Source organism: Helianthus annuus, chromosome 17 (assembly GCF_002127325.2).
Source record: "Helianthus annuus cultivar XRQ/B chromosome 17, HanXRQr2.0-SUNRISE, whole genome shotgun sequence".
Classification (NCBI taxonomy): domain Eukaryota; kingdom Viridiplantae; phylum Streptophyta; class Magnoliopsida; order Asterales; family Asteraceae; genus Helianthus; species Helianthus annuus.
Genome location: NC_035449.2, coordinates 6,156,710 through 6,276,697, shown reverse-complemented (window position 1 = coordinate 6,276,697; position 119,988 = coordinate 6,156,710). Strand labels below are relative to the sequence as shown.

The following is a 119,988-nucleotide window of genomic DNA, read 5'->3' as shown; positions in this document are numbered from 1 at the left end:
AATATTATCATATCGTATTACATTTTTTTTTTTTTTGAATATTATCATATCGTATTACATTACCTAATTTTAGTAATATGATATGGGTGAACAATGAATACAAAATGACTAACAGAAAGTATTTACATTTATTACTATAACTTTTTATTTAGTTTCATTAATAAATAAATAAAAAATGTGTGTTCGTTACAAATGTATAAGTATTAATTATCAAAAAATCATTAACTACTAAAGTGAAAAACGAGAAATGCATTAGTGTTTTTCTTTTTTTATTAAATTAAAGAACATTCCAAAACGGGCATTTAATGGAATTTAAGGAATCCACTAAATGTCTCAGGTGTGAACACACAGGTACGGTTTGGAATTTTAATATATTCAAAATCATCCGCCAATTGACCAGGAAGGAATACGACGGTAGGGAGTGGGGTTTGGGTTGGAGGCATTGCTTGACACGTGGTGAGGGTGGGATCGATAAATTTATGGTGAAAAATGAGGGGTGTGGCGTGGTCAGCCATGTGATTTTTTTTAATTAAAGTAGCCAACAAGCCAACCAAATCCAGTCAAATCAACCTGCACCCAGTCCCACGTCAGGACTGAATTCCTAAGCCAAAGGGACAACGCTATACCTAAACCTAACCCAGAGTGAAGTAGCTGCTGGTGTTTAAAGGCTTCCCCAAAATTTGCATGTAATGTTTGATATCAGTTTGAGACATTTCTTATAGCATTTCCATTAATATCATAAAAAGAAGTTTTCTTTTAAGAATATTTTTATGTATTTTAACTTATCTTAATCTATTTATTTTTAATGCATCAATATATTCGGTGTTGTGACATTCTTTCACATTTTCATGGTAGTTATTATGTTTGTTTCATCAAATGGTTTTACTATAAACTACTCAAAAACAATTTCTTTTAAACATTAACATTTGAAGAATAATGATAACTCGTGGATGTGAATATGTAACATGTGAGTTATCACTAAAGGAGCTCTAAAGGCCATACATCACTCGCAACATATATGTGGGCCTTTTGATATGATGCTCAACTACTGTTAAAAATAAATAAATAAAATATGATGGATATTTATAGCAAGCGGTCAACAACCGTCATAGTGTCATGCTAAATTTGGCAACTAATAGCATCACGGTCTTTGCGACTCAAGAGACAGCGTCATAGTGCCATGCTAAATTTGGCAACTAATAGCATCACGGTCATTACGACTTGAGAATATAGCGTAAAAGTCATCAATCGTTGAGAATAAGACACCAACATAAAATGATTAATTTGGTTTCTAACATGGATTTCAAATGTTTTACCGAATTCTATTTTTCATCACTGTTATAGAGGTTAAAGCATATTTGCTGAGAAAGTTCTCTCTGTTTTTCTTGCTCACTTCCTTTTACTTTTAATACGAAAACTGGTTTCAATATTCTAGTGATAATTTCCTATGATGACATAAATCTTAATGTCGGTGTTTGTATGGTTGTACAATGATATCTTTTTAAGAATGTGATAGGTAATGGTTAACGTACATCAGTGAAGGTTGAAACTATCAATTAAATATTTAAATGTTGACTTGATAAGTAGGTTAGTAGTTGTTGGGATAAGTACTTATTTTACATGAGACCTTCCAAATTTCGAAGGAATGAAAAAGCTGATAGTTCATTGTTATGTAGCCACATTCCTAAACATTAATACATACAAATTAAACACTAATTATACACACAACTAATAACAATGTTCATGTTGTATTCTCCCATAAAGAACATAACATCAAATTGAGATGTAACAATTGCTAGTAGTTAAATCAAAACGTTGATGTATTTATGAGTGCCATAATTAGGTAAGTTATTCATACCACGCATCAACAATGTACGCGAGTTGTTACTAATGGATCTCTAGTTAATTGTCAAAAAAAAAAAAAACATGTGAATCATTTGTGTCTTGTATAAGATATTCAAAGGATAAAATTACATACATTCATAAATCATTTCACGATTTAGGTTTATAAACATTTACTTATTAACTCATGCAATTAATAACAATGACTTAGGTAGATTGATCTATAAAACACATAGGTTACAATAATTTGGTAGAAATGCAAATTCCTATTGCTTATTAAGATTAAGGTACCAAAATGAGAATTAATTTGGTTTCTAACATCGATTTTAAATATTTTATTGGTTTCCATTGTCCATCTTCATTGATATAGTTATTAACGTATACCTACATATAAGGAAGTTCTCTTCATTTTTCTTGTCCGCTTCCTTTTACTTATTTCATGTTAACTCATTTTTTAATTAACATGGTGTTAACTTCCCAGGATGACCTAAACGATAATGTCGGTGTTCGCATGATTGTAGTAATATGATGTCGGAAAGTGAGGTGGGAGGTACAGCAATGAATGTTGAGACTAAGAACTAAAGTTCACTTGGCGAGTAGCGCTAGTGGCTAATGAAATAAATAACTATTGTCTATATGGCTTTCCAAATTTCAAAGCTCATAAATACCTACATCTTTAAATAAAAACTAAATTTAATTTATGATGATTTAGCATAAGTATGCATATCATGTGTGGTATATGTCTTCATCAATCGGGACGTGTGTGTGTCTCAAATTACTATTAAATATGATATTTGAACGTATTACACGTGCACTTGTTTTGATCATATAATTAATGTTGATCGAGAAGGTTATGCACTTACGGATGTCATGATTAGGTAGGTTATTTATACCACCTATCAACAATATATATACGAGAGTTGTTATTGATGGATCTCTAGTACTCGTCCAAATTAAAAAAAAATGTGAATAATTTATGTCATGTATAGGATATTCTAAGGATAAACAATATGTCCATTGTTATATATATATATATGGGAAGGTTCAAATGAAAACCACTAGTTATTGTGAAAACTCGAAACTAATTAAAAAAAGCCAAAAAAACATACAAAAAATTTTTTTTTAATTTTTTTTTTTGCAATCAAAATTTCGCAGGTTTTTTAATATAAAAAAAATTTCAAAAAAAAAAAAAAAATTTTTGTGTAGTGCACATGTGTAATACTGCACATATGTATGTGTACTACACATGTGTATTATTACACATGTGCACTACACAATTTTTTTTTTTTTTTTTTTGAAAAAAAGTTTTTTTTTATATATAAAAACTAGCGATTTTTATAAAAAAAAATTGAAAAAAAAATTGTGTGTTTTTTAGGCTTTTTTTAGTTAGTTTTCGAGTTTTCACAATAAAAGTGGTTTTCATTTGAACCATTCCCTATATATATATATATATATATATATATATATATATAATTTTAGGTTTATAAACACTAACTTTAAATAGATCATTAAGTAGACCATTTATGTAGATAGAAAAATAAACCTCTTATGGGGGCAATAGCGAGGTAGAAATGAAAACCTATATTAATTGTTGAGATTAAGATACCAATATGAGAATTAATTTAGTTTCTAAAATGGATTTGAATTATTTTGTTGTTCTACGATTTGCATCTTCATCATTCTAGTTGTTAAGGCAAACATGCCTACGAGGAAGTTCTTTTCGTTTTTCTTTTTTCCATTCCTTTTAACCTCTTTGTCTACATCAATTCATATTTCATTAACATGGTGTTAGCTTCCAACCTAAACCCTAATGTCTGTGTTATATGATTGTGTTATTGCGTTGTTTTTAAAATGTAAGGTATGATGGTTGAGGTACACAATACGTATGGAGACTAAGAAATAAAGTTGACTTGAAGAGTAGGGCATTGCATGTTGAATTAAGTAGCTATGATCTTTGAAGCCTTCTAGTTTTCAAAGGAATGCCAAATCAATAGATAACTACCATAGAACCACATCTTGGATATAACTAATGTCAATAGCTTAATCAATGATGTATCATAAGCATACATGCCATGCTTGGTAAATGTGTTGATTTTTGGCAATGTGAAATTGTCTATCATTACTACAAAAGATGTATCATTAAACATACTACACTTGCATGTTTTTTAATTTAAACGTTTATGCACTTGCGGATGTTATGATTAGATAACTTATTCTATACGGACAATATACATGATTTATTTTTAATTGATCTCTACTTACCCGTCCAAACATAAATAAATGTGAATCATTTATGTATTGTATAACATATTCTAAGGATAAACTACATACATTGTTATATTAATAAACGGTTTTAGGTTTATAAAGTTTAACTTTATAGGTAATGAAATAAACATCGATATTATACATATTATACGTAGAAATAAGGTGGTAGAAGTACCCCTCATTATATATTGAGATTAAGATACCTATATGAGAATTAAATTACTTTCTAAAGTGGATGTTAATTGTTTTATTATTTGCAGGGAAAGATAGGTGATGGTAGTAGCATTCGGTTTTGGGAGGATGTTTGGTTGCTAGATGTGCCTCTCATGTTTAAATTTCCTCTTCTTTACCGTGATGCTAAGTCCAAACGAGCGCTGATTAGTTCTTGCGGATCGAATGACAACTGGTCTCCTGTGGATTATTCTCGGCCCATGGGGATTCTAGAGGTTCAAGAATGGACTGTTCTATCTTCGCTGCTAGGCCAGGTTCATTTGTCAGCTGATAAAGACTCTTGGGAGTGGGCTGGGTCATCCTGTTTCACCGTAGCAGATGTCAAAAATAAGTTGCAGGTTAGTTCGAGTAGTGCTGGCTGTTTTAAGCTTAAATGGGTTGCGTGGGTTCCCTTAAAGTGTCATATTTTCGCCTGGCGGGCAGATATGGACAGGATTCCCACTGTCGAAGCGCTAAGCAAAAGAAATGTGTTTGTTCCGAATGACCGATGCAAGCTTTGCGATGTCGATCTTGAAACTTCGGGTCACATCTTCATTGGTTGTGGCTTTTCATTTGGTGTGTGGACCAATATTTGGAAATGGTGTGGGTTGTATACAGGTTATGTTCTTCATACTAAAGACCTTCTTCTTTTGTATAAGAGTTAATTACACAAATAGGTCCTGTGGTTTATTCACAATTTCGCCTTTGGGTACTAACTTCTCTTTTTTAACAGGCTTAGGTTCTATGGTTTCAATTTTGTAACACCTTTGGGTACTAACACCAAAATTAGTTAATTAATGACTAAAATACCCTTGTATTTTTTTAAGTTTATCAATGTAACACATTTGGGTACTAACACCTAATTTTACTTAAGTTTAAATCAATTTTACAAAATCTATTTATTTTTTTATTTTCATTATTTTATTATATCTCTTAATTAACATAAACTCTATTTATTTTTTTTATTTTCATATTTTTATTAAATTTCATATTTAACATAAAATCTACTTGTTACACCAATATTTTTTTAAATAGATTTTTTAAATAAAATCTACTAGCTATATAGTTTTATGTAAATTAAATTTTCGTTTTCAATTTTGGATTGAAATGATTGATAATAATAAATATCATTCATGTAAAAAATTTAAGCGTTTTTTTAACTCGTTTTTTTGTTCATTTACATTTTACTATTTTAGACAGATATTTAATTTACATAAAACTATATAGCTAGGTATTTTAGATAAAACTATATAGCTAGGTATTTTAGATAAAACTAACAAAATTTAAGCCTTTTTTTAACTCGTTTTTTTGTAAAATAGATATTTAATTTACATAAAACTATATAGCTGGTAGATTTTACTGGTGCAACTAGTAGATTTTATGTAAATTAAATATCTTTCTAAAATAGTAAAATGTAAATGAAAAAAAACGAGTTAAAAATGGCTTAATTTTTTTTACATGAAAGATATTTATTATTATTATTATTATCAATCATATATATCTAAAATTCAAAACGAGTAAGGTTTACATTATTTAAAACTAGTAAGAAATTTAATTTACATAAAACTATATAGCTAGTATATTTTATTTAAAAAAAATTATTTAAAAAAAATATTGTTGTAACAAGTAGATTTTATGTTAAATAAGAAATTTAATAAAAATATGAAAATAAAAAAAATAAATAGACTTTATGTTAATTAAGAGATATAATAAAAAGATGAAAATAAAAAAATAAATAGATTTTGTAAAATTGATTTAAACTTAAATAAAATTAGGTGTTAGTACCCAAATGTGTTACATTGATAAACTTAAAAAATGCAAGGGTATTTTAGTTATTAATTAACTAATTTTGGTGTTAGTAGCCAAGGTGTTACAAAATTGAAATCATAGAACCTAAATATGTTAAAATAAAAAGTTAGTACCCAAAGGCGAAATTAGGTATAAACCACAAGACCCATTTGTGTAATTAACTCTTTGTATAAACAAGCGCAAGGAGGTAAGTGGGGGAAGAGGATTGTCCATGGTATTATCTTGGTGGCGCTTTGGATGATTTGGAAAGCTCGAAACGACAAGACTTTTAACAAGAAGGAGCCAAAGGTTAAGTGCGTGATTGGTAGTATAAAGTCTATTTCGTTTTTGTGGTTAAAGAATAGGTCCCATTTCAAAGATCTCCGATGGGAGGATTGGTGTATTAACCCCTTGTACATGTTATAGTTTTTGGGTGCACGTAGTTGTAGATGTCTTGATATATTGTGATGTGAATTTATCTCTCGATACTACTCACGGCGGATCTTGGAACATAATGCGAGTGCACGTAGTTGTAGATGTCTTGATATATTGCGATGTGAATTTATCTCTCGATACTACTCACGATGGATCTTGGAACATAATGCGAGTGCATGTATTTGACCATATCTTTATTATTGATCAAGCCTTTGTTGTATTTATAGTTGTCGTGATTAGGTAAGTTATCCATACCGCATATCAGCAATATACGAGAGTTGTTATTAATAGATCTCCAGTTATTTATCCAAAATAGAAAGCACTTAGATCATTTACATTATGTATAGGATAATCTAAAGAAGAACATTACATACAATGTCATAAGATAATCTAAGGAATAACACTACATATAATGTCATAATATTTAACATTTTAGGCTTTTAAACATCAACCTTCTAGATTGCAATCAATGATGATAACATACATAGATTGAACAATTGAAACATCATGTGCCATATGTCATCAACTTCCATGATGACCTAATCACTAATGCCGGGGTTAGTATGATTGTCCTATTATGATATTTCTAAAATGTGAGGTGGGGTGGTTAAGGTACGAAGTCTAAGAAGTAAAGTTGACTAGATGTGTATGGCTAGTTGTTCGAATAAGTAGTTATTATCTATGATGTCCCCTTTCTGTGTAAGCCAACAACAAATCATTAAGAGTAATGTTTTACCTCATATCTTGTCAATATGCGAACACATTCGGAAACAACAAATCCTTACAGCATCCATTAAAACTAAACACCTTAACCATTAAAACCCTAGGTCCTTTTTCACCTAAAAATGTTTATAAATCCTTTAACACATTATTTATAAACATCCCAAATCATGTATGATTGTTCATAACAAATTAATCATGCCGTGTTTACCTCTTTACACCTTAACCCAATAACGTGCACATAAGATAAACAACAACATTTAGTTCAACCTGAACATTGCATGTAACATTAAAAAACACGATAAGCATTCACTATGTATGATTGACATATTAACAAGCACATATTCCAACTAAAAACTTTTAAAAAGGGGCATAACACTCACCTTAACCTTGTCTTCCGCTGAAAAATATCAACCTTTTCCAATCTCTTATTCGAACCTCTCATTTCTTAGATGTTCTATAATCGCGACATCTCGTAGTTCGTTTGTATTCATTATTAAATAAAAACTCTCTTAATCGACTAACTCGACTACTACCATATAACATAACCCAAATCATCTGGTTATAAAGTTTTACATGTTGTTAGTGACTCATGTACAGGAATCGTCTGTTCACTGTCATGAACCGGTACCCTATTATCCTACGACGCTCACCACGTCTGACATTTGATTATGCTAGCCGATTCACTGCCACACAACCATTGGTCAGATCGTCATGTTTGTCAATGCTAGAAGTCCTATAATCGCGACATCTCATAGTTTGTTTGTATTCATTTTTGTTTCCTATTTTTTAACCTTATTATGCTGTAATCTACTTTTTGAGGCCCGGTTCGACTACTGAGACGGTGACAGCCGATAGGTCCGGTTTTATAACGTTATTAATTTTTGTGTTGTGTAAGCTGTTTATATCTAATAATTTGCGAGTGACTTAATCATAATAAGTATTTTAAAGTTACTTAATTCTAATTTTTTAATAAAAAATAAGAGTAAACAAATAAAGAGTTTTATATGTAGTTCATACAGATACATGCATTAGGCATACCGCATACTAGCTAAGTTGATTAACGATTAACGAAAGATACATGCATGGGCTTAGGCTATCTTGCGACTTGCGAGACATGGATTGGTGTAGTAAGATATTGGGTTATTAAGCCCATATATTTTACCTATCCTCGGACCAAATGGTTTAACCTAATTTACACAAAGAATTAAATGTCTGGTAGGTCCTTGTGGTTTGCAGAAATTGTAGAGTTGGTCCCAAGACTTCAATAATTATAGAGTTGGTCACAATAGTTGCAATTTTTGCACTCGTGTGGTCCTTATCACTAACCTATGTTAAGTTTCTCAGTTAAGTGTATGCGAATTGACTAGATTGCCCCTGGACAATTTAAAAAAAAACATAGAGATGGATCCACCCTCATCTCTTCCTCCTATCTCTCTCTCTCTCTCTCTCTCTCTCCCTCTCTCTCTCTAACAAAAACTACCACCACCTCTGCCTTCGACCCACCACCACCTCCACCGTCAACCGGTATATTCGGTACCGATACCTAATTTTCCCGTCTTTCGGTACTGGTTCGGTATCGAACGGGTACCATGCTCATCCCTAGTTGAAGGTGGAGGTGGTGGTGGTGGGTTAAAGGTGAGGATCGTGGTAGGGTTTTCTTTAGAGAAGAGAAAGAGATAGGAAGAAGATAAGGGCGAGCCCATCTTTATGTTTTTTTTTTAATTATTCAAGTGCAATCTAGTCATTTCACACACAATTAACTAAAACACTTAACAAAGGTTAGTGATAAGAACCATACGAGTGCAAAATTGCAACCACTGTAACCAACTTTGTAATTATTAAAATAACTCTGTAATTTCTACAAATCACAGGAACCATCTAGACATTTAATTCTTACATAGACCTTAAGACATTTTGTCTATTTATCATTTACAATATAAAATATTATTAAATAGTTAATAACGAATATTTAAGAATTAAACGATAATATTTTGAGCTAAGATACGAGTGAAATTATATATAAGTAAATACTATAAGTAATATTTTTTCTAATAAACTTTTTTAAATCAAGAAATCGAATAAGATGAGATGAAATAAAAGAATCATAAAAATAATATTGAGGTTACATAACATATGGTGCAATCAGTTACTTATTTACTAGATATAAGTTTAATGCATTTCATACTTTTTATTGAGTTATGGTTTAATACTTCAACTTTTTTAACTAACATAAATTTGAATAAAAAGATATTACAAATTGTTAATATTGATATTCAAGGTTTTTTTTTTTTTTTTTTTTTTCATTCTATAATTTAGATGTAAAAAATTAATGTTTAAAATAAAGATGACAACTTGTGTGGCATTTGACATGATGCAGCACATGTTCAACTCATGAACGTGACCCTTTTATTCTTATGTTCTTCTGAGAATCCCCATGTCCCAGGAATCTGGCACTAATTCTGATTATTCGTGAAATTAAATTCATTATTTTTATTCTTTTTGATATCATACGACTAAAAGACAACTAATTACTTGTCTCGTATGATAGTAACATTTGTAATTTTTCTTCATTCAAATTATACATTGATTCACAATGGTGGAGACACCAGTGTGCACTTCATAGTTCATACCCAACCATCTTCATTAGCCCCGATAGAATTATAAAAAACATTAATTTGACATAAAAACAACACCTTTGGAAATAAACTTGTATATGTGTTTGAAAAATATATAAATTTATTAAATTTTAATACATTTAAACGGCTATGTTTTTTTTCAATTATTTCAAACTTTTAAAATTTACCACATTCATATAATATTTAATTTATTTTTAATTATATATATATATAGTATTTAGATGTAGTTCTACTATTTGTTTATACAACGTTAAAATTTAAATAGTTTATTAGCAACTTATATGTTTATTAAAGATAATAATACAAAATGATAACAATGACTTTTGCTTAGTGATGGATTTAGCTTGTTAACATGGAAAAGCTCTCATCAAAAGACTTATAGTCTAGCGATATCAAAAGTAGAAAAGTTGTTTCTTCCCTAATGGTCGAGAATATTATTTTTGAACCGAAGTCCGGTTACAGGAAATCAATGCAAAATAAAAGTTTAACTTTCTATTTTGAATCATGACAATATTAAACCAGAGCTCATATATATGTTGCATCTATAAACCTAGTTGATGTGTGATAATTTTTTTTCAATATTTATCAACCACTAGTTGATAATTGTAAGTTTGAAATATAGTTATAGAACTATGGTTGATGATTGTAATTTTGAAATATAGTTATAGAACTATAGAAACTATTTTTAATGAAAATTAATCTGTCATTTGTATTTATGCTTTTATTTATCATGGTATTTATTTTGATATTGATACTTGTATCTGGATAAATTACAATAAGTTAATAATAAAGTAACAAAACAACAAAAAGGAGTTGTATATAGACATTTTTAATTTAATAAGTTAAAACAACAACAAGTTAATAATAAAGCAATAAACATTTTTAATTTAATAATGGATTTTATAAAAGACATAATAAGAGTATAAGACAACTTTGAATCATTCTTTAAAAGATTCTAAAAAGAATGATGGACAAATTTTACTTTTTAGTCATTAAAATTATTATTATATATAATAAGAGTATAAGACAACTTTGAATCATTCTCTAAAGAGTAAATTACGATTTTGGCCCATGTACTCATATCACTTTTACCCTTTTAGTCTAAAAAAGAATTTTTTAACATCTGAGTCCCAACGTCTTTTTTTCTAACCCTTTTGGCCTATAACACTAACCTCATCCATTAAATGTTAGGGGCCAAAAGGGTTAGAAAAAAAGACGTTAGGGGCCAAAAGAGTTAGAAAAAAAGATGTTAGGGGTCAGATGTTAAAAAATTATTTTTGGTCTAAAAAAGTAAAAATGATATAAGTACAGGGGCAAAAATCATAATTTACTCTTCTTTAAAAGATTCTAAAAAGAATGATGGACAAATTTTACTTTTTTAGTCATTATTATATTATAGTAGTATTATGGTTAAAACAAGCATCTAAAGAAACATTGTATAGATATTGTTACAATAGTGGTAGCAAAAGCTAAAGCCAAAGCCAAAGCAATCAGAAATTTAGCTTATATCATTTATTATATAAGGTAAAACCAAGGAGGAAACATATTAATATATATTCGAACAATGATTTTTGATATGTTAATTATCATATCCTTTTGGTGACTCAATTTGCTTATTTGTGAAACCAGTAGATACCCTTTTTCTCTCCATTAACCTCATCAGCTTCAATGAAAATGCAATCCTTTGTCTCTCTCCAAATGGCCTCTAGAATGGGTGTATCATCGTACTTATAGTATTCACCCAAAATAGGCTTCACAGCTTCCCTAGCCTCAAAGGTATGGTAATGTGGGATTGTTGGGAAAAGATGGTGAACGGTGTGGGTTCGGGTTACATCATGGAAAGCATGGTTCAAGAATCCGAAGTTTCTATCGACTGTGGCTAGAGCACCTCGAAGCCAGTCCCATTCGGTTGAGTCGTAGTGAGGGATGGATGGGTGAGTGTGGTGTAGGTATGTGAGTAAGATGAAGAAGCCACTCATGAAAAGGATGGGCATTCCGTAAATGTTGATCACCCATTGTGTGCCCATGATGGCTGCGGCGCGGTACACAGCGTAGCAAGTGGCGAAAACGCCTAGATCGGTTAGGAAAATCTGAAAGCGTTCGCTGTCGTTGAAGATAGGACTGTATGGGTAGAAGTGGCTAGTGATTCCCTTCTCGTATTTCCTTCCGTAAAGATTGAACACGAAGTACAAGGGGAAGCCGAGAACGATCTTGAACACGAACACAAGGAATGCTCCGGTTGGGTTGTTTAGGATCTCGGAATAGAGTTTATCCGACTTGCGTTTGGGGATCCAAACCTCGTCGTATTCGATGGAGTTGGTGTTGGCATGGTGGGTGCGGTGGCTGTATTTGAATCCAAAGTATGGAGTGAGGATCAACGAGTGGACGATGAACCCGATGGTATCGTTAAGCCATGGGTATTCACTAAACCCATGATGACCGCATTCGTGGCCGATGACCCACAAGCCCATAAGATAAGCACCTTGGAAGAACCAATAAACGGGCCATGCGACATACGCTAAGGGTTTAGGAAGCATGGGTATAAAAGTATCCGCGAGATAGTACAAGGCTCCGATGATGATGAAATCACGAAACACTGCTGCGAAAGAGCGTACAAGAGAACGCTTCCAACAGTGTGGTGGTATGGCTTTCTTGAGATCACTAAGCTCGAATGGAGGTTTAGAGACTGGAACGCGTTTGTGGGCGAGAGGTTTGTCGTCTGTGGTGTTAGCAACATTCATTCGTCCACCAGCCCCCATGGTTTTTACCTACATACACAAGATGACATTATCAGTTTACATTCATAAGTACATCCACAATCAAAATTAATAATATAGATTATTTATACCTTTTGAGACCAAGTTTTTTGCTTGTCTCTTGTGCTAGTGCTACTGGACTGTCTCAAACTGGAGAATCTATGTTGCTATTTATAGTTGGAGTTTCAAGTTTGGCTGCTGTAAAAGTAAAAGTACATTCCTATGATATCCAGAACATGATCTAACTACTCTCCTAAACCGGAACACAAATATTGACTTATGGAAACAAGACAAATGTATTTAGGTTATAACTAAGATAATTGGGAAGACGAAAAAAAACTATTTCAAAATGTTATTTTTTAGAAAGGTTGACTCGTGCACCCTTTAATTTTAATCTTAAATCTACATTTTTATCCACCGTGGGAATTAAATCCTCAACCACTTGTCAAGGAAAACCATTAGTTTGTGTGTGGGCAACGCCGCTTTATGTGATGTGGCGTAATGGAATTTTTTGATTGGGTATGAATTTAAATAGGCATAGATGTCAATACCTCAATGTTTCACGATCATTACTCCTCTCGCCGTCCTGCCCATCACGGCCCTTTCGCACCCCCTTGGGGGGGAGGGGGGGGAGGGTATCAAGTTCAGTCACGGCCCTACCCATGCCACATGTGGCATTGGCGTTAAAGCATAGCACATAACACTAGGCTACAACCCTTTGGTAGATCCGATGTTAGTTGATCTAAATTTCTCACGAGTCTTTAATATTTCTGCGTGTTAACTTAAACATTTGATTTACTACGTTTAGTGTTTACACTTATGGATTACGAATCCATAATTTTATTCTAAGAGGTTTCTTTTGGTAATTCTTTTTAATTCTCACTATTTTTTTTTCTCAGTTCTATAAGGTTCTCATTATATTTTTTTCCATTTTCCAAAACGCATTAGGTTCCTGGGAACCCACAAATATGGGTTGGATCCGCCCCTGACCTCACGACTCACGCTAATATCCTTTTAGCAAGAATAGGCCTATTTAAATTGTAGAAAAATAAAATTTTTATAGTCAGATGAATGTAACATGTACTATGATAGAATGAAATAGTTAGATGAATGGAAAGTGTAAACGGTTGTTTAAAAAAATTGTCACATGCTACGATACAAAAACCTAGTAGTTATATACAAAAACCTAGTAGTTATACAAGCACACATGCTACAAAGTTCTTAAGTTCGGCATGCAACAAAATCATCCAAATATTAATAATGTCAACAGTCAACACGTCCTTGTAATCACCTAAACAATTGTTATCTATATATTAACTAGAAGATTGACTCGCGTACGTTGCGTCGCGACCAACGAAATTGACATACTGTTGATCAGATTCACATTTACAATGTGTTAAAGATGTTTTTGTCGGTTAACTCTGTAATACTAGCTTATACAAATAAGTAATTCACCAAATAAACTCAATACAAGTAATAGTATCATAATTACTACGTTACATGACTTGTATCCATATAAATAACATATCGTATTAAGCTCCCCGCATTGCGGCGGGGGCGTAAAACCGTGACAAATAGCACCAATGCCACACTATAGCCAACAACCACCAACATTGAAGTTGCGGCGTCTTAACGTGGAAAAATTAGACCGACATATAAAACATAGAAAATAACTAACTCGATTTAGGACTCGCGCGTTGTGACGAACTTATTAAACGGGAAAAAAATAGACGACGTAAACACACTGAACCACACGTATGTTGCCCCATGTTAACTCGCAAAATTTAGAACGAAGCGTATAACTAAACGTAAAATCATTGAACCACACACACATTGTGCCGTGTTAAGTAGCAAAATTTAGATCTAACCGTAAAACGAAAAATTTTGCAAAATATGAAAAACATAGGGGGATCAAAGTTGAAAGTAAAAAGGTTATGAGGTTAAATTGGAAAAATTAAAAACTTGTGGGTTAAAACTACAAAATCAAATAGTTTTTAGTTTAAAGTGAAACATCAATTTTTTTTTAAACCCCCAAAAATGAGGTACAATACCCCAATGCCTCAAGTTGTTGTAAATTTATATTATGTAAATTTATAATATAATCACCACACATGACAAACTCTAAATAACTTACAAAGTACAACAATTAGATGCATAAAACATACATAAAGCCAAATGTACAACTCACTTAAGCTCTACAATGTTATAAATTAATAATATAATTATAGAATATAATGTAAATTTATAATATAATCACCACACATGGCAAACTCTAAATAACTTACAAAGTGCAACAATTAGATGCATAAAAGATACATAAAGCTAAATGTACAACTAAGTTAAGCTCTAGAATGTTATAAATTAATAGTATATAAATTTAAATTGAGAAAATGGATTTTACTAATCCCAGTTAGAGTTGGTTGGCCAATAATGATCTCACTTTCACATGTTATCAGTGACGGTCTCACCATTTAAATATTTTTTTCACTGGACATCTGTTGAAAAAACTTATCTCCCTTAAGTTTTTTTTTTCTAAATTTCAAACTGGTCTCTTAAAGGTGTTTTATCAGAGCGAAGCCACGAGCAAATTGATGTAAAACTTACCTTGAACGATGCTTTCAACGGATTGATTTTTGTTTGGAAGGCTAAACACCTGAATTGAAGCATTGTTTTCGTCGTTAATTTGGAGCACCGTTTCCAGGTAAATTTTATATCAATCAACTCGTATCATCGTTCTATCAAAAGCCCTAAATATCAGGTTGAAATTCGGAAAAAGCTTAACGGAGTTAAGTTTTTTTTAACGGAGGTCCAGTAATTAAAAAATATATCTAAAAGGCGGGACTACCAGTGACAACCTTTGAAAGTGGGATCATTATTGGCCAATCACTTCTATGTCAGATTATTAAAATTCAATTTCCCTATTAACAACCATATATGATGAATATAGTAACAAGATTTTATATTTATTCTATAATTTAGTTATTATACCTACTTTCTAACACATTATATTATGTTTCTCTTATAACGTTTAAAATATGATATTATATAAAATTACGAGTATATTGTTGTGACGTGTTTATTTTCATCAACGTCTCAGTATGAATTTTACTTAAAATCAAGTTGTGAATAGTAATGTACAAATGATCAAAGATATGTCACACTTTAGTTATCTATGTTTTGATCCAAGTTTTATTTAAAACCGAACGGGTCAAACATAAATGATCTTTTTGTTCTTTATTGTGACGAATCGAACCGATCCCGATCAAATAACAATGGTACCAATACAGGTATTCAACTATATGGTTTTCGATCGATATAAAACAAGTGTCGATATCCTCTTGGGCATATCGCTTTCGGTTGCTATATCGAATACCGGTATCGTACCAGTATTGTAACTAACCAAACTGATATTGATTGAAAGTCTGCCACAACGCACAAAAATACCACTACCTATATATTAAAAGGTAAATAGAATGAATGGTAAAGTTAATAATATATTATTATAATTTAGAGTTAATTACACGGATGGTCTTGTGGTTTGTGGAAGTGACAAAGTTGGGTACTAAGAGTTTAAGTAACAATCTTGGGTATTAATTTTTTATTTTGTAACATCCTAGTATACTAAAGCTAACTCTAGTAAAAAACTAAGAGTAAACTTCTGTTTTGTTCCCTGTGGTTTGATCACTTTAATGGTTTTGCCCCAAACCTTTAAAATAAGCCAGTTTACTCCCTGGTCTATTTAACTTATCTTCGTTTCACTCCCCGCCTCTAACTCTGTCTAAAATGTTTGTTAAATGTAAGGGTATTATGGTAATTCTATATATATGTATTTAGTTGATTTCTAAAATCCATTTATTAATATATATTTATGTATATGAGAAAAAAAAACCCTTATTTCATTTTCTAACTCTGTCTGTTTCTCTCACCCCGTCTCTCTCTCTACAACCAGTCACCACCAGGTCCACCACCCGACATTCTTCCTAACATATGAATCATAAGGCAAGTAATCAACAACCCTAAACCCTAACTTAGCTTGATCCTCAAGAGACATTTGTACCTTTAAGACTCCAATCATTAGGAGTCTTTGAGTTCCCAACTGCAAGAACTTGCCACCCTTTAATCTTTAACAACTTTTTAACCGAATTCGACGGATAATCAAACATAGAAACAATAACCCAGTTGTCTGATCTGAATCTTGAATATGGGGTAGTGTTGTCAACAATGGGTGCAATTGAATCATAATCAATTTGGGGGTAATTTAGGGTTAGGGTTTGTGGGGTTGTTGTTTGTGATCGGAAGAAGAGGAATGTGGCGGAGTCACCGGTGTTGCGGAGGAAGAACACGGTGGAGGTTAGGGTAGGGTTGAGAGAGAAGAGAGAGTGCCGAGAGGGTAGAGAGAGAGTGGTCGGTAGATGGTTATGGCAGCCGGAGCTTAGGGTAGGCGGAGTTGTCGGTGTTGCGGAGGAAGAACACGACGAAGGTTAGGCTAGGGTTGAGAGAGAAGAGAGAGTGCAGATAGGGTAGAGAGAGAGAGAGAGTGGTCGGTAGGTGGTTATGTGTCGCAACCCCCGACCCCTGCCTCGGGAGGTGGGCGGCCGCAGCCTACTCAGAGATGGTGGTATCGGTGTTTATCAATTTGGCAGCGGAATTTACATCAGGACCATAGTTAGGAAATATTTTATCAGAGAAAAATACCACATTTTTATAATATTAAACACATGGGAAATTCCCAAGTTTCCATTACAAACATTTTATAGGGATAAACCCTATTTTATTGAATAAAAACATCTTCTTTATTTAGGTAACTTTTATAGCCACTTTTCCAACCCTTCAATGCTGGCCAGCTGGCTTTTATTTGACTTTCACATTTTGTTACCTGAAACGCATTTAAAAACATTTTGTCAGTGGGAAATACTGGTGAGTGAATCCCAATTTAATCAAGACAGGTTTTATCAGTTTACAGTTATTGAGGGCGATCTCGCAATTACATTTGTTTATTTTTCTACTTTAATTACCACCCACGGTACTGTCAACCCGACTTGTGGTCATGTTACTACTCACAGTGTACTAACAAATTTTGTATACAAAACCCCAACATACCGACGATAATTGTAGAATACAAATACTCAATCACTGTTTACTATAATGTAGAACATTTGAGGTTTTGTGAAAACAGTTTACAAAAAGGTCTACAAAAAGGAGATTACTCACATTGCTACTTTAGGGTTTTCCTTTATGTTTTCCTGGTTATAATCTATTAATTAAACAATGCACACGCGTTAGTATAATAACCCAATATTTACATTAGTTATACCCTCCCCGAGACAGAACTCCAACGACTACGTCGGGCAGAGCCTCAACAGCCGTTACGGAGCGCTAGATCAATCGGACATCGTATCTAATACGTAACCGGGGGTTATGATACTTACAACGAGGCAGAACTTCGTTATTTTAGTGGGTATAACGCCCGATATTAATTCTACTATTTAGAATTGTAGAGAGAATACGAAAATTTTGAATGAATTCAACTGAATCCGTTCGATGCCATTTATAGTGCTGATACAGCACTTTGTCGCGCCCCGCGAAGGCCGAAGACAAAGGTGCTGTTTGTTTTTTCAGAGGTAAAACGTCTGCAGTCTGCGGACCACATCTGCAGACATCTGTAGCAGAAGAGGTGGACCAAACCTCTGTAGTCTGCAACAAGAAGACTGATTGTTTTTAACTTCGAAGAGGGGCACCCGTCTTCTTCCTCACCCATATTACAATTTCTTCCCTAATTCACACAAAAACCAACAAAATTAACTAACTTTTTACTCAAACTGATCAAAATTAAATAAGCATAAACACCCATGAGACTAATTATCATAAATTTATTATTATCATCATCAAAAGTTCAAAACACAAATGGATCCAAACACCCCTAAACTCATTAAAATGATAATATATACAGAACTGAAAAGAAATCTTACAATGAAAATCCACCAGTATAATGTTGAGAACTGTCATTAACAAACAGAAGCAAAGTAGGAAACCCTTTAATCCCAAGATTCCAAGCTAGGCTTCTGCAAATCACTCAAATAACCAGCAGCTTCTGCAAATCTAGGCTTCAATTCAGCACTTCTAACATCCCATGGTGCATAGCCCATAACGGAGGTGGGTGTCGGCTGGAGGAGGAGGGCGACGGAGGTGGGTGTCGGCTGGAGGAGGAGGGCGACGAAGGTGGAGGGGGTGGCGGAGGTGCAGGGCGGCGGAGGTGGAAGGGGTGGCGGAGGAGGTGAGGTGAGGAGGAGATGGGTGCTAGGGTTCAGTGTTTTGAAAGAGGGAGGATTGGAGAAGAGGAATGAAGATGTTGGGCCTTGTCTGCTTGAGGAAGTGGTGGGGAAGAGGTTTTTTAATGAAACCTTTTCCAAAAAACAAACAGGCTGCAGACCTCTACGTCTGCGCGTGGTCTGCGTGGAGAAGACAAAAGAGGTTGTGAAGTACTTTTTCTAAAAAACAAACACCACCAAAGTCTTCGCGGCCCGCGAGGACTCATAGACTAGGTCCTAGCTTTGCTGAGTTGACCAGTAGCCCCCACTAGGGGTGTGCATGGGTTGGTTTGGGTCGATTTTGACCAAAAACCATAACCATAATCGCGATGTCGGTTATTGGATAACCATAACCATAACCGATCGATTATGGTGGTTATGGTTATTCGGTTTTGATGGTTATAGCGGGTCGGTTATGGGTGGTTAACCATGTATTTAGTTTAGCTAAAAATAGCTTATTTTTTAACATGGAATAAATTGTTATTACATATTTGTATATATTAGTATATTATATAATATTAAAAAATACATATAATCTATAATATTAATAACAATTATTATCGAATATCCAAATAAAGTGATATGATACATTCCATAAATTCAAATAAACGTTCAACCAAAACCATAAAATGATATGAAAAACCCATAAGTACTAAAAATCTTCAGTCAGAAACTTAAAATATTAAAAATATGGTGAAAAGTCCTAAATCCTACAAAGATTTATTACATGTAGGTTCGGTTCGGTTATGGTGGGTATGGAAAAATGATAACCATAACTGACCCGCTACTTTCGATTTTCAAAAAAAATCATTAACCGACCCACCGGTTTTTTATTTGGTTCGGTTTTGTTGGTTAATTCGGTTATGGTTCGGTTAATTCGGTTTTTTGCACACCCCTAGCCCCCACACGCGTAACGACACGTGGCACCCTAGGGTGCAGCCTGATCTCCCAGCTGTCGCGGCCCGCGTAAGCCTTCACTGGCTACGTCGCGGCCCGCGAGCGAGTATTAAATTTCATTTTTATTTAAATTTTACAAAAATAAAGGTATTCGGCACCGGTTTTCGTATACGGGGTGTATTTTAAGACGTATTGGGGCGTTCTAAATATTTTTAGGGTGTCGAAAATATTTTAGGAGGGTTGTTATATCCTCCCCTCCTTGTTTTAGAACTCGTCCTCGAGGTCTACTGGAACAGGTGTGGATATTTCCTCTGCATTTCTGATTCAAGCTCACAAGTGTATTCTGGTCCTCTCTTGGAATCCCATTTTACTTTGACTAGAATTAATCTCTTGTGTTTGAGGTTCTTGACTTTCTTGTCTTCAATTTGTAGGGGCTTCTCTACAAACTTTAGCTTTTCATTTACCTCTATATCCTTAAGAGGTACTACTAGTGATTCACCGGCTAAGCACTTTTTGAGATTACATATATGAAATACATCATGTATTCCTATCATTTCCTCTGGTAGTTGTAGCTGATAGGCTATAGGTCATATTCTTCTAATAATCTCAAAAGGTCCAACATACCTGGGGCTTAGCTTTCCCCTTTTGATGAATCTGACTACTCCTTTCCAAGGAGAAACTTTTAATAACACTTTGTCACCTACCTGAAATTCCAACGGCTTTCGCCTGTTATCAACATAACTCTTTTGTCGATCACGTGCTGCTTTCAGTCGTTCCTTGACTTGAATAATCTTGTCCGTTGTTTCTTGCACTATTTCTGGTCCAGATAGTTGCTTTTTTCCAATCTCTGCCCAACAGAATGGAGTTTGGCACTTTCGTCCATAAAGTGCTTCGAATGGCGCAGCATTGATACTGGTATGATAGCTGTTATTATAGGAAAATTCTATTAATGGTAAATGATCGTACCAATACATGTATTCAACTATATGGTTTTCGACCGATATAAAACAAGTGTCGATATCCTCTTGGGCACATCGCTTTCGGTTGCTAGATCGAATACCGGTATCATACCAGTATTGTAACGAACCGAACTGATATTGATCGAAAGTCTGCCACAACGCACAAAAATACCACTACCTATGTATTAAAAGGTAAATAGAATGAATAATAAAGTTAATAATATATTAATATAATTTATAGTTAATTACACGGTTGGTATTGTGGTTTGTGGAAGTAACAAAGTTGGGTACTAAGAGTTTAAGTAACAATCTTGGGTATTAATTTTTGATTTTGTAACATCTTAGTATACTAAAGCTAACTCCAGTCAAAAACTAATTGAGAACTAAGAGTAGCTTCATCAATTCACATACCCAACCTTGTAACTTTTGTGAAACCACATAGACTTACAGAGCTACAGTGTAATTAACTAATTTTATCATTTAAAACACAACTAGAATTACAACCCGCCGCAATGCGGCGGGGATTCTTTAGTTATAACTAAGTCGATTTAGGACGCGCATGTGACAACTCGAATTTCCAAGATTTCTATTTCGCATTTATTGCACGTTCTTGTATTGTTTAGTTGATTATTTGCACAATTAATTGCTATGAAATTATATACGTTTTGATGCAATGAATCGTATTGTGTGATTGTGCATGGTTGTTTGTTAATTGTGAAAGACTTGGTAAATATATGAACTTGGTGGTGAAACTATGAAATTGTTATGAGATGGTGTACATGTGTAACATATGATACTTAGGGAGGTAGAGGGTAATTAGTGAAATCCTAGAGATTCTTAACCCTAATCCCTTGTTCACTAATCATTTTCACAAAACCAAAGCACGTACTTGTATTCTCTAATCCTCTAACAATCATTATCACCATCATCATTGGCACAAGACATTCAACACTTTTGATTCCTCTCTTTCTCTAGAATCGTTCAAGGTAATGGTTTAATACTTGTAAACCCTAATTGATAGTCTGATTGTATCAATTCTTGATTCTTGGTTTTTTGTAATTTTTGTAAACCCTAGTTTTCATATATGATGTTCTGTAATTACCGAATTGAATCTTGATTATTGTGTTATGATGATGATTAGTTGTGAAATTGTTGGTTTGTTGACAATATATGCTTGATACGATGAAGATGTTAACTGTTGAATTGTCTTCCATTATGAGATTAGGGTTCAAGATCGTATGAATGTGCTGTTACGTTACGTTACGTATATTATGTTTTCTGTGCAACTAGGGTTTGCTTTAAGTTTTGTTGATTGGTCCGACCTTTAACAATAATACATGGTCCGAGTTTTATTTCCACATGCTGTCCGATCTTTGTGACATAATGTATTAGATCCGAGTTTTGTGTTAAACACATAGGGTCCGAATTTTCTTAATGAATGTTATATAGACCGAGTTTTATGAACATTACATTAGGCCCGAGTTTTAAAGGAAGTAAAGGGTCCGAGCTTCCTCATACACATGTATGTCCGAGTTCCTTTCATCATGATTGTCCGAGTTTTGTGAGGTTCACCAAGTGTCCGAGTTTTCACACTTATCACACATGTCCGACTTTTATATGGGGCTCACTTGTCCGAGTTTTTAAAGAGGAGCCATGTCCGAGCTTTGTGAGACTCCCCTTTGTCCGACTTTTATGTATATGGAAGCATACCCGACTTTTTGTTTGTAACAATACACTTTGTCCGAGTTTGACATCATAGTTGTTGTCCGAATTCTTTAATCACATGATCACTTGTCCGAGTTTAACCCCCACCTCCCCCCTATCCGGACTTTAGTGGACACTTGATGTCCGAATTCTTATATATATAATATATATATCATTAAGGGTGCGGGTTTTATTAAGGTGTAGGGCCCGAATCTTTATGTGTTGTGTATGTTGACTGAAATTATGATATAAGCAGGATGGCCGAGTTTTACTGATGATACATGATCCAAATTCTGATTGAAAAGTCTGAATTACTTGTGGTGCTGAGCCAAAAAACTCTGTATGATGAACGCCACGCATGTTACTGCATGATACGATATTATATGTTGCTACATCTTGTGTATATTGCTATATGTTCTGTGCAAATCATGTCTTGACAATCTGTAATCAGTTACCACACACAGTTGATTGAACACCAAGAAGTTGTCAACCCTAATTGAACGTAAAATACTTACATCGTATCATATGCAATGCATCCTAGGTCGTGTGTAACGGACTTAGACATCTAATTAACCCTAGAAGCAATAACATACCGAGCAAACCAAGGTGAGTTCACACCCTTACTAAGGCATGGGATTCCCAGGGTTGGGAATGGGATTGAAGGAATAAGGTTGAATAGATTCATACTGACACTACCACTAGACTACCATACCAGCGTCCTCGGTTGTGCAGGACACATACGTAAACCTACGTATGCTTATACTACTTACTGTCCTCGGTTGTGCAGGACACATACGTAAACCTACGTATGCTTATACTACTTACTGTCCTCAGTTGTGCAGGACACATACGTAAACCTACGGATGCTTATACTACTTACTGTCCTCGGTTGTGCAGGACACATGCGTAAAACTCACATATGCATATGCTTCTTACTGTCCTCGGTTGTGCAGGACCCTTACGTAAAATCTACGTATACTTATACTTACTACTATCCTCGGTTGTGAAGGATACTCACGTAAAACCTACGTGTATTTATACTTACTACTATCCTCGGTTGTGAAGGATACTTACGTAAACCTACGTAAAGCTTGTACGTACTACTGTTCTCGGTTGTGAAGAACACTTATGGTTACAAATAGTCTAATGGTTATACAACATGGGAAGCCCCCACCAATAGAACATACTATCGGCCCAGTAGAGCCACATGTTACAAACAAACTTACTATTACACATTTACTTTCTGTGAACTCGCTCAACTAGTTGTTGATCCTCTGTTACATGCCTTGCAGGTCGTTAGATACATGGAGCTTGCACAGGGAGGAGCTGGTCGTTGTGGGCTTGGATCGTGATTGTCTTGTTAAACACATATGACATTTGATACTTTATTGCGATGGGTTTTATTTATACGCTTCCGCTAAACAGTGATAACTTACTTATGTTTTGGAACACTTTTTCATATAGAATTGGTTTGGTTTAATGGCAAATACTTTTACTATATATATATTGTTCTATATGATTGGTGGCTTGATCCTGGTCAGTCACGCTCCCAAGCGGTGATACTCCGCAGATGGATTTTGGGGGTGTGACAGCGCACGTTATGTTGAACCTTTCAAACGGGAAAAAAATAGACCATGTAAAAACGTTCACCCACACACGTACGTTGCGTCGTGTTAACTCACAAAATTTAGAACGAAACGTAAAAACGTTAAACCAAAGACGCACGTTTCGATATGTTTAGTCACAAAATTTAGAACGAAGCATAAAGCGGAAAATTTGCGGAAAATGAAAATTATAAAGGGCCAAAGTTGAAAGTAAAAAAAATTGTGAGCATAGATTGCAAAAGATAAAAAGTTTTATGTTAAAAGTAAAAAAACAAATAGTTTTGCGTTAAAGGTAATTTATGAAATACATTTGAGTGAAAAGTAAAAAAAAGCAATTTTTTTAAAACCCTCAAAGCCAATGTTACAACAACCATATGCATAACCATTTTTTCTTTGAAAAACTCCCAAAGCCAAGATTACAACACATAAGTAAAAAAATCAAAGTGGTTAAATCGCAAAAGATGGAAAATTTTGAATTAGAAGTGAAAAATCAAATTAATCAAAGGGGTTAAATTGTATAAGATGAAAACTTTTGAATTAGAAGTGAAAAATCAAATTAATGAAAGGGGTTAAATTAACAAAGATAAAAACTATAAACTTAAATTGTCAAAGATTAAAACTTTAAGGTTAAAAATGAAACAAAGATTAAAATTTTAAACTTAAATTGTCAAAGTTTAAAACTTTAGGGTCAAAAAGAAAAATTCCAATTTTTTTTGAAAAGCTCCCAAAGCCAATTGTACAACTCTCATATGCATAAATTAGTTGCTTTTTAATAAGGTTATAATTTTACTTTACTTTTTATTATTTCACTACCTTTTTTAGGGGGGAGACTATTTGCACACTTAGTGTGTAGATAGTCATCCCCAAAAGAGCTTTTTTGTCCTATATGCACATCCTGCGGTGTCGAGGTGTGGCCAAAGTGCGGCGTTTTGGTCCGGTCAACCAGACAAAGACTGACGAGTGTCTGATGGGTCTGTTGACCGGACCAAAACGCCGAGCTTTGACCGCGTTTTGGTCCTGTCAACCAGATACCGGGTCAGTCTTTTGTCTGGTTGACAGGACCAAAACGCGGCCAAAGGTTGGCGTCTTGATCCGGTCAACAGACCCGTCAGACACCCGTCAGTCTTTTGTCTGGTTGACCGGACTAAAACGCCGCGCTTTGGCCATCGCTCGACACTGCAGGGTGTGCATATAGGACAAAAAAGCTCTTTGTGGTGTGCATATAGGCATTTGGGTGTGCCAGTAGGTACACCCTTTTTTAACCATTTAACTAAATAAATTTTGAAATTGTGAAAAAAGTTATATATTCTAAAAGATTATATCTACGGAACAACGCATTTTTTTATTTATGTTTTGTTGTGTGAAACCTATCCGAACTCACAACTTAATTTTTATCTAAGTTTCATTGTGTGAGCCTGAGCCGAACTCATGATGCATTTTTTATCTACGTTTTGTTGTTCAAAACCGAGCCGAACTTACGATATATTTTTATTTGCATTTCATTGTGTCAAATCGAGCCAGACTCAAGACTTATTTTTTTATCTACGTTTCGTTGTGTGAAACTGAGTCGAACTCACGACATATTTTCCTTTCTACGTTTCGTTGTGTAAAAAATTATATATTCTAAAAGACTTTATCTACATCACAAAAAAAGACGATTTTAATATCTGCGTTTTGATATGTGAAAGCGAGTCGAATTCACGACGTATCTACTTTTGTTGTGTGAAAAGCTATATATTTTAAAAGATTTTATCCACGTCCAGAAATATTTTATATCTAGGTTTCGTTGTGTGAAATCAAGCCACTATCTAAGATTATCTTGGTATGGGATAGGTACAAAGACCAAAGTCATAGTCATAAAAACACCGAAGCTAGCGTGAATAACTACTGTGTTACCCAATCTAAGGTTGGGAGAAATATTACTAGGCCTTGGGTCTGGAGAAGGAAAATCGTGCCTAGTCAATAACATTTTCTATAGCATGTTAGAGGTGAGTTTTATCAATATCAAACGCGTAATTTAGGCCGCTGGATAATCGAACATGACATTTGTAGTAGTTTATGAAGCCTAAGATCTTGAATTATGGGTTCCCGGTTACGAAGAAACTTGTTGGCGCGGTTGTTTCATGATTTTGGGTGGCATTTGGGTGAGTTCGAAGTTGCCAGAATGGTCATTGAATTGTGGTGCCGGTAGTAGAGAGATCATAAAGGAGGGGCATGCTTGGTAATGCAGGCCCACCAGTTTGTATATTAACTAGTGGGATTCTCCTGCGACTTGCGATGGTTTGATTGTAAATAAAATTTACATTGAAGCGTGTGGCGTTGTTTCATGCCCACACCCACTGAGGTAGCACTCCACCATGCCCCACAACCCATAGAGTAGCAACTTTCCATGTCCATAGAGATAGAAAGATAGACTTCAAAAGCTATAGTGTTCACCTAACTATATTAAAATAATAAAACTGTAATGAAGTAGTTAGGACATAAATCCAAAAATTTGCCAGTGAGCAGCTGCCAACTTCAGTGCATAATCCTTATGAAAGTGACGACTCATTAATAATACGAACTCTCATGTATGGGCGGTACTAATATATATAGGGTGCACGGTTGACCTTATCATTATTTTTTTATTACATGTATCAATGAGATGTACATCTTAAAACACAAGTATGTCATGTTTTTCACATCGTTACCAAACAATGTGATCACTCTTATATCACCGACCACTCTCGGTTTACCCTTGTACCTGATCGTTAACACTTACGGTCTAGATTATGCATTCTAATGCTGTCTCCTGGTGACAAGGCTTAATAAAATTGTCACTGGGCCTGAGAAATCCATCAAACTTTGGGCTTGAACCAGGGCAACAAGAGGAATTACTCAATCTTCTTAACGGGCTGGAACTATCAGATGGCCCCACTTCCGATGCTTTCTACTTTCTACAAGTTACCTATCTTCAGTTTCAGCAAATATGAAGAAAATTTAGATTGGGCCTTTTTGGGTCCACAGGAGTCAGGAGCACAACTATGGTGAGTACAGAACTACAGATATAAACTATTAAAAGGGGAGAGAAAAAAGGCCCGTAATATTATGGGCTCTACATTGGACTTACTTATATTAACGTCGTTTTAAGTTTTAACATTATTTATTATTATTCTTTTAATTTACAATTTCATCACTTGTTCTCTGTGGTAAATGTGTTAGACTTTTACCACTTGCGTCTTTCGGTTATTGTACAAGGGTTATTGTACAAGGATGAAATCGCTATCATTAATGGTACATGAAGTACTGGTACCAAAAATCATCAAAATTAAGTACCGGTACTAAAATTGCTCGGTGTTGATACCGGTATTTAAAAGTAAAAATGGGTAAAATACGGGTACCATACCAATCTGAAAGTATTGATACCAAAAACACTAAAAAGTGGAAACAAAATGATACCAAAAATATTTCGGTATGAAAAATTCGATACCGGTATCCAGTAACAAATATTCATCCCTAGTTATACTTAGAGGCTAGCGCCGATAGGCGATACTGAAACCAATACCCGAGGAATGAGGAATCCCACTAATATTATTTTGCTGAAACCAATACCCGAGGAACGAGGAATCCCACTAATATTGTTTTGCTATCAAAACAAAAAACCGGCTCACCGGGTTTTACTGTAGTGGGCCTTCGGGTGGGTTTTTTCCTAAACTGATGGCTTGGGTATGCAACCAACTCTGACCGTTACGAAGGAAGGGATGCATTTACTCGATTGAGGGTATTAGATGATGCTTATCAATGATCTAGTTGACTGATCAAAAAAAAAAAAAAAAAGAAAGCCACGCACGTTTCACGTGCAAACCCCCGAGAACAACCGAGAGAATTCGTAACAGGAGTTTCTAGAACTTCTTTCGTCTTCTCCAAGTTTCCACTTCCGAAATCCCCCATTCTCACATCTCACACATCCTTCCATTTTCAGTTTCATCTTCACCAAACGCACCAACACTCCAATTCAATCTACTCTCACATGGCTGCACTCATAATTCGAACCGCCAGGCTCACTAAATCCGCTTTTGTTGCCGCCATTAATGCCTCTCCTTCCACCTCTCGCTCTCTATCTCGGTATCGCTTCTCCACCTCCACCGTAGCTCGCGCTTCTGATATCCTCTCTTCCTCCACCGGTTTTACCACCAGGCCGGAGATTGCCGCGAACGACGTACGGTTTCTCTTTCACGGAGGTTTTGTTCCGCACAACAACAGGAGTTTGTTGTTCTCCACTCCTCGTCGGTATTCTACTGCTGTCGATTCGTCTCTGGTAATTTCACTAACTTGAGGTTATAGTTGTAGAATTTTTGAAGTTAAGTGTTTTATTGAATTAGGTTTATATGATGAACATGTTCTGGAGTTGTAGTTTATAAGATTAGTGTTATGTTATTATATTCTGTTAGAATTTGCAAGAGGTATCATGTATTACAGGGACTTAAAGTGTCAATAGTTAAAATCTAAGGTGTCTCTAGTAATTTCACTAACTTGAGGTTGTAATAGTTTGTTGTAAGCATGATTTTAGAAAAAGGTTGAGGCGTGCGCCTCGAGGCGAAACGGCCAAAAAACGATTCTGAGGCGCACCTCGGGGGATTTACACTGTATGTGCGCCTCAGAGGGCAGAGGCGCTAAAAAGGCTGTGCCTCAGGTGCGCCTCAGGGTTTTTTGATAGTTGTTTTTGATGTTTTTGAGTTTTTGTGTCAATTTCAAGCAATTTATGTGTTTTTTATGTGTGTTTTTTATTATTTTGATGAATTTGATGATGAATTTAGTTAGTATTACTATTTTTATGTAAGATATATAATATTTATATTTAGTTTTTAACTCCACCTCGGGCTTACGCCTCGGTTCGCCTCGAGGCTTACGCCTCGTGAGGCGAAGGGAAAACGCCTTGAAACTCGTTTCCGTTTTTTTAACCCTTGGTTGTAAGTAATCTGTGTACTAATATTGTTGGAAGATGAATGAGAAGCTATAAGCAATATTATGGATGTGGATTAGTGTTCTAATGTTACTTGTATAGCTTGATCCGCATGATGTGTTAGCACAATATCAGGTTATCTGACTAAATAGAAATGGTTATCTTACAAGTAGAGAAGATTAATGATTGATCCAATACCAAAATACTGTTGTAGCTTGATAGGGGGAGTCTAGAAGAAGTGAAGAACACTTGCGATATCAAAAACAGTAGCCATTATTGTGGATAATTTATCTTTGTAAAATCTTCTTTAATGTATCATTTGTTTGCATATCTGATGCATTCTTCTGATAGTGTTTGATGTTTTTATTGTTAAAAACATTAGTACAATCCGCATGGTTACACCGAGATGGCCTGGGAGGGAATTGTTGGTGCTTCAGATGCAGCACAGCGTAACAAACAACAAATTATAGAATCTGAGCATTTAATGAAAGCCCTTTTGGAGCAAAAAGATGGATTAGCAAGAAGGATACTAACAAAGGCTGGGTTAGACAACACATCAGTTTTACAAGCTACAGATAACTTCATAGCTCAACAACCAAAGGTATCATTGTCACTATGCTGTCAGTGTAAGTTTTTGAGGGCTGCGATTGAGTTTTTTTTTTCTGACTCTTTTTACAGGTCAGTGACCCTAGTAATCCTCGGTTAGGGACAAGTCTAGGTTCTTTATTGGAAAATGCAAGAAAGTTTAAGAAACAAATGGGAGACGACTTTATTTCTGTCGAACATCTTGTATTAGCATTTCCTTCAGATACAAGATTCGGAAAGCAGTTGTTCACAAGTTTGAACCTAAGTGAGAATTCGTTAAAGGAAGCCGTTGAAGGTGTTCGTGGAAATCAGAAAGTAACTGATCAAAGTATAAACATTATACTTTCTGCTTCAAAGATTAATACTTTTTATTTCTTTTACTAATTACTAGACTTATGATCATAATTCATAATATCTCTATTATTGAACAGACCCTGAAGGGAAATACGAGGCACTTGACAAATACGGTAGTGACTTGACCGAACTTGCTAGAAAGGGGAAACTTGATCCGGTGATAGGCCGAGATGATGAAATCCGACGGTGTATCCAGATACTATCGAGAAGAACAAAAAATAACCCTGTTATTATCGGCGAGCCTGGTGTTGGAAAAACTGCAATTGCTGAAGGGTATGTTATATTGTTATTGTTCTTGAATTTTTCACGTACATGTGTTCATGTTTTTGTAACACGGTAATTTATAAATTATGAAAATTTATATATCATGCAGATTAGCTCAAAGAATTGTGCGTGGAGACGTCCCTGAACCTCTCAAGAATCGTAAGGTTACGCAACTTTCCGATGTCTAATTTATAATTTGGTTACTAGGTCAGCGTTTATTGTCAAAAGACACAATTTTTTCTTTGATAAATTGAGCAGTTGATCTCTCTGGATATGGGTTCGTTGCTTGCGGGTGCTAAATACAGAGGAGATTTTGAGGAACGGCTTAAAGCTGTTCTGAAGGAGGTTACAGCTTCGAACGGACAAATAGTTTTATTCATCGATGAAATTCACACGGTAGTTGGTGCAGGTATGAAATTTTACTTTCTTATTGTTCATTATTTTCATATTTTTTAAGAGAAAAATGCCATTTTCGTCTTTGAGATTTGGCCAGTTTTGCGATTTTGGTCCAAAGGTTTGTTTTTCTGTTCTGGATCCAAAAGGTTTGAAATTTTGCCATTTTCATCCGGCTTGTTAACTCCGTTAAGTCAAGGGTATTTTCGTCTTTTTTGTTAATTTAAAGTGCAATTCAGTCTTTTTCACTTCATGTAAAAAGACCGAATACCCCTGAAAAAGACCGTATTTCCCTTTAAGTTACCAAAAAGACGGAAGTATCCCTGACATAACGGAGAAAAATGGATGGAGTTAACAAGCCGGATGAAAATGGCAGGATTTCAAAACTTTTGGATCCAGATGCGGAAAAACAAACCTTTAGATGAAAGTCGCAAAACTGGCCAAACCTCAGGGATGAAAATGGCATTTTACTCTTTTTTTTATCAAGATTTGAGGTAAATTGATGGTTACTTGTGTTCACAGGAGCTACTGGTGGAGCAATGGATGCTGGAAATTTACTAAAACCGATGTTGGGTCGAGGGGAGCTTCGATGTATCGGAGCAACAACATTGAACGAATACCGAAAATACATTGAAAAAGACCCAGCTCTCGAACGCAGATTTCAACAAGTATTCTGTGATCAACCGTCCGTTGAAGACACAATTTCAATTCTTCGTGGATTGCGTGAACGGTATGAACTGCATCACGGGGTCAAAATATCCGATGGTGCTCTGGTTTCCGCTGCTGTTCTTGCAGATCGATACATTACAGAACGGTTTTTACCTGACAAAGGTTAGAACATACAACAGTAGTAAATAATCTAAATGTCTAATTTATAATTTGAGTAAAATGCCATTTTCGTCCCTGAGGTTTGGCCAGTTTTGCGACTTCGGCCAAAGGTTTGTCTTTCCGCATTTGCGTCTGAAAAGTTTGAAATCTTGCCATTTTTATTCAGCTCGTTAACTCCATCTATATATCTTCGTTAAGTCAAGGGTATTTTCTTTCGTCTTTTATGTTAACTTAAAGGTCAACTAGGTATTTTTCATATTATGTACAAGCATTTAGAATAATGTACAAATATAAACAAAACAAGTAGGTAAAAAGACGAAAATACCCCTAATGGAGAAAAATGGATAGAGTTAACGAGCCGGATGAAAACGGCAAGATTTCAAACCTTTTGGATCCAGATGCGAAATAACAAACCTTTGGACGAAAGTCGCAAAACTGGCCAAACCTTAGGGACGAAATTGGCATTTTACTCTTATAATTTTAAACGTTGTTCTTTCTTATTGATGATATTAGTTCATAATTGCAGCAATTGATCTAGTTGATGAATCTGCTGCGAAGCTAAAAATGGAGATTACTTCTAAGCCCACTGAATTAGACGAGATTGATCGGGCCGTGTTAAAACTCGAGATGGAGAGGCTATCTCTAAAAAACGACACTGATAAAGCATCAAAGGAAAGGTTGACTAAACTCGAAAGCGATTTGCAATCTTTGAAAGAGAAACAAAAAGAGTTTAACGAACAGTGGGAGCGTGAAAAGTCACTGATAACTCGCATACGGTCAATCAAGGAGGAGGTAATAAAGAATTAACATCAATTCTCACAGTTAGGGCTGCAAATGAACCGAACAAAAACAAGACCTTGTTTGTGTTTGTTTGTTAAGAAATATATGTGTTCACGAACTGTTTATGAACACTTACCGAACAAGATTTTATATTCGTGTTCGTTGGTTAATTTTAGGCAACGAACATTGATGAACACAAATGAACACAAACAATCGTTCATGAATAGAATATATAATACACCGACACTTATTAAATATTTTATTCGTCGGAATTTTGAGGTATTCAAATAAAATATAAAAAACTAAAAACTAAAAACTAAAAACTAAAAACTAAAAACAATAAAGAACTATCGAACATAAACAAACACATTACCGGACGTTCACTAACATAAATGAACGAATGCAGCCTTTGTTTATATTTGTTCATTTAACTAAACGAACAAAATTTCTTGTTCGTGTTTGTTTGTTTAATAAACAAACGAACTTCCTGCCAAACGGTTCACGAACTGTTCACTGAACGTTTGGTTCGTTTGCGGCCCTACTTGCAGTTATTATATTATTGTATTTGATCCTTATAATTCATATTATATTATTGTATTTGATCCTTATAATTCATATTATATTATTGTATTTGATCCTTATAATTCATTGTATTTTTCTTAAAAAGATTGATAGGGTAAACCAAGAAATGGAAGCGGCTGAACGCGATTACGATCTTAATCGTGCTGCGGAACTCAAATACGGAACGCTAATGACTCTTCAACGCCAGCTGGAAGAAGCCGAGAGAAATCTTTCTGATTACCAACATTCCGGGAAATCATTGCTTCGTGAGGAAGTTACCGATATCGACATTGCTGAAATCGTAAGCAAATGGACGGGAATACCCTTATCAAATCTTCAGCAATCTGAGAGAGATAAACTTGTGTCTCTCGAACACGTTCTCCATAAAAGAGTTATCGGTCAAGATATGGCGGTCAAATCTGTGGCAGATGCGATACGAAGGTCAAGAGCGGGTCTTTCCGATCCGAACAAACCGATAGCAAGCTTCATGTTTATGGGCCCTACCGGTGTTGGTAAAACCGAACTTGCAAAAGCTCTAGCGAGTTACCTTTTCAACACGGAAAATGCCCTCGTGAGAATCGATATGAGTGAATACATGGAAAAACACGCCGTCTCGCGATTAGTCGGCGCGCCACCTGGCTACGTCGGCTATGAAGAAGGCGGTCAACTTACGGAAACCGTTCGCCGAAGGCCGTACTCGGTTGTTCTGTTTGATGAAATCGAGAAAGCACACCATGATGTTTTCAACATTCTGTTACAACTGCTGGATGATGGACGGATAACGGATTCTCAAGGAAGAACTGTTAGTTTCACGAATGCGGTTGTTATAATGACGTCCAATATCGGGTCGCATTATATACTCGAGACTCTTCAAAGCACACAAGGGAGCAAGGATGCGGTTTATAATTTAATGAAGAAACAGGTTGTTGACTTAGCCAGACAAACGTTTAGACCCGAGTTCATGAACCGGATCGACGAGTATATCGTGTTCCAACCACTTGATTCTACGCAAATCAGAAATATCGTCGAAATTCAGGTACAATTCCTCTATTTAGAGTCTTAGACGTTAACTAGTAATTTTTCTCGCCGCAAACGTAAAGTAACTCGAACTTATACCGTCAAATGAAAGCGTGTTATATTTGACCCTACTTGTTTCCGAACAAAATTTACATCAAAACGTAGACCAACTGAAAACATGTATAAATGAGCACGAAACGTATCATATTTAAAGCGACTCGTTTCCGAAAAAAATTATGTCGAAACATAAACCAACTTGAATTTATACCTAACACATAAAATAAGCATGTAAGAAAATAGTGTTTTTATAATCCAAACCACGTGTCCTATGTGCTTGTCACAAAGGAACGTGTCATAATCCAGCAGTGTTTGGATTCCACTATAAAGCCCTAAAATGGTAAACGTGAAACTTTAGAAACTCCAGGGGTTAAAACGACCTTTTACAAAAAAATTAGAAAGTTGAGGGGGGTGTCGGTGTCAATCAATGCTGAAAGTCGAAAGGGTGAGATACGAAAATACGAAAACCAGAATAAAAAAGGAAACCATTAAATGACAAAATTGTTACTTTAGCTAACCTTACAAATATTGTTATATATAAATATATATAATAATAGCTTGATCATCTGGAAGACGTCGTGAATATTACTTAACGTGGTTATTGTTGTACTGCAGTTGAATCGCGTGAAAGATAGACTCAAACAAAAGAAAATCGTTCTTCGTTACACCGAAGAAGCTATTGACGTTCTCGGGAAGCTAGGGTTTGACCCGAACTTTGGAGCCCGGCCCGTGAAAAGAGTGATACAGCAGCTGGTTGAGAATGAGATCTCAATGGGGATACTGCGAGGAGATTTTAGTGAAGATGATACTATAATTGTGGACACGTCAGCAGCCGTTAAGGATGGTGTTCATATCAGGAAAATGGAGAGGGAAGAGGCTATGGTTGCAAATAATTGAATAAAGGGGATGTGAGTTGTTAATAGATGGTTTTAGTATTAGCAGTTATGTTTTTGTGCAGCTTTGATTTCTGTTCCACAATGTTTTTTATTCGGACTCTATGCTACTGCTTGACGTTGTTTTACTAATTTTGTGAAAATAACGTTAAAAAGCTGAGGACGGTTAATCATGCATCATGTGGTGGCGTTAATAGCGTTAATAGCTGAAAGACAAGGGTATATGCACTAATCGGTCTTTGCCCGATTGCTGAGTGTTATGTGCCTTATGTCTAAAGCTTGATGCAAAACTACTATCGAGCCGGGGGTCTCACGGGAAGCGGCCTCTCTATTCTTATGGGGTAGAGGTAAGGCTGTCTCATCTTACCCTTCTCAGACTCTACCTTTGCTTTGCTATTAGTGGGATTTACTGAGCACGATGATGATGACGACTATGCTACTGGTTAACATCTCTTTCTCGATGCGAAAGGAGTGAGATGTTTTCTGGTTGCTGATGAAATAATTGCTGCGACTATTTATTTTATTTCAATGCGGATACTAGTGGTTTCAAGAATTTTAACAAGTTCGGGCTGGGTTGATCCAAATTCTGTTATGCCTGCTCGTCAAAAGAAAATTTTAAGTAGTTAAGCCTGGATTTGTCGGGTCGAGTTGGATATTTTGGGTTTATGGACCAAGTTATGGTCCTACCTCTTCAATCGGTCTTCCATAACATGTAACCATTTAAACATATACTGAAACATCAAACAGTTGATTGGAACATCCATTATTTTATAGAAAATGATACCCATGGGTTATGCCTAACTCGTGAACATGGATTGGATTAGGTTAGACAAACTCTTAGACCCGAACACATGAACCAGGTCGATGCATATGTTGTTTAGCAACCACTTTTTTCCGCAGAGGTCAGAAATGTTGTTGAAACCCAATTTAAGTACATTTTAACAATCTGTTAAGCTTGGATTATATTCATTACAAGCCTTTTACTTTAAACAATCACATTTAAGTCCCTTACTTTTCCTTAATCGTTTGATGCCCTTAACAATCCTGAAGAACATGTGATTACTATACAACATACATGGTTATTGTTGTATTGCAGTTGGATCTAGGGTTTGATCCGAACTTCTTAGCACGATCCATGTAAATAATGATGTAACAATAATGACGATACTATAATCGTTGATACTGTCAACCGGGGTCAGGGATGTTGTTCATATCAAAGATTTGGAGAGGCAAGAGAACATGGTTGCAAATAATTTCATTAAGGCACATGTGTTACGGAGACTGTTGCTTGCTTCCATGTATTTGTTGTCCTTACAAGTAATTTTGTTCCTTCATGTCTTTTTTTTATTAATGTGATAGGCCATTTTTTTTGTGTCCCCACCTCTTTGTATTTATCCTACCTGAGATATCAATACTTGTTAATTTTCGTTTTTAAATAAAAGGTTTCCAGAATTAAATTAACTAGGTTTAAAAAAGTTCGTCGCGTTGCGGCGAATTTCTTTTGTTATTTAGTCTGTGTTTATATGTGTTTTGAAATCACTACGAGCGTGTTGCGAACGGAACTGCTGACAAGAATAAAAAGAAAATGTAGAAAAAAAACACTAAAAGATAACCGAAAGAAAATCAACCATAAATTTATGTTGTATGGTAACGATGTTGTTCGTATGAAACCTGTGGTCAGAGATGAGCAAATTGTTCTGGGTACTGGTACCAAATTTGCCGAACCGAAAGATCTTAAGTACCAATTCGGTACAGACTTTTGGCGTTCCTGGTACCGGTTCACTACCGTTTTTTACCTTCATATACCGGTACCGTAACCGGTACTTTCGGTATCAGTACCGATTCTGTATCGGTTGGTACCGAGCTCATCCCTACCCCTGAAACTAAAAAAAATTAAAAGTTGAAGAAAATCAACAAAAAAAGTTGTACGATACCGTTGTTCGTACGGTAACTGTGATCAGGGATGAGCAAGGCAGCACTGAATTTCCTGAACCAAAAGATTTCCAGTATCAATTCGGCACAAACTTTTGGCGTTTTCTGTATTAGTGCCGCTTTTTATCTTCATGTACTGATACCGAACAGGACCGTTCCGTATTTTCGATACCAATACTGGTTCGATATCGGTTGACACCAAGCTTATCCCAACCCCTAATATTAAAAAAAGGATTAAAGTTAAAAAGTAAAGAAAATAAGTATTATTATAATATTAAAATAATAAAAGTATTAAAAAAACTATATATTATTATAATATTAAAACTACTATTCATTTCAATTTATTTATTAATATATAGTAATATATAGTAATATATAGTAATAATATATAGTAATATAGGGCAAGGATAGTGTAAAAAGGGCCTAAAGTGTGAGAAGTGTAAGAAGTGTATTATAACACTATATATAATACTATATAACACCATATAAACACCGTATAACAATATGTAACACCATATAATACCATATAACACTATGTAACACTATATATCATTATATAACAAATATAACACTATAGGTTGTCTGATAGCATGTCTATAATAGATGTATAGTGTTATATTTGTTATATAATGATATATAGTGTAACATAGTGTTATATGGTATTATATGGTGTTACATATTGTTATACGGTGTTTATATAGTGTTATATAGTATTATATATAGTGTTATAATACACTTCTTACACTTCTCACACTTTGAGCACTTTTTACAGGATCCTCTACCTAGTAATATATAGTAATAATAATTTGGATTTTTTATAATAAAAGGTTTCCATAACTAAATTAATTTGGATTTTTTTCTTAATATTTCTCTAACATGAGGCAGAGAGGGGGTTGTGTTTTGGTGATTGCAAGTAGCCTATGATTGTGTTAAATGAGTGAGGTATGGAGGTGGCAGACTTGGTTGGATTGTCTTGAAATAGTTTCATATTTTATAAAAATGCTAGTTTGTTAATAAAGTTTATTTTCTCAAAAGTCAACTTATTCAATATAGTTTCTTATGAATTGCATTTTATAAATTATAAACTTTCCTCCAGTAATCCAACTAAACTGCTTTCCTAAAACTTTAATTACTCTTTTCTTTATGTTCTTTTTTTTTAATTGGATTTTTAATTCATGTACTTTTCGGGTATGAAAGTTGGATATTTGAATCGAATTCGTATATAATTTATTTGTGGTATATTTTATATACTATTTCCGGATAAAACTCTCTTACGCGAGTCAAAGTAGATACACAAACAAGTACTCGTGTATCTAATAGCTATACATGCGACACATCTATACTAGTATAGCACACTCATAAACACAATTAATTTAGTGATTTTTTTTTCTATAAATAGAATATTGTGTTTAATTCACTTCGGTTCGGTTCGATTTAATTTTAATTCCACTGAGTGGTTTGTCTCTTCAAATCATAGACCGAAAAGTTGAAAAGAACATGAGTACTTGTGAAGTGACAAATAGCTTGAAATGATGAAAAGAACATTTAAAAAAAGAAGTATATATTATTTGCCTTGTGTTGTGGTGGTTAGTATCCTTATGTAGAAACGAAGAGTTGTTAGCCATCAAAGTGTAGGGGTTCACCAAATACATGGATAACATTGTGTTTGTTTTCTTCTTCCAGTTTTATTTGTTGTTTAGTTGACAGAGGGAAAATTATTATTATTTCTTTAACAGATTCTAAGGTAAAATAATTTTTATAAAAGGTAAAATAATTCTAAGTGTTAATATTTTTTTTAACAGATTCACTTAATTTTTCTAACTAATAAACCACAAAAAAATTAACATGTTCAATTGATGAAACTTTTCCTAATTGGGAAATTGCTCAAACTACTATTTATGATTTTTTTCCCTCACAATTTAGTGCCTCTAACTTCTTTTTAATATTAAAAGGAAAAAAATAAATACTAACGAGGTCTATATGAATTATTTAAATCACTTAATCCTATAATTTTCAGGAAGTTTCATAACTTTTAAATAATATGGAAACATAACTCATATTTATAACAATATCATAAACAAGATCATGCGTTATAATCCAATTCGTAATTCACCATTCTGTGTCACATGCTCATATCAACAAGGCCGGTTATGAGAATTCATGTATCATGTTCGAACTCGAAAAAACGTGCCCTTAGGCCTTAACGAAATTGGGTATTGGGCTCATTTAAGGTTTAAACCTAATGGCAATGGGTTAATAACTAATCTAAACCATAAAATAGTTGGTGTGGTATGAGTACACCCTATTATAATGTATTTATTTTTACATTTACATATCAGATTTTTTTTAAATAACGTGTCCTTCGAAATATCAGGCTTTAGCCGGTGGTCCTCCCCAAGGGCCGGCCATGCATATCAACGTCTTATCAGCATCTACTATTTTTCAACATATGTTATGCGTATCATTCACTATTCGCCCGTCTTTTTTTCTCTAAAAAAAGATAAAATACATTAAACTGACAAGGAAGAGAGAGAGAGCCGTATGAAAGACTTCAACATATGTTATGCGTATCATTCACTATTCGCCCGTCTTTTTTTTTCTAAAAAAAGATAAAATACATTTAACTGACAAGGAAGAGAGAGAGAGAGAGAGAGAGCCGTATGAAAAACAAGGGTTTGCGAGGAATTTTTTCCCACAAGAAAAGCAAAATCACAAGGCCAACACTACCGGCTAGACATGTAGAAAAACCGGTTCGGTGTAACACCCCAAAACCCGAATGTTTATATTCGTTAAATGTTATGATCGGGTACATCAAGAAATAAATAACTAGGTTATTCGTCCTAGTTAAAAGTATGGTAGAAACAAATAAGGAATGAAAGTTGTGTCAATTCTAATTAGTGAGAAAACTTGAGGGACCAAAACGGTTAGGATGGAAAGATGGGTTTTATTTATGAAAATCAACACACACAAACACACACATTCGTGTGTTCTAGAAAGGAGCAGGAGCTCTCATGTGAGCTCAAGAAACCCTAAACGTGAAGAATCATCAAATCGAAGGGCAAATCAAGGTCTAAATTCATGAATGAACACGGATTAATGATCACCTTCACAAGGGGATTGTAAGGTATGTCTTAAAAGTTAGATTGGTGATCTTTCACGAAGTGGGTTATGATGTAAATTGCGAATTTGTATGAAATTGTGAATGGGTGTGTGTTAGAATCATCATATTGAACATGGGTTATGCATGATTTAGGTTAATTTGATGTTTAGAGGTGAAACCCATTTGTTTTGGTAAGGATGATGACTTGAATGATCACCCAAGTCCAATCCTTGTTCACATCTTGTTGTGTTATGGTGTATGTAATGCGTTCTTGTTAGGTAGATTGAATGTGATATGAATTTGTTGATGTTTTTGTGTTAATTGATGAATGAAAGCATGAAGTAGGAAGTAAAGCATGAAACACTTGTACATTATGCATAAATTGTGGCATGCACACCAAGTGTTTGATGAAATGCCTAGGTGGGATTAATAGATGAAATGGTATGCAAGTAATGGATGAAATCGTATAATATGGGGATATGATGTATTTGATGATAAATAAACATGAGAAATCTATTTTTATATGGAATTCATGTAGGATTTGGTTGGCCATGTTATTTAGTAAAAGTATGCATTAGAATATTGTACTCTATGTTGGAGTGGTATGATGTTTACTACATGTTTGAATAATTGCTTAATCAAAATTGATAAGTAAAAGTACACTAAATGTGAAGCATATGAGATCATTAGAATAGGATGAAGTTAGAATGATGTTGGGTTGTTAAGCATATGTCATGGTGTTAGTTGTAGAATTATGTTACTAGAATGAACGGAATTAAATATGTTTGGTATGTGCATATAACTAGATGATCATGTGGTTGTATGCTTATTGCATCGTGAGTATGAAATGTATATAGTGTCATTAGTATAGTCTACTATAATGACATGGATGTATGAGGTTAAGTCGAAAGTTCATATGATAAATTGTTGACTTTTTGAAAGTCAACTGTGCATAAGTAGCAATGTTGGACTTTTGTCACAATTGTGATATTATAGAAAGTCATATGATGCGTGTTATATCCATACGTGTTATATGTGATGACACGATGAATTGTATGAGTTTGAAAGATTAACTTGTGGAAATATGCCTTATGCTTGTTAGAATTGACTAATGAAAGTCAAATGTGAAACATGAATTTGATATGATTGTTAATATGTACAATCATGTATGCTAACAAGAATGTGAATGCGATGACATGAAAGTATAGGGATCATGTCAAGATGGATGGAAGCATGGAAGGTTAACGGGTCAAAAAGAGGCGAGGAAACGGATGCGAATACGAACACTAAAGGTAAGTGATTTCCGTAATCACTTCGTAGTACAAGTAAGTGATAAAGTGTTGTAATGAATTAAATATGATGTTTGAGGTCAAATATGTGTTAAGGTCTTTCGTCGTAAATGATGGGTTTAAGGTTGACCAAAATGCCCATGATGGGTATTTTGGGGTAAACGAACTTAAAAGTGGTTTAGAAGCAAGTTATTCGACTAGAGTAATGTTTTGGGCAGGTATGGAAGTGGGGATGATGGTTTGGTCAGTCATAGACCAATTAATGCGCGAATACCCTTAACGGGTCAAATAGTTAGAAAATAGTTAAGTCGAATGTATGTAAGTTAAGGATTTCCGTAATCCGGAGGTAAGATTTTATGTTCATATGATAGAATGTGAATTTACAAGCATGTAGGAAGAAACGGGAGGTCAAACGGGTAAACGGTTCAAAAGTTACGTGCGTTTTAGTGCGTACGGACGACGAAACGAACCTGCAGAAAACTGCAAAAAAACTAGAGGGCGTCGCCGACGGGTAGGGGTACCCAAAGGTGGGATCCTAAAGAATATGTAGTAATATGGTACCCAAAGGTGGGATCCTAAAGAATAAGTAGTAATATGGTACCCAAAGGTGGGATCCTAAAGAATATGTAGTAATATGGTACCCAAAGGTGGGATCCTAAAGAATAAGTAGTAATATGGTACCCAAAGGTGGGATCCTAAAGAATATGTAGTAATATGGTACCCAAAGGTGGGATCCTAAAGAATAAGTAGTAATATGGTACCCAAAGGTGGGATCCTAAAGAATATGTAGTAATATGGTACCCAAAGGTGGGATCCTAAAGAATAAGTAGTAATATGGTACCCAAAGGTGGGATCCTAAAGAATATGTAGTAATATGGTACCCAAAGGTGGGATCCTAAAGAATAAGTAGTAATATGGTACCCAAAGGTGGGATCCTAAAGAATATGTAGTAATATGGTACCCAAAGGTGGGATCCTAAAGAATAAGTAGTAATATGGTACCCAAAGGTGGGATCCTAAAGAATAAGTAGTAATATGGTACCCAAAGGTGGGATCCTAAAGAATAAGTAGTAATATGGTACCCAAAGGTGGGATCCTAAAGAATATGTAGTAATATGGTACCCAAAGGTGGGATCCTAAAGAATAAGTAGTAATATGGTACCCAAAGGTGGGATCCTAAAGAATATGTAGTAATATGGTACCCAAAGGTGGGATCCTAAAGAATATGTAGTAATATGGTACCCAAAGGTGGGATCCTAAAGAATAAGTAGTAATATGGTACCCAAAGGTGGGATCCTAAAGAATATGTAGTAATATGGTACCCAAAGGTGGGATCCTAAAGAATAAGTAGTAATATGGTACCCAAAGGTGGGATCCTAAAGAATATGTAGTAATATGGTACCTAATTGTGGGATTCTAAGTTAAGAATTTCCTTTACGTATATAGATGTGTATGTATGTATGTATAAAGGTATGTATGAGTGTATGCATGTATGTAAAGATGTAAGAAAGGTATGTACGTATGTAGATGTGAACGTACGTATGTATAAAGACATGTATGAGTGTATGCATGTATGTAAAGTTGGAGGAAAGATATGTATGTATGTAGATGTGAATGTATGTTTGTATGTAAGTATGTATATAAGCATGATTTAGACACGTTGAGTGTTAACGTTTTAATGGTGTACCTTGAGAATGAAAGGTAATGCAGGTACATTACTGAAGCCTCACCAGGGAATGGATACGCAGATGTAATGCTTAAAGTTTGAAAAATGACGAACAGTGAAGTGTTTGTGAATGAATCTTGTTTATATAATGTGTGCTAATGTATGAATGAATGTGGTGAGTGCAGGTTGTACGAGTCACGAGGATCTTCAAGGATTAGAGATCGAGGATCGAGTCACAAGACAGATTGTACGGAAACGTTGGTGTTGAAATTTAGAAAACCCATGTCATGCATTTAATTGTAAATGAGTCAATTGATGACTTCATGTGAAAAGGTTGTATTAAAATGAAGTTTTAAGTAAGTCAAGGTAATTATAAGGAAAGAAAGTTTATGGCTTGAACTTCCGCTGCGACTTTTAGTCAAATACGCATTAGGGTCTTACAAGTTGGTATCAGAGCCCTGGTTTGAGGGAATCAAGTACGAGAAGGTAAGTACTTGAACTCAAACTTGTGTGCTCTTGAGATAAGAAATCCGTACAATCCAAGACTCGATCAAGATCCAAAGGTAAGCATAAGTGTTGGAAGAGGATGATCCGTGAATGCAGCCTAGAATGAATACTAAGGTAGGCAAAGAGGTAATGAGACAAGTAGGCAAATGAGCCCAGGTATGTGAATTTAATGTAAGGATGTAAGCAATGGTAAAGTCCATTAAAGGAAGGAAAAGTTTTAAATGAAAGACAAGGATTGTATGTAATGAGGTACTGAAAGTGATACACGCGCCGAAACCTAAGTCTACGGACATAAGGTGACAATTACATGAAGGCACGAAACTACTATGTGGATTGTGTACCTGGCCAGTACACGAAAAACGTATGACGTTCGTGAGATTATGATAATTGTTACAGGTATGTCCGGTAGAGTTGAGTAGCAGGCGGGCGTGTGGGGGGAAATGGGAATTAAGACTCTCGGGAAGTTGAGAGTACTATGTAGGAATGAAAAGTATGAGTGATAAAAAAAAATGAAGAATGTTGAATCCGTAAGAAGGTACGGATCAACAAGATATGAATGATATGTATGAATGAAATGTTTGAATCCACGAGATGGATTCAAGGAATGCAATGTATGAATGAAATGATTTGAATCCATGAGACGGATTCAAGGAAAGAAAGATATGAATAATATGTCTGAATCCGGGAGATGGATTCAGGGAATGAAAGTTATGAATGCAATGTTTGAATCCGTGAGACGGATTCAAGGATGAAAGGCATGAATGATATGTTTGAATCCGTGAGACGGATTCAAGGTATGAAATGCATGAAGAGAATGTTCGAAACCGCTAGACGAATTCAAAACATAGAAATAATGAAAGGTATGGATGCTATGATTGCGTCCGAAGGACGGATTTAAAATATAAAAAGGGATGAAATTAATCCACATCACAACGTGTCGACAGTTTGACCATGGTTGTGTCAAACGAGTCATATGGATAAATGTAAAGTAATAAACAAAAGAATGATCGTAATGGGCATGCAAACCTAAATTTTAAAGCGAAAGAAAGAAGTTCGAACAAGTTATATGTTAAATATGTTAGTAATGGACTCTTAGGAGTCATAATGAATGACGGGCTACGACCCGGACAATAATTTAAGTATGAATGAGAAGGGTGAGTTTTGTTAAGAATACCAAAATGATGTAATGGATGTCCTTGTAGGTAAACATGAAGGGAAAGACGTACGAATGTGTACCTCTTTACATCTACGGTAAGTAAGAGATGTCAGTTTGACCTTGAAACGTCAAACTGCAAAGGTCGACAAAATAAGTAACCAAAATAAAGAATTGCATGTAAGGAATGAAGTGTGGAAAATGTTATAGCATGTGCGTAGGAAATTGTAAAGAATTATAGGTGAGTAATCACCTAGTTTAATGAATGCTTGAATGAAATGTGCTAACCGCTAAAATTGTAGATGATAATGTTAGAAACTCTTGATGTGATGAAACCAACCGAATTGGTGGAAGGATGTGCACGGGCGAAAGCGCATTACGCGGATGAATGAAATCTAGCCTGGTATGGCTAGTACTCGTGAAGAATGCGGATCGATCTGGGTTACGGATCGTCGATTGATGATATGAGATGAGGTCAGTAAAAAGTTTAACTTATGTTAGATAAGTATGAATTGGTTAATTGGGTACGACCTACGAAATGAATGATGGAATGGGTATGGTATAGTATGGGAAGTTTGATTTTTTTTCAGTTGACATAAGAAGAAAACTATGTCATCAAGAAGCGAATCTCAAAGGTTTTGAGTGAAAAGTTCGAGTATTGGTTAAAATCTCATGAAATGAATTGCACGACACGTATGCTTATGCAAAATAAGTAAGGCACGAAATGAGAGGTATAGTAATGTAGAACGAATGAGGCAAGTTGAAGGTAACGTAAGGATATGTAAGGTACGAATGACTATAGAAAAGTAGAATGATGCTAACTATGGAGTTAAGCATGTAGGTGTAACTATGAAGTAGTAGTTTTGTTGTGATAACAAAACAAGAGTTGAATGTTATAGAATGTGTGTATGAAATGTAATCTTAAAAGACAAGATGAAAGTATTAGATCCGTTATAAACAAATCCTACGAATGAACGTATTATCACAAGCTTGAAGAAGTATGTATATTGACCTATTAAAAACGGGTCAAGGGAAATGAAAATGTTATGTGAAGGTATGGTGTGAAAAATATGGACTTATTATAAAAAAAGTCAATAGTATGAATAAATATGAACTGAGATAGGATGATTACATATAATTATGATATGACTATGAAGTCAAACATAGATGTGTGTGTGTAAGAGGAAATGAGAAAGGTTTCGGGGACGAAACCTTATTTAAGGGGGGTAGACTTGTAACACCCCAAAACCCGAATGTTTATATTCGTTAAATGTTATGATCGGGTACATCAAGAAATAAATAACTAGGTTATTCGTCCTAGTTAAAAGTATGGTAGAAACAAATAAGGAATGAAAGTTGTGTCAATTCTAATTAGTGAGAAAACTTGAGGGACCAAAACGGTTAGGATGGAAAGATGGGTTTTATTTATGAAAATCAACACACACAAACACACACATTCGTGTGTTCTAGAAAGGAGCAGGAGCTCTCATGTGAGCTCAAGAAACCCTAAACGTGAAGAATCATCAAATCGAAGGGCAAATCAAGGTCTAAATTCATGAATGAACACGGATTAATGATCACCTTCACAAGGGGATTGTAAGGTATGTCTTAAAAGTTAGATTGGTGATCTTTCACGAAGTGGGTTATGATGTAAATTGCGAATTTGTATGAAATTGTGAATGGGTGTGTGTTAGAATCATCATATTGAACATGGGTTATGCATGATTTAGGTTAATTTGATGTTTAGAGGTGAAACCCATTTGTTTTGGTAAGGATGATGACTTGAATGATCACCCAAGTCCAATCCTTGTTCACATCTTGTTGTGTTATGGTGTATGTAATGCGTTCTTGTTAGGTAGATTGAATGTGATATGAATTTGTTGATGTTTTTGTGTTAATTGATGAATGAAAGCATGAAGTAGGAAGTAAAGCATGAAACACTTGTACATTATGCATAAATTGTGGCATGCACACCAAGTGTTTGATGAAATGCCTAGGTGGGATTAATAGATGAAATGGTATGCAAGTAATGGATGAAATCGTATAATATGGGGATATGATGTATTTGATGATAAATAAACATGAGAAATCTATTTTTATATGGAATTCATGTAGGATTTGGTTGGCCATGTTATTTAGTAAAAGTATGCATTAGAATATTGTACTCTATGTTGGAGTGGTATGATGTTTACTACATGTTTGAATAATTGCTTAATCAAAATTGATAAGTAAAAGTACACTAAATGTGAAGCATATGAGATCATTAGAATAGGATGAAGTTAGAATGATGTTGGGTTGTTAAGCATAGGTCATGGTGTTAGTTGTAGAATTATGTTACTAGAATGAACGGAATTAAATATGTTTGGTATGTGCATATAACTAGATGATCATGTGGTTGTATGCTTATTGCATCGTGAGTATGAAATGTATATAGTGTCATTAGTATAGTCTACTATAATGACATGGATGTATGAGGTTAAGTCGAAAGTTCATATGATAAATTGTTGACTTTTTGAAAGTCAACTGTGCATAAGTAGCAATGTTGGACTTTTGTCACAATTGTGATATTATAGAAAGTCATATGATGCGTGTTATATCCATACGTGTTATATGTGATGACACGATGAATTGTATGAGTTTGAAAGATTAACTTGTCGAAATATGCCTTATGCTTGTTAGAATTGACTAATGAAAGTCAAATGTGAAACATGAATTTGATATGATTGTTAATATGTACAATCATGTATGCTAACAAGAATGTGAATGCGATGACATGAAAGTATAGGGATCATGTCAAGATGGATGGAAGCATGGAAGGTTAACGGGTCAAAAAGAGGCGAGGAAACGGATGCGAATACGAACACTAAAGGTAAGTGATTTCCGTAATCACTTCGTAGTACAAGTAAGTGATAAAGTGTTGTAATGAATTAAATATGATGTTTGAGGTCAAATATGTGTTAAGGTCTTTCGTCGTAAATGATGGGTTTAAGGTTGACCAAAATGCCCATGATGGGTATTTTGGGGTAAACGAACTTAAAAGTGGTTTAGAAGCAAGTTATTCGACTAGAGTAATGTTTTGGGCAGGTATGGAAGTGGGGATGATGGTTTGGTCAGTCATAGACCAATTAATGCGCGAATACCCTTAACGGGTCAAATAGTTAGAAAATAGTTAAGTCGAATGTATGTAAGTTAAGGATTTCCGTAATCCGGAGGTAAGATTTTATGTTCATATGATAGAATGTGAATTTACAAGCATGTAGGAAGAAACGGGAGGTCAAACGGGTAAACGGTTCAAAAGTTACGTGCGTTTTAGTGCGTACGGACGACGAAACGAACCTGCAGAAAACTGCAAAAAAACTAGAGGGCGTCGCCGACGGGTAGGGGTACCCAAAGGTGGGATCCTAAAGAATATGTAGTAATATGGTACCCAAAGGTGGGATCCTAAAGAATAAGTAGTAATATGGTACCCAAAGGTGGGATCCTAAAGAATATGTAGTAATATGGTACCCAAAGGTGGGATCCTAAAGAATAAGTAGTAATATGGTACCCAAAGGTGGGATCCTAAAGAATATGTAGTAATATGGTACCCAAAGGTGGGATCCTAAAGAATAAGTAGTAATATGGTACCCAAAGGTGGGATCCTAAAGAATATGTAGTAATATGGTACCCAAAGGTGGGATCCTAAAGAATAAGTAGTAATATGGTACCCAAAGGTGGGATCCTAAAGAATATGTAGTAATATGGTACCCAAAGGTGGGATCCTAAAGAATAAGTAGTAATATGGTACCCAAAGGTGGGATCCTAAAGAATAAGTAGTAATATGGTACCCAAAGGTGGGATCCTAAAGAATAAGTAGTAATATGGTACCCAAAGGTGGGATCCTAAAGAATATGTAGTAATATGGTACCCAAAGGTGGGATCCTAAAGAATAAGTAGTAATATGGTACCCAAAGGTGGGATCCTAAAGAATATGTAGTAATATGGTACCCAAAGGTGGGATCCTAAAGAATATGTAGTAATATGGTACCCAAAGGTGGGATCCTAAAGAATATGTAGTAATATGGTACCCAAAGGTGGGATCCTAAAGAATAAGTAGTAATATGGTACCCAAAGGTGGGATCCTAAAGAATATGTAGTAATATGGTACCCAAAGGTGGGATCCTAAAGAATAAGTAGTAATATGGTACCCAAAGGTGGGATCCTAAAGAATATGTAGTAATATGGTACCTAATTGTGGGATTCTAAGTTAAGAATTTCCTTTACGTATATAGATGTGTATGTATGTATGTATAAAGGTATGTATGAGTGTATGCATGTATGTAAAGATGTAAGAAAGGTATGTACGTATGTAGATGTGAACGTACGTATGTATAAAGACATGTATGAGTGTATGCATGTATGTAAAGTTGGAGGAAAGATATGTATGTATGTAGATGTGAATGTATGTTTGTATGTAAGTATGTATATAAGCATGATTTAGACACGTTGAGTGTTAACGTTTTAATGGTGTACCTTGAGAATGAAAGGTAATGCAGGTACATTACTGAAGCCTCACCAGGGAATGGATACGCAGATGTAATGCTTAAAGTTTGAAAAATGACGAACAGTGAAGTGTTTGTGAATGAATCTTGTTTATATAATGTGTGCTAATGTATGAATGAATGTGGTGAGTGCAGGTTGTACGAGTCACGAGGATCTTCAAGGATTAGAGATCGAGGATCGAGTCACAAGACAGATTGTACGGAAACGTTGGTGTTGAAATTTAGAAAACCCATGTCATGCATTTAATTGTAAATGAGTCAATTGATGACTTCATGTGAAAAGGTTGTATTAAAATGAAGTTTTAAGTAAGTCAAGGTAATTATAAGGAAAGAAAGTTTATGGCTTGAACTTCCGCTGCGACTTTTAGTCAAATACGCATTAGGGTCTTACATTCGGGCTCAACCTGACCCGACGGTTATGGACCGGTTCTTCTTCGTGACATTTGTAGCGAGTTTAAAGACTGAACTGGTTTAAAAACCAGTTTAGATCAGTTAAAAACCATTTTTTTACCCAAACCGGTTAAAAACCGAATCAAACCAGTTAGTACCGGTTTAGGTTCTCCTCATATCAAATTGGTTTAAAAGCCGGTTTTTGTGCCATAAAAAAAACCAAAACCGATTAAAAAACCGGACCGGCTTTTCTGAAAAAAAAAACCCGACACCACATGCCATCTGGGCATCCGGCATGGTGCGTGACGGGTATAAGTGTATAAGTTATACACTTTAACCCCCCATCCTATTCACTTTTTTTCTATAAAAGTAAAACTCATGCTACTTTATAAAATCATCTTGTTGGAGGTTTCTCTCTCTCTCTCTCTCTCTCAGCATCAATCTACACAGTCTCTGTCTTCTTCTGCAATAAACTTCACCTTTTACACTTTACTTGAGTGCTCAAACAAGCCCTGAATCCAACGTACCACCATGTGACTTTGTCACCCCACATCACAAATAACATTATTCAGAGCAGTTCATAACCACAATGCACTAATTCTAATCCCAACAAAATGCCAAACCCACAACAAAACTTCAGCCTCTGGTCCTCCTGCCGCCGCAAACTCATCGCCACCATGCGCTGCAGCTGCGGAATATCCCGCCACAACAAACCCATCAACTCACCGCCGGTGATCAAGCTGCCGCCGGAACCTTCATCGGAGGAAAAGAATGTGATGATGAAAGAGACCATGAAGCGGTTGCAGAGTGGAGAAAACGATGCCGTGTTACGAGGAGCGAAAGATGTTAGAGAGTTGGCGAAAACCGATTCGGAAGCTCGAATGAATTTCGGGTTGATCGGAGTGATTCCATTGCTTGTTGCAATGCTTGATTGTGAAGATGTTGATTCACATATAGAGGCTCTATATGCTTTGCTTAATCTTGGAATTGGAAATGATATGTAAGATGTTTGGTTAATATTAGTGTAATTTGATTCGGTTACGGTTTTCATCAGTGGCGGAACTTAAACGAAAAATTTGTAAATTAAATATTTTACACTACATAAAACAAAATTTTGGAAATTTTTGATAAAATTAACACTGCGAGCGAAAAATCAGCTCCCCTGGTCTTAATGTGTGGCTTTGAGTTAATGTTAATGTTTATAAGTTATAACGCGATTTTTTTCAGGAATAAATCCGCTATTGTTGAAGCGGGAGGGGTACACAAGATGCTTGATCTAGTTACGCCTCCAAAAGAGTGTTTACCTGATGTGACAGCTGCAGTAATTGCGAATTTTCTTGGATTAAGTGCCTTTGATTCAAACAAAGTTGTCATAGGATCTTCTGGGGCTGTCTCATTCTTGATCAAAACCCTAAGAGGATTGATCAAGGCGGAAACCAAAACCGAGGACATGGATTCGCAAGTGGTTCAAGATTGTTTAAGGGCACTATACAATATATCTATTTTGGCGACGAATGTTTTGCGGATGATTGAGATTGATGGCTTTGTACAATTTTTGTTGAGCGCGATTGGAGGAGATGCGGAGATAAGTGAGAGAATACTTTTGATTCTGTCTAATGTTGTGTCGACCCCTGAGGGTCGACGGGCGGTTAGTGCTGTGCATGATGCGTTTACAATTTTAGTGGATGTTTTAAGTTGGATGGATTCGCCGAATTGCCAAGAGAAGGTGGCATACATTTTAATGGTGATGGCTTACAAGTCGAGTGAAGATCAACAAGCCATGATCGAGGCGGGGATCAAGTCTTCGTTGCTAGAATTAACTCTTTTGGGTAGTACTTTAGCACAAAAAAGATCATCTAGGATTCTAGAGATCTTGAGAACCGACAAAGGGAAACAAGTTTCAGAAAACACTAGAGGAGGTGCAGGGACGACTTTGTCAGCGCCCCTTTGTGGGTCCGGTGATAATGCTGAATCACCGGACTCATCAAGTGGTTTTTCAAATAGAAATGCGGTAAAGCACTTGGTAGAACAAAGCTTGCTGAGCAATATGAGAAAGATAGTGAAAAGGGCAAATTTACGGCAAGAGTTTGTGTCGTTAGAGCATTTGAAGTCGTCGGTTACTTTACATAATTCATCCTCAAAAAGCTTACCTTTTTGAGATGATTTTAATGGTGAAGTCGTTCGCTTTTTATGTTTATCGTATGATTAGACCTTTTGTTAGGCTATGATGTTTTATTTTGTAACGTTTATTAAGAAATCACTAGAATTACCAACATATTAAAAAGCTACATGTGCATAGTAGGAATGAATGTTCTTTGTAACCTTTGTTTTCTTACTTCAACTTGTATATAAAGCAAACCAAGCATGGACTTATAAACTAAAGAACTAAAGTCGTGGCTCCAATGGTTGTAGGTTTTATGTCAACCAAAAATCAAATGAAATTGTTATTTAAAGGAAGCTTTAGTTTGAAGTAGTTTGGTTCTTGTTCACCAATTTAAATATACCCTTGTGCTTGTGGGTGTCATGTCAAATGAAAGTTTGGGCATATAAGCCACATCACTATCGCGCATCTTGTAACACCCCGTGTTTTCCCAAAAGTCAAAGTCAAGTGTTGACTGTTATTGGAATTAAAGATCAATAAAGATTAATTTCATTTAGTTTCATTTTGATTTTCGTATTATTTGGAGTAAGTGTTGTATAATCAAACTAAACGGCCGATAATCGAACTATGAATCAACGACCGACTGTGAATAATAGGAAGTAACAACGCAATAAAGCTAGTCAATCAATAATCAAGCTAATCAAATCAATCATCAAACTCAAGTGTGGGGATTTTAGTACTTTTTATACGTGTGTGTGTGCCTTATGTGTTACTTGTGCATGTTTACTTTTATGTTAAAGTGTGTGGTGAATCAATCAAATCAATCAAGACTCAAAGGTGAATCAAACTCAATCGAAACCGACTTTGAAAATAGGTTGTAAGGATGCTCGTACGTTAGACATAGTAGTTGGGACTAAAAGTAATTTGATTAGGAATTCTATCATTCTCAAATCATCGTTCATCGAAGTCGAAATATCAAAAATCGTCGCGAAACACTCAAAACCAGGCAAGCCGATCGAACAGGGCAACCTGATCGAACAGGCTAGCCGATCGAACAGGGCAACCTGATCGAACAGGCTAGCCGATCGAACAGGGCAACCTGATCGAACAGGCTAGCCGATCGAACAGGCTGTTCGATCAGGCAGCTGCTCGATCAGGGATGCTGTTCGATCAGCTGACCCTTTCCTCTTTTGGAAGCCTATAAATAGGGCTGTCCTTGTCAAACTTTCCACTTTTGGAAAAGCTCTGACCGACCAGCCTCTTCTTCTCACTAAATCTCAGATTTCTCTCAAACCGGTAAGTATTTCGCTCTAATCCTTGTACGTTCTTGTTCATTAATCGATTCTACATCTTTCTATCTTTCAACACTTGGATTTCATCCATGAAATCACCAAGATCTAGGTGTTCTTGGGTGATGTCATCATGTGTTCTTCAAGAACACTAAGTTTTGGCATCATTCAACCATGAATAAGCTAGATCTAACCGATTTCCACATAAATAACCTAAAATCTCCCAAAGATCTTAACATTTCACGGTGGAAAAGGATTGGAAGATGGGTTTTCATCTATCTTTCAACTCTTTTACACTCAAAAAGGTGAAAACGAGACTTGAACCGATTTATAAATCAATCTAAACGAACACATGGTTCAAGATTCGGGTTCTACCGAGAGATATACCGATTTCGGGTTAAACGTTAAACTTGGGTTCCAAACCGTCTCTGACCGAGTTTGGGTGATTCCTGCTCGAGTCAGTAGACTAAGTAAGGACTTCAGCTTTGTGGTTCAACTCGTAGTCAAAATATCTCTAAAACATCAACAAATAACGGGAATAACCAAGTGTTAAGTGATAGGTTAACCGAATCGAGAAGCTGGCCGAACGGCTAGGCTGTTCGATCGAACAGCCCAACCGAACGACTATGCCAGCCGATCGACTAGGCTAACCGATCGACTAGCACTTAGTCCCACAAACTCATGTAGTGTAGTATTGACGAGTTACTGTTCGATCGACTACGTCACTCGATTGTAATCATTACTGCTCGAATCATGAGATACTATACTTCAAAACACTTAGACTTTTCAAAACATTGGGATGTCACCCGATCGAGCATGCCAACCGATCGAGTGACATATTTGAAAACAATGAAGTGCTAGCCGATCGGTTGGGCTAACCGATCGAACAGCTGTTCGATCGGCCAACCTGAAAGGTAGTACAAACCATCATACACAAACACATCCTTCACATCAAAGGAAGAAACAATCCACTTGAAAGAACCAGCCGATCGAGCCAGCCGGCCGATCGAATGGATGTTCGAACGGACTTCCAAACCAATCGAACAGCCCACTCGATCGAACTGCTGTCCGATCGAATGGCCTACTCGATCCAAGTACATTGTGTACTTTTTCCGCGTTACTCATCGTTGTGTTATCGAACTATTCAGGCTAACCTATTCTCAGTGCTCCTCTCAATCCACGATCAACCACGGTGAGTATACTCGATCCCTTTTTGCTTTCAGCACTTTTGGGTGTTACATACGTAATCTATCAAATTCACAAACAACACAAACTATTTGAACGCTAACCTACTTGCATGTATTACTTGTCTAAATGATTGCTGTTTATTATGTTTACACGTGGAGTGCTATCTACCTGCTTTAGCAACGTAGTACTATAGTTTGGACTCAGCACCCGTTCACACGGGGGTTGCTAAGGACAATTACTTGCATGGGTTACGGTGGTAATCATGTATTGCGAACTGTCTCGGACAGTCAACTTGAAGTCGTTGGTATCGATGGTCCCATGTTGATAATTTACATGCATCGTTTGCCCTTGTGTACGTGCTTGGTTATGCGTAAACTATTCGAACTTTATATGCTATATCAAACTTGTGTACTCACCTTTACATTATATGTATTGACTTTTATTTTAACGTATGTGACAGGTGTTTAAGCTACTAGCGTGCTAGGGAAGCGAGGCAATAATAAGCTTCTAGGAGCCTGTGACCTTAGGACAGTGTCCACATACCTGCTCCAGGGTCATAATTATCTGTAGATCTTGTACTGGCACCTGTAGTCAGTAAGATCTACAGTTAGCCGTCTAGAGGTCGTAAAACAATATTTAATTCGGTCTGTAATAATTAAGAACTTGAGTTGTCGGAACAGTTCCCATATTGTTTAGTTGATTTCTATGATAACTTGTTATTATTTGGGACACGGTATGGGACGTGTTATATAACTGAATTGTATGATAGTTGTTGTGGAAACTTCTGAACAATCTGTTTCGCTCAGTGCCGCGCCCCGATGATTCCGCCATCGGTTGGGGTGTGACAGATTGGTATCAGAGCCATAACTATAGGGAATTAGGTTAGACACGATCTAGTCCGGATCGCTGTCTTAGAGACCTAGACTATAGTTAGGAACCAAGAGACCAGGATTATGTGCTTATTTTATGTTGTTTCCTTCTATTCTATCATACATCCGAAACTCCGAGCCAAATTTTGTAATTTGGACGGGATTAGGAGTGAAACCCTCAAATTCCTGCCTAAATTACAAATTTTTGCCAATTACTTTGTGCAAATTTCTAACAACAAACGGGGCTGAAACCCGTAATTTGATGAAAATTTTCCTCTAAATTTTCTTAAAACAAGGAAGAAATTGCTGAGCTAGGGGTGAAACCCTAACCTTGGCAGTTATTCCGACCTTATTCTATCTCGCCAAGGCAATTGACGGACTCCAACGACCTGAACTCACGAGTATGGCCTAGAATGCGCATGCATAATGCCCAAGAATCGAGGCAGAAACATGTCCCCTAGAGTCGAAAGTTACGACAAGTCAACTGTGAATAGTTAAATTGCCATGGTTAGTCGAAGTCTAGTAGCCGCAGACAATCCATTTTCCGATTTTGAGTGTTGCTTTGTTGATTTTATATGATTTACCTGTTTACGTGTTTTAAGATTCGTTGATTGCTCCATTTGTTATCAATCTGCGTGACCTTTGTTGCTATCCTATCTCGATTCAAACCCCTGTTGATGTGATCTAAACGAAACCAGTGTGCTATGCTACGCTATACGACTAAGTTAGACGATACAATGTGATGCTATCCGATACGCAAAACGAACGACACTCGACTTGTGGTTATAGGTTTCTGTTTTCTGACAACCTCTGTGATAAAACTTAGTACGTGTTTAGGAAATTAAGTGCTCTAATTGTTTAATTGCTTATGTGCTCTAATTGCTTCTGTGCTTATGTGCCTCTATGATTATGTGCTTATGTGTTTATATGTGATACGTGACGTGAGATGCGACGTGATTCTAAGCTTTAGTAAACTAAGACGTGCGAGATTCGAATACGTTGTGTTGAGCCCTATGGCGATGTCTATTGCAGACCATGTCGTCATCATCAAGAATCCGCCAAAACCTTACCCGTCAGGAAAAGAGAGACCGACGTCTCGCCAAGCTCATCTCGAGGTCTGTAGCGAAAGCTGTCAGTGAGGTGTACGAAAACTCCAGCAAGTCGTCGGAAGAATCCCGAACCCTCACTGAACCCAGCAAAGCTTCGTTCAGTTTCAAGCAATTTAAGGCATGTGGACCGAAGGAGTTCACCGGTGAAGAGGGCCCTACAGGCTTATTTCACTGGTTTGACTCTGTGGAAGTTACCCTTCGTCAAAGCGGATGCCCGGATCATCTTCGAACTCTCAATGCTACCGGTGTCTTCCAGTCACGGGCACTGGACTGGTGGACAGCCGAAAGGAATAAGCGCGGGAACGACGCTGCCTACGAGCTGACGTGGGAGGAACTGAAAGCTATCATGCTGGACGAGTTCTGTCCTCCCCACGAACGCCAAAAGTTGGAGGATGAGTTCTGGACCATCAAGCAGAAGGAGGGCGACAACGCTGGTCTCACCGCCCGTTTCAAACAACTGAGCATTATCTGTCCAGACCAGGTCAAGACTCCTGAGATGACCATCAAGAAATACATCCGTGCTCTTCCGGATTGTGTTGCAGATTATGTGTTCGCCGCCAAACCCGCATCAATCGAGGAAACCTACCTACTCGCTGCCGAGATTAACGACAAGCGAGTTAAGGCTGGTGTCTGGGATAAGCCATCCAAGTCGTTGCATCAAGTTACTACCGCATCAACCGACAACCCTACTGCTCAAGCCTCCAAGTCCTCGAGAAGAAGAAAGAAGAACAAGAATTGCGCCGCCGCAACCAATGCTGCTCCTCTTCAGTCAGTACCGCCACAACAGCAGCAACCACAGCGCACTGCGCCAGTGATCAATGCGCCGCCGGCTAAGCGTGCGTACACCGGCCCCCACCCACTCTGTGCTACATGTTCTTATCATCACCCGGTGGGTGTGGCTTGCCGTTACTGTGCCCACTGCAACGTTTACGGGCATTTCACTGCGAATTGCCGCTATGGTCCTCGTCAAACGCAAGCTCAAGCCGCTGTTAACCAAGCCCTGCTACCTGCTCCTCAAGCTCCTCAAGCTGCACAGGCCCCGGCAAACAACGTTCGGACCTGCTTTGCATGTGGTGACCCTAACCACTTCGCAAACCGGTGCCCGAACAGAGTGGTGAAACAAGAAGCTCAACAACCCCAGCAACAACAACAGCAGCCTCAACAACAAGCCGCTCACGCCAGAACTTTCAACATCAATGCACGCCAGGCTCAAGCTGATAACAACGTGGTCAACGGTACGTTCCTTGTGAATGGTATATATGCATCATGTTTGTTTGACACTGGAGCCGATAACTGCTTTGTGTCATTTGAGTTTGAGAAACTTCTTATACGTAAGCGCTCTTATCTTTCGTCACCCTTCGAAGTAGAAGTCGCTACCGGAAGAACCATTGCTGTCAATTCTGTGCTCCGTGATTGTACCCTCAAGCTCAACAATCATATATTTCCGATTAATCTCATCCCGATGCAGCTCGGAAGTTTCGATGTCATAGTAGGCATGGACTTTCTTCGTGAAAACCGTGCTGAAGTTGTGTGTTCCGATAAGATGATTCGTTTTGTGCTAGCTAGTGGTGATATTCTATGTGTTTATGGTGAAACTACTGCAAAAGATCTCAAGCTCATGTCCTGTCTTCAAGCTCGCAAATATCTCCGCAAGGAATATCGAGCCTTCTTGGCCAACATTGTTGTAGCAGAGACGGACAAGAAAAGGAAAGTTGAAGTCAACGATGTTCCCGTTGTCCGAGAATTTCCTCAGGTATTCCCTGATGATCTTCCTGGATTACCTCCAAGTCGTGATATCGACTTTCGAATCGACCTTATTCCAGGAGCCAACCTAGTGGCCAAAGCTCCGTATCGACTCGCTCCATCTGAGATGCGAGAACTCTCAAACCAACTCCAAGAGTTACTTGAAAAAGGCTTCATTCGCCCGAGCACTTCTCCATGGGGCGCACCAGTCCTTTTCGTCAAAAAGAAGGACGGGTCGTTCCGAATGTGCATCGATTACCGGGAATTGAACAAGCTGACCATCAAGAACCGATACCCCTTACCAAGAATCGATGATCTGTTTGACCAATTACAAGGTGCTCAGTGTTTCTCCAAGATTGATCTACGTTCAGGCTACCATCAGTTGCGGATTCAAGAGGAAGACATACCCAAAACCGCTTTTCGAACCCGATACGGCCACTACGAATTTGTTGTCATGCCTTTTGGTTTGACCAACGCACCCGCGGTCTTCATGGATCTGATGAATCGCGTGTGTAAACCGTTCTTAGACCGTTTCGTCATTGTATTCATCGACGATGTCCTGATCTATTCCAGATCGAGGGCCGAACATGCGCAGCATTTGCGATTGGTTCTCGAGTTGCTTCAGGGAAACCAACTCTACGCCAAATTCTCCAAGTGTGAGTTCTGGTTGGAGGAGGTTCAATTTCTGGGTCACATTGTGAATAGTCGGGGTATACACGTTGATCCTGCAAAGATTGAGGCAGTCCAGGGATGGGTTACGCCAAGGAATCCGTCAGAAGTTCGCTCTTTTCTCGGACTAGCTGGTTACTACCGGCGATTCATCGAAGGATTCTCAAAGATTTCTGTACCGCTTACCTCCCTTACTCATAAAGACAAGCCTTTTGTGTGGGGAACCGCGCAGGAGACTGCCTTCCAAACCCTCAAACACATGCTGTGCCATGCACCAGTTCTTACACTGCCGGACGGAAGCGATGACTTCGTTGTCTATTGTGATGCTTCAAACCTTGGACTTGGCTGTGTTCTCATGCAACGAGACAAGGTTATAGCTTACGCATCTCGACAGCTCAAAATCCACGAGAAGAACTATACAACCCATGACCTTGAGCTAGGCGCAGTTGTCTTTGCCTTAAAGATTTGGCGACACTATCTGTATGGTACAAAGTGTACGATCTTCACCGATCACAAGAGCCTACAACATATCTTTAACCAGAGGGAACTCAATATGCGTCAACGCCGATGGGTAGAACTTCTCAACGATTACGACTGTGAGATCCGTTATCACCCAGGCAAGGCGAATGTAGTTGCAGACGCCCTCAGCAGAAAGAATTACGTGATAGGTGTTCGAAACATCCAGGCTCAGTATAACCTCGAAGCTCTCATCCGCGAAGCACAACACGCTTGCTTTAACGAGCGTACGTTGAAGAAAGAACGAATCTATCACGATGGGACTCAGCTCGTGAGCAAAGCCAACGGGATATTCTATTATCTGGACCGAATCTGGATTCCGAGGAGGACAGATTTGCGAAAGATCATCATGAACGAAGCCCACAAATCCCGATATTCCATTCATCCCGGTGCGGACAAAATGTACCAGGACCTTCGCTACAAGTACTGGTGGCCTGGGATGAAAAGGGATATTGCTCTATATGTTGGTAGCTGTTTAACTTGTGCAAGAGTCAAGGCTGAACACCAAAGACCCTCAGGCTTACTCGAACAACCGCCGATACCCGTATGGAAGTGGGAAAGCATAGCTATGGATTTCATAACTAAGCTTCCGACCACGCCATCAGGTCACGACAGTATTTGGGTTATAGTCGACCGTCTGACCAAATCAGCCCACTTTTTGCCAATACGAGAAGACTATAAGGTGGCCAAGCTAGCCCAAATCTACACCGACGAGATCATTAAGAATCATGGTACGCCTCGAGACATCATTTCTGATCGCGACGCTCGGTTTACATCGAGATTGTGGGAAACTTTTCAAGCAGCTCTGGGTACGACGCTGAATTTGAGTACCGCATTCCACCCGTAAACCGACGGGCAGACTGAAAGAACGATTCGTACTATTGAAGACATGCTCCGTGCGTGTGTTATCGATTTTGGTGGTAGTTGGAGCAAACACCTACCGTTGGTCGAATTTTCGTACAATAATAGCTATCACTCCAGCATCGAAATGGCACCTTTCGAAGCCTTGTATGGTAGGAGATGTCGCTCGCCTATTGTATGGCACGAGGTCGGTCATTCACAATTGACTGGGCCCGAGATTCTGCAAGAAACGACTGACAAGATCCACCAGATAAGGGAAAATTTGGTGAAGGCCCGGGACAGACAAAAGATGTACGCCGATAAACGACGCAGGCCCCGCGAATTTGCAGTTGGCGACTACGTGCTCCTAAAGGTATCACCTTGGAAGGGAGTAGTCCGATTCGGCAAAAGAGGGAAACTTGCGCCTCGATTTGTTGGACCTTTTAAGATTCTGGAAAGGATCGGTAAAGTTGCCTACAAACTCGAATTACCGGAGGAACTCAGCAATGTCCACCCGACTTTCCATATTTCAAACCTTCGAAAATGCGTAGCCGACCACGACGCAATAATACCACTCGACGATCTTCAGGTCAATGAGACGCTACACTTCGTGGAAAAGCCTGTCGAAATCATGGACCGACAGACCAAGCAACTCAGACGCTCTCGCATTCCTATTGTAAAAGTACGATGGGAAGGCAAACGAGGCGCGGAGTTCACTTGGGAACTCGAAAGTGACATGAAGGCCAAGTACCCGCAGTTGTTCAGATAGATCTGAAGCATCAAATTGGTAAAATCACACGGCGATGTACGGTTCTCGGCCTAATTTCGGGACGAAATTCCCTAAAGGAGGGGAGACTGTAACACCCCGTGTTTTCCCAAAAGTCAAAGTCAAGTGTTGACTGTTATTGGAATTAAAGATCAATAAAGATTAATTTCATTTAGTTTCATTTTGATTTTCGTATTATTTGGAGTAAGTGTTGTATAATCAAACTAAACGGCCGATAATCGAACTATGAATCAACGACCGACTGTGAATAATAGGAAGTAACAACGCAATAAAGCTAGTCAATCAATAATCAAGCTAATCAAATCAATCATCAAACTCAAGTGTGGGGATTTTAGTACTTTTTATACGTGTGTGTGTGCCTTATGTGTTACTTGTGCATGTTTACTTTTATGTTAAAGTGTGTGGTGAATCAATCAAATCAATCAAGACTCAAAGGTGAATCAAACTCAATCGAAACCGACTTTGAAAATAGGTTGTAAGGATGCTCGTACGTTAGACATAGTAGTTGGGACTAAAAGTAATTTGATTAGGAATTCTATCATTCTCAAATCATCGTTCATCGAAGTCGAAATATCAAAAATCGTCGCGAAACACTCAAAACCAGGCAAGCCGATCGAACAGGGCAACCTGATCGAACAGGCTAGCCGATCGAACAGGGCAACCTGATCGAACAGGCTAGCCGATCGAACAGGGCAACCTGATCGAACAGGCTAGCCGATCGAACAGGCTGTTCGATCAGGCAGCTGCTCGATCAGGGATGCTGTTCGATCAGCTGACCCTTTCCTCTTTTGGAAGCCTATAAATAGGGCTGTCCTTGTCAAACTTTCCACTTTTGGAAAAGCTCTGACCGACCAGCCTCTTCTTCTCACTAAATCTCAGATTTCTCTCAAACCGGTAAGTATTTCGCTCTAATCCTTGTACGTTCTTGTTCATTAATCGATTCTACATCTTTCTATCTTTCAACACTTGGATTTCATCCATGAAATCACCAAGATCTAGGTGTTCTTGGGTGATGTCATCATGTGTTCTTCAAGAACACTAAGTTTTGGCATCATTCAACCATGAATAAGCTAGATCTAACCGATTTCCACATAAATAACCTAAAATCTCCCAAAGATCTTAACATTTCACGGTGGAAAAGGATTGGAAGATGGGTTTTCATCTATCTTTCAACTCTTTTACACTCAAAAAGGTGAAAACGAGACTTGAACCGATTTATAAATCAATCTAAACGAACACATGGTTCAAGATTCGGGTTCTACCGAGAGATATACCGATTTCGGGTTAAACGTTAAACTTGGGTTCCAAACCGTCTCTGACCGAGTTTGGGTGATTCCTGCTCGAGTCAGTAGACTAAGTAAGGACTTCAGCTTTGTGGTTCAACTCGTAGTCAAAATATCTCTAAAACATCAACAAATAACGGGAATAACCAAGTGTTAAGTGATAGGTTAACCGAATCGAGAAGCTGGCCGAACGGCTAGGCTGTTCGATCGAACAGCCCAACCGAACGACTATGCCAGCCGATCGACTAGGCTAACCGATCGACTAGCACTTAGTCCCACAAACTCATGTAGTGTAGTATTGACGAGTTACTGTTCGATCGACTACGTCACTCGATTGTAATCATTACTGCTCGAATCATGAGATACTATACTTCAAAACACTTAGACTTTTCAAAACATTGGGATGTCACCCGATCGAGCATGCCAACCGATCGAGTGACATATTTGAAAACAATGAAGTGCTAGCCGATCGGTTGGGCTAACCGATCGAACAGCTGTTCGATCGGCCAACCTGAAAGGTAGTACAAACCATCATACACAAACACATCCTTCACATCAAAGGAAGAAACAATCCACTTGAAAGAACCAGCCGATCGAGCCAGCCGGCCGATCGAATGGATGTTCGAACGGACTTCCAAACCAATCGAACAGCCCACTCGATCGAACTGCTGTCCGATCGAATGGCCTACTCGATCCAAGTACATTGTGTACTTTTTCCGCGTTACTCATCGTTGTGTTATCGAACTATTCAGGCTAACCTATTCTCAGTGCTCCTCTCAATCCACGATCAACCACGGTGAGTATACTCGATCCCTTTTTGCTTTCAGCACTTTTGGGTGTTACATACGTAATCTATCAAATTCACAAACAACACAAACTATTTGAACGCTAACCTACTTGCATGTATTACTTGTCTAAATGATTGCTGTTTATTATGTTTACACGTGGAGTGCTATCTACCTGCTTTAGCAACGTAGTACTATAGTTTGGACTCAGCACCCGTTCACACGGGGGTTGCTAAGGACAATTACTTGCATGGGTTACGGTGGTAATCATGTATTGCGAACTGTCTCGGACAGTCAACTTGAAGTCGTTGGTATCGATGGTCCCATGTTGATAATTTACATGCATCGTTTGCCCTTGTGTACGTGCTTGGTTATGCGTAAACTATTCGAACTTTATATGCTATATCAAACTTGTGTACTCACCTTTACATTATATGTATTGACTTTTATTTTAACGTATGTGACAGGTGTTTAAGCTACTAGCGTGCTAGGGAAGCGAGGCAATAATAAGCTTCTAGGAGCCTGTGACCTTAGGACAGTGTCCACATACCTGCTCCAGGGTCATAATTATCTGTAGATCTTGTACTGGCACCTGTAGTCAGTAAGATCTACAGTTAGCCGTCTAGAGGTCGTAAAACAATATTTAATTCGGTCTGTAATAATTAAGAACTTGAGTTGTCGGAACAGTTCCCATATTGTTTAGTTGATTTCTATGATAACTTGTTATTATTTGGGACACGGTATGGGACGTGTTATATAACTGAATTGTATGATAGTTGTTGTGGAAACTTCTGAACAATCTGTTTCGCTCAGTGCCGCGCCCCGATGATTCCGCCATCGGTTGGGGTGTGACACATCTCGTCCTGTATGCAAGGGCGTAGCTTTCAAGGGGCCGGGAGGGGCGCCCGACCCCCGAACTTTTCGCTCAGTAATGTTATGTATGTACGTTTCGTGTAGAATTTTTTAGGTATATACGTTTTCGACCCCGCGGTTTTTTAAAGAAATTACTTATAAAGAACTTTTAGGTTCAGTGACTTCCGACCCCCTGTTGGAAATTTTCAAGCATCGCCACTGCCTGTATGGGTGAGAAACAAGGCGGTCGCAAGATACCGAAGCCACATCACCATCCCATCCCACTGCCTCATACCGCCACCCATATTTCTTTGGTTATTCTCCCATCTGGCTTCACCACCCTAAGAGAAACCCCGTAATGCCATCTCTCACCTTTCACCTCAGCCCATGTCACCCTCGTGGTATCCCCTCCCGACTTTATACCAATCCCAAGCCCGACAACCTTATTCAAGCTAGTATTTTAGGTCTAAAGATAATATATGGCTTTCATGATTTTCACACCCCTAAATCTTATTTTCACATCATTTTTCACTCTATCTATCTCTCTATATATCTATGTATGTATAGAGAGAGATGGAGAGGAGGAGTGTGTGAATATTAACTCCCTAAATTATATATCCACCATGTATCAATTCTTGTAGATTTACATAATATTTAAACTTAATAATAGCTCATTAACTCGTAGCTCAAAATCTTTCAACTATATATCAACTTGTTATCCCGCTTAAAAGCCTTTAGCAGCGACCATTGTACCTAAACGTTGGATATTAACCATTTATCGGACGGCCAAATGTGGTAAAAAAAGGCTGAGACGCGGATCAAGTTTTAGCTGCGACATATTAGAAGTCGCCGCTAAAGCCTAACATTCTTGTAGTGATAGAAAACCTTTCAGTTAACCATAGACACATATACATAACATATGTAGTGGTAATGGTACGTGTATTCAAATTATTATTACTAAATAATTATGAATTAAATGAAATCATTTGCTTCACATGTTAACAAATGTATTTATCAATGAATACACTCTGTGCAATTATTAAAAAAATATAGTGCATCAAGTATTATATGCATGTTTAAATCGGTGCATACCGTACTATTTTATAAACTTTAGTGGGTGTTTGGGGTTCCTTATTTTGAAGAAAAAAAGACTTTTAAAGGGGTAAAAGTCCTTTTAAGAAGTGTTTGGCTTTCCAGTTTAAGGGCAAAAGTCCTTTTTTGAAGGCAAAAGTCAGGATTTCCTGACTTATTTTTGCCAAAAGGACTTTTAAAAAAATCAGCAATAAGTTAAGCCAAACATGCCCTTAATGTCTTCAAAAGCGAATCCATGTATTCATGATGAATAAAATGATTTTAAAATAGTGAGTGAAGCTTATTGAAACCTATCATTATTACAAAATTAAACTTGTATTTTGCTACAAATATTTTGAAATAAAAAAAAAAAAAAATTCATAACAAAATCTGTAAAATTAAGAAAATAGATATTTTAATAAAGTATAAAGAGTTATATGTCATTTTAGTCTCTGTGGTTTGAGCTATTTTATCAGTTTAGTCCAAAGGTTTCATTTTTCGTTTGTAGGTCTAAAAAGGTTTTACCGTTGCCATTTTAGTCCACTGGGTTAATTTCATCCATGTTTCCTGTTAACGAGAAGGGCAATTAGGTCATTTTATATGTAATTCTGTTAACTGGAAGAGCAATTCGGCCATATAAAATGACCGAATTGCCCTTCTCGTTTATAGAAAAAATGGATGAAGTTAATCCAGTGGACTAAAATGGCAACAGTGAAATCTTTTTAGACCCACACAGGGGCGGAACCAGAGGGGGGTCAAGAGGGTCCGCTGACCCCCCGGAAATAGAAATTTGTAAGATTTTTATATGTACAATCTGAGATTTTTCTAGGAAAAACATGTTTTAGACTCTCTAGTTGTAGCCGATAGAAAAGAGAGTCTTATGATGACCCTCTGGCAAAGAAGTTCTGGTTCCGCCACTGAACCCACAGACAAAAAATAAAACATTTGGACTAAACTGACAAAATGGATAAAACCAGAGACTAAAATAACATTTAACTCAAGTATAAAAATTAGAAGCCTTTTGATTTTGCCGAAGGAAGCTGACAAAGAATGAATTACGACAAGTGCATTAAAGAGGTGATTAAAAAATATCAGATACAAAAACAGGTGAATTAATGTGTAATAATATGTTTAATAACATAACGATACGAATCTTTTCTTATAATACGAGTTTTATTTTGTTTATATTTTTCATGTCTTGGAGTTTTCAACTAAGAATGTGGATCTTGATTCTGCTTCAAACACCCACGCTTATATATACGTATTTTATTTAAATTATATTAAAATATTCCATTAGGAGAATTTGACCTCGTATCACCATTAACCAAGATATTTATTTGTTTAATTTAGAATAGTTGACATAGTTAATTTTCAAAAAAAAGTTGACATAGTTAATATTAATGGTGGTGCAAGCAATGGTACTATATGTGAGTATACTATATTGATAGTGAACCTAAAGGATACGACAAGTTCTGGATTCGATTCTCACAAAAGAGTTTTTTTTTAAGATTTATTGGGGTTTTTTTATGAAACGGTGTATATGCGTTATTGCCTAGTGGAGATGGATATAATCGGGTGGTTCCGTTGATGACACAATGATACTTCAGTGATCCGTTAGTGATTCAAATTTGTCGTTAAAAAATTGTACCATATAGTACTACTTTAATATTAGTATGATATCTAGCTTGGATCGAATCGTACCATTAATGAACCGGCCGTATACCAAAACCCGGTTTTATTGTATAACTTGTTTCATCAAAATAATCTTAAGTTTTGGGTTACACAAAATATTGTAAATACTATAAGTTTCATTTTTACCCTTTTGAATATACTTTTATCATATTTTTATTAATGTAAATGGAAATGGTGTACGCCACCACTAGGCTTACCCTATCGACCGGTCTCACGGCCAATATGAAGGAGGTAAATTACGTGTGTTTCAGAGTAAATCGGTTGGTGCTAAGGTTTGATTCCTAGATTTCTACAACAGATTCGCACCTCCTTACCACTTGAGCACTATCGTGATACTGCTTAATGCATGTTTGGATCTTCTAATAGTGTAATAGTGATATAATATGAATGTCATGGGGGTGTTTGAGATTCCTTTTCAACCTCCTTATTGAATTTTGCAAAAAAAATATAAGGAGTTTGCAAAAGTCATATTTCTCTAACTTCTCAAAATCTCTTTTTTAACACATTCAAAAAGTCATAAAAGCACCCGTAGTGGAAAGGGTTTTGGGCGGTTTTTCCCTAAAAACGCCCCATCACGCCTGCACCACCGCCTCCGGGGCGTTTTTGATGGTTTTTTTTTTGTTGGGCATTTCCTTAAAGACACCTGATTGAAGAGAGAATGGCCAATGGAACATTTTTGATGGTTTTTATTTTTATTTTTTTAATTCAATTTCAACATCTAATCATTGCAATGGGCATTATACCACTACACCTCTTTTTAACTTCAAGCCCATTTGCTCACTAGGAGCCACATGTCGAATAATGCCCAAGGGAGGGGCTTGAAGTTCAAACCCCACTACATATGGTCTAAGGAGGGGCAAAAGTCAGTTTTCCAAACACATTTTTAACTTGCAACATTTTCAAACATTAAGTACAAAAGTCATCAATTTTAAAGGTAAAGGAAAGCGTCTGAAATTTGGGACAAACATAAAGGACAAAACTTGTAATTTACTCTAACTTATAAAAGTTAATATATCAATAAGACCATGTATAGTGGTTAACACCCCACCCTTGGGCGTTTTGCGCCATGTGGCAGCCCAGTCAGCAATGAGGCATTATGGGGCGTTTTTCTAAAATGGGTGTAGTGGGGATGTGGGGCATTATGTTAAAAGAGGTGTAATAGAATTTAAATAAAAAAGAACCATGAAAAATTATTATTGGTCAAACAAAGAATATGTGCACAGTCATTGGCCAACAAATTGCCCCAGCAGCGTGTTTCAAAGCACGCCAAAAAAAAAAAAAAAAAAAAACAGGCCAATAACGCCCAAGGGGGTGGCATGTGGGCGTGATCGGGCGTGATTTAGGGTTATTTTTGAAAAAAACACGCCCACTACGCATGTTCTAAGGAGTTTCAATAAGCAATCCTAAAAACGCCCTACACATCACAATCAAATTCACTTTTAAAGTAACGATTACCTATTCCACATCAACAATGAGTCATACGAATTTCTAGCTGGTTATAACTACTCAACTCCCTAAATGTTTAAATCAAACCAAGTTTAAACAAGCAAGCTCGAAGTTGATCAAGAATCTAAATTAGAGTTCTTTTCATAAACAAATGTGTGTGTGAAATAAAAATACTTAATAGATAGTAAATGAGCTCATAATCCGAGCTCTTATAAGCTAAATCGGCCAATCTTGAGCTTAGGCGAGCTTGGATCGTCTCCATTGGCGGCTTTGATGGTGTGCCGGGAGGACCTCCGCACAAGGCACGCGATTTCGAGAGGCATGCGATTTAAAAAAAAAAAGTCCGATACGTATATGTTATTTTTTTTAAATAGTAAACACATACCACTTCCAAAATAGGTCCATTTACAAATCATTTTTTATGGTTTAGAATTTAGCCCACTTGGAATTAGGTTTATTGAGCTCAATACTAATTTGATTTTTTTTAAATAATAACAAAACGTAACGGAAGGACATATTTTTTCAAGCTCGAACAGGGTACGTGAATTCTCAGAGACGCCTCTAATCGTCTCGTTCACCAGCATTTATACCTAACTTTTTTTTTTTTAAGTTTGAGGAAATTGTTTAAAATGTCAGAAGAAAATTAGTAATTTTTACGAGACGTGAGGCGTTCAACCATAATATCTGAAAAAAGAAGTTTGTTAGTTACACTTACATGTGGTTAAACAATTGGCATCAGCCTTTCAAAAAAAATAAAAATAAAAAATAAATAAATAAATAAACAAATAAATAACAATTGGCATCAAACTGATCAGTTCTAAATGTATGGAGACAATTAGACAAAGCATTGATTACCATTTCTTGCCTTAAAAAAAAATTAATTTTCTTTATTTCTTTACACTGATATTCAAGTGCTTATGCAATAGAATCAGTAACAAACATTTTTTTTTATAAAATAACTGGAATATATATATAAATAGACTCTATACAGGTATATCAAATCCCGGTATGAACATTATGCATGTCTATATATGTTCTCTAGCGCGTAACAACATGAAACAAACAAGATAAGATAGCATTAGCAACAACCCATTTAATGGAAAACTTGAGGCGATGCGTAGTACTCGCTTTCTTTGAAAACGGGCCTTAAATCTTCTTTGCACATAAAATCTGAAGGGAAAGAAACAAGATGCCCTCTCACACCTTCTAATCTAGCCATTGGATCAAAACTCTTGCAATTTCCAGTTTGATATGATTCCAGCTTCTTTGGAGATATTCCTAGGTCAATTGTTGTATGTCCTAATTTTTCTTTTAATCCAACCATGCATTGCCTCAATGTTGCTCTGAGTGTTGTTATTTTTATAAAGTAATATTAAAAAAAAAAAGATAAAAATGGTAAAAAGAAAAATGAAAGGGTGTAAATTGTAAAATGAAATATTGTACCTGGAATGTATAAAGTCATTAGGGATGCAAGCAAAGACATCTTGGTAGATCATGGTATTTGTCTGTCAATAGCAAAGTATTGTAGAGTGTAAGCATGAAATGATTAAAAACCTATGGGTTGTGAAACGGGTCAGAACGGGTGATTTATTGGGTACCAGTCGAAACCAGTCTGGTCGGGCTAACCGTATATGCTTTGTGTCTTTACATTTTATTAGTGTCTAATATGATTACAAAATTATATTCTTTCAATAGAGTTAATTACTGTTTTCGTCCATGTGGTTTGTCAAAAATCACTATTTCAATTCATTAGTTTAAAAATTGCGATTTCATTCCCTGTGGTTTCATTTTCATAACCACTTCAGTCCTTGTGGTTTCACTTTCGTAACCATTTCAATCCATTTATTCTGTTAGTACAGGGACTGAAATGATTATGAGGTGGATTGAAATGGTTACGAAAGTGAAACCACAGGGACTGAAATCGCAATTTTTAAACTAGTGGACTGAAATAGTGATTTTGGACAAACCACAGGGACGAAAACAGTAATTAACTCCTTTCAATATTTACCAAGTGTTTGAATACAATGATTAAAGAGGCTATAAGTTTCAAAAATACACTTTCAGGCGACTTTCAGTTCGTTAGAGCATCTCCAGGTCTGTTGGGAGAGTCTGCTCCACAAACCACAACACAAACAAACCAACTTGTTGGAGGAGGTGGTCCGCTTGAGCGGACGGCTATTGTTTGGAATGAGTGGGGACCACCCACTCACAGTACTTTCTTTTTAGTGCAAAAAGTAAGGTGTGATGTGAAGGTTTGAAATAGTTTATTGTTGGAGGAAAAAGTGAGGTTTGAAATAATGTGTCATGCTAAGATAGTCTGGAATTTAGACTTAGTTTAATGTTGTATATGCTCTTAGGCCCATTTAACCTGTTTTTTAAGCTAATTCCTTTTTTTTTTCTATTTTGATCAAAATTACCACTTCTACCCTAAACTCTTAAAATCTAGAGTAAACTTCCGTTTTGCTCCCTGTGGTTTGGTCACTTTAACGGTTTTGCCCCAAACCTTTAAAAATAGCCATTTTCCTCCAATAGTTTGCTATGGTTTTTCCAGTTTGCTCCCTGCGGGGAGCAAAATGGAAAAACAGACAATTTGGATGGAGTTAGAGGTGGGGAGCAAAATGGAAAACCATAGCAAACTATTGGAGGAAAATGGCTATTTTTAAAGATTTGGGGCAAAACCGTTAAAGTGATAAAACCACAGAAAGCAAAACGGAACTTTACTCTAAAATCTAATGAATATTCATTTTTTACCTTTGCAGTTGCCATCCAAATGTCTTTATAGGTAGAAGCAATCACAGGGTCAGCTATTTTATTAATCTAGAAAGACAAAACATAACCATAAGATTGTTTTACTAGGATAATAACTAATATCATACAAAAACAAGAACAACCTCACTACTATGAAGACCGAGGTGTTCAGACCATAGCGAAAGCCGAAGACTCAACGCAAATTTTCCAGCCTTATATGGGTTGCCTCCCATATAAGATTCAACAACTTCTTTATCTTCAATAAGTACTCCAATCTGCACAAATAATATTACAACCAAATTAAAATTAATTTAAATGAAACAAAATTATAGTGGTAAAAAAGAATGCGGTAATTACTAATTACCTCCGAATCACGTAATCCAAGTAAACTCCTGTCATTAATATTAGCTGATCCAACAAGGGCTGTGTTATCATCTATAATCATAATCTTGCTATGCACATATACCTGCAGCAGCACGCCAACTATAAATATATCTAAAAATTATTAAAGAGTAAAATGTCATTTTCGATTGGAAGGTTTGGCCAGTTTTCTGACTTTCGTCCAAAGGTTTTTTTTTTAGTTAATTACTGTTTTCGTCCTTGTGGTTTGTCAAAAATCACTATTTCAGTCCATTAGTTTAAAAATTGCGATTTCAGTCCCTGTGGTTTCACTTTCATAACCATTTCAGTCCACCTCGTAACCATTTCAGTCCCTGTACTAACAGAATAAATTGATTGAAATGGTTACGAAAGTGAAACCACAGGGACTGAAATGGTTACGAAAGTGAAACCACAGGGACTAAAATCGCAATTTTTAAACTAATGGACTAAAATAGTGATTTTTAAAAACCACAGGGACGAAAACAGTAATTAACTCTTTTTTTTTTGGGGGGGGTGTGGGGGGGGGGGGGTAAAGACTTTCGTCCAAAGGTTTGTTTCTTCGCGTCTGGATCCAAAAGGTTTGAAATCTTGTCATTTTCATCCGGCTCGTTAACTCCATCCATTATTCTCCGTTAAGTCAAGGGTATTTCCGTCTTTTTATTAACTTAAAGGGCAATTCGGTCTTTTTCACTTTATGTACATACATGTAACATAATGTACAAGTATTGAAAATACCAAATTGCCCTTTAAGTTAACAAAAAAGACGGAAATACCCCTGACTTAACGGAGAAAAATGAATGGAGTTAACGAGCCGGATGAAAATGACAAAAGTTCAAACCTTTTGGATCCAGACGCAAAAAAAAAAAAAAAAAAAAAAAAAAAAAAAAAAAAAAAAAAAAACCTATGGACAAAAGTCGCGAAACTGGCCAAACCTCAGAATGAAAATGGCATTTTACTCGTTATTAAATATTAGAAGATCGGGTTTAAATAGATACCGGGCTGGACGCCACATGCCCATCATCAGAAATTCTACCATGAGCCCGAAGACCATAAAACGATATGTAGTCATGAACTCTGGGCCCAATGCGATCCGAAAGATTATGCAATATAGAATTGGGCCCTCTTGATATTGTTCTATACTGCCAATGCATAATAGCTCTTACTGATGCTGCACCACCATCATCTAGTCCACCCTGGAATCCAGGTAATAATGGTATAACAATGATGACTCTAAAACACTGATTTTGGTTATGCGCCTGTATGATACGTTTGTACAACGATTCCAACACACGGTTTCGTATGATCTCGTCGCCACAAAGACCCGAGATGAAAAACTGGTTCTGGGCACATAAGAGAAACGTCAATAACGCGTCTACCAACTATTAAAAAGGGGAAAATAACGAAAATGAACATCGACCAAACCATTTTTATTTGAAGCGGCTAAGGTTAAGGAACACACAAAAATCCATTCAGTTCAAAACAGTTCAAAACTTGACACGTGTCTCTGAAGCGTCTAAAAAATACTCTTAAATCATGATGGCCCCACCCTGATATCCAATAGGAAATAGCCACGTCAAAATAGACTTTTATTTGGTTAATGCATCTAAATTTAAGACTCTAAGTTGAAGAGGCTAAGGGGCTGTTTGTTTACCTCTTAATGAGGCTCTTAATAGTTCAGACCTCTTACTGGTTCAACACTTAATGGTTAGACCTCTTACTGGTTCAGCACTTAATGGTTCCGACTGTTTGTTTCACGAGCAGATGTTTGAATGGTTCAGACATTTGCCTCTGAATGGTTAAAATTTATATAAACTCTGAATGGTTAACACCTTTAATCTGAGTTGGTCAGACATTTGCCTCTGAACGATTAAGCATTATACAGGCTCTTAATGGTTCAGACCTCCTCTTACTGGTTCAGCACTTAATGGTTCAGACCTGTTACTAATTCAGCACTTAACCATTCAAATGTTGCCTAAGCTTTTTAATTGACGAGGCTAGGTTCAGATGTAGAGTAGAATCTGAGCCTAGCCGCTTTAGCTGAAAAGTTTAGCCTCTTCAAAGTAGAGTCTAAATTTTAGACCCATTAATAGATAAAAAGTCTATCTAGACTCTTTAAACACGTGGCTATTTCCTATTGGATATCAGGGTGGGGCCACCATGATTTAAGAGTCTATTTTTTAGACGCTTCGGACACGTGTCATGTTCTGAACTGAATGGATTTTCGTGTGTTCCCTAACCTTAGCCGCTTCAGATGTTTATTTTGGTAAAAAAAATGGTTTGGTCAAGGTCATTTTCGTCATTTTCCCATTGAAAACATGTAACGATTTCATAATTTATGAATTCATGGCGTACCTCGATGTAAACCAAGTGTTCTGCTTTCTCAATAAGGGAACAATAAGCATTGTGAATGCTATCTTCAACTTGACTTGTTCCAGCTGACCATAAACTCACACTCCTTATAACCTATGAAGAATTATAACCAAATTATGAATATTTTAAAACATATATATTAATGTACATATGTTAGGGATCTAATAAAGTTGACCTGGCAGTGACATGCGACACGTGGACCAACCTGTCCCGTTTCATCCGATGAAACAACTTGGTTACCTCGTTCCTGTGTCTCCCACCATTCTCGATCACACGACTTCATGGTAGGGTGCACGGTTGTTGCATTCGAGCTCCCTTGCTCATCAACTAACCCTCTCATTGGCGTGTCGGAAACTAGAGGTTCATATTTTGATTTTTTAAAAGAAAATGGAACGCGAGGCGGCCTGCTGGGCTGACCATGCGCGTTTTGGGATTTACTTGGCCCGTTTTGTTTTGGATGTCCGCTAGACGTTTCTAGTCCGTCGGCTTCTTGTGGGATTAACAATGGGATGTCTTGAAAAGCAGAAAAAGACGGTAAAGAATCTTGTCGGTTGATTGCTTGTTGTACATTCGTGTTTGCGGTTTTTCCATCGTGTTCTTCATTGTTACCCATGTAATGTGGGATAACCATGTGTTGATGAGGCATAAGTAGTGGAATTGTTTGTTCATTGGGAGCTTTACTTCTCTAAAATAGTTATAATTATAACAAAAAAACATATCATGAGAACAAATACAACTTTCGACCTTAAATGTTACTCTTAAAGAAAAGAGTAAAATGTCATTTCCGTCCCTGTTTGGCCGGCTTTGCAACTTTCGTCTAAAGGTTTGTTTTTCCACATCTGGTTCCAAAAGGTTTGAAATCTGGCCATTTTCATCCTGCTCGTTAACTCCATTCATTTTTCTCCGTTATGTCAGGGGTATTTCCGTTCTTTTTTGTTAACTTAAAGGGCACTTTGGTCCTTTTCACTTTATGTACAAGCGTTTAGCATAATACACAAGTATTCAAAAGACCGAATTGCCCTTTAAATTAACCAAAAAGACGAAAATACCCCTGACTTAACGAAGAAAAATGGATGGAGTTAACGAGGCAGATGAAAATGGTAAGATTTCAAACTTTTTGGATCCAGATGCGAAAAAACCAACCTTTCAAACGAAAGTCGCAAAACTGACCAAACCACATAGACGAAAATGGCATTTGACTCTAAAGAAAAATAACAAACCTTGGCATAATTCCAACGCTGAACAAAATGTCGAGCGATATCACGACATGGCGGTCCCCATAACGCACATTGGACATCATGCCATGGCATACGAGGATATTTTTCACGATTCAACTCGTCTTTTAGAGTATCTTCCCACGAATTAGGCTCAGATTCCCTGTAAATTTACGATATTATACCACATCTTAAATGGCTCATATCCATATCTAAATTCTAATAAAAGACTCCAATAAATGCCATGTGTCAACATCTCCTACAATCAAATTTTTTATTAAATTTTATATTTTTCTTTTGGTTTGTATCTTTTAAATTTCCAAGATAACACTTATTTAAATCATTCATATCTTATATTTTTAATTGAGTATGTATTTTTTGTATTAAAAGGGATAACACGCATATTTGCATTATTAATTTTTCTCAAGTTTTATCTGTAACAGAATGTTTCTAATTTATCTTTTATGCTATTTGCGTTGCTTCTTTTATATAGTATAGATTCAACAAAAGATACGAAATGACAAAAATATATTCAGAAGTTTTGGAATGATAAAATATAATCTATAAAAAAGATTTAAAAATATGATTGTATTAGGATGATATTTGTGCTAACAGAACATCAACAAGACTATTAAACTAAGTGGTTCTCTTGACCCTCAAAGTTATAATTATAATAACTTTAGTTCTATTTTAACGCGTATTTTATTTGTATTAGGATGATATTTGTATCGTGTCTATTATCCTTATTTCTTTATATAGTATTTTTATTAAAGTATTTATTATATCATTAATACACATAGTATAATTTAGTTAAAATTTATCTATTAAAACTAACAGCGTAAAATTTATTTTTAATAACACTTGAAGTCTTGTCATTATATTTTATCGTTATTGCTTTGTAGCCTTAAACTACATGGAGTATAGTGTGACTTGTTTTATAGCCTTAAACTACATGGAGTATAGTGACTCAAAAGAGAGGCCGAAATCATATAAAATTATATTTGGGTAGCTAAAAATATCACTTTTCATTTTGTTTCGCTTTTTTCATGTGATAAGTCATTTCATTAATAAAAATTATATATAAATTTATGGTTTACTTTTTTTCGAGATTCAACCCGTATACACGGGTTTGTAAACTAGTATCATAATATAAACACTACCTAGGGTTATAATAATCTTTTCCGGGCCATATCATAGGCGGGTGATCGCCCACTTTGTGCTCATACGAGTCATAACGTCCAAAGCAAAGATCTAGCCCGCCGATAAAGCAAACCGTATAATCAACAATGACCAGTTTCTCATGATGAGACCTATATTTTTTAACCAGAAGTAAAAGATTTAGTTTTATACTTTTATAGATCAGCAGGAACATGAACACGAACATGAACATGAACAAGAAATGCAGAATGCTTACCATAGATAGACACCACTAGAGAAATGGTCCGGATGACGTAGAACTCTTATGTTCTCGTGAAGTGCAGCGAGCTTTTTCTTACTATAAAAGCTATTAATTTTGAGGGCAAGAGCAAGCTCTTTGTACATCAGAATATAAATCTGCATTATACATAGGCCAAATACCATTACGAAAATATATAAAAAAAAGAGAAAATTACGAAAATAGCCAAAGGCCAGGGTTGACTTACGAAATTAGCTACCTCATGCGTCCTTGGAGTGGCGCATCACGGATTCAAATGCGCGGGATGCGTCTGGAAACAATGGGATGCGTCTTTGGAGCGAAACCCAATAGAAAATGGACACGTGGCGGCAGACTCTTCCAAGGGGTCAGACAGACTCCTCCAAGGGGTCAGACAGACTCCTCCAATGAGTCAGGCAGACTCCTCCGAGTGTGAGATCCAAGGCGTCAGGCCTGACCCCTTGGAAGAGTCTACCTGACCCCTTGGAGGAGTCTGCCGCCACGTGTCCATTTTCTATTGGGTTTCGCTCCAAAGACGCATCCCAAGACTTCCAGACGCATCCCACGCATTTGAATCCGTGATGCGCCACTCCAAGGACGCATGAGGTGGCTATTTTCGTAATTCAACCCTGGTCTTGGCTATTTTCGTAATTTTCTCAAAAAAAAAAATGTCCCTTAACTTTTAGTGTTATTATAAGCATGTATGATGTATCCTACCTGAACCCCTTGCTTGGCTTTTGCCTCAAGTAAACTATCAAGGCGAGAAGACGCATTGGTATGAAAAGGGCGCCGTAAATAAAGATCCGGGCACAACCACCACCCGCACATAAATATCTGCTTGAAACAAACAATTAACAAATTAAAGTCTTTTGAACTGATTAACGAAAACTAGTAACTGGCAGTGGCGAAGTATAGAAGGGGCGGGGAGGGGCGCCCGACCCCCCGAACTTTTCGCTCAGTAGTGTTATATATGTAGTTTTCGTATAGAAAATTTTGGGCATATACGTTTTCGACCCCCGGGTTTTATAGAAATTTTTTGGTATATACGTTTTCGACCCCCCCGTCATTCGGGTCAAGCTTCGCCACTGGTAACTGGTAATCAACTTTGATTTAAAACCTCGGATTTGGCCTCCTCAATTGCTAAAGCAATAGCATCAAAAGCTGAACGACCATCAACGAACCACTGAGCCTGAGTATCATCATCAGTCAGACCGCGGGGCGGTGCAAATGACCCAAACCGGTGAGGGTGGCACCAGCCCTCTGGTGGCCGAAGCCCAGCATCATTAATTGCGGTAACCCATGCTCTTGCTTTAGCTTTACTCCTACTTCTCATCATTATTCTTCGGTTTCCACTTGACACCTCAAACGAATGGCGTAAGGGGTTACGATCATTTACTTCATTTGCTAATGACACCTGGCCTTCTCCGGTCCCATGGGGTGACGGTAAAACATCGAATACAATAATATCCAATGGCTCCTTGTCGAATGGATCTTTTAACAGGGCCAAAAATCCCGGTTTCAAAACAGCCCAAACCTGCGGACGAGAAAAACCATGTCAGCTGCCACATCAGCTAACCAAAGCCATGTCAGCCTCTACGAGCGGTGATACCTGCTGCCAGTTGTCGTTACAACAATTGAACCAATGACAAACAGAACATAGTCTACTTTCATCATTTGTCGGGATTTTTGGTAAATGTTTCACTAATACGTATTCTTCTTTATGTTTAGACCCGTATTCCGGACAAAACGATAACTTTGACGCCTCCATAAACCTGCAAACCTGTAACGAACATTTTTCGTCCGCATTAGTAACAAGATTTTAACCTTTTAAGCAGGGGCGCAGGATCGGGGGGGGGGGGGCAGTAGTGTTATATATGTAGTTTTCGTATAGAAATTTTTGGGTATATACGTTTTCGACCCCCCCCCCCCCCCCCCGTTTTCGACGGCAAGCTTCGCCACTGCTTTTAATGCTCACATTTCCGCTAGAAATTTACCTCTCTGGAATTTGCAATGTCTAGGTTGCCAAGAAAATGACTTAAATACCCCTGCATAGCGGTCTTGGCACGGTCTGACATGGAATGTTGCCTGCCAAGTGGCGGCCTAATCATCGGCAGTGCAGCTCTTGAGGGAACATCTCTGAACAAAAAACCACCTGTAAGAACTATAATCATTACAGCAAGAAATGATGAATCATCAATCATCACACCCACCAATCTTGAAACAGTGGCGGATCCAGGATTTTTTTCACCGGGTTGCTTTTGCTAGATTTTTACTAATTCTCACTATTTTTTTCTAAATCATATAAAATTTCCACTATTTTTTTCATTTTTTTCCAAACCGAGGAGGTTCCCGGGAACCCCCAAAACACCCCTGGATCCGCCGCTGTCTTGAAAAATCAAGATATTCAGCAATCACCTGTTTCTAACACTGTCATCGTTGGCCCCGGGTGTGCCATCATCATCTGGTTCATCATCGTCGTCATGCACAACCGCTGCATGATCCATTATTCCTATGTTATGAAGCCATTCTTTCACCTTCAAGAAAAAGACCACTAGTAAGGTAAATCTAATCGTTTCCGCCAACTTTAATGTATTCATATCCAAAAACAAAAAAAGCGTAAACTCGCCTGTTCTTGTTTTTCATGGATTTCTTCGATAATGGCTCGTTTTTTCAAAGCAAAATGTAGATAAAACACATGTGAAGCCTTCTTCACTAGTTGCCATTTAAACTGCCATCAGTATATACAAATTGAACACTTAATTTCAATCTAGTTAGTTGCAAAACCACTTGACAACAATAACATTCATAATTCAAAACCTATGAACCATTAAGAGCCGGTATAATGCTTAACCGTTCAGAGGCAAATGTCTGACCAATTCAGATTAGAGGTCTTAACCATTCAGACTTAGTATAATGCTTAACCATTCAGAGGCAAATGTCTGAACCATTCAGACATTTGCTCGCGAAACAAACAGTCTGAACCATTAAGTGCTGAACCAGTAAGAGGTCTGAACCATTAAAAGCTCTATTAAGAGGTAAACAAACAGCCCCATAGTGTAATAGCTCGGATTTTTAAATATCAGATAACTTGAGGAAAGAAGAACAACAGTTTTGTTATATGTAACAACGATTTTTTTTGCATTTAACTAAAATATTGTAACATTTCAATAATTAGTGAAATGATGTTTGTGATCTGACTACTGTTATCGTGCTCAAACTATTAGGGGCTGTTTGGCAACTTCTGAATGGTTAAGTACTGAACAGGTAAGAGGTCTGAACCATTAAGTGCTGAACCAGTAAGAGGTCTGAAACCATTAAGAGCCAGTATAATGCTTAACCGTTCAGAGGCAAATGTCTGACCAATTCAGATTAGAGGTCTTAACCATTCAGACTTAGGGGATGTTTGGTAGCCTCTGAATGGTCATTAAGAGGCTACCACTTAATGGAACCATTAAGAATTTTACCAATGAGAAGGTAGAAGAATGTGACATGTGATGATTTACCATTCAGATGTTACCTCTTAACCATTCAGACTTGAGGTTACCTCTTATTCATTCAGAGGTTTTAAACCATTAAGAGGTAGCATCTGAATGGTCAATAAGAGGCTACTTAACCATTCAGAGACAAATGTCTGAACCGCGAAACAAACAGTCTGAAGCATTAAGTACTGAACCAGTAAGAGGTCTGAACCATTATGAGCTCCATTAAGAGGTAAACAAACAGCTCGGATTTTTAAATTATTAGATAACTTGTGGAAAGAAGAACAACACTTTTGTTATATGTAACAACGATTTTTCTTTTTTGCATTTAACTAAAATATTGTAACATTTCAAGAATTACCGAAATGATGTTTGTGATCTGATTACTGTTATGGTGACACATCAGCCCTAGCCAGGTCATCGTGTTACAATTATGTCAATTTAAACGCATGAATTTCATTAGGAACAATTGCAATTCAATCACATGAACACAAATTTATAATAATAAATTTGCAATTATGATTAACATAAAATATAAAACAACAATAACAATAATAATAAGACCTGTTTGTATTGAAAGTCAATAGTGTAGGTAAGAAGCACGGGGCTGATAATATCACTCGGATCATGACGTGAAACTTGAACAATGGTAGCCTTTGGAAGCTCGTCGAAAATGCGGCTAGCCTCGGGTGGATTCTGAAGCGAAAAGAAGGATGGTTCCGGTTGCATTTGCATGTAACGAGGGCCAGTTCCCCCGTCACGGATAAATTGGTCGGACGTTGCCATTATATATTTACATAATAATTGAGATCAAAACAATTAATGGGATAATGATAATAATCAAATAGAAGGAGAAGAAGAAGAAGAAGAAGATTATTTAAGAGTATGCATGGATTTGTATGATGAAACAGAAAGTATGGAAAGTGATTCCGGAGCACTTTGTACGTTGGTGTCATGGTATGGAGTGCATTTTGGATGAGTCCCGATCTTTGCGTCTGGTCTTTTCGGGTCGGGTCGGGTTGAATGTGGATCTTTTTGTGGTTGCTTTGTTTATGTTACACCGGATTATATGTGCCAGGGCCCAGCCCACCGGCCACAAGCCGGTCCTACCAAAGTACCAAGTATAATGAAAACGTATTATATATATATATGGAACCCATTAAGGGGGTGTTTGGGGTTGATTTTTGAAAATAGATTATGCGTTTTGAATAATCAGAATCAGATAATTAGCTGTAACAAAACGTGCTGCAGTAAGATAGTGTTTGGATTTGATTATGTTGTTTGATATCATAACAATCAGATAATCAACATTGTTTGGATTTGATTATGTTGTTTGATATCACAATAATCAGATAATCAACTATTTGAGTGTTTGGCAAGTATATATATTTCAAAAAATAAATAAGTGAAAACGTAAAAAATCAGTTTTTTAATTATCACGTTTTCCTGCAGCAAGGGGTGACCTACTTATGGATTATCACGTTTTGAACTCTACAAAACGTAAAAAATCACTTTTTATTATTTTTTTACCAAACACTCAAAATAGATTTTTTGCGATTTCAAAACACAATAATCAAATAATCAGGTTGAAAACGCAATCCCAAACACCCCCTAAGTCTAACTACCTTTCAAATGAATCTCTACCATTGGATCTTGCTAAAATCAAATCCTGACCATTTAAACTCAATTTTTCAACTGCTATTGTGGCAGTTCCAGGCATGTCTGGGCAGTTCTGTACGCTCCCCTAATTTTCCGGCCCATCTTCCCACTAAACACTGTTGCTACAAAACTGGGACTTTGGCAGAATGCAGTTGACGACCTCTCTTATATAATATAAACCCTTGCAACCAAATATCCACCTCCATACATCCTTCTGTTTGTTTGCAGTACAACTCGCCTGTAACCTCCGTATACAACCAACAGTTATCGCCCAATATCTGATTGATAATCAAGAAATATGGCGATGTCGAGGGCGAGCTCTTGCTTTGCACACCCTTATCGTTTCTTCACCGTTGTTGCTTATGCGGGATTTGGTGCTCCCCCAATTCGTCATCCAAAGGGTCACCTCCAAATTCTCAATCGAAGTCGCTTAGTTACGTTACGCCCTTTGTGAGCAGGTTTAATACTCATTCCCTTTAAATTGCTTAATTAGGTCTGGGTTTGAAATTGTGCTTGCGATTTGTTTCAGACAGTTGGGATTTTTGTTATTTTGGGTTATAAGAACGAGATCAAAGTGTGGTTTATATTGTTTTCGTTTCACCATTTGATGTGAAATGGTAGATCAAGTGTACAATTGTGCTTGCATTAGTTATTATCTCTAATTTTTATGTTACAAACCCATCTTATGGGAATTGGTTTTCTCGATGCCTTTATTTACTTGCCAATTTGTCTGAAACCCTAGCTCCATCATCAGAAAGGAAGTTCAAGAAGATGAAGACCTTCAATTATCAATGGCAGTTGCTCTACTCTTCTTCTCCTTCCTTCTCAGGTATTTCTCATTACCCCAATTAATGTAATTTAGTTTTGCAGTTCTTTCATGCCAACATTTTGATTCATGAGATTTTGATAAAATGCTATAAAATTGATGCTCAGGGTTAATATTTTTTCAATTCTTTGAAAATTAGGGTTTATCCTGTTATAATATAAACAGATTGATTCATTTTGGCCTACATTATCGTCTTGAGTCTCTTGACTTTAATCGTCTTTATCACTGTCGGACTGGATTCTGATAACCAGTAGTCATTGTCGAAGAACAAGGGCACCAATTGAGGCCGACTTTGTATCACCTCTGCCAAGAGTATTAACGTTCACCACACATGTCTCACCAGTTGATGTCGGCGCCATCTTGTGTTTGTTTGTAACTAGCAATTGACCGCTTCTTCAAGAGCTTGCCAAGCACGGGGTATATTTCTTCCATTTCTTTTTGTTACTCATATTTTATTTCTTTTCTTATGGATATCCAAGAATGAACACTATGTAGTTGTATGAAACACATAATTTATATTTCACCATGTCTCCTGTAGGGCTATCAACTACTTATAACTAACTGAGCGAATTATTTGTATGTCTTCGGAAACTTTTGGGAAAATCACATACCAGGTTCTAGCAAATGATTGAGTGCAGTTTGTGTATTTGTTCTACAATTTGATTACAAAAAACTATCCAATACCATGACCATCAGTTCTTAAATTTTCATAATTCTAATGTTGTTGATATTAAAGTATATTGATATATTCTCACATTTCTGGTGCAGGCCTGCCATTGAGATTGCTAATGAATTGAATTCTCTATACTTACTTGCTAACTATATTGAGGGTAATTTTTTCGGTTGTTACTTTGCCTATTATTTTGTAGATATATGTTGAGTTCAACATTTATATTTAGGATTTGTAGTCTCTGCATTTAAAATACAAATGTAATGTTCCTCTGCTGTTGGAAGAATCTACCGTGAGTTTTGTTCTCATAATATCTTTTATATACTTTTTGGGGATTTATACGAGTAATGTGGCATTTTAGACCAATATACTCACAAATGGATTAGTGCAAGTTATCTTATTTATCTTTTACGGGTCAAACGGGTAAAAAAAAAAGACTTGGTAAAATGGAATGGTTCAAGAAGTTGAATGTCACCCAATATTCGTATATTATGCATACAACTTCCTAAATCATCTGATGTGAAAAAAACAAATTGTTTATTGAAATATCTTGAAACATTTTTTTTGGGTCAACCAAATATGACACGAGGCATACAAAAAGTTACCCATTTAACCGGTTTTTCAATCACACAGACCAGCCTGTTTGTGGGGATGGGTTAAAGCAGAAGAGGGAGAGATGGGTGAAGGTTTTTCCGGTGCTAGCTGCATACCGAGGGTACATATAGAAGTAAGAGGAAAACAAGCTTGATCTTGACCATGACTAATCAACAGTCATCAACTTGTTGTTGAACTATAACCGTGAAGGTATTTCAATGAGACCATTTCATGTTTTAGTACTCTATTAGTTATGTTTTCTATCGTTTTGTGGTTGTAAACTGTTGACGTTCGTCTTCCTTTTATAAATTAAAGAATAGTGCTTTTGTTTGTCAAGTTGTTTAATTTTGTGCACACTAAATATAGGTTAGCTTTGTTTGTCACGTTGTTCATATAATTTTGTGTAATTTAACTCTATTTTATTTCTTCATGTTGTTATAATATAATACATCAACGTAACCCGTCCACCGGACGGGTATTAAACTAGTTATACTTGACCTCACTCGTTTCTGAACAAAATTTAGGTCAAAACATACACCAATTGAGGGTCTTACTGTATAAACTGAAAGTGAAAGGGTTAAATTAAAAAAGGCAAAAAAAAGTTACTATAGCGCAATGTGACAGATGTTACAGTAACTTTAAGTTGTTTTTTTGTTAATATTTATAATATGTTGCGTGTGTTAGCCAAAAAAAAAAGAAAAGTATTTTTTTCTGATAGAACCAAACTGAATAAAAGAGGAAAAGGGTTGTTTTTTACGTGGGTTATTGGATTTTAATAATTCTAGGTTTCACATATCAGTCGATAATAATCCAAACTTTAAAAATTCTCTTCAACGATTCCAACTTTTAAGAATTGAGGCTAGTTTTTTTTTAACATAGGTGCACTAATTATGGAGTCTCCAAATTCTTATATGTTTGAAAATGATCAATAGAGGCTAGTGTTTTTTTTTTTTTTTTTTTTTTTTTTTTTTTTTTTTATTAAAATCCAATAACCTTTTTATGTTGGTGGCTAGTTTTTTTACACATAAGGCTTAGTTAAAACATTATGTGATGCGATAAGTATTTTAGCGTATAAAACATTATGATGCCGTTTTAACAAAACCCTTTGTATAAAACTTTTTCATTTTGTTCACCCTTTAAGAGTTCATGGCTTAGTTTTGATTAACTAATTAGACATTTACCATATGATTATATATTATATTACTACTTTAACCTAATTTCGATTGTTATACCTAGTAACAATAGCAGTTTATTAACAAAATGAACCAATGTGGTAAAAAATCGAGTTGATACTAATTGAAAGTACGTCAAAGAGCACAGTAATCTCACTAGATATTATCTATATATTTAACCTATATATTTATAGAGCATGAGGGAGAATAGTGCCAGACAACTGTCTAGCACTTTCCTATTACCTTTAGTTCAAAATTACGATTTTGCCTCCAGTTTAAAATTATAGTTTTGCCATAGTTGTAGCTTTTAACAAATTAGGATTTTGCCCTAGTTCATAATTACAGTTCTACCATCGTTGTAGCTTTTGGTTAACTCGATGCAAGCTTTATTCGCTAGCGCTCATTGTTCCTAACAGATTACAGTTTTGCCACTAGCTCAAGATTACAGCCTATGCATCGTTTTAGTTTTTTTTTTTCTTCTAGCAAATCTTTGATAGTGTTTTGTTTAAGAGTAAATTGTCATTTTAGTCTCTGAGGTTTGGTCCACATTGCCATTTTAGTCCCTGAGGTTTGGTCCAAATTGATATTTTAGTCCAAATAGTTTTTTTTTCTCCTTTGGGTCCCTGACTTTTCCATTTTGTTGTCATTTTGATAACATTGTCTAACTCAGTCTAAAAATCTAGTTATAACCAGGGGTATTTTTAGCATAAACCAGTTAGTAATTATTTTTAAAGAAATATCATTTTTCAAACCAGAACATAAGTATCTGATATGAATGGTCGGAACCGAATCACCGATATTGACTTGCAACTTATCTCTATCCTCAGACCCTGTGTAATGGGGCGTTTTTTTTAAAAAAAATTCAAAAAAAACGCTTGAAAACGCCCATGTACCATTACATGGGGCGTTTTTTTAAGCAAAAAATCAAAAAATGCCCCTTTAGCGTTTTATAAACCACGCCCAACACCCTTTGCCTTTGTCCAATCAGATTTCATCCCCCTTGTCCTATCCAATAAGATTTTTTCTTTTTTTTTTCTTTTTTTATTTAATGCCCCAATAATGCCCAATAATGCCCCATCCCCACTACACCCATTTTTCTAAAACGCCCAATAATGCCCCTTTGCTGACTGGACCGCCACGTGGCGTAAAATGCCCACACTTGGGGGCATTATTTTCCCCTTCCACTACACATGGTCTCACGCCACTTCTTAGAATATCCCGTCCCCAATTTCGATTTCTCCTCCACCCACCCACCCACCGCTTCGATCGATCAATATAACAACATTGACAACACCCACAAATCATCTAACAAAATCAATGGAAATTTCACTTATTTTCGACACCCTGACAACAATCGCCACCAAATACGGCCATGGATTAGCATTAGGCCTTTCCAATTTCGTCACTGATCGTCACTCTGATCAACAACTCCACATCTACGCCTTAATGGCTCCACCTACCATTAAACCCAGAACTGCACCTAAGAAATTTGCTAGGAAGCGTTCTCGTGTTAAAAGAAGTTGTAAAACATATGGGGGTGATGGGGATGGTGATGCATTTTTCGATGAAGACGGTGGCGCGTTTTTCGACGGTGGCGATGGTCCGTTTGGTGGTGGTGGCGGTGGAGACGGTGGTGGTAATGATAGATTTATCTATTTATTTATTTTTAACGGCAAACTAATTTACTCTTATGGATATCTATTTATTTATTTTTAACACAAACTAATTTACGCACGTGCACGATTTATTTTATTTTTTAACAGTAAACTAAAATACTCTTAAATATTTATGTATTTTAACCTATGTTATTAATATCTTGGGGTGAGGTTATAGAGTGAATACTAATGTATTTGTAAACTGAGTGAACAAATCCTGACGATTGATTTATATTTTCAAATCGTAAAATACACTAGTGTATTTTTATCATTAAATCTTAACTATTGATTTACATTTGTGTATACACTTGTGTATGAAGGGATAGGATTAGTTTACTAGTGTTCACAATCAAGGAAGTGCTTCACTAATGAACCTAACCCTATATCCCTATATATCACCGATATATTAGTGATAATCGGTTATTGGTCCACTGCCAAGATATCGGTGCAAAATATCGGTACCGATAACATCGGCGATATTGACCAGTTTTCCTGATATCAGTACTTTTCTTCTTAGTTCTATCATTCGTATTTCTTCTTATTGTTGCTATTAGTGTTTTAAGTCTTAATTGTTGGTTGTTACTATTAAATATTACTCCCTCCGTCCATTAAAAATGACATATTTTGAATTTTCAAAGTCTTTATTTATAAACTTTGACTTTAATTATATATTTTTTATGTTCTATAAAACTTGATGAAAATTAACCCGATAAAAACACTTGTAAAAGACACTCAAATCATATAACTTTCATCAAGTATTATCTAACACAAACAAAATTATTTAAGGTCAAAGTTTATAAATAAAGATTTTGAAAATTCAAAATAGGACACTTTTAATGGGACGGAGGGAGTAGTGTTTTAAGTCTTAGTCAGTTCCTACTTGCTACAATTGTTAGTGCTTTCAAGTTGTAAAAGGCTAATTTGTTAATGGTAGGAGAGTATATTGAATTGTTAGCGTTAATTTGCTATATATATAAATTCAACATGATATTAAAGTTACCGATAGGCGATATCCCACCGCGATAACCGATATCCGACTACATAATTTTTAACCTTACAGGATTTTATTGGGACTGGATTTATTAATTTCTTATTAGTAAACTAAAATACCCTTAAATATTTTTGTATTTTAACCTTACAGGATTTAATTGGGACGAATCGTTGCCGGATTCGACACCGGATCCTGCATTTGAGTTTGTATATGAAGTGCTTTGTTGGATTGTTTTTTCGAATTGCTTGCACTTTGCGGTTAAGAAGGTGATGAAGATTTTGGGTGATGCTGAGAGAGAGAAGGTTGTTCCACTGAGGGTTGCTTCAGTTTGGTAACATGAGTTACACTCTTTATTCATGACTTGAATGCCAATTGGGTATGGTGTAAATTATTATGTATATAATTTGCTTAAACTCTTCTTTATCATTGTATATAATAAAATTTATGTTCATACTAGTTATGTTACTTTGGGCATCCAGGTTTTTCCCCCGAGACCTGGGTTCGGGTGGGACACTCAACTGGCTTGGAAGTTTTTATGGGGTTTTCTCCAGTTGAATGTAGTGTCACTCTCTGTGTCAATGTGGGCATTGTTGTAATGAACGACTGTCTGGCCTTAGTGAGACCGAGCTTCCAATGAGGAAATGCGACGAGTCGATGTAGATATTTTGCTGTTAAAAAAATAAAGAAAAAATAGCCAATAACCTTGTTTATGAACGTTTTTTGACAGTCAAGTCAGCATCTCCACTAACTTTTTTCAATAAATGATTCAATCTTATTCTTAGAATTTTTACATCATCGTCAATTGTCACACCAAAATGTTTTAGAAAAAGAAGCCGAAATCCGTCCGTACCCACATAAAAAAACGTCACACGCTAGGTTTTAGTACGTGGGTTTACAAGTAAATCATTACGGGAGCTCTAAGCATTTGTATGTATAGAATGTTTGAGATATGTATGTAGAGAGTAACGATGAGGGAGACACAGATAGTTCCTTAGATTATACAGGAGAGGGTGATGGCCCAAACAGACTGGGCCGGAGCCCAATAGCATGCCCAAGATGGAGATTCTTTTAAACTAAGCGTAAGCCCTAGTGCGCATGGTGAGGGTGGGAAGTAGTGGCCCAAAACTGGTGTAGTTTGATAAAATATGTTTATACACCCATGTATATATAAATAGGTGATTCAAATTAATGATGTTTTTAGGTATAACATGTCGCGTAATCGGGCAGAGCTAGCCCACTAATTTAGGGGTATCCCGAATTTTTTACCGTGCAATCAGTCATACAATAAAAAACGATAATCAATAAAGTAGAACAAATACCTAATAGATTTATCCTATTATTTTTTCATAGCTTGAAATCGTTCCATCACATCGTCGTCTTTTGTTATAGTTTCTTTTTTCAACCGCACAAACCATAACATTGTTCAAATATTCCGGGCCCATTCGATTGCGTAAATCCATCTTAACAAGCTTCAACTTAGAAAAAAAAACATCTTTCAACGGTTGCGGTTACAACCGGTAAAACCAAAGCTAGCTTCACTACCCGATTAAACAAAGGACAAGAATTATGTGTTCCGGTTTCCACCATAAAATGAGCAAGATCACTTATTTAGGGCTAACTTCAATTATAATATTGTTTTGGGTCTTGGAACTACTTTATCAATTATATTTAGGGCCTTCTTTCAATTTTGTTATTTTTAATTCGGATTAATTATTCTACAAGTTTTCGAGTTGTAAAATGTTTGGGCTTATATAAATTGAGATTTTAGTAATACCAAGTATCCTATTTTTTGGTTAGGAGTATCCTCGTATTTTTTAGGGTATCCTTTGTATAAAACCGGAAAAAACACTACAAATACAGGGTTGAGCCGTAGCCCGTACTACAACTCCTAACATTGTGGTTCCGCCCCTGGTGGGAAGCCCTAGTTTTCTTAATTATTTCGTATTTTTTATACGCATATGTCACAAATAACAAGTTAATTATCATTATCAATATTATTAAAGTATAGCTGTCTATAATGTTAGCAGACTACCAAATATTAAACTATAAATTTACTCAAGCGAGCTACCTTAAACTCGACCTTGATCAGGGTCGGTCTGTTGGGCTTTCTACCCTAGGTATATGTCTAGGACCACCAAAAATCAAGAGCTTCTATTTTTTAGTAAGTTTTATATGTTGCATATGTATTAGGTTCAACAAAAAACAAAACTAAACCAACTGTTTTATTAAAGGAGCCCAGATAAAATTGTTTAGGAAAAAAAGTCCACATTCAAGGCATAGTTTCGAATTAAACTACCAACTACAAACATAACTACAGGCCTGCAACAACCATCGACCATTCGAGTTCGACGACCCCATCCCAAATTCACAATTCAACGGCGCCTAAAATCCCTAAAATACAACCACAATCATCGTTCTCACTTCCCATCGCAACCCGGTATGTAGATTATCTAGGCTATCGGCTATCACTAACGGTAAACACTCATGGTGTCGGGTCTGTTGGGATTGGAGGAGAACTTATTGGTGAAATTGGCTAATTACTCAAGGTAGGTTAACTTCAACCGCTAATTTTTCTATCAATCGCTATATATTTTATATGATATTTCAGAAATTTATCATTATGACATCCAAATTCGTATGTATTACCGATTACAATCACTATTTTTTCCTAAATCCTTAATACTATTTTTTCCTAAATCCTTAATCCTAATTGCTACTTTGTCTTTGTGACTGTGCTTAGAACTTGAAAGGCAGAATCTATTCAAATAACAAGAGTGAAGAAATTGGCGATTAGTATTGGGTATTTGCATCGTGTAGTTGGCTATTGCACATGTAATTTGAGAATTTAGATTTCATTTGCTATTTGTTATTTAAACATATATTATATTTATACAAAACATATAACTTTAAAAAAAAATTAACTTGGTCAACTATAAACTTTTTTAGTTTGTAATTATCGGTCCTAGTCCGGGTAAAGAAAGAGAGTTTTGTTACTAAATATGTTGAAAAGGATAATTTTGCAAAAGGGCATGGTCGTTCCTACGTTTTTGGAGGCCCTAAGGCTGGACGGTATGGCTGGGGGCTTTATCACCGCCACCTCAGCGTCACATCACCGCCATGTCACACAAGGGCTTTAAAGCCTCCTCCTTTAACTTAAAGGGTGTGAAGGGTGTGGCTAGGGGCTTTATAGCGCCCCCCTTTAAACTAATCAAATTCGAGGGAGCCCCCCCTTGCTCGTTAACCTGGTGGCGGAAGGTTGATGCCCCCCCTAATTGTGGCGGTGTGGACGATGGAGCCCCTTAGGCGCTATGGAGGCTGAGATGGCGGGGTGGCACCCCCCACACCCACCAGCCTAAGCAAACTTCAAAGGTGGAGCCCTTTCAATTGGTATAAAGAAAACATTGGTTTTGCTTTCTTCCTTCTATGTCTCAATCACAAGCACAATATCAAAAGTTAAAGATTTAAAGTATCAATTAGGGATGGGGGGGGGCAGTGATTATGTAAATCATAGTATATAGAGATTACTATAAAAATAGCCGTTAACCAATTTGGTGGGGCCCTTTCAATTGGTATAAAGAAAACATTGGTTTTGCTTTCTTCCTTCTAAGTCTCAATCACAAGCACAATATCAAAATTTAAAGATTTAAAGTATCAATTAGGGATTTTTTTTGGGGGGGGGGTGAACAGTGATTATGTAAATCACAGTATATAGAGATTACTATAAAAATAGCTGCTAACCAACTTGGATTATCCTTGCAACACCACCAATTTCCCATAATTTACCTCTAATTTTTCCCAATAGGTGACACCATTGAGTGGAATTGGGCCTCTTTAATTTTAAGGGGTTGTTTGGCAACTTCGGAATAGTTAAGTGCTGAATGTTGAACCAAAAAGAGGTCTGAACGATTAAGAGATAGTCGTTCAGAGGCAAATGTCTAACCAATTCAGATTAGAGGTATTAACCATTCAGACTCAGTATAATGTTTAACAATTCAGAGGCAAATGTCTGAACCTTCAGACATCTGCTCGCAAAACAAACAGTCTGAACCATTAAGTGTTGAATCAGTAAAATGTCTAAACCATTAAAGAGCCCCGTTAAGATATAATCAAACAACCCCTAAAATTGGTTCTTCTGTTAGGTCTTGCGATAAATATAATTTTTATTTTGTTTATTTGGGGCTAATAGAGTAATACAAATATAATATATAAAGATTTTTGAAAAATAAAGAAAAAATAGCCAATAACCTTGTTTATGAACATATTTTGACAGTCAAGTCAGCATCAGTGTGATTTGATTGATAAAACCTATTACCTCCGTCTCATTAAAAGTATCGTATTTTGAATTTTCAAAGTCTTTATTTATAAACTTTGACTTTAATTATATATTTTTTGTGTTATATAAAACTTGATGAAAATTAACCCGATAAAAACACTTGTAAAACACACTCAAATCATATAACTTTCATCAAATATTATCTAACACAAAATTATTTAAGGTCAAAGTTTATAAATAAAGACTTTGAATATTCAAAATATGACACTTTTAATGGGACGGAGGGAGTACATAGCAATAGTGCAACACCCTTAGAGATCTCCACTAACTTTTTTCAAGAAATGATTCAATCTTATTCTTACAATTTTTACATTATCATCAATCAACACACCAAAATGTTTTAGGAAAAGAAGCCGAAATCCGTCTGTATCCACATAAAAAAATGTCACACGCTAAGTTTTCTGTGGGGAAGTCCTCCGTCGTGTGTTAGATGTTAGTACGTGGGTTCACAAGTAAACCATTACAGGAGCTCTAAGCATTTGTATGTATAGAATGTATGAGATATGTATGTTTGATGAGGGAGAGACAGTTCCTTACATAGATTATACAGGAGAGGGTGATGACCCAAATAGACTGGGCCGGAGCCCAATAGCATGCCCAAGATGGAGGTTCTTTTAAACTAAGCGTAAGCCCTAGTCCCTAAAAATCAAGTGTGCACGGCACGTGGGAATTGAAATTCATGTGGGTACTGGCCCAAAATCTTTTGAATTCTTAGATGGCATCCAAACATAGGGTCGGACCAAGAGTGATAGAAGGGGTAACCTCCGTTGCCCTTCGACGCTCCGACGATAGTGTAAATTTTCGAAAAATTTGACCTTTTTTTATTTCGTTACCCATTTCTATTGAAACGTTACCCCTATGCGGATTTTTTAGAACCGCCACTGTCCAAACATACAACAAAAATGCTGGTATTAACCGGCTAATCAACAAAAATGCTGATGTTAACCGGCTAAATGCTAATAGGGCTGGATGGGCTTAGTAACCCTTGGTCCAGGCCCACATCGGCCTTTGAATTTATTTTTCTGTGTATCTAGCTTGTTCAACCCAAGTCACTTAAAGCTACTCCCGGTTGATGACCCGTGTCCCGTATGTTGGAAGGCTTGTTTAGATTCTTTTGGGAAGCATGCAGTCCATTGCAAAGAATTACCAATCTTTAAATATCAACATGATTTAGTTCGAGATGTGCTTCATGATGTCCTTAAGCGGGCAGGGATCTCGGCAAAAAAGAGAGCCCCGGTGAACTTCTTGACCGATCCATTAGAAGGGAGATCTACCCTACAGCCCCCTGACATTCTTGTTTGGATGGGAAGGAGAGAAACACGTGTGCGTCGATTTGACAGGTATGTCCCCCCTCGTTGGGCTAAGGGACCACGGGTTTGTGGCGGGCCAGGCGATAACCAAGGCGGAGGCCGGCAAAGTAGCTAAGCACGAAAAAGCTTGCATCGAGAATCAGCATGTATTCGTCCCGTTCGCTTTCGATACCTTTGGCGCTCTCGCCCCTGACGCGGTGCGTTTCTTCAAGCGGGTTCAGCAGGTGGTAAGAAGTAACACCGCGCATGTTAAGGGGCAGAATTTTGTGTTTAGCAGGGTAGGGTTTGCTATTCAGAAGGGGTAACGGCACAGCTTATTGCCCATCTACCTGCCTTTAGTCTGTAATAGTCTCTGTTTTAATGATATGACGAACCCATTATCAATTGTTAAGAAAAACATATTGTGAATCAATAAATGAATTATCTTTGTTATTATTTCGTAATTTTTATACGCGTACGTCACAAATAACAAGTTAATTATCAACATTATTAAAGTATAGCTGTCTATAATGTTAAACTATCAATTTACTCAAGCGAGCTACCTTAAATTCGACCTTATCAGGCCGGCCTGTTGGGGTTTCTACCCTAAACACAGGTTTAGAATCACCAAAACTCAAGGACTTTCAATTTTTAATAAGTTTTATATGTTGCATATGTATAGACCCAACTAAAAGCAAAACTAAACCAACCGATTTATTAAAGGAGCCCAGATAAAATTGTTTAGGAAAAAAAGGCCCACATTCAAGACATACTTTCGAATTAAACTACAAAGTACAAACATAACTGCAGGCCTGCAACAAGCATCGACCATTCGAGTTCGACGACCCCATCCCAAATTCACAATTCAGCGGCCTAAAATCCCAAAAATACAGCCACAATCATCATTCCTACTTCCCATCGCAACCTACTATGTAGATTATCTAGGCTATCGGATATCACTCATGGTGTCAAGTCTGTTAGGATTGGAGAACTTATTGGCGAAATTGGCTAATTACTCATGGTAGGTTAACTTTAACCGCCAATTTTTCTATTAATCACTATGTATTTTATATGATATTACAGAAATTTATCATTATGAAATCCAAATTCGTATGTTTACTGATTACAATCACTATTTTTTCCTAAATCCTTAATACTATTTTTTGCTAAATCCTTAATCCTAATTGCTACTTTGTATTTGTGACTGTGCTTAGAACTTCGAAGGTAGAATCTATTCAAATAACAAGAGTGAAAAATTTTGTGATTGGTATTGGGTATTTGCATAGTGTAGTTGGCTATTGCACATGTAATTTCAAAATTTAGATTTCATTTGCTATTTGTTATTGAAACATATATATATATATATATATATATGGGAAGGTTCTATGCAGAACACAAAATATTACGAGAACACGCAGAACACAATGAATCACCTATTTTGCCAATCCTAAAAACCTAAAAAGTAAATGAAAATGTTGCAAATGTAAGATTTATTTTTTCTCAAACTAGAATTTAAAACAAAATATGGAAAATTTTCACTTTTTGTATAACCTACATATATGTAAGTTATGTGTAGGTTAAATTACCAACATGTATGTTAACTACGTGTAGGTAAAAAAATATGGGTTTTTATGTATATATAATACACATATGAATGTAAGAAACATAAAATTTAAAAAAACATGAAACTAAAATCCCAAAATTTAGTGTTTTAGAGTTGTTCTTTTTGTTCTCGCAATAGTTAGTGTTCTGTAATGATCCTCATCATATATATATATATATATATATATATATATATATATATATATATATATATATATATATATATATATATAGGGTAGGGATATGGTAAAAAGTGTCTAAAATGTAAGAAGGGTAAGAAGTGTTTTAAACCATTGGATATTTGATCTAATGGTTGAGATCAATAGGGTATAAAATGTAAATTGTGTTTTAATTAGAAGGACCTTATGTAAAAATTGAAGGGCAATAGTGACTTTTCCAACGTTTCAAATATGGTAACCGTTTCAAAACCCCCATCAACTTCCTAAAGATCAGCGAATTATATGGTAACTGTCACACCCCGATTTCCACGTGTATCACCGGTGGGCCCGGTGGGGGATTACCGTGACGTAGTTGGCAACAATATAGTCAAACCACAATATATAAATGCACAGCGGAAGCAATAAGATAAATATAATTCAACCCTTTTACTGTAATATCAAATGTATCACAAGTAGTTGAATAGTATCCACAGGAGGGATCAAAGTAAGTAAAAATATTGTTCAACAGATAAGACATCAAGCTTGCGAGACTTCTTTAGATGCTAGGGAGCTATTACCAGCCAATTACGTGTAGTACCTGCACTTAATCTTTTTGGGAAAATACGTCAGTTTACACTGGTAAATACAATCAACTGACTCAATTTGTAAAATGATTAAAAATTGGTTTGGATGCACGTGGCATAAACATGTTTGTTTAACTTGGGAGAATTATTTAAAAATTATAATCTTGTGAACGAATTACATGTTCCTTCTATGCGTTCAGTAGCCCGGATCGTGCCGGGTTAAAGATCAATAGACACACCACATTGCGTAAAACCGAGGTGGGAAAACCATCGGCTACGTCTTTTAATAATATGGACATAATACCGGGTGTACGCCTACACCCGACTGTCAAGGTCGTGGCCATTTCTTCGAATGATGCCACGGATATCCGGGACATGGTCATTAACTCCCCAAAGGCTTTTAAGTAACAAGACTGTTTAAATGAGCCGATCAAACTATTCAATTAACCACCTAAGCGATGGAATTATTTGATGCTCAATCAAGCGGTATTTTATATACCGTAACCCAAGCCCGTATAAGGGAAAATAAGTTAAAAGTATTTACCTTTGCAAGTATTGTCCTTATTCGATTAAATCACAAATATCTTTTACTGGGGCTCCTATTCTGGAACGAAGGTTAAAATAACCTATTAGAATCCTAACGGGTCTTTATATTAGCCGTAGCCTAGACCGGTCAGTTTCAAGGGATAGATATGGTTAAATCGCGTGAAAGGCGAAAACCGAGAATGGAATGTGATTCTGACCCAACAAGCTCGAAGACTTGTTTTATATGGGTTTAATATTCACACTCTGGATTTTGGGGTCAAAATAATATGGTTTGACCCGTATCGGCTAATTTATGTAAACTAGTTACATAAGCCGAACCGTGCGCGCAATAGGCGCAACGGGTAACCGTAGGAGTCCTACACTGTTTTCCTAAGTCAATATACTTTAAAGAGGTTGTGGTATCAGTAGGATACCTTCCATAATGCCCGTAACGAGTTTTAGTTCATAATACGCCCCGTAGGGGTTTTCCGGTAATTTTAAAGACTTTTAAAGGGCTTTCTGAGTTCTATAGGAAATCTGAGTTTCCCGATCAGTTTAATAAGTCTAAAATACTTTATTTATTACTTAAAATCAGTAGCAACTGGAATCGGGTCAACAGACCTTGTAGAACTCAAGTTTTGGCCGAAAAGGGCATATTCGGTATTTACCGAACCGTAGCCATAACCGCAGGTTATGAGCAGGTTAAAATTAATTAAAAATCTTTAAAAATCCCAAAATATTATTTTACTACAGTGAGTAAAAGTTTTGGTGACGAAATCTTGGTTTAGGTAGGCGTTATGCTAATTGCGCCTTTTATTACAAAAGTTTCTTTTAAGTGCGCTATTTAGCATAACTCCTATTCTAGACCTCGGATTGACGTGAAACTTTAGGGACATGCTTAGAATTTAGTAAGCAAGGTTATGGTCCCTTCACGTGTCCGAAATACTCGTTTTATTTTAAAAAGGGCGTTACGGTCAACTTTTAAGTAACTAACGGAAATGCGTAAAAGACTCGGACAAACAACGAACCGGTCGCAGAGGTTTATACCATCATGTAACCTGGTCCTAAGAGAGTCCTAAGACATATCTACATTGCACTAAAACGGGTCAGAACTGAAGTCAATGCAAAAGTCAAACTTTTGCGACATTCGGTTCCGAACCGGGTCAATATAGCAAATGGCCGAATCAAACGAGCGTAGACAAGTTTATATACTTAATATCATGTTTTATGAGTGTCTAAACAGGCTGCATATCATTTATATTACAGATTATGCAAGAATCGCAAAAATAGCTTTCTGTTGACTTTTTAAGTACGCGTTTGACTCGACATTTGCACTAGTTAGAGTGGTGATCATGGGGAACCCTTTTAGAGGTTTATTACCCACATAAACACCAACACATAACTACCTTTGATTCGACATAAGACTGAGCCATTAAGGATTTATCTTGAAGTCAAACCGTAGTTACGACGGTTTGATTTTTAGCTATATTACTAAGAAAAACTAAACCACAAAGGATTTAAACGACTTACAGAAGCTTGAACACGAAATAGGATGCTAGAATAAAGCTTGGAAGCTCTAGAGATGATCAAGAGAATGTGTTTGAAGTGTGGTGAAACTTATGCAGACAATGGGTCTATTTATAGTGTACAACTTACCCTTAGATCATTACAACACGCTAAACAAATGAGTATGGATGATGGGCAGGTGTCACTAGGTGCTATGGGTCGAGTAGGGGGCGCCCATACTTCTGGGAAACCCATTCCTACATGTTTTACCGCTTTCAACAGCCAACAGCCAACTTTCTGTCGCTGGGCATCGCTTACGGACCGTATGGCTTAGGCCTTGCGGTCCGTAAGCCTGGGGCGGAAACCAGCTTACCCTTTCACCCCCTTACGGTCCGTAAGGCAGACCCCTTGCGGTCCGTAAGGGTTTGTTTTTAAATCTTTTTAAATCTTTTTGAAATGATTACTAAATCTTAGTAATTAATAACGAATCTTCGGTAATTAATAACCTGACCTTTCGGGTTTGAAGGGGTAACTTTGCGATATGGCCCTCGATTATTTACAACTAAGGGCCTCGTGTTATTTACCCGCATCGTTAAGTCCCCGGTTATCTTGTAAATTATTCTGAAAGTCTTAACTTTCATTATTGACGCTTTTAACCCCTCTCGTACGAATTTGATCATAATTTTCTCGTTTTAAAACGGAACTTCGCGGGATTTATATATTATATTCTAGTGAACGTATTTTACTGTTACAAGGCTTTGGGTACGTCGAAGGGTCACTCAGAGGTATAATTAAACATGTTGACACAGTTAACCCCCGCAGCTTGAAACCTCTCACTTTCTTCCGCGTTTCGCTTCCGTACGATCCATGACTTATTCGTTTGAAGGTCGAGCATCGTTTAGGGTTACTATACAGTATGCTTACCCTTTATTGACATTTATAACCCTCGAATTTGCATACTTTCAAGGTTTGTCAATATTAGTCCTTTATTAATTATTAAATGCCACGTGTAAACTCAAGACACGTGTCAATACATTATTGGACTCAAAATTTCGAGGTGTTACAGTAACCGTCATCAATCTCCAAAAAGTCAACGAATTTATTCATACTTTATCATAAATAGATCTATAATCAGATTCATGGCGTGGTGTTTTAAAACAACTGGATAAATTGACTATGATTCAGGTCATGGTGTTTTATCTGGAGACATTGTTCATGTCGTGGTGTTTTAAACGCTTATGATTCAAGTCATGGTGTTTTATCTGGAGACATTGTTCATGGCGTAGTGTTTTATCAATAGAAAACATTCCCAGATTTTAAAAACACCATGACTATGATTCAAGTCATGGTGTTTTATCTGGAGACATTGTTCATGGCGTGGTGTTTTAAAACATCTATGATTCAAGTCATGGTGTTTTATCAGGAGACATTGTTCATGGCGTGTGTTTTATCAATACAAAAACATTCCCAGATTTTAAAACACCATGACTATGATTCAAGTCATGGTGTTTTATCTGTAGACATTTTTCATGGTGTGGTGTTTTAAACATCTATGATTCAAGTCATGGTGTTTTATATGGAGACATTGTATAATCAGATTCATGGCGTGGTGTTTTAAAATAACTGGATAAATTGACTATGATTCAAGATGGTCGGAGAAGATGATCTGAATCGGAGATGGAGATGAAACGATCAATCCCTAAAAATTCTCATTGCCAGTTTTTTTTTTCAGTTATATTGTAAATCAATTAAATGACAAAAATGTACAATTACCAATCTACCCTTTTGAATTAACTAAGAGGAGGGACACTTGTCATTCCAAGATTATTTCTTACACTTCTTACAAAAGATGGAATTTTTACAGGATCCTTTACCTATATATATAGGGTAGGGTTCCAGCGTGAACAACCTCCCAAGAGTGAACTGCGTGAACAGATATGAACCCTTGATTTCCTTTTTAGTTGTTAAGGGTAGGATTATAATTATATAAAAAATTAGATTTAAATCATTATTTTAATAACTGAATTAAGTTACATCTTTCCTAATTTAAATTCATTATCCACATTATGTTTATTTATTAATAAGATAATTATCAAAACAAACAACAAATCACCAGATTTCAATTTTAATTTTTATTTCAGATTTCATCATCAGAATTCAAATTTTGATTTTTAAGATCCACGTAACCCTTATATTTCAACGGTATACACATGTGTATTTGGAATAAATAGAACAGTACACATGTGTACTCAGCATCGTACATATGTGTACAGTAATTCATAGGTGTACATCAACATTCAATACAAAAAAAATTCTGAGATGTCACAAAAACAGACGATATACACATGTGTACATCGCATTAAAAAGAGGGCAAAATCAGAATACACATGTGTACATCACATTTAAACAAATAATTATTTTAATAATTGAATTAACTTACATCTTTCCTAATCCTTGATTTGATTTGTGAGAGATTTATGCAATCAATTTAAGAGGATAATTGATTACTTGATTTGTGAGAGATTTATGCAATCAATTTAAGATTGAAATTACACATATACCCTTTTTGTATTTAATTAAATGGAAAAAATTAACCAACTAATTACCATCATGCCACTCACTTTAATCTCAAGATCATAAAAATCAAGGGCCCAGATCAGTTCACGCAGTTCACTCTTGAGATTTTGTTCACGTTTGAACCTAATCCTATATATATATATACATATATATATATATGGGTGAGAGTTAGCTTACAAAGTCTATTTTTCCTATAAAGTGTAAAAAGTCATAAAATACCATAATGTTAACCATAAAACACACTCAACACCCACCAATAACAAAGTGAGAATTATTAAACACCATATTTGTGGGTTTTGTGTTGTATTTGGATGATAAGGCTTTGATTATCGAATGACTAACATTAGTGTGTTTTATGTTGATTATCATGTTATGTTTTATATGCATAGTTCTACGATGGCGTGTTTGAAGTTTTTATGGACGGTTAGGGTTTGGATATTATGTTTTAGTGATCTTCGCTTTGTTATTTGTGGGTTTTGAGTGTGTTTTATGACTGAAATTGTGGTGTTTTATGATTTTGTACACTTTGTAGGAAAAATGGACTTTGTATCCGAACACCACCCTATTATATCTATACAAAACATATAACTTTAAAAAAAAATTAAGAGTAAATTACAAGTTTTGTCCTTTATGTATGTCCAAAATTGCAGGCGCTGTCCTTTATCTTTAAAATTGACGAGTTTTGTCCTTAATGTTTGCAAATCTTGCACGTTATGTCCTTTAAGGCAAACCCAGTTAATTTTTTTTGTTAAATCTGAGGCACATGAGGGCATTATTGTCATTTCATCTCATCAGGGACCATTGTGTAAAAGAATTCATCTTCAGGGGCTATTGTGTAACTACAGAAAAGATATTTACTTCACACCAACCCCCTTTCTTCTCCTTCTTCGATTACAGCTGCAAATCTTGCAGACCCACACCGTCTCTCTCATCTTACCAGTGGTCGGAGCCGGTGCCGGTCGTAATCCCGGCGACGGGTCTTCCACAGTCGCACACCCACCAAAAACCCCTAACTTCCCTTTCACCTCATCTCCCCGGTCAAACACACACGCACCCACACCTTGGGTCACCTCTGCTCTCCATCTCGTGGCTCTGACCGACGACGGGTTCCTCACCGGTTTGCAGGTTCTTGGGGTTAGGGTTCCAGTGGGGGTGGGGTTTAATGGTGTTTGTTGCAGGTTGGGGTTAGGGTTCTAGGTGGAGTGGTGATGGTGGGTCAGGCGATGGTGGAGATAGTGGGTGGTGATGGTGGGTCTAACGATGGTGATAGAGAGGTTGTGATGGGTGTTATCGCAGGAGACAAGAACGGCTGTTGCTGTTGTTCATCGCTGAAGAAAACATGGATGTCGATTGGATGTGTGAATCGCAGAAAGTGAAGAGGTGTCGGCTGGATTTTTATTTGGGTATCTTGATTGTTGCTGGGTATCGATGAAGAGGAAGACAGATGTATTAACGGCAGACTGATGTTGTTATGTTTTGGGAACTCAAATTTAATTTAGGGTTTTGGATGTTTGTTCATCGCTGTGAGAAGAGAGAGAGTAGGTGAAAAGGTCTTTCGATAAATACATAAATAAATAAAGGTCTTTGGATAAATACATAAATAAATAAAGGTCTTTGGATAAATACACAATAGCCCCTGAAGACAAATTCTTTTACACAATGGTCCTTGATGAGATGAAATGACAACAATGCCCTCATGTGCCTCAGATTTAACAAAAAAATTAACTGGGTTTGCCTTAAAGGACATAACGTGCAAGATTTTCAAACATTAAGGACAAAACTCGTCAATTTTAAAGATAAAGGACAGCGCCTGCAATTTTGGACATACATAAAGGACAAAACTTGTAATTTACTCAAAAATTAACTTGGCCAACTATTAACTTTTTTAGTTTGTAATTGTCTGTCCTAACCCGGGTAAAGGAAGAGGGTTTTGTTACTAAGGGTGTGTTTGGGATTGCTTTTTCAACCTGATTTTTTTATTATTGTGTTTTGAAATCGCAAAAAATCTATTTTGAGTGTTTGGTAAAAAATTAATAAAAACTGATTTTTTACGTTTTGTAGAGATCAAAACGTGATAATCCAAAAGTAGGTCACCCCTTACTGCAGGAAAACGTGATAATCCAAAAAACTGATTTTTTATGTTTTTTTTTGTCATTTCACTTATTTTTTTTTTAAATATATATATTTGCCAAACACTCAAATAGTTGATTATCTGATTATTGTAATATCAAACAACATAATCAAATCCAAACACTATCTTTCTGCAGCACGTTTTGTTACAGCTAATTATCTGATTCTGATTATTCAAAACGCATAATCTATTTTCAAAACCAAACACCCTCTAAATATGTTGAAAAGGATAATTTTGTAAAAGGGCCTCCGCTTCGTAGTTTGCTTAAGGTATCTAGAAACGTTGGAATGGTCTACAAGCCAATTTTTATCAACTTAATCACGAGCTTGATTTAAGCCACAATTTAGTTAAACAACCCACTATTAATCCATACTGACTGTTAGATTTACATGTCATTTTGCTACAAAACAAGTCATGAAAGTACTTTGTTTTCTATTGAAAGCCGAGTTGTTTAAAAATGTTCCATCGAACACCCATGGGGTCTCATCCTCAATCATGAAATCGGAGTATAACTCCTAGTTTCCGCATGCCGGCAATCCTCTTCGGTTTCAACCCTTCATAACAAACAAAAAATTAAAGCACTGACTTCTTTAGGGTTGGAAAATTAAAAAATGATCATACTACTATTACAAATGAGGTAATCAACTAATAATAATTAGCACAAGTTGGAAATATAAAATGATAAATAACCGAATATATATATAATATATATTCCTCGTACAATCTAGGTGCATGAACGATAACTGCAGTGGACCATCTTCATCAATCTATAGCCAAAATGGTGGGGTTGGTCAATATTATATTTGTACGTTAATGTTTGATTTAATTTGGTCATATATAGATTGTGATTACATACAATGTATATATGCTTTACATTGTCTTTTATTCTACTGCAATTTGCAACTACATAAAAACTTATAGCCACTCTTAATCAGACTTTGTTGCTTATGGCCAAGTGCTAATTAACACCCCCCAAGTTGCAACATGGAGATTTGATTTTAATTTTAATAACACATAAAGCAAAACAATGTTATATTGTAATTAATTTAATTAAGTATGCGATGTGATGTTATTGATTAATTAATTGAAATCTGATATTTGTTGATGATGTAATTATTTTTTATATCATCTGATATGGACTATTGTTTGATTTGATTGTAATAAATGGGTAATTTAAGCTAATTGAGGACATGGTTTTTTTAGACTCTATAATTTAGTTTTTAACATTAACTAGAATTTTGACATGCCACGCATTGCGACGGATTCGAAGCGTAAATTAACTCGAATTTGTATTGTCAAGTGTCTGACCCGACTCGTTTCCGAGCAAAACTTACGTCAAAACATAGAACAACTGAAAACATACATAAAATAAGCACGAAAACGTATTATATTTCTCCTCACTCATTACTGAGAAAAATTTAACTCAAAACATAAACCAACTTGGATTTATACTAAATGTACTTAAATAAAGCACGTAAGAAAATAATATTTTTTTAAGTTAAGGAAATGGTATCTCGCGTTGCGGTAGCGTTGAAATGTGAAGTAATTTGAATTTATATCATTTAGTGAAATCGTATTATATATGACAAAACATAGAAAAACTGAAAACATACATAAAAATAAGCATGAAAATGTATTGTCAAAATGTAAACCAACTGAAACCATATATAAAAATAAGCACTAAAACGTTTTATATGTGACCATCTATATAAAAATAAGTACATAAAACTCGATGGGGTCAAACTAACATTTTACAAAGTTTTTATAAAGCTGAGGGGTCTAAATGATAATGTACTGAAAGTGAAAGTGAAAGTGAAAGTTAAGGTTATGAAAAAGAAAAAAAAAACAAAAAGAAAAAACATAAAAGAAAAGAAGGGAATAAAAGCCAAGAAAGATGTTCACTATACTTATATGTGTTTTGTGAATTGTTATTTATATAATGACATTAATATGTAGTAATTTCTAAAAATCCAAAATACCAAGTTTTATTTTTTGTGTACATTTCTAAGTATAAAAAATAAAATAAACATTTGTATTTAGAGTTTATAAAATATTGGATATCACATGTTATTTAAAAACAAAACAAAACTAAAAGTTAAACGGAATTTTGAAAAAGAAAATATTGGAATTTATGGAGATATGGATTGCGCCATACCCATTTATAAAAAGGTTTCACAATCATAAAATTTACCTATCTACAAAAAAATCATTTTCTTTGTTAAGGTATTATAAATACTAATTCATTCATGTATTTGATTAAAACGCATAACGATTTGGGGTTTAGAGATATATTCCATACGGGGAGGGTTTAATGTAGAACACTAAAAAGTGGAGAATCAGGAAACCATCAATTTAACGTGCTAAAAATTCAATTTAACATGCTAAAAATTCAATTTAAGATATTAAAAATTAATTTCCTTTAAAAAAAATTAAGAGCTTTTGTATATAAATACATGTATAAGCCTTTTTAACAAAAAAATCAAAAACTAAAAAAAGAATTAAAAAATCTTAAAAAACAGTAAAAAATGGTAAAAAAAAAAAGTTTTACAAAAATAATTTTTATTAAAATAGCTTCTAAAAAATGATGTTTTTGTTGGTATATGGTTTGTCGGGTCAAAATGGTTGGTTGGTTTCATGGGTATATGCTAGTTTGAATGAATGTAACCGATTCATGTTGGGTATGGGTTGGAATTCATGGCAGAAAGGTTCAAATGAGTATGGTTCCATGCATGTAAAGCTTCAACATTTGGATGGAATGAGTTTTTTAAAATGGGTATGGAGTTTGGAAGGAATCTATTAGAGCATTTAGTTATATTATAAGTAATGGTTGTTAGTGTTTTTGAGTGGTTGTGTGTGAAGGAGAGAGAAAATATATGAGAAAGTTACTATTCATCAGTAAATATATGGGTAAAAAATCTGTAGAGGGAAAACCTTATAAAATTTTTAATATTTTTAGAAATGGTTGTGAGTGAAAGAGAAAGAAAATGTAATGATAAAATTATAAAAAATATTATTTAACTGAAAAAGAGAGAAAAAGTAGTTGTTTTTAGTGTAAATATATGTATATGGATAGAGAATTCATTGTGAATGCTCTTAGTTAAAACATTTAGTGGAAATATATGGATATGGATATGGACATGGATATGGAATTCATTGCTAATGCTCTTAGTTAAAACATTTGGAATAATATTGAAAGCATGGGGAGGCGTATTGCAATAATAAAAGAGCATTTTCATCTTTTTACCACCTTTTTAAATGAAATCCAATGTCTGTTAGCGGAAGGGACACATATTGTTAAATTTTGAAAACACGGGTACACAAATGGCAAAAAATAAGTTGAGAGACTCAAGTTAATTCCACCTGGCCCCACCTTTGGTCCCACACCCTTAAGTCTTGTCGTTCATATGTATGAACGGGATGCCTAAACAAGTGATTTTCAAAAAGCTCAGTCTATTGGCACACCCCCAAAATCTATTTGGACACCATTTGACTTCTATATGGGTCGTATAGGTCAAAAAGTCAAATCTGCAGATGTCAGTCCTTATCTGGCGGTTGGCTGGACCTATACGGAACGCACACAGACAATACATATCATATATTGGTATAAGTAGATAATGAATCCAAAACCAGACCGAACTAGTATAAGTCCATAATACGCCACATACAAACAAGATACATCATAATACAACATGTAACGATAAAATACGTTAAGTAATGATACAGTACAACGCGTATAAATACAATACGACATGTAAGAATACAAGTGGATTCAAAACAAAATGACACGTAATCATAGAATACAATATCACACATAACCAAACGTCACCGATACGACACGTATAGAGCATATACTTTATAAAACAACATGTAATGACAAAATACGTCAAAATACGCATTGAAAAGGCAAAATCGAAAATTATGAAATTTTGATTTCACCCCTATACGCGTCGTATAGGTCAAAACTGGGTCGTATAATACCCTAATGCGACTCATATTGACCTATACGATGCATATGGGGTGTCGTTTCATAAAAAAAGGAGCGTATCAACATAATACGGGACCCTTTATACGCATCGTATAGGTCAATACGAGTCGTATAATAGTACTATACGACCTGGTTTGAACCTATACGATGCGTATATGGGTAAAATCAAAATTTCATAATTTTTAAAAATTATATAATAAATATTATATACGATACTATATTTATTATACTATACTATACAACAAATATACTATATTATACACAACAATAAGCATACACGAGATCTGTATTACACATTAAGGTCCATACGAAGTCTATACATGCCTTACACTACACCTATGCTATACGTATACTACATCTAGTCTACAGCAGTGGCGGATTTATAGTACAAATAGGGGTAGCACGGGCTACCCCTCAACCCCGTCTCCGTAGTGTAAAAATACCCTTTAACTCCATTTCTGTAGTGTAAAAATACCTATCAACTCCGTTTCTGTTATATAAAGGATACCCCTGATCCTAAAAAAAAATTAGGATACCCCTAAATTTTTGGGCTAGTTCCGCCACTGGTCTACAGTATACCTATACTACAGCTATAAGCATATACAGGACCTTTAATACACCTATATGCTCATACAGGACCTATACTATCTTACACTATACGACACATGTACCAAACCTATACCATACTATCTTTTTAGTCACACATAGAAGACTTTGTTAAAACTATAAATAAATGTATAAAAAAAATATAAGTGGAGTTCTTCGGTGGAGAGTTGCTCTAAACCGACTCTCCACAAAACTCGATTTTGTTTGGAGAGGTATGTCTTTGGTTGCCAAGGAATGTACATGGTGTAAAAAAAATTTAAGAATGTTTTTATTTAAAAAAAATATACGTATAATTTAGAAAACTTTGTTAAAACTATAGATAAATGTATAAGAAAATTGTAAAAGAAACCTATCATTCAATAAAACCCGTATAGACCTGTACGGCACGTATAGGTCCAGTGAATTAGACAAAATCTGTCACACAATATGTGAAGAAAATTGTAAAAGAAACCTATCATTCAATAAAACCCGTTTTACGACCCCTTATTAACACCCACCTGCTAGTGAGGAATGCCATAAATATGTGAAGTGAAGGTCTTAAGCAGGTAGACGGGCAACAAACTGCGCCGCCATCCCCTTCTGAATAGAAAACCCTAATCAGCTAAAAACAAAGCCTCGGCCCTGAGGGGTCGAAAAGTTGCTATGGACCACACGCTGAACTCTAACTAAGAACCAAACCGCCTCCGGCGCCAAGGAGCCAAACATGTCAAACGCCAGGGGGACAAAGGCATGCTGATTATCCTCACAAGCTTTCGCGTGTTTTTCCACCTTCTTTGACTCTGCTTTCAGTACCGCTTGCCCCACCACAAACTCATTTTCCCGGAACCCGGCTAGGGGGTTAATTGTTTTTAAATAACATTTTTTTACATTAAAATACCATTTATCAAAACATTTAAACTGGATTTGTACCTAAGGGTTTGAACATCTCGAGAATAAGTATCATGTCACTAAATCACTAAATAATATTGGATATGGTCTTAGACCATGTGTAGTGGAAAACAACCCACTCTTAGGTGTTTTTCGTCATATGACAGTCTAGTCAGCAATGTGACATTATGGGGCGTTTTTCTAAAATGGGTGCAGTAAGGATGTAAGCATTATGTTAAAAGGGGTGTAATAGAATTTAAATAAAAAAACTCATCAAAAATTGTTATTGACCAAACAAAAAGAGATGCACAGTCGTTGACCAACACAGAATAAACATGGCGTGGAAAAAACAACGTCAAAACAAATTTTTTATAAAAAAACGGCCATGAGGGCGGTTTAAGGGCGTGGATAGGCGTGATTTTAGCATAAAACACTCAAATATTCCCCACCGCTGATAATCTTAGGGTGTAAGGAGTGGTTAAACACTTTGGAGTGGCAAACCAAAAAACCGACCAATCAGAGCACGCCATGTCAATCAGTCAAAAGTGTTTAAACTTTTGTGAAAAGTGTTGGCAATGGTTTAGACACTTGGTGAAGTGGTAACTATTTTAAAAAAAAAAAGGAAAAAGTTGTGATTGGTTGAGATAGAAATGGACCCCACCCACAATACCCTCTCTCTTTCTCAATCACTTTCCCCGCATCGGCAAGGCATCCCCGATTCTTGAGTTGTTCGGCAACGGCAAAACCTCGGCGGCGGTGTTTGCCGATCGGCAAAAAGGTTTGCCGAGGTTTGCCGCGTCCCACTCCGGACACCCTTAGAAACCAAGTGGATGATCTTTACCTCGTTATCATCAGATGAGATAGTCACATTAGTAAGAAACCAAGTGGGTGATCTTTACCTCGTTATCATCAGATGAGATAGTCACATTAGTAATTTTTCACAATCATGATGATTGAGATATATTATTCTTCACCAATCATGATTGATAGGCCATGGCCTGATTATTATATATTTTTATTACATAATGGACGATAGACGAAATAAATATTAATTTATGTTTAGGCAAAAACGAAGTATTATATTATATACTAGTCTATAGGCCTGCGTATTACACGGGCTTTTTGTATATATGTATATATTATAAATCTCTAAATACATTATAGAGCTGAAATTACATTTTGTATATGATAGTGAAAACGGTCAATTAGAGTCTACGGAAGATTCAACTGAGTAACATGTTTTATTAAAAAAACAAAAAATTGAAATGACCAAATATGTTAAAAGTATTTGAATGTTATCGTTTTATTAAAAAGAAATCTTATGTCATACTTTTGATAATATGTTTTCGTTAGTCATTAACAATACATCAAGCATTACAAAATGTCTATATATAAAAATATAGAATGCACAAAAGTTGTTGAAACGTTGGCCTAACATGACTCATATCCCTTTGATTCGTAAAAAATCACCCGTTTTGACATGAATCCGTTACAAACTGAAAAGAATGATAAATAAGATTCAGACCCTTTTCCATTAAAAGAGAAATAAAAATCCTATTACAAATATGTGATTGAACTGAGTAGTTCATAGTATTCATCTGAAGCATAAATTATTGTAAAATACAAAAATAAATCAGAAACCACAACTAATATTTGGAATATGAAAATTATAGATCATATGAAAAAACTTAAGCATAATTATTCATTTTAAAAAGTATTAAAATCATAGGTTTTAAAATTATAGATAACCTCCGTTAAAAGAAAAGTTAAAGTATTCTTTTAATAAAAACTTTATGTATTATTTTTAATTATCAATCTTGAATTTTAATTAATACAAATATCAATAGCATAATATTAATAATAATCATTAATTAGAATTAGATATTTATTAAATAATATTATTAATGATTTGTATAAGAAAATGCCATGTGGCATTAGTTGAAATTTTGAATAAGAAAATGCCATGTGGCATTACTTGGAGTTTTTATTAGATTTAGATTATATATTATATATAGAGTTAACAGTCTACGATAAATATTAAAATTTTTTAAAATAACGTATAGTTTTTTATTATTTTTTATTTAATATATTATCATAGTTTATTATTATTTTAATAATATATTTTTAATTTTTTTCTTTATTAAAATCAAATATTTTCTTTACCATTTTTTAATAATTATTTTTTTCTTTTTTAGAACATATATTAATTTATCAAATAATTAGGTTATAACCCCGTCCTGTGTTACACGGGTTGAATAATAAATTTATATACCAAATAATAAAACAATATATTTTTAAAAACCTCATTTATTTAAGGGGTTGGATAAATATAATTTTATATATTAAATAATAAAAAGTTATTTTTATAAGAACCATATGTATTGTACGTGTTGAATGAATGTAATTTTATATACCAAATAAAAAGAGTTATATCTTTATAACCATGTGAATTACACTGGTTGAATAAATATGATTTTACATAACAAATAATAAGAAAATTATATTTAAAAAAACTAATGGATATACTTGGTATGCGATAGATATGATGATTGGGGAGATGAATATTGAAAAGAAGATCCAGTGGTCAAACATGTTATTCAAGAAGCAAATAAGCAGCCATTTGAGTGATAAAATATAAATTATATTTAAGTTTACGTAAGTTGAGGATACTCTAGATTAAAGTTCATAACACTTGCAGAAATAAACAAGAATAATTTTGTTTTACAACATGAAGTTGGATAGCAAGTTTAAGCTGTTTTACTACTACAGTCCACACAAAGACAGTAGAATGATTTAGAGTAAACTGTGAAAATCGTCTCCAAGGTTTGAATAAAATTGTCAGATCCATCGAAAAAGTTATTTTTTCTCAATTGAGCCATTGAGGTTTCAAAATTGTTGTCAGGTTCATCCACTTTTCTAATCATGCTAAATAACTAATGTTAAATATATAAGAGGTATTTTGATAATTCTCTTTATTTACTTGATGAAATATGTTTCTGTCATGACCAACCTAGATGTTCTCATCTCTTTGCAAGAAAACAATGTACTAGAAAATAATTAACAAAGGTACCGAACAAAAGTAAATGTGACTTTCTCAATAATAACTAAGGTGCAGTTTATTTTTTTAAGAGGTAAAATGTCTGTAGTATGCGGATCACATCTACAGACATCTGTAGAAGAAATGGTGGACCAAATCTCTACAGTTTGCAAGAAGAAATTTTTTGTTTTTTTTAACGTATGTAAACTTCTAAAAAAATCTGGCGGTGGTGTATGGACGGTGGCGATGGTGGACAATGGTGGTGTTTAACCCTCTACAGACCTTAGAAGATCTTAGAAATGGTTGGACCAAGTCTGCACCAAGAATAGCTTGTGCATTCGTTTTTTAATGAAACGTATTCGAAAAAACAAACAGTCTGCATATGACAATGTCTGCTACGCAGCGCAGATCTTTATTAGAAAAAACAAACACCACCTAAGTATATATTTTCCTCCGATGGTAGTGTAAATTTTGGAAAAATTTGACATTTTTTCAATTACTTACCCTTAAATGTTACCCCTATGTGGATTTTCTAGATCCGTCACCGTGACTTGTTATGTGATATGTAATTTGATAAAATATATAATACATAACGATATGAACTAATACGTGATTACGTACCAACTTAATTTAAAAAAAAAAATATATAGCAATACTACACTAAAATTAAAGATAATAAAACTAGTATATTTTTTTTAACATTTAGTATAATATTAAAGGTTGTCGCATTTTAAAAAAAATTGATAGAAACTAAATTTAAATAACAAAGAAAGTCAACAATGATCCTCATCCAAATGGCTTTTTACTATGAAAAACAAGCCTTAGTAGTTTGTAACTTCGTACCATCCGGATTTTAAAACGTTCTGATCGGTTTGACGAGTAAAGGTCTGAATATAAAGACACTGATTAATATTGGTACCTTATTATGAAAGGCGATGACATGCAACTATACAAAAGCCATAATATAAAGCCAAATACCACATACTTATAAACACATGCATATTCTATAAAACAAAAACAAAAACACACACAAACATTTTGGAAAACACAAATATAGTGTGTTGGCCAGCAACACAACTTATTTCCGAATTCTTTTACTTTACTTGCGGAGTTTATATGACTCAAATGATAACCGGGAAGTCATCCATCATCCAAAGATGACTCGAGTCGACACCAAACTCGCCAAGCTGAGTCGACTCATGATCGAGTCCTAAAAACGTCTCAAGGTTCGATATCTGTTCCTTGAACTCAAAATCATCAGCCACATTGTTGTAGTAGTAACATTGGTTTTGCAACTGATCATAACTCACCAATGCTGGTGTCGACAGCACCGGGTTGTTCACGGTTGACTCGGTGGGGGTCTCCACACATGGTTTCTTGGCCACTGGTGAATGAAAGTTGAGCTTAGCCTTGTCACCGCGGATACGCTTGGCGGCTTCATCATAGGCTCGAGCCGCTTCTTCAGCCGTGTTGAATGTACCGAGCCAGACTCGAACACCCTTATGTGGGTCCCGGATCTCGGCTGCCCATTTTCCCCATGGCCGTTGCCTGATCCCTCTAAACTTGTTCTTCCTTGGTTTAGCTTTTTTCTCGCTTGGTTTCGGAGTCTTTTCTTCTGGCTCTTCAATTTCATAAATCAAATTGTTTGATTAATATCATACATATACGTAACTTTATATTTCTAAAATGAAAAAATAAATAAATAAAGATGACAATAAATGTTAAATGGTTGTTTCAGTTTACATAACCGATTTCAAGTTCCAAAGCGTAAACCGTTAAAACCGAACCATTTATAATTCAAACCGACAAACAGGATGACTTGTTGTGTATATGCCCGAATGATGTTGTATGCTATTATACATTTATACATGATTTACATTATACTGTGTCACTCTGATCACTTTTTTGGTATACGTGACTTCTTTTTTTCTATATTCTTTGACATGTGTTGGTTTGCTGTTCGTTTTGGAGCCGATGGTCTCTTCTGGAAGCAGCCTCTCTATCCCTAGGGATAGAGGCAAGGTCTGTCTACATCCCACCCTCCCCAGACCCTATGAGTAACTTTGCTATTTGTAGAATTTACTGGGTATGATTGTTGTTGTAAACAGGATGACTTGCTTCGGCTTAAACGATTCGATAAATTTTGGTGGTTTATTAAATTTCTAGATTTTTTGTATCTTTTTATTTAAGTTTGGGAAGCCGAACCACTATTTTCTTTTCATTTTTTGAGTTTTTTTTAACGGCAAACAAAAACATCTTATTTTTTGAGTTTTAATTTGAATTTTCGGATCTTCATTGTGAATTATATGTTTTATAAAGAATTAGTTATAATATCTGATATCAAATTCCTTTTTTGAGCTCAAAAATCCAAATATTTAGAGGAATAAAAGTAGAAAAAGAACTAATAACCCGTCCAAAATTCGAAAACCGGTGGTTCACACGTCAATACGTTCAAGAAAAACCAAAATAAAAAGTTTCAATTTGCTTAAAGTGTGGCTTTACTTTATTTCTTGAATAGACTTGATTGAAAAAAAAAATATATCAAAAGCATGCATGTATTTCAATTTCCTTCTATCGAATGTATGTGTTCAATCAAAGTATGATACCTTTGTTGGTGACTACTTTTGAGATTGAGGTAGCTGCTCCAGTGAAGGAAGGTTGGGTTTGTGGTCTAAAATCCCAGCCGAAGCAATCGAAGGTGTCGAACTCAGACCAAAGATCGTTGGCCGTTAGCTTCCGGTCGAGCTTGAAGACAGGATCGGCATCGGAGATGACTGCTCCACCGCACATTTTTGGTGTTGCTAGAGAGAAAATTTGATGAGGATATGCAAGAGGCTTGATGAAGTTGTTAATTTATAGCCAAATCACCAAAAAAGACAAGAAAAGCCTCTTTAAACCTCACCCGTTAATTTACTTGCCGTGTTTAAATAACTACTTTTTATACCCGTGCATTACAGCGGGACTAAGGGGTAGGGATAGTCATCACTCACCACCCATTTATCACTCACAACATTCAATCAAGTTCCGTCATGTCATCAACCATTATTCCATCACTCACAACTTTTTTTAGTGAAAATGCTCATCATTCACAACACCCAACAATAAACGCTCACATCCCCTCACAATCTTCTATTTATTACACGTTAAGTTTATCACGGGATCCATTGTTCACGCGTTAAGTTTGATGGGTGGCGGTGGTTTGTTCCATTGTATCATGCGTGAAAATCAAATATCACGGGGATAATATCCCCCACCCCGGGTCCCCTAATAAGCCGAAAAAAAGACGTAAAAATGTTGAACCAAATATGCGCGTTGCGAAGTGTTAAGTCAATGATTTAGACCGAAACGTAAAACGTTATCGTAGAAATGAATATATGTGACGGGTTCAAAACGTAGATAAAATAAGCAAATAGCGATAGTACGTTGTTCAGTAGGTGGCCCGTTTTTTACATCGAAACGTAAATAAAAAACCTATCGTGACAATATATTTGAAACTGTAAATGAAAAATAATGAAATACTAACGTGTTTGTTTATGCTCATTTTTGTTCGATAGCTCATTATGTTTTTAAATTTTTATATTTTATTTAAATACTTCAAAGTTCCCACTAATAAAATATTTATTAAATATTAGTGTATTCTATATTACATGCCTTTTAACAATTTAGGGTTCACAACTTTTGCAAATCGCAGCCTTCAGAAATTTCTCATGGGCACCTAAATCATCGATGTTGTCTTCTCGAGGACCACTGGTTTCGTCTTCTCGACCATTAGGGTTAACAACCTTCTCCAGCTTCGTCTTCTCAACCACCATCGATTTCGTCGTCTCACATAAGAATGACAAACATAAGTGTATAAAATGTGTATAACCTGTGCTGACTTTTGATTTATTCGAAATTTAATATATGTTTGTTTGTATTCGTTATGTTCATGAACGTTTGTTTGTGTTCATTTGTATTTATAAATGTTCATTTATGTTCATGAGTGTTCGTTTATGTTCGTTACCTAAAATAATAAACAAGCACAAGCAAACACGAACATGTTCATTTCCTTAATGAACGAAAACGAACATAAAATCCCGTTCCATAAGTGTTCATGAACACATTTTTTTCCTTAACCAACGAACACGAAAATGCCTTATTCGTGTTCTTTTGGTTCGTTTGCGACCCTAGCTGTTGTGAAATTTCAAAAGCTGAATGATAACTTTATTAAAGTTTAGAGGTAGCAAAGTAAATTAGTTAAAAAAATTAGATTAAATAAATTGTTTTGGGGGTGGCATGTAAAATAGAAAAGTGGTGTAGTAAAAGTTCGAAAAAAAAAAGGTACATCATCAAAGTTGCTTTTTAAATAACTGTATTGTAGAATATAATATTCAAATTTAGATACATGTCTCATGTAATATATTTCTATATACACATAGCATCAGTGTCGCCAACCTGACGCCATCTATTTTTTTTTTTTTTTTACATAGATCCAAGTGTAAGAACATACACCATGGATCCAAAGACTCAACCTACATTCATTTGACCAAAGAAGTACAAAGTAGTCACTCAAATCTTTATCCAAGTGTGTGAAATACTATAGTAAGAATCATGTTTGTGGTATGAAATTATGCAAATACCTTTTCAAATGTTGATAACTAAATACATTTCCACACATGGATTCCCAGGGTTTATGCTTACAATAACAATATAGTTTTCTAGTTAATCAATGAATCAATGAATGCCTCTAACCCGAGAGTCTCATCTGTTGGATTTACTCTTTGATAAATAGTTCGAAATAAAAACATTTCATTATAAAACTTTCTCATACAATGCAGTGGAACAATAACAGTTTTTACATGTCAAAATGAATAAAATATTTCCTCTAAAACATCAAGTTTTTAAAAATTGACATTCACTCGTTGAAAAATGATATTTATTTTTTAATATAATAGACATAGGAATAGTGATTTATTTATTTTTAAGTTAAACTCGGCCCAAGTTAACCAATTAAATCTGATTCTGACCGAAGTTGACTGTGTTTGATCGATTTCGGGTAATTAGTTCGAGTTAAGGAAAATTGTCGCGGCAGCCTACCATGTACTAATTACTCGGCGAGTACTCAACATTTGAGACCTTGTTTTACAATATTTCCTAGATCTTAACAGATGACTTTTGGAGCTTAATAGCGGGTTTTCGGGAGGCCTTACGAAGGATTGGAAGCGTGTACGCAAGATGGGAGTTGAAAAGGCGGAAAGCATGGGAAAAGTTGGAACCAGCGTAAGAGGCACCATTGCTGGAGTAACCTTGCGCTGGGAGTAGCATTTAGGGTGCATCCACATGTTGGACACAATGCAAATCAAAGGGAAAAGTCCCCACAGTAGGTTATGCAGGGGTGGCGCAACCTTTGCCGTTTATCGGTTTAACACACAGAATTTTGGGGTTTTCACTCTATTTAAAGATAACCCATTCCCTAAAACGAGTTGCAAACCTCAAATATTTCAATTCCTTCTTGCAATGAAGATCAATAACCACCATTGAAGATCATACGATGAGGATGAGCGGTTAAACCACATGTGATCATCGCCAGGGCTAGGGTTTCGTGTTCAGCCGATTTTTGCCTACTTTTGGATTCAGATTTTGTTCTAATAATTTGGTTAGTTAAATCTTTATGTTTACTTGTTGATTAACTATATTTAGATTGTAGACAACGTTTTGTTTGCTTCAGTTGTTGGTTTCGTACATCAACAATTGGGATTAAGTTCTAAGTTGTCATTGTTTCTTTTACCATTAACCATTGAACTAGATTGTGTTTTTGACACCTAAAAATGGTAATTAATTAGGTTACTATCAATTGCAATAATCATTCGATTTTGTGTCGTGGATCTTTGCAACCAAATAAATTATTTGTTAATTATCAATCAAAACAAGTAGGTTAAAAAATTATGTGTATGTGATTTCTAGCTGGTAATAACTAGGTTATTCGATTTGTTTCACAACCCGAAACCCAGAGATTGACCTTTTTCTCATAATTGTTTACAACCAAAGCAATCAAACTCGTTTTTTTTATAATAAGTCTCCCAATCTAACAAAAGATAATAGCTTTAGAATTAGTTAATCAATTAAAATAATGAACTTTGACACTTTCCGTTAATTCTCCACAGATTTGATTCCCTGCTTGATCTTTACTAGCAAAGGTAAATAGATACACTTTTTAAACATATTTTTGACTGACCTTATGACATCAATCAGGTACCAAATCCCGAAATTGAACCGGTACTGAATTTACCATACAGAATCATTTTTGGTACTAATTCGGTACCCACGTTTTGGCGTTTTCGGGATTGATACTTTCGGTTCAGTACGGTATCGGTATGTTATTGATTTTACCTTCAAATATAATATGGTACCAAGAATTTTCGGTACTGGTACGCAATTTTGGCGATTTTCAGCATCGGTACAATTGGTACAAGTACCTATACCGAGCTCATTTCTAGGTACTAATGTGTAACTTCATTGCCATAGCCTCCAGGAATCGCTTTCAAAACGTTAACGTGAACCTCATGTCCCTCTCCATCACAATAGACATCGATACCCCATGTCGTGCTACTATCTCGTTGATGAACCATTCTAACGATATCTCTAACGTTTAGGTCTCCCATATCGGTAGAAAATGAGCGTTTTTAGTCCACCGGTCCACGACCACCCAGATGGTGTCGTTACCCTTTGTAGTCCTTGGCAACTTGGTAATGAGGTCCAAATGTTTCCACTTCCACTCAGGAATTTCTAAAGGTTGCATCTTTCCATAGGGATTTTGGGTTTTGATGTTTTGCTTTAACTCGTAGGTATGTTCGACATTTACTTACGTACTATGGCACTTTGTAGTTCATACCCGGCTACCAATAATCCTTCTTCAAGTCATGGTACATCTTTGTGGCATCCGGAAGATTTGGGTAACGAGACTTGTATGATGAGTAGAGAATCTTAGACCTAAACCAACCGTAAATAGGTAACCACACGTAGTTTTACCATACCTTGACGCCATGCACATTCTGTCAACTTTGCCTCTAGTCCAAACACCCTTTCTTCTTTTAGATGCTCATCCTTCAAAGCTTCAGATTGTGCCTTCCATTTTAGGCCTAATTCAACCATAGAAATTTCCACATAATTACCCCACTTTTCCTTTTATTTGAACCTTTTTCCATTACTTAATTTTTGGGGTGTTACAATCAACAACATCAAGGTCAATTCCCAGCCGATTTTTGTGGCATCAAATTTTTTTTTGACATGTTTGACCCATTTACTAAAAACAACAATTTAGACCCGTTAACTAAAATATAATTTTGATTCGTTCACTAAAGATGATGAATTTGACCCGCTTACTAAAATGATTAATTTAACCCGTTTAGTAAGTAGTTAATAGTTCTATACTTTCTCTTGATAACATGAAAGTTTATCAAAAGGAAAAATACTTTTCTCTTAATTATGAAATGGTGCTTTGATGAATGTGCTTGTTTTTTATATCATTTTGGTTCAAATCTGATCCAGGTTTCCAGATTTGATCATATGTGTCTTGTGGGAACTTGAAATTGCATATTCAAATATTACATAGCATGTTGGTAACTTGCAACTTTTGCTTTAAGAATTCATTTGGAACATATCTGATCACATCACTTCTTGTGTTCCCGACGTCAACTGTTTAAATAACAGGGGCAACTCAACCTCTCTGAGGGCCAAAATCAACTTCTAAAATGGGCCTCTTCGTAAAAAAAGTTATTTTGCTTTCAATCCTAGTAAATCATGATAAAATTGTCGTTCTTTTGCAATTACAGAAGTGATGGACTCCTTAAATACTTTAACAAATAATTGAAGGGCTATTTACGAAAATAGCCATTGACTCACACCAATTACGAAAATAGCCATCTAAAGCGTCCGTATACAGACTCATCAAGTATTTGATGCGTCTCCCAATAGGAAATGGACAAGTGGTGCAGCCTTGTCAAGATTTTGACTTTTATCAACTTTGTGAAGCTAGAGGTGCAGCCTTTTCAGGTTTCTGTCTGCAAAGCAAACCCAACACCAAACAATGCATCCTCTCCTTCTCTCTCTACTTTCTCTCTCTAAAAACGCACAGTTGGTTGCATCCCTGTAACAAAACAAGAACCTCTGAATACGCATTTCATGGCGGTTGAAGCAGGTCACCACACTCTGTTGCATCCTCAAATGATGCTAACAGACAATCAAACCACCGGTAACACACCTCTAGCTTACGGACTCACCAATCCTTTTAACAGTGATGTACGGTGATTCCCGCGAATACTGCTCCGATCAAGCCTGAAAGCGGCCTCACTTGTAGCCTTCCTATTTCTAGAAAACGACCTAGAGATTGTTCAAATCTCAATACTCTGCTTTCGTTCGTTAACAGTCGGAATGTCAACTCCCCATTTTTCAAGGTAGGAATGCGCGGAAACCTGAAACTCGCCGGAAAAAATGGCGGAAACCTGCAACTCGCCGGAAAAAATGGCGGAACCCTGCAACTCGCCGGAAAACATCGCCGGAAACTTGCCCGACGCATCCCGTGCATGATGCCTCGCTCCAAGGACGCATCCCGTGCACTTTCAGACGCTTCAAGTTTTCAAGACGCATCCCGTGCGCTTTCAGACGCATCCCGTGTACTTTCAGACGCATCGGTCAGTGGATTATTTTCAAAGACGCATCCCGTGGACTTCAGACGCATCCCGCGCATTTGAATCCGTGATGCGCCTCTCCAAAGACGCATGAGCTGGCTAATTTCGTAAGTCAACACTATTCTTGGCCAAATTCGTAATTTTCCCATAATTGAACCAGTTGTTTAACATTAAAAATGTAAAATATGTTAAACAATCCCTTAAATACTTTAAAGAAGAATTACCAAATTAGATGCTACAGCCTACATGGAAAAAGTACCTTGCAAAGAGTTGATTTCCAACATCCATCATGTCCAAGCATACTTCTACCCACAACACGAGTTGATACTAAGGCTATCTCCATCCACAACCAGCCTCAACCCAACCTTTTAATAAAAAACTAATTTCTCTCTCTTCCACCTATACAACCCAACCTACTTCAACCTTTTACTCACATTCACAACCCAACCTTTAAAACATTTTATTTTAAATATATATTTTTATGCTTATTTTATATTAAACATTTTATATTAAATATATATTTTTATGCTTATTTTTTTTAACCTTCAACTCGGTTTTTTATAAAATTTATATCGCTATGTTCACAAAAAAAAGTTAAACAACACTGTGTTTTCAGTTTTTTTAATAATTAAATACTAAAAACTTATTAAATGATTTAGAAATAATTATAATTAATATTTTCTGTGTATTGTGAGGTTTGAAGATTTTCAGTGACAAGAACTTGACTTGAATTTGAAAAAAAACGGAGAGTTTTTGATAAGGCACAACCTACAAAAAATTAATTAAAAAATAAATTTATTTGAAGGAACTCAGTTTTTAATAAAATTTATATCAATATGTTCACAAAAAAAAATTAAACAACACTGTGTTTTTAGATTTTTTTAATAATTAAATATTAATAAGTTATTAAAGAAAATCATGTTTTAAGTAGAATTCATTGTTATACAACAAAAATGAAAAACAAAATTAAAAACTAACCATTCATTTGTCAACATGTGTCATCTTGAAAATATTAAAATATTTCACAACCAAAGTTGCCCCAACAACCAAGTCCTGAGATAAAAATGATTTTTTTTATTTTTTTTTTCACTTTTTGGGCAACCAACCAACCATTTGATCACCAATGGTTCTAGCCTAACTAGATATAAAAGTTATACTTAGATATGAAGAATCCCAAAAATCCTACAAAGCTTTTTTATATTCTTTTGATGATAAGGTTTGCAACAGGAGATACTTACCCAATGTCATTCTATCAGTGTGAAAACTTCCCCTACTAAAATGGGATTTCATAGCTTAGAGAAGACTACTCAGCATCTTTGACCAAACAAGCT

At 35.9% G+C, this 119,988-nt stretch overlaps 6 protein-coding genes and 3 long non-coding RNA genes across 10 annotated transcripts; 6 read left to right on the top strand and 3 right to left on the bottom strand.

Annotated features, from left to right (window-relative positions):
• Nucleotides 1–11,369: 11,369 nt before the first annotated feature.
• Nucleotides 11,370–12,835, bottom strand: LOC110868684 (delta(12) fatty acid desaturase DES8.11). Its single transcript, XM_022117920.2, has 2 exons — nt 12,748–12,835; nt 11,370–12,667 (listed from the first exon to the last, which is right to left on the bottom strand). Exon 2 carries the CDS (start codon nt 12,656–12,658, stop codon nt 11,513–11,515), a length of 1,146 nt encoding a protein of 381 aa, XP_021973612.1. The 5' UTR covers nt 12,659–12,667; nt 12,748–12,835; the 3' UTR covers nt 11,370–11,512.
• Nucleotides 12,836–27,928: 15,093 nt separating this feature from the next.
• LOC110868683 (chaperone protein ClpB4, mitochondrial) lies at nt 27,929–35,385 on the top strand. Its single transcript, XM_022117919.2, has 10 exons — nt 27,929–28,424; nt 29,452–29,670; nt 29,748–29,982; nt 30,086–30,281; nt 30,382–30,436; nt 30,531–30,681; nt 31,188–31,496; nt 32,020–32,285; nt 32,941–33,870; nt 34,524–35,385. Exons 1-10 carry the CDS (start codon nt 28,137–28,139, stop codon nt 34,803–34,805), a joined length of 2,931 nt encoding a protein of 976 aa, XP_021973611.1. The 5' UTR covers nt 27,929–28,136; the 3' UTR covers nt 34,806–35,385.
• Nucleotides 35,386–39,722: 4,337 nt separating this feature from the next.
• On the top strand, nt 39,723–43,182 carry LOC118489079. Its single transcript, XR_004886101.1, has 3 exons — nt 39,723–39,857; nt 41,042–41,125; nt 42,973–43,182. It is a non-coding gene; the product is annotated as an uncharacterized LOC118489079 (long non-coding RNA).
• A 2,731-nt stretch (nt 43,183–45,913) lies between these two features.
• LOC118489078 lies at nt 45,914–49,333 on the top strand. Its single transcript, XR_004886100.1, has 3 exons — nt 45,914–46,048; nt 47,233–47,316; nt 49,124–49,333. It is a non-coding gene; the product is annotated as an uncharacterized LOC118489078 (long non-coding RNA).
• A 457-nt stretch (nt 49,334–49,790) lies between these two features.
• LOC110868682 (U-box domain-containing protein 12) lies at nt 49,791–51,745 on the top strand. The gene is made up of 2 exons (XM_022117918.2): nt 49,791–50,378; nt 50,606–51,745. The coding sequence occupies exons 1-2, from the start codon at nt 49,993–49,995 to the stop codon at nt 51,534–51,536; spliced, it is 1,317 nt and encodes a 438-aa protein (XP_021973610.1). The 5' UTR covers nt 49,791–49,992; the 3' UTR covers nt 51,537–51,745.
• A 16,844-nt stretch (nt 51,746–68,589) lies between these two features.
• LOC110866976 (phospholipase D zeta 1-like) lies at nt 68,590–80,010 on the bottom strand. The gene is made up of 18 exons (XM_035986638.1): nt 79,789–80,010; nt 78,372–78,473; nt 78,161–78,279; nt 77,740–77,881; nt 77,355–77,525; nt 76,863–77,279; nt 76,463–76,579; nt 75,746–75,885; nt 75,492–75,641; nt 74,338–74,494; nt 73,293–73,802; nt 73,100–73,210; nt 71,743–72,087; nt 70,731–70,832; nt 70,510–70,641; nt 70,370–70,435; nt 69,062–69,123; nt 68,590–68,961 (listed from the first exon to the last, which is right to left on the bottom strand). The coding sequence occupies exons 1-18, from the start codon at nt 80,008–80,010 to the stop codon at nt 68,712–68,714; spliced, it is 3,315 nt and encodes a 1,104-aa protein (XP_035842531.1). The 3' UTR covers nt 68,590–68,711.
• Nucleotides 80,011–80,952: 942 nt separating this feature from the next.
• Nucleotides 80,953–83,463, top strand: LOC110868681. The gene is made up of 6 exons (XR_004886098.1): nt 80,953–81,341; nt 81,626–81,712; nt 81,849–82,126; nt 82,248–82,323; nt 82,478–82,539; nt 83,013–83,463. It is a non-coding gene; the product is annotated as an uncharacterized LOC110868681 (long non-coding RNA).
• A 1,513-nt stretch (nt 83,464–84,976) lies between these two features.
• Nucleotides 84,977–87,501, top strand: LOC110868680. Of its 2 annotated transcripts, XM_035986637.1 has the most exons (3): nt 84,977–85,781; nt 86,942–87,167; nt 87,271–87,501. In XM_035986637.1, exons 1-2 carry the CDS (start codon nt 85,463–85,465, stop codon nt 87,124–87,126), a joined length of 504 nt encoding a protein of 167 aa, XP_035842530.1. In that variant the 5' UTR covers nt 84,977–85,462; the 3' UTR covers nt 87,127–87,167; nt 87,271–87,501. The 2 variants fall into 2 exon arrangements, with proteins under 2 accessions (XP_035842530.1, XP_021973609.1); XM_022117917.2 differs by lacking the exon at nt 87,271–87,501 and having other exon boundaries at nt 86,942–87,247.
• Nucleotides 87,502–110,879: 23,378 nt separating this feature from the next.
• LOC110868679 (ethylene-responsive transcription factor RAP2-3) lies at nt 110,880–112,879 on the bottom strand. Its single transcript, XM_022117915.2, has 2 exons — nt 112,598–112,879; nt 110,880–111,612 (listed from the first exon to the last, which is right to left on the bottom strand). Exons 1-2 carry the CDS (start codon nt 112,779–112,781, stop codon nt 111,113–111,115), a joined length of 684 nt encoding a protein of 227 aa, XP_021973607.1. The 5' UTR covers nt 112,782–112,879; the 3' UTR covers nt 110,880–111,112.
• Nucleotides 112,880–119,988: the final 7,109 nt, after the last annotated feature.

What these genes read in the sequence shown, in the direction of transcription:
- LOC110868684 (XM_022117920.2), bottom strand. Translation starts at nt 12,658, where the DNA reads ATGGGGGCTGGTGGACGAATGAATGTTGCTAACACCACAGACGACAAA.
- LOC110868683 (XM_022117919.2), top strand. Translation starts at nt 28,137, where the DNA reads ATGGCTGCACTCATAATTCGAACCGCCAGGCTCACTAAATCCGCTTTT. An exon ending in AAAACTGCAATTGCTGAAGG is followed by an intron (nt 30,282 to 30,381) that starts GTATGTTATATT and finishes TATATCATGCAG; the next exon opens with ATTAGCTCAAAGAATTGTGC. An exon ending in AACCTCTCAAGAATCGTAAG is followed by an intron (nt 30,437 to 30,530) that starts GTTACGCAACTT and finishes TAAATTGAGCAG; the next exon opens with TTGATCTCTCTGGATATGGG.
- LOC110868682 (XM_022117918.2), top strand. Translation starts at nt 49,993, where the DNA reads ATGCCAAACCCACAACAAAACTTCAGCCTCTGGTCCTCCTGCCGCCGC. An exon ending in CTTGGAATTGGAAATGATAT is followed by an intron (nt 50,379 to 50,605) that starts GTAAGATGTTTG and finishes GATTTTTTTCAG; the next exon opens with GAATAAATCCGCTATTGTTG.
- LOC110866976 (XM_035986638.1), bottom strand. Translation starts at nt 80,010, where the DNA reads ATGGCAACGTCCGACCAATTTATCCGTGACGGGGGAACTGGCCCTCGT. An exon ending in TTGACTTTCAATACAAACAG is followed by an intron (nt 78,474 to 79,788) that starts GTCTTATTATTA and finishes TACTGATGGCAG; the next exon opens with TTTAAATGGCAACTAGTGAA. An exon ending in TTTGGATGGCAACTGCAAAG is followed by an intron (nt 69,124 to 70,369) that starts GTAAAAAATGAA and finishes TGCTATTGACAG; the next exon opens with ACAAATACCATGATCTACCA.
- LOC110868680 (XM_035986637.1), top strand. Translation starts at nt 85,463, where the DNA reads ATGGAAATTTCACTTATTTTCGACACCCTGACAACAATCGCCACCAAA. An exon ending in TGGCGGTGGAGACGGTGGTG is followed by an intron (nt 85,782 to 86,941) that starts GTAATGATAGAT and finishes TTAACCTTACAG; the next exon opens with GATTTAATTGGGACGAATCG.
- LOC110868679 (XM_022117915.2), bottom strand. Translation starts at nt 112,781, where the DNA reads ATGTGCGGTGGAGCAGTCATCTCCGATGCCGATCCTGTCTTCAAGCTC. An exon ending in AAAAGTAGTCACCAACAAAG is followed by an intron (nt 111,613 to 112,597) that starts GTATCATACTTT and finishes ATGAAATTGAAG; the next exon opens with AGCCAGAAGAAAAGACTCCG.